General features: G+C 52.2%; 3 protein-coding genes and 1 long non-coding RNA gene across 7 annotated transcripts; 1 reads left to right on the top strand and 3 right to left on the bottom strand.

The window, feature by feature from the left end:
- Nucleotides 1-4,944: 4,944 nt before the first annotated feature.
- Nucleotides 4,945-47,117, bottom strand: CLASRP (CLK4 associating serine/arginine rich protein). Of its 3 annotated transcripts, XM_084612494.1 has the most exons (23): nt 47,066-47,113; nt 42,709-42,789; nt 42,134-42,210; nt 40,286-40,399; nt 38,595-38,692; nt 34,236-34,337; nt 32,574-32,653; nt 31,877-31,961; nt 30,981-31,126; nt 30,065-30,161; nt 29,064-29,142; nt 28,597-28,670; nt 23,511-23,552; nt 22,961-23,182; nt 20,435-20,692; nt 19,818-19,997; nt 19,478-19,517; nt 15,312-15,372; nt 15,163-15,221; nt 14,798-14,844; nt 14,635-14,717; nt 5,763-5,787; nt 4,945-5,142 (listed from the first exon to the last, which is right to left on the bottom strand). In XM_084612494.1, the coding sequence occupies exons 4-23, from the start codon at nt 40,382-40,384 to the stop codon at nt 5,100-5,102; spliced, it is 1,920 nt and encodes a 639-aa protein (XP_084468620.1). In that variant the 5' UTR covers nt 40,385-40,399; nt 42,134-42,210; nt 42,709-42,789; nt 47,066-47,113; the 3' UTR covers nt 4,945-5,099. The 3 variants fall into 3 exon arrangements, 2 of the variants coding, with proteins under 2 accessions (XP_084468620.1, XP_084468621.1); XM_084612495.1 differs by lacking the exon at nt 42,709-42,789 and having other exon boundaries at nt 47,066-47,107; XR_014709317.1 differs by lacking the exons at nt 4,945-5,142; nt 5,763-5,787 and having other exon boundaries at nt 14,682-14,717; nt 19,474-19,517; nt 47,066-47,117.
- Nucleotides 47,118-54,870: 7,753 nt separating this feature from the next.
- RELB (RELB proto-oncogene, NF-kB subunit) lies at nt 54,871-72,078 on the bottom strand. Its single transcript, XM_084612471.1, has 9 exons — nt 70,621-72,078; nt 69,764-69,921; nt 67,025-67,116; nt 63,400-63,531; nt 61,852-61,956; nt 60,874-61,089; nt 59,840-59,908; nt 58,288-58,365; nt 54,871-56,266 (listed from the first exon to the last, which is right to left on the bottom strand). Exons 1-9 carry the CDS (start codon nt 71,347-71,349, stop codon nt 55,950-55,952), a joined length of 1,896 nt encoding a protein of 631 aa, XP_084468597.1. The 5' UTR covers nt 71,350-72,078; the 3' UTR covers nt 54,871-55,949.
- A 1,255-nt stretch (nt 72,079-73,333) lies between these two features.
- On the bottom strand, nt 73,334-75,797 carry LOC311511682. Its single transcript, XR_014709314.1, has 3 exons — nt 75,418-75,797; nt 74,313-74,393; nt 73,334-73,393 (listed from the first exon to the last, which is right to left on the bottom strand). It is a non-coding gene; the product is annotated as an uncharacterized lncRNA (long non-coding RNA).
- Nucleotides 75,798-90,655: 14,858 nt separating this feature from the next.
- On the top strand, nt 90,656-137,114 carry CLPTM1 (CLPTM1 regulator of GABA type A receptor forward trafficking; the record flags this gene model as incomplete). Of its 2 annotated transcripts, none has more annotated exons than XM_084613001.1 (14): nt 90,656-90,775; nt 91,408-91,523; nt 100,106-100,229; nt 105,528-105,686; nt 107,688-107,805; nt 121,141-121,226; nt 123,878-123,998; nt 125,546-125,790; nt 127,181-127,274; nt 128,151-128,341; nt 130,132-130,227; nt 131,535-131,670; nt 135,752-135,919; nt 136,435-137,114. In XM_084613001.1, the coding sequence occupies 14 exons, from the start codon at nt 90,656-90,658 to the stop codon at nt 136,722-136,724; spliced, it is 2,064 nt and encodes a 687-aa protein (XP_084469127.1). In that variant the 3' UTR covers nt 136,725-137,114. The 2 variants fall into 2 exon arrangements, with proteins under 2 accessions (XP_084469127.1, XP_084469128.1); XM_084613002.1 differs by having other exon boundaries at nt 90,710-90,775; nt 91,411-91,523.
- Nucleotides 137,115-137,568: the final 454 nt, after the last annotated feature.

Here is a 137,568-nt window from a genome sequence, read left to right as displayed (position 1 = left end):
TCACTGCTGCACCTCTCCCCTCCCCTCCCTTCTGTCTAGACATCCGACCCAGTGTGGGATCCATGAATAGCAGAGGAGGGATGGATATTTTGGCAGTAAAACCAAAGTCTCCCTATTTCTGCCTGCTGTAAGGTTTGAACTGCCAGCCCCTTGGGCCTGTGTAGAACATAGTGTGGGGCAAGGTGCAGAGCGGAGCTGGGATGTACAGAGGTGAGGCCTGTGCCACTGTGACAGCCCAGGCAGTGTTAGAAGATGTCAGCCCATGTGGACTGTGATTGAGGTGAGGCTGAAAAGTAATAGGATGAAGCGGAGCACATAATCTCAGATGAATGTGAGCCAGGAGCAAGGTCTCAGGCTGTGCTCTGGTCTCCCGGGGAAGCTGGTAGAAATCTGCAGAGCACCATTGTGCATGGACAGAGGGGTAGCCTACTAGATGCAGTAGGATTTTCCAGCTCCAACTTCTTTCAGATTGTAGTTAATACCTGATCTCCCTGGTTCCTTTTGGCCAGTTCAGAAGGGCAAGAGGACCCCACTGGCTTGCAGGGGGAGACTGCAGGTTCTTGTGGCTGCATGGATTATTGGCCTGGTGGGACAGAGAGCGGTTGAGCTTAGCCGTTTGAGATGAAACTTGGCAAGCTAATGTGCTCTGTGAATTGGCATCAGTGGAACAGGGATTTCAACTCTCTGCTCTGGAACCTGCCATGGGGCTCACTCCTGTGACCTGGAAATGAGCTAATTGGCCAAGGTTTTCAGTAGTGACTAATAGTTCAATTTGCACTCCTTAGGAATCCAGTGGGAGATGTCTTAGATATACCTGATTTTCAGAACCTGCAGAGGACTCTGAAGATCAGGCCCTTTAAGGTAACTTAGATTGAAATTCAGGCCCCTACTTATGCATCCCAGAGTCACATTAGTTTTTTTTGGCCACAGCATCAGTCTGGGAGTTCATGTTCCGCCGATTAGCCCTCCCCCTCAAAAAAACACTTTCAGAGTTACAGCTTCCCAGGCTGGGGGACTATCCTGTAGGTATGGCCTGCATTCTTTGTTCCTAGGTTTACACTGAGCTGCATTAAAACACAGTGTTTCCTTGCACCCAGTTTATCAAGCAATCCAGGTTGCTCTGAATCAGCAACCTGTCCTCTTCATTTACTGCTCCCCCAATTTTTGTGTCATCTGCAAACTTTTTCAGTGATGATTTTGTTTTGTTCCAGGTCATTAATAAAAATGTTAAAGAGGAAGAGGGGCCAAGCAGCAAGCCGTGCCCCCTGAAACACAAGGATTTTTAATACAGGCAGCATGAGACCCAGCATGTGTCACTGTACTTGAAGTCTCCCATGATCAGTGTTTTCCCTACATTTTACAGATAGGTGTGTAAGGAGCCAGTCAGCCTGTTCCCTAGTGTGTGGTGGGCTGTTGCAGACACCAACTAATACCCCATCTTGTGCTTTATCTGCTAGACATTGATCCGTAAGCGTTCACCGTCACTTTCTTCTGTTATCAATGTCTCAAACAGCTAATGCCCTTTTTGACATCAAGCTCCCCTCCCCTTTTGCCCATTTTAGTCCTCCTACTAAATAGGTTATAATCATTGGTTTGTAACATCCTAAGCATGCAGATCATTCCCACAGGTTTCACTAATACCAACCAGATCAAATTAGCAGGAGTGTTATAAGCAACACACAAGAAGTAATTCTTCTGCTCTACTTTGCTGCTTAGGCCTCAACTAGAGTACTGTGTCCAGTTCTGGGCGCCACATTTCAGGAAAGATGTGGACAAATTGGAGAAAGTCCAGAGAAGAGCAACAAACTGATCCAAGGACTAGAACAGTGGTTCTCAACCAGGGATACGTGTACTCCTGGGGTACTCAGAGGTTTTCCAGGGGGTACAGCAACTCATCTAGCTATCATCTAGATGGCCTATACTTTAAGAATGTAAGGTATATGTTTATCATTTCGCTAGTTATAGAGGTATAAAAGAAAGAATCAAAATCACTGTCTGCCTGTGTAAGGGCCTTCTATCACTGGGACAGTCTGAGGCCCTGTTCTTACTTTAACAACAGGCTATATAAAAAGCACTAGCAAAGTCAGCACACCCTAAAATTTCAGACAATGACTTGTTCATACTTTCTATATACTATACACTAAAATGTACAATATGTATATTCCAATTGATATAATTATATGGTAAAAATGAGAAAGTAAGCCATTTTTCAGTAATCGTGTGGTGACACTTCTGTATTTCTGTGTCTGATTTTGTAAGCAAATAGTTTTTAAGTGAGGTGAAACTTGGGGGTACACAGGACAAATCAGACACCTGAAAGGGATACAGTAGTCTAGAAAGGTTTTGAGCCACCAGTCTAGAAAACATGACCTATGTGGGAAGATTGAAAAAACTGGGTTTCTTTAGTCTGGAGAAGAAAGAGGGGACATAACGGTTTTCAAGTACACAAAAGGTTGTTACAAAAAGGAGGGAGAAAAATTGTTCTTGTTAACCTCTGAGGACAGGAGTAGAAGCCATAGCTTTAAATTGAAGCAAGGGCTGTTTAGGTTGGACATTAGGGAAAACTTCCTGTCAGGATAGTTAAGCACTGGAATAAATTATCGACTGAGGTTGTGGAATCTCCGTCATTGGAGATTTTTAAGAACAGGTTAGATGAACACCTGTCAGGGATGGTCTAGATAATACTTTGTCCTGCCAGGAGTGCAGGGGACTGGACTAGATGACCTCTCAATGTCCCTTCCAGTCCTAGGATTCTATGAATTGCAATTCTTCTTGGTTTGTTATCCAGCCTCCTCGCAGTGGTGTAGTGGCATTTAAAGAGCTAGGTAATGGCATGCTGCAGGTACCAGAGTAGGCACTTGGTTTGGATTCCCACCCGTACGTGCACATAAGTTGTTCTGGTTTAACACTTCCATCAGTTTAAACCCTACTTACAGCAGGTGAGCTTGCACCTGCCATATACAGGTTTAGTAGCCACAAGTCCATACCCAACTGGAACAGAACCTTTCCAGAGAAAAGGCCCAGGCTAGCGCATGGAGACCTCATAGCCCCGCGTTAGGATATAGATATTTAGGCCTGTCTGCAAAGGCCTATACCAGGGGTCACCAACCTTTCAGAAATGGTGTGCCGAGTCTTCATTTATTCACTAAAATTTAAGGTTTCGCGTGCCAGTAATAAGAATCCATGCGATCCATGCTGAGCTGTGCCCCCTCTTGGCCCTGTCTGCACCCCTCACTGCCCCAGGCTGGGGCCAGAGGGCCACAGCTGGGGGAGGCTGCAGAGTCCTGGGCCGAGGCCAGGAGCAGAGCCCCAGGATGGCAGCAGAGCCCCCCCAAGACAGTGGCCAGGACTGGCAGTGGGGCTGGCAGACGGAACCCCAGCTGGCAGGGGGCCAGCGGCCGGTACATCAGGCCAGCAGTGGAGCCCCCCCGGACCAATGGCTGGGACCTGGGCCCAGCAGCAGGCTGAGGGGGCCAGCGGACAGAACCCCAGGTGGCAGTGGGCCAGCACCTCAGGCCAGCTGCGGAGCGCCTGGGACCAGTGGCTGGGACCTGGAGCCAGCAGTGGGCCGAGCAGGGCCGGTGGACAGAACCCCAGCTAGCAGGGGCCAGTGGCGGAGCCCCCAGGACTGGTGGCCAGGACCCAGGCAGCGTGAGGGCCATTGAAAATCTGTGGCATGCATGCCAAAGGCGGTATGCGAGCTGGTTGCCTACCCCAGCCTATACTTTAAGAATGTAGGTATATGTTTATCATTTCGCTAGTTATAGAGGAATAAAAGAAAGAATCAAAATCACTGTCTGCCTGTGTAAGGGCCTTCTCTCACTGGGACAGTCTGAGGCCCTGTTCTTAAGGTAAGGCCTTTGGTTAAGCAGCAGAGGCAGCCATAAGCTGGGAAGTGTATGGTGTCATGCTCGCATTCCAAACTAGTCATATTGAAATAAGGCAATCTGGGGCTGTTAGAAAGGTGATCCGATCTATCGCCTCCAGATAAAGGGAAGAGCCTAGAAGATGTAAAAGGAAATTTAGTTTGATAGTTTTCTGTTTGGTAGGAAGTTACTTATCAAGAGACATAGTTAGGAAACCCTTATGTCTTTATAGATGTAGTTGTGAAATCCTCACTTCTAATTTGTTTTGTCATAGTTCCTATTTTGCTAGTGTTTATTTGTATGGTCTGTGTCTGGTTCTGTGATTGTTTGTCTGCTGTATAATTAATTTTGCTGGGTGTAAGCTAATTAAGGTGGTGGGATATAGTTGGTTAGCTAATCATGTTACGATATATTAAGATTGGTTAGGTAAGTTTCAGTAAAATGATTGGTTAAGGTATAACTGAGACTATTACTATATAAATTAGGGGCAAACAGGAAGTAAGTTGGGATTCGAAAATAAGGAAAACGGAACTTGGATTTAAGCTTGGTGAAAGTTCACCCCAATAAACATCAAATTGTTTGCACCTTCGGACTTTGGGTATTAGTGCTCTCTATTCATGCGAGAAGGACCAGGCGAATGGGAGGGTGAAGAAGTAAGCCCTCTAACACGCTGGAAGGAGCCTCCCCTCTCAGCACACTAGGCATACCCTAACAGCACCCACTAGCCCATCGAGCAGAGAGGGCCTGGGGTGGAGGAATCTGACCTTTCCTTCGGAAAGCCACAGCCTAAGCCACCCTGTGTCCTCCAAGCCTTACTCCTTCTGTTGCCTGCAGGAACAGGCCACAGCCATTCCAAAGGGAAGGGCATGGCTTACAGCTATTGCCCCCTAACCCCAATTTCCAGGGTGCGAGCTGGTTGCCTTACACTGCAGACCCACTCCCCTTCTCACAAAGTCAAACTGCTCAGCTCCACCCCTGCCCTGCCCCGTCACAGGAAAGCTCAGCAGTTACCCTGGGTGCAGGTCCTTGTAGAGACTGATCTGAGGCCTCGTCCTATATGTCCAGTTTAAGGCTCCTGCAAGGGCTAAGGAGGATTTTTTATTATTATCCGATACTGGCATCTTAAAAACAGAACAGCAATGTACAGCTTTGCTACACAGCAGGGCTGGCGGGGCCTGCTGAGCCGACCACACCACAGGGGGCAGAGACCAGGGCTGCGCTGGGACCCATGCTCTAATGGCGGTAGTGAGGGCTTCTGGACCGGGAGCGGGAACGCCTGCAAAGGGAGAAGACAAGCTGGTTAAAGCAAGGAGAGGAATGCACAGAGGGGGCCGGTGCTGCCCCCCTTCCTATAGGGGGCAGCAGAGCTACATCAACCTCTCTGGTCCATGAAAAAGCCTGACACAGGACTCCCTGCATTTGACTCCCTCCCGTCTGCTGAACCCAGCCACACACAGGGACTGGGCCACTCGATTCTCCCACCTATGCAGGACGACTCTGCACAGGGCAGCCAAGCTGTCACAGACACAGCTGGCTGAGTGCACCTGAGCCTGCCCTCAGCACAGCCAGCCTTGCCCTCCCCTGCTGCAGGGCCAGGACACCCCCTGCCTTGGCATGCAGGTGAACAGCCAAGGGTGTGAGCAGGGCCAGCAGCGTGTTAGGTGGCGACTGGAGGAGCCCGCGGAGTGCCAGGGGCCAGGCTAGGGGCGTGAGCGGGGCCAGCAGGGCATGCCAGGTCTATGAAGACATGGGGATGGGGTCCTGAGTGACATGTGTTCCCTGTGCCCACCCGCCCCAAGGCTCAGGACTGGCTGCCCTCACAGCTCCTCCGTGGGCACAGCTGGGAGCTGCAGGCAGCTGGTTACCCCATCCCAGACGAGGGGAGATTGAACCTACCTCCTGGAGGAACCATATTCCCGACCTGCAAAGAAAAAGCAAGGGTTACAAGTTGGAGATGAAGCCTCTGTACTGGCGGGCAGGGGTTTAGGAGATGCAGCTGCCCTGTGGGCATAATAGCTCAGCGGTCAGGAGAGGGGTAACCTGGCTGCTCTGGAAAGTGGGACAGCCCTTTCCAGCAGCTTTAGGCTGGGGGAGGCATCTCTCAAAACTTGTGCTGATTTATTGTGAACTAAGTGAGAAATGCAGGGGATTCAGCCAGCGGCGCTGGGGAAAGGACGTACTGCACAGTACCAACCTGACCCTGCAGGAGGGGAGGGTAACCTGACTCACCGTCCCACTGACACCTATGCGATCACTGGCGAGCGCCAAGGCAAACAACATGCAAGTGTCTGCAGCACGGCGGGCTATGGCAGCAGTTTCATTACCTTAGCAGTGTAAAGGTCTGTCACTCAACAACACAACCGGTTCTGTGTGAACACCAAAGCCTCATGCACTGGCTGGCTACATAACGTAAGGACTGGGAAAAAATGGTTACTAACCTTCTCGTAACTGTTGTTCTTTGAGATGTGTTGCTCATGTCGATTCCAATTAGGTGTGCGCACACTGCATGCATGGCAGCCAGATTTTCCCCCTAGCTGTATCCATCGGGTTGGCCTGGACGCTCCCTGGGGTCATGCCTTCACGGCGCTCAATATAGGGCCATGCCGACCTACCATCCCCTCAGTTCCTTTTTGCCAGCTACTCCGACAGAGGGGTAGGAGGGTGAGTATTGTAATGAACATGAGCAACACATCTCGAACAACAATAGTTAAGAGAAGGTAAGTAACTTTTTTCTTCAAGTGATTGCTCATGTCAATTCCAATTAGGTGAACCCTATCCTTAACTTTTGGAGGCAGGGTCGGAGGTCAAAGGTTCGCTGACTGAAGCACTGCTCTACCAAAGACTGCATTGTCTCTGGCTTGTTGGGTAATTGTATAATGCAAAGTGAAAGTGTGTATTGACCAGGTCGCTGCTCTGCATATTTCCTGGGTTGGAACATGTGCCAGGAACACCGCTGACGAGGCCTGTGCCCTGGTGGAGTGTGCTGTAAGCAAAGGGGCAGGTACCTTCACCAGGCCATAGCACTCCTGGATGCATGGACGTGATCCACGACAAGATCCTCTGGGAGAAGACTGGAAGCCCATTCATTCTGTCTGCTATGGCAACAAACAGATGAATGGACTTCTGGAACAGTTTCATTCATTCAATGTAAAATGCCAGTGTCCAGCGACTGAAGTTTCTGCTTCCTGCTGCTTGAGTGCGGCGTAGGATAGAAAACTGGGAGAAAGATGTCCTGGTTGACGTGAAACTGGGAGACAACCTTGGGAAGGAAAGCCAAATGTGGCCTGAGCTGAACCTTGTCCTTACAAAACACAGTGTAAGGAGGCTCTGATGTTGAGGCCTTAAGTTCATACACCCTCCTGGCTGTTATTGCTATCTGAAACATCACCTTGTATGAGAGGTACAGCAGAGAACATGTCGCCAGCTATTCAAAAGGTGGCCCCATTAGTCTGGAAAGGACCAGACTGAGGTCCCAGGCCGGGACTGGCTGTCAGATGTGTGGATATAGCTTGTTGAGACCTTTCAGGAAACGACTGACCGTGGGGTTGGCAAAGATCGACTGGCCCTCTGCACCTGGATGGAAGGCAGAAATGACAGCCAAGTGAATCTTTACTGATGACATGGACAGCCCCTATTGTTTGAAGTGGAGCAGATAGTCCAGTATGAGGGGAATGGACATGAATGTTGGAGACAGACAGTGTTGCACCAACCAGATTGAAAATTTCTTCCACTTGGCCAGGTAGGTAGCCCTCGTGGAAGGTTTCCTACTGCTGAGGACTTGTCTGACCAGGTCTGAACAAGCGAGCTCCATTGGGTTTAGCCATGGAGCTTCCACACCGTGAGATGCAGCGATTCAAGGTTCAGGTGCTGGAGACAGCCATGATCCTGAGTTATCAAATCCAGGAAGAGTGGCAAGGTGATTGGGGCTTCCACAGACATTTCCAAGAGAGATGTGCATCAGTGTTGACGGGGCCAGGCTGGAGCTATCAATGTCACTGAGGCCCCGTCCCTCTGAACTTTGAGGAGCATCTTGTGAACAAGAGGGATGGGAGGGAACGCATACAAGGAGGTGGCCCTCTCAGGAAAGGAAGAACGTGTCCACAATGGAGCCCAGGCTGTGGTTCAGGAAGGAGCAAAACTGCTGACATTTCTTGTTGCATCATGTGGCGAACAGGTCTATCCGGGGAAACCCCCACCGTTGAAAGATGGAGTGTGCAACATCCAGGCGCAAGGATCACTTGTGGCCATGGAACGACCTGCTGAGATAGTCTGTACTCCAGGGAGGTACAATGCTTCCAGCTGTATCGAATGAGTTTTGCAGAAGTCCTACAACTTGAGGACTTCCTGGCAAAGGGGAGAGGAGCGTGCATCCCCATATGTTTATATAAAACATTGCTGTGGTGTTGTCCATCATAACTGATACACATTTCCCTTCCAGATAAACTTGGAACGTCTGGCATGCTAGGCGGACGACTCTCAGCTCTCTGACATTGATGTGGAGAGCGAGCTCTGCCTGAGACCGGAGACCTTGTGTCCTGAGGTCTCTCAGATGTGCACCCCACCCCAAGGCTGACACATCTGTCACCAGTGAGAGGGATGGCAGAGGCCTGGTGAAGGGAACCCCCACACATACCACCTGTGGGTCGAACCACCACAGGAGGGAGTCAAGGGCTGGATGAGGCAGGGTGACTATCTTGTCCAGATTGTGCTGAACCAACCGATATACCGAGGCCAGCCACGATTGGAGCGACTGGAGTCTGAGCCTGCTGTACCCACATAGGTACAAGCGGTCATGTGTCCCAGAAGCTTTAGGCAATTCCTTGCAGTTGTGGTAGGGAACTGCCTGAGATTTCAAATAATGTTGCCCAGGGCCTGGAACCGCGATTCCGGGAGGTATGCCCTGGCCTGCATGGAGTCCAATACCGCCCCTATGAACTCTATTCACTGGACTGGGGACAGAGTTGACTTTTGCACATTCAGAAGAAGGCCCAGTTCGTCGAAAGTTGCGGTTATGAACCCAACTTGGGCCTCCACTTTCTCTCTGGAGCAGCCCTTGATCAGACAGTCGTTGAGGTATGGAAACACCTGTACCTGTCACCTGTGCAGGAATGTGGCCACAAATGTCATGCATTTGGTAAACACTCAAGGCGCCACTGAGAGGCTAAACAGGAGGACTGTGAAATGGTAGTGATTGTGGTTCACCACAAACCTGAGGTACCTTCTGTGGGACGATGTGATTGAGATGTGAAAGTATGTGTCCTTCAAGTTGAGGGTGGCATACCAGTCCCCTGGATCCAATGAAGGAATAATGGAGACCATGCGAAACTTCAGTTTTTTCCATGAACCTGTTGAGCTCTCGCAGGTCTAGGATGGTCCTGAGGCCGCCTTTGGCTTTTGGTATTAGGAAATACCAGGAATAGAAGCCCTTGCCCTTCAGCTCCTGAGGAACCTCTTCTACTGCCCCCAGCGATAGGAGCGAATGCACCTCCTGTATGAGGAGTTGCTTGCAAGAAGGGTCCCTGAAGAGGGACGGGGAAGGGGGGTGGAAGGGCCAAGAATTGGAGAGAGTATCCCCCTTCTATCGTGCGGAGCCCCCAGCAGTCTGATGTAATATGGGTCCATGCAGGGTAGAAAGGGGACAATCTGCTCAAGAAGGTAAGGAGGGGCGGATCCAGTGTTCGTACTGGTGCGCCGTCCTCGACTGTGCCTTCAAGAGGTCTGCTTCTGGCCTGAAGACTGCTTCGACTGGCCATAGCCCTGGCGTGAGGAAGGGTGGGGCCTCTTCCCATCATTCCTATTCCTCCGCCAAGAGCCATCCCATCCATTCTGTGGCTGGTAGAACCACAGCGGAGGTTGCAGCCTGAAATGTTTCTGCTGTGTAGCGGGGGTATGCAGGCCAAGGGATTTGAGTGTGGCCCTCGAGTCCTTCAGGCTATAGAGCCTTGTGTCTGTCTTTTCTGAAAAGAGGGCCGAGCCTTCAAAGGGGAGGTCCTGGGTGGTCTGCTGGACCTCACAGGTGAGGCCAGAGACTTGCAGCCAGGAGCTCCTCATCATGGCTACCCCCCTTGCATCGTGCGGGTGGCTCCAGCAATGAGCTTGCCCTCCTCAACCAGCACAGACAACTCTGTGCGGAAGTCCTGTGGCAGCAGCTCCCTCAAATTTGGCCATCACTCCGCAGTTGTGGTAGCTGTATCTACTGATGACGGCCTGTTGATCTGAAATGCGGAGCTGCAACCCCCACATCGAACAGACCTTCCTGACAAACAGATCTAATTTCTTCACCTTCTGGTTTTTTGGGGAGGGTTAGCCGCGTCCCCTACCAGGGAATCTGGTGGAGGGCACGTATAAAGCTGCTCATATCCCTTTGAGGGAACAAATACCTCTGCTCATTCCTCTTCGCCGTGGGAGGCAAAGAGGCCGGGGTCTGCCACAAGATTTTAGTGGCCTCACTGATAGTTTTAATAAGTGGCAGGGCAATGCAGGAGGGCCCGGAGGGGGCAAGAAAGTTGACCATAGGGTCCGTGTCCTCTACTACCTCTTCTGCCTGGATCCCTAGGTTCTGTGCCACCCCCCCTAAGCAGTTGTTGCAAGACCCTGCTGTCTTCCAGGGCTGGGGTCGTTGACATGCGCATCACTGCCTCATCCGGTGAGAACGAAGACAAAAACCTGTCTGGCAGTGGGTTGTGCTCCCTGCCCTCAGCGCCAAGGGGTTCTTGTGGCGTCCGGTGTCCTGGTGCAGTCCCCGATGGGAAGAACGGTATGGCCACAACAGGTGGTGCCATGGAAGTCAGTGCCGTGGATGCCGGTGCCACATATACCATAGCCACCGACATTGGAGCCATGGCAGCTGACTGCAGTGGTCGCTACAGCCAATGCCCCCAGTCCGACAGTGTCGATGATGGCATAACTGATGCCAAGGCCACCTATGATGACCTGGAATGGGACCTCTGGCTCTGTCCCGGCTCTGATGGAACACCCAGGGACTCCAGAATAGCCACTGGAGTGGAGCCTGCCATTGACCCGGCCATGGTGGCGGGTAGGGCTGCCAATGGCACCGGGATCTTCTGCTCCTGCTGGAGTGATACAGCTCCACCTCTGAGGACTCCATATAGGAGGACCACAGAGGAGTGGTGCCCATTGGTGCCGGTGATCAGTGCCGGGGGACTGGTGCGGCTCCCCTGCATGGGTAGCTGGTGCCGGGGAACAATGTGCAGGAGATGATGATTGCTGCCCCATCATCACCGGCTTGCCCCTCAACGGCACCGAGGGTCACACTGGCCCTGGTGACTTGTCCCTCCTTGGAGGGGAGGATGGTGCTGTAAGCTCCAGCAGGTCCTTTGCCGCCTCTAGTGTGGAGGGGAGCTGCCGCTCTCGGCTGTGACGGGCCGGTGAGCAATGAGGGTCCGGACTCGAGTGGCTCCCCATGAGGGAGGAGTCGGCATGACAGTGGTTGGCGGTGGGGCTGAGGTGGTGTGGCCTGGCCTGGCCTGACACGGGTCACACACCCAACCGCTCCTTGGGTTTTGCTGGAGGAGAGCGGCTCCTCTCCAGCCTCCTCTTCTTTTGGGGCACCGGAGACTGAGATTGGTGCCTCCCTGTGGCCTGTGCCGAGGCCTTGTGGGTGGAGCCATGGTGGTGCAGAGGGTCTCTCAAAGAGCCCTTCCTCGGCACCGGCTTCCATGCCAGCGCACTCCGCACTGACGAGGAGGTGCTCAGGATTGGCTCTGCCAAGCCGGGGTCCAATTGAGGGTGGACTGCAGCCTCCATCAGGAGGCTCTTGAGACACTGATCCCGGTCTTTAAGGGTTCTGATGGCTCTCCCCAAACACTTCAGACACAATCTGTGCGGGTTGCTCCTGGGCATAGACTTGCCACAGTCCTCGCAGGCTTTAAAACCCGGGGACCAAGGCATGCCCCAGTGCCGGGAGAGCATTGGGGGGGAGGGGTACCCCCAAAATTAAACCTAGCGAAGAAACTACCTATTTATCTTACCACAACAACTACGATAACTATATACACAATTTATAAAAAGACACTGCAAGAGTGGGGACGCTTGCCGAAGCAAGAGCTAAAGATGTTCTGGCTAACCGTCACTGGCAGTAAGAAGGAACTTAAGGGATGGTGGGTCAGCATGGCCCTGTATTGAGCGCCACGAAGGTGCAACCCCAGGGGGCGCCCAGGCCAACTCGACGGATACCACTAGGGGAAAAATCTTCCAGCTGCCGTCCACGCAGCACGCACACACCTAATTGGAATTGACATGAGCAACACAGCCTGGAGAACTTTTTTTTAAATACACAGGCCAATATTTTCAGAAGTAGAAGCCTAAAGTGTGGCCCTTCAGCCCACATTTAGGCATCTAAGGGTGGGATTCCCAGAAGCTCCCACGTGATTTCAGAACAGATGTTAACGATGCCCTGGACTCGTCTCTCTCAGAACAGATGAGCATTTTGAGAGTGACACATCTTAGTAGAAAAACTGCTATGTAAGCTCTGAAATTCTCTGAACACTTAGCAAACTGTGGAGTCATGCATGAGCCATCCAGTTCAGCAACTGGAGATGAACCAAGAAGCAGTTGGCTAATAGGGAGATCAGCCAACTGCTCTGGGGAAAGGACGTACTGAATGGTACAGGCCTGACCCTGAAAGCTGGGGAGGGTAACCTGACTCTTGCAGCCCTACTAGCCAGATGGAAACAGAACAAGCTAATTACACCTTTAAACTTGCACATACAATCAATATTTTTTATTCTTATTAATCTTGATTTAGCTCTACCCTCTGAGGCACCTGGCATTGGCCACTGTCAGATAGGATACTGGGATAGATGGATCTTTGGTCTGACCCAGTATGGCCGTTCTTATGTTCTTAATTCCTGGCGAAAAGGGAAGTCCTGGGTACAGCAGGCTCCCGCTCGGGTGCTGGCCCTCCAGGGGCATGAGCCATTAGTGAGGCTGGAAGCTACCCAAATGGCACTGTTCCCCTAGAACACCACACACCACGCTTCCCCCTCACAGACACCTGGACCCCCGAAGAGGCTGCTCTAAGGGACTGCAAGAGTCTGACCTCAAGGGTACTGGGAGTAGGGGTCTCCCACTGGCTTCAAAATCACTGGCCACTTCTGAAGATTTAGGCCCTAATCTCTGGGAACCCAGCCAGTGTCCAGAGCACATGCTGAGGATGAAGAGTGACATCTGCTGGACTCATGCAGCACTGAGTCACCTCCCAGCCTAGCCCACGGCCACTGCAACACCATCCCAGTGAATGCTGGAGCAAGGAGCAGCTCTCTCTCCAGTTCTGCAGACAGCTAGCTCCCAAACAGCAGCTGCTCCCTGTGACACTGGACTCCATATGCTTTATGAAAATATGCTTATGAATGTGAATATGATGTAACTGGAATATGCTCTATGCAAAAGGTCTCTTGAAAGGTATCATTACAGAGCTTATGATCTACTGAGTGTGGTCATCTTATTTGTTTGTATGTGTTATTTCTATGTCTGGAGTGAGGGGAAGAAGATATAAACTTGTTTCAGAGTAACAGCCGTGTTAGTCTGTATTCACAAAAAAAAAGGAGTACTTGTGGCACCTTAGAGACTAACCAATTTATTTGAGCATAAGCTTTCGTGAGCTGTAGCTCACTTCATCGGATGCATCGGAGCTGTAGCTCACGAAAGCTTATGCTCAAATAAATTGGTTAGTCTCTAAGGTGCCATATAAACTTGTATTACTGATGTAAATATATTAAGTGGAAGCCATTAAGGGTGCTTCAGAATCAATGAACTGTAAATGGCTCTGTTTACTTGCAAACCTTCCTGTGGAAGAGCAGGCCAGTCCAGGAAGAATGGAGGCTGGGGTCTCACAGGACATGTGACCATGTCACATGATACTAAAATTCATCTTAAATCTGGTACTTTTCCATTTAGAAGGGGGGTGGGGACCCAGAGAGACAAACTATTCCCACCTTGTGCCAAAGCTATAAAAGGGGGTGGAGCAGGACAAGGGAGGTCCCAATCATGAGAAAACCCCTAGTTACTACCTGAGATGGCTGCTGGAACTAGCAAGGACTGTATCAGGGGAAAGGATTGCGCTCAGACTAGGAAGGAGTCTAGTCTGTAAAAGAAGCTTATTGGAACATCTCTGAGGGTGAGCTTTACCTGTAATCAGTTTCTTAATGCATTAGGCTCAGACTTGCGTGTTTTTGCTTTATTTTGCTTCGTGACCTACTTTGTTCTGTCTGTTATTACTTGAAACCACTTGAATCCTACTTTTTATACTCAATAAAATCACTTTTATTTGTAAACCAGAGTAAGCGATTAATACCTGGGGGAGCAAACAGCTGTGCATCTCTATCAGTGATATAGAGGGCAGACAATTTATGAATTTACTCTGTATAAGCTTTATACAGAATAAAACGGATTTATTTGGGGTTTGGATCCCATTGGGAGCTGGGTGTCTGGATGCTGGAGACAGGAGTATTTGCCGAGCAGTTTTCAGTTAAGTCTGCTGCTTTGGGGGCATGGTTCAGACCCTGGGTCTGTGTTACAGCAGGCTAGTGTGTCTGGCTCAACAAGGCAGGGTTCTGGAGTCCCAAGCTGGCAGGGAAAACGGGCTGAGAGGTAATTTCAGCACATCAGGTGACAGTCCCAAGGGGGGGGGGGGGGGTGTCTCTGTGATCAAACCCATCACGCTCCCTGCCCCCCAGTCTGTGCCTGCCCCACTCTCTGTCAGCACAGGAGTCACTTGCCCAGGCGGTGCCAAGCAGCGGGTACTCACTGTATCGTGGGGACGGGGAGCGGCTCTGCCTGCTGTACTGCCTTTCCCATTCTTCCCGCTCCTTTTCTCGCCGCTCTCTCTCCCTGCAGAGAAACAAGAGGGCTAAGCGCACAACCTGCAGAGAACATGCCCAGAGAACAACAGGGAAAGCAAGAGAGTTTACTTCATTCGGATCTTCCGGGCCATAGCTCGCAGCTCGTCTTCTCGCTCCTGAAAGAGAGAGGCACGGATCAGCCAAGCTTAGTGTGAACCCCCAAACACACACACTCCCCTCAGCACAGCAGTGCTCCCCCAACTTCACTCCCCACCCCTGCCTACTGAGTCCCTGGACCATCACCACTGTGGATGCTAGCTCTGCTCTCAGGTAACACATCCATGAGTGCTCCTAACCAGGCAGAGGGGTCTGCAGAGAGAGGCCGTTCCAAATGGCCAGACACTCCACCCAGGGGTGTGAAATGGGAGTAGTGGCGCAGCCCAGTGATTAGAAGCAGAGGCAGACCCATGTCAGGGTGCAGCTGGGTCACGTACCTGCCTTTCATGTTCCTGTTGCATCATCTTCTCTTGTGCTGCCTTTTTGTCAGCTTTAACTGAGAGACAGAGAGAGAGATTTTAAGCAGCTGCCACAAGGCCAGGCCAGAGCAGCAAGTGAATTGCATAATGAAACTGGTCCTGCTTACACTGCCTGTTGAGAGCCTTCTGCATTCGCAACTTCAGCTTCTCCTGTGGAGTCAGCTTTGGCTACGAGGAAAGTTAAACAGAGACATGTTAAGGGAAGGCACAGGGACATCGGCACTGCCAGACAGGATCAGATCCAGAGGCACTCTTGCCGAGGAGGGCATCTCCTACACCAGATGCCTCAGAGGAAGAGACAGGAAACCCTGCAGCAGACAGATGGGGGAGCAACCTGCCCCGGCAGGTCTCATCCAGATCCTTGACACCTAGAGATTGGGTTAGGCCCTGAAGGAGATTCTCCCCCCTCTCTCCCCACTTCCAATGTTCTGTGTTGTGTTGACTAGAGGAACTCAGGATATTCTTGTCAGCCACAGAAATGGCCAGTCCTTATTGCATCTTGCCAAGTTTTTGGCCTCAGCAATATCCTGTGTCAAGGAGTTCCACAGACTGTCTCTCATATTCTATTCAAAAGGATGTCTTCATCAGTTTTGAATTTTCACCTTCTAATTTCATGGAATGTCCCCTTCTAATGCTGCGAGGCAGGGAGAAGCTCCCAATCTCCCTTCTTGACCAGTCAGTAATTCATAGACTTTCTCCTGTCGCCTCTTATTCACCTCCTCTAGAGGAATGTCTACCCTACCGCCAGGAGGTGAATTTGTATACATACTCAGGCTAGCTTTGGTTGAACTTGATCAAAGCTAGCTTGAGTAACAATAGCATTGAAGTCACAGCAGAAGGGGTGGAGGCATAGGCCAGCTGCTCCGAGGGGCCAAGGTAGCTAGATCAAATCTACCTTAGGTATATCTACACATGCTGCAATCCCACTTCCAATTGCAGTGTAGACATACCCTAAGGGAATAAAGCCAAATCTTTTCACTCTCTCTAGCCAAGAGTTTTTCTAGGCCTTTGACCACTGTTACAGATTTGTAGATTGCAAGGCCAGAAGGGACCATTGGGTATAACCCAGGCCAGGGGACGGCCCAAAAATAATTCCTAGAGCAGAGCTTTTGGAAAACCATCCAATCTTGATTTAAAAATTGCCAGTGATGGAGAATCCACCATGACCACTGGTAAGTTGTTCCAGTGGATAATGACTCTCACTGTTCCCATCTGAATTTGTCTAGCTTCAACTTTCAGCCATCAGACCGTGTTAGACCTTTTGTTGCTAGATGGAAGAGCCAGTTATTAAATATTTGTTCCCCACACAAGTACTTGTAGACTGTGATCAAGTCCCCCCCTCCTCTGAACCTCCTGTTCTAGGGTATCCTGTGTGAGATAGGGTGACCAGTCTGCACCCCTGTTAATCTCTATCCGATCCTTTGCACCCTAGCCCCTGGTTTGTTTTCCTGGCTGCAGCGGCATACTGAAGAGGGCTCTGTTAGGAGCTGCCTGCAATGGTGCCCGGGTCTCTGGCCTGACTGGACACATTTACATCACTCCAAGGTGGGCGAGGGGGAGGACAATGTACTTTCCTGCCTTTTTCTGGGAGCACTCTCAGGCTGTGTGTTTCAAGCTGGGCCTCTCAGCTCTGGGGAGCTGCCCTGTGGACAGGCATCCAGAAACAAGAGGCTTCACTGGTGAGAATACGCAACTCAACTGAGGCCAGCAGGGACCCACTCACAGCCAGGCAAGGGCACCCAAAGTAGGGGCCAAGGGCCACTCTCCAGTTGGTTCTAGCGTAGATGGGGTAGGGAGCTGGGCAGAAGCTGCTGCTCCTCTAACAGCCACAGGACTGGAGGAACTCAGCCCAGGCAGCCACGTCTGTTCATGCAGCCGGGAGGAGACCAGCACCAGCAACACTCCAGGGGCTTGCTGGAGTGTGCAGCTTTCAATACCAGCTAAGGGAAACCCTGCAGCTCATGGCCAGCTAGCAGCCTTAGGGCCACAGTTTGGGCTCCCTGGAGCAAAGAAACCCAACCCCTGGAGCACTCCTCTGATTTAACACCCTCTGACCCCACACGGAAATGTGACCTGGGCAGCTTTAACGTGCCTTAAGTTACAGGTCACAGACCGGTACTCATGCCACAAGTGTGCCCAGGCTTTGACCCCCCCGAATCTGCCAGCGGCATGGGACCACTGCAGTCCTTCAGGGTAGGGCCATGGAAGCGCTCCCATGGAAAGCCAGATCAACCCACAATGGGGCAGCTGATACTAGACTCCTGCTACACTCGGCCTAGCACTCTCCTGACCGTTGGCCCCACGAGTTAGCACAGGTAGGACCAGAGAGAACCCATGTGGCAGCACCACGACTCTGGGGACAGCACTGATCTCTCGCAGGGATTCTAGCCAAGGAAGAGTGTGTCTGACACCTGCAGTGCTGCAGAGCCCTGGCCACCCTAGCCCAGCTCCATTCATGGAGGGCCAGGCTGGCCAGGGCTTCACCTCCATTGCCCACTGGCGGAAATGCAGAAGCTCGTCCCCAAGTCTTATTCCCTGAATGCAAGAAGTTAGTCCACCAAGACTGAGCATGTGGATTGCTGCTGTTGGCCGTCAGTCACGTTGATTGACATTTCCCCAGTGCTTTAGCAAATTTGATCCATTAGCCCAGCGTATTAAGCAGACAAGAAAACATATTTAACAATTGCCTTGGGGCTAGAACCAGCTCCCCACATTCAAATCATACCAAGAAGGTGGCTGGCCTATATACACCCCTCCCTCGCTCCTTTCTGATAGACAGCACCCATCTGACAGCCTGAGCCCTAAGGGTCACACAAAGGCTCCCCATGGTGGTGGTGGCTTGGAGATGACCTGCAGAGCGGCAGGCAGAGGCAGGCCAGGGTAACTCCAAGGGCACTCCCTCTCTTGCTTTGCAGAGGAACCCACTGCACACCCCCACACAGGCACCTTGCTTCCCTAGGGGCCGTCTTGGGATCTAGACCACCAGGAGTTCATTGGGTGCCACTCCTTCCCAGACACATGGAGGGAAGCCAACACCCTGCTGCCCATTCCTGGAGAGCCAGTGTGCGCCTGGATCCCAGGTAGGAATGCAGTGACGTGCTTTCCCTTCCTATTTGGGATCTCAAGGACACAAGGGTCAACAGAACACAGAGTGCCTCTCTGCATTGCTGGCTGACTTGGCCATGAAATGGCCTTTGCAAGGCCCCCTGCTTCTAATCCAGCACCTCTCCCTCCATGTCTGGAGCTCCTTCCTAGGGGCTTCATCTGGAGTCAGGGCCATGCAGGCTGGGAGGGCCATGCTTTAGATCAGGAGCCTAACCCTAGGTCAAGGTGCTCCAACCTGCCGCACAGGAACGGGTAGCAGGCTCCAGAATGATGCAGAGATCCCACAGTTGCGAGGCCCGGAGTCCGAAAGCACCAGGAGGTTTGTTCCAGGAACCAAACAGCTGGGATGGGAGGATGTGTCCTGGCCCCAGCCCCCTTGGCAGTTCAAAGCACCTTCTCCTGTCGACGAGTCTCCGACAGCTCCTATTGGCGGCGCTTTGTTTACTACTTTGTGCATCGGCACAGAGGCAGCCAGTGGGAGCAGTCACGAGACACTCGCCGCAGAGCAGCCCAAGCCCCAGACCGACAGGGTCTGGAGAGCACAGTGGGCAAGGCAGGGTGGGTGTTAAGCTGCCAGGGGGACTGACGCACCAGGCTGGTTTCCAGGGGAGGCAATAATCCCAGAACTTGGCACTCTTGCATTCTAGCTTAGTCAGTGCAATAGAGGACATAGGTTCATCCACTTACAGGGTCACTGAAAGTGGGGGATCTGGGTTAGCCCCCGTACCTGCCAGCCCCACCCCCCACGCTATAGACTGGCTACTACCCAGCGGACCGGGGTCTTTGTGGAGCCAGTATAAGGGAAGGTGTCTTCTGTTCCCAGGAATTCAGCGAAAGGGACAGTGACCCGAAACCCATCGCCACATGTCACTCAGAGCTGAGACTGCTCCGTTAACCCCCTCACTCGGAGGCAGGGTTGCTGGCACTTGCCTATGCTGGCTGCCATCCATTCTCAGTTCTAAGGAGCTACTGGGCTTGGCGGGCCTGCACCTTGAGGAGAGGGCTCAGGATTTCCAGCCCAGGGACAGGGGACTTGGGTTTCAAACGCAGTCAAGGAGCCCTTCATTCAGACAAGTCCCTGCATCTCCTCACTCCCGTGAACTACGGGGTCCCTTAGTTTGTTCTGCAGTGATGTGAATTAAACAGGTGAGGTTAAATTCTTACTGACTTTGGCAGCTCCTGTCTCTTTACCACCAGCAGTGTCAGCCCTAGAGGGGGAAAAACAGCTGTGATCAGAAGCATTGTGGAGCAGATGGGACGCCACGTCCTTGTCTGGGAGAGTGAGAGGCCCAGCACTAACCTCCCCCCTCAGACATAGGCAGACCAGGCAGCTCATGTAGAGCTCGGCATTAGTCTCCTTCCTGTACCCACACTCCCCAGGGCGGGGGCAGAAGAAGCCCCTTCTGCTGCAGGGCTCAAGGCCAAACACAGCATGCAGAAGGGAGGCCAGGGGGAAGAACTAGAACAGGGGTGGCCTTCCCTGAACGGGCCTGGCTCCACTCACTCACTTTTTCAGTTTCTCCCCCACGGCTGGGGAAGCTGCAGGCCTCAGCAGTTTCTCTCTTGCTGGAGAAGCTGATCTGCTGCGGCTTCGTGAATCACTGGGACTCCGGCTGCTCCGACTGCTACTCCAGTGTCTCCCCGCTCGGCCGCTCCGGCGATAGCGCTCCCCAGACCGGGAATGGCTCCTAAGAGTGCCAAGAACATAGCCAAGGACCGCAGGCTTCCAAGCCTTCCCTATGCCACAGTGCAAGCCAGCCTCCCTCCCCCACCGCACATGCCCTGGAAGCGGGGCAGTAGCATGGCATTAAGGTTGCCAATCCCACAGCTGCGGATAACTGCGGGAAGTGCTGTTGTCCACCATAGCCCCATCCAGAGGGTCAGTGGCCTCCAGCCAGGGCTGGAGCAGTTCCTCAAGGGACAGAGAAGTGAGGAGGAACTCAGGGTGTAAAGCTGCCATCTCACGCCCACCCAGCCCTGTCACTATCTCTGCCTCCAGAGGCGCCTTCCTGCAGGTCACAGCAGCACATGGTCCCATTGCAGGGTGAACAAGCCATGCCTGGAAATTCCTGCAACCCCCCACTCTCCCCACCCGGCTCACTGCACAGCTCCGGGCGGGACTCACCTGGACCTGCGACGGGAGCTGTACCGGCGGCCCCGATCAGGCGAGTGTGATCTGGAGCGGCGGCGGCCATCCCGCGAGCCCCCTCCGGAGTAGCGCCGGCTCCTGCTGCGGGAGCGGGAATACCGTCGGCTGTGGGAGCGGCGGTACCGGCTGGACCGGTGGTGGTGCCCACTGGCTCGGTGAGAACGGGAGCTGGAGCGGGAGCTCGAAGAGGAGGAGGACGACGGGGAAGAGGAGGAGGAGGAGGAGGAGCGTCTCCTATAGAGGATCAGAGACAACGCAAGCCATTCACGCAGAGGGCAGAGATGTGACACGGGGGGTGCCGAAGAACTGGAGCATCATGGCGCGCCAAGATCCCTGCCCTCCTCTTAAGTAGCACTGGGCAGACTCAGCCCCTGGCCTCTGCCCCCAGCTAGCACAGCCAGCCAAGAAGCGGGGCTCGGCATGAAGGAGGAACAAGCACGTTGCGACGGTTGTTACCAGCTCTTCCCCCAGTCCAGCTCCGAGACAATCTCAATACAGCAGCTCTTCAGAGCCAGGAGACAACGGCAAGTGGACTGTGGGGCCACACAAAGGCATCAGACAACCGTCCCCTCACTGCCACCAAGATCCCTGCATGCTGGCCCAGGGGAGGGCTAAGGAAAGGACAGCAGTGCCCCCAAATGACTCAACAGCATGTTCAGTGGCCCCTGCCCCCCCAGCAGCGTCCCTGTGCTTGAGCTGCGGAGAGGACCCTGTGGACCAGTCCCTCACACTCTGCACCATCACCCCCCTGTGGCTAGCAGTTCCACTCCAGTCCACAGGGGCAGGGCTTACACATCAGCGGCTGCAACACAACTGCCTGCTGCCCAATTCACTCGTGCACAGTATGAGAGCATCTGGGGGTGTCCATGGCTCACTGACAGGGGGAGCCCCCCCAACAGGAGGGGCTAGGGGCTCAGTAACTCATGTCTATCCTTCCGCTACCAGAATCCTCCACCATCCATTCCCCCTGGGGGCCCACAAAGGAAGGCTGCAGGGAGAACAGTGGGGCTCAGGCCTTTGTGCAGCCAGAGGCTGTGAAGGCTCGTTAGGCTAGAAAGGCCATTCTGGTCTTGCCCGTCTGCCCCAGAAGATTCTACAGAGGACAGGGCTTGCAGTGACTTCCATGGTCCCAGAGCAGGCAGGGGAAACCCAACTGCGATGGTACAGGCTCAGTGCAGGTTTGGTTACACCATCCTACCACAATGCTGGGGAAAAGCCTGAAGTCTTATCACTCCCCTCCCCATTAAAGGCTGAGACCATGCCCATGCCTGGGTCCTTCAACGAGGCCTCCGGCAAGGTACAGGCTCCACACCGGGCTCAGCTCTGGCTGGCACAGCGAGTTAGGAGGGAAGTGGTTCTGAGAAAGACCGTCGGGAATGCTGGGCTCTTCTCACAGCCCCCCCATGGCCTCACTGCCTAAGACAGGCAAGCGGCTTTACAGCCCCCCATACCCCCAGCACGTCCTGAGGGCTGGGGGGGGTGGACCTTCGCCTCCTGCAACGTGGACCATGAGAAGGCTCAAACGTGTGACGACTCTCTCATGGGGCAGAGCTACCGGGGCCAACCAGGGTTCTGGCTCCTGGCAACGCTGCAGGGGGGGCGCTGAGAAGGGCAGTAACGTTAGGCAGTGCCAGTGCCAGCCCAAAACGCCAGGACATGCAGTTCCACCTGAGGGCACCAGCCAAGGGCTCTGCAGAATGTCTGCAGCTCTGGCTCCCTACACAGCCTTGGCCAACGGGGTGCGGGTGGAGCCCCCGGCTCAAGCTAGTTCGCCACAGACACACAATGGCAATGATGCAGCCACAGCCCCAAGGCCAGGCACTAGCTTGGTCTATACAGTGCATACCAGGCACTTTACAACCCTGTGAGCTCTCAGCCTGCACTCAAATGCCCTGCTCACCTGGAGAGGGAGTTGGGACAGGCCAGTACGCTGAGAACAGGGCCAGGAAGTGCCTGGGCACGGGAGGGGAGGGGAAGTACAGCAATTCGGGGGTGGAGGGTATGGGTCAGGTGAGGAGAGGAAAGGAGAGGAGAGGAAGGGATATTGTGGGCAAGTAGAAGAGCTGCCCCTTTCCAGCTGCCAGATCCCCCATGTCATAGAATCTCTCTCCCTCACTGATGTGCCAGGTCCCTTCCCTGGGCCCCAGGACAAGCTGCCCTCCCGGAGTTCCCCTCATAGGTTGAAAATAGGGCTATTCAGGGCCTTCCAGGCACCGTCTACCCAAACAGGCCTCTTGCTCAGTCGCCTGGAGAGTGCCCCCAACTGGCCACCCCACACAGTGCTTGGCCAGCCTGTGGACAGGGCTGAGAACGAAATGGCAGCTGGAAAGGACTGGATGCCAAGAGCTCCCACTGGACAGGGTCTCCAAGCAGGGGCAGCTTGGCTTGGTGCCCATTGGGGGCACAGAGGGTGCAGGCCGATCGCGTAGATGGGCCGTTAGCCCCTGCTGAGTCTCTGGTGTTAAGGTTTGGGAAAGCGAGCCAGACGGGGGAGTTACCGACCGGGAGGAGGTGCTATGACCTGCTGCAGCGCTGCCCTGATGCACTTGGGTGGAGCGCGGCTTGCCGAGGGAGACGGCTTTCCCGGGGACTCCTCCGGCTTGAGCAGCAGCTGCTTCCTCGTCACTGCCCCCGAAACTGGTGATGAACGTGATCTTCTCTTCTTGGCCCGGGGAAGGCGAGCGAGAGCGTGAGCGGGATTCAGAGCTGGATTCTGAAGGCGACCTGGGAACAAAGTGAGAACAGGAGGGCTGCTTCACTGCGGGAGGTGGAATTTGCCAAGAGCTCCCCCAGGGGGGCAGCACACTGGGGTGGATGCAGCTTCTGGACCCCTGCTGGACCTCCCAAGGGCTGCAGCAGACCCAGCACGTACCGTAGCACCTGCTCCAGCAGGAGGTGACCTTTCCCCAGCCCAAGGGCCCCTCAGAAACAGCCAGAGTCTGTCAACTACAAGAATCCCCCTCAGAGACGGTCGCTGCAGTGGCCTCTCCCCCAGGACGGGCAGAGGCACAGCAAACCACTCCTGCCATGCCCAGCAGCTACAGGCACTCACCGTTTGTAGGGATCATATGTGGGGCTGTCTCTCCTCGCATAGCTGCAAAGAGAGAACACGTTAGGGAGAGCCTGTGGCAATGGCCAAAGAGAGATCCAAGGGGCACAGCCTGCCACGTGGCCAGCAGCCAGGCGCCCTGCGGAGTGACCAGCTGGCAGCACAGCCACGCCGCTCACCCTCCCTAGTGCCCCACTCAGTGCAGGAAGCAGGGCAGAGCTACTCCTCTTGAGTTTAACCCACCCCCCAGGGTCGCAGCCCCCCCAGACCTCATCTGCCGGTACAAGCAGGAGGGTTAGTGAGGGAGCCAAAGGCCTCTGAATGGAGCAGAGGCCTCTCCTAGAGAGGGAACGTAACCCTGGTGCACGCGGCCTGTACTGGCTCTACATGGAGGTGAGAGCACAGAGGTACCAGCGGTGGCCCACAATGCGTTACCTGGGCTGCAGGGGCCGGGTGGCTGCGAGCCCTGGACCCACAGGGCAGCCCGGCCGGACCCCTCTGCGCTGGGCAGCTGGGAACCTCACAGACCCCCGGCATGCGGGCCAGCCTTTAGCACACAACTGAGAGGGGCCACAGCTGTGTGCTAATTGGGCCGCATGCGTCCTCGGAGGTTGAGGACTGCTGCTCTAGCTCTTTGTGACGCAGACAAAAGAAGCCTGTCAGCCTATGATGGTTGAAAATTTATCAGTTGCATCAGAATTGGTTCTGGATTTAACTAAAGCCCAGGAAGGAAATGTTCCTAAGTTTGCGTCTGCTAGGGAGAAGGACGTTGTAATTAGGTCGCATCCAGTTAAACCCAGGGACCAGGCGATGCTGGTGCTTCTCTTCTGCCTGTTGCTAGTGTGTTGCTGGGTAAAGATATGACAACTCTCTTTAATCAGGTTGATATAGCCAGGGCACAAGGAGAGCATGAAAGTGATTTAACTGTGTTACCCACCAACATTGTGGAAACTTGTAACTAAATTACTGTGTGTAGAGAGCCATGTTGCCGGTGAGGAAAGCTGCAAAGGGAAGGAGAAAGCCTCTAACTATGGAGTCTAGCAGCTTGCCTAAAAGGGGGTTGTGTAAAAATCCTCCTAATGGGCCAGTGGTGATTCTGAGTGTAAGTGAAACTTAGAAGGAGGTGGTGGTGGCTCTGCAGAGCAATGCTTCTGTGGAGCAAGATAAACGTGAATTGTTGCTTAAAGACGCTCCTAAGGAGAAGAAGCCTCATGGTAGTTTTTTCAAGCAGTTTGCTGTAACTGAGGGGTGTGCAAGTAAATTAACTGATGTAGATCAGGATGAATTTCTGTCTGTAGAAGGCAACAGTTGATTGAGAGATTTATTTCAGTTCCTAACAGCCAGAATTTTTCTGTTGAAAATGGATCCGCTGACTTTGCTTTAGAAAGACCCAGTGTGAATAACTTAGAGAAGGCATCAGATGGAATGAAAATTGTCAGGGATTTGGAACAGCCCTATGATGACGACCAAGTGGCTGTGCTTGACCAGCTTGTTGGAACATGAATGTCTCCATACTGATTCTGTGAGTGAACAGTCTGGGTCTCAGGTTCAGAGGGAGGACTGAGTTGCTGAATCTACAGAGCAGGACAGCTGTGCAGTTATCTCTTGAGAATACAGGGGATGGCAGGCAAACTTTCACCCCTAGATACTTCGGATATGACTTGTAGTCTCTTAGTGGACTTGACATCTGATTCCATGTGGAAGCAGAGGTTGGTAATTAAAGGACACAAGAACCTTGAGTCTAACATGCTAGTGAAAATGGATGGTCTCTCTTTAAGACAGAGTCCAGCCTTGGAATTGGTAATTGTTAAGAATCTGAAAACTAGTAAACAAACTAGTGTCTGTGTTGATGCAGATTACCTGACTGACAGGGGAAGAAGACTTACCCATACCAAAACTGTTAGCAAAAAGGACACACCTAGCCAGCCAATGGATTCTGTTACACAGAATAGCTCATATTTTGACCTTTCAGGACAGGGAGGAAGGAAAAAACTTCATGTTGCTAACGGAAACCACAGGTTAGCCCTAAAATGCCAAAACCTCAACAGTATTGAGCCAGAGGCATGGCATAACACAAATGCTTGTAAATGTACACATGGGACAGATTTGATGTTAATATTATTGCTAACGTTAACTCTTGCGATTAGTTTGTTGCGGATACCAAAAACTGTAAAAATGTACAGTGTGCATGATCTTTTGGAAAAACCCTTGGGAGTGGTGCACAAGAACTCACTATGTGCTAGAAGCCTTTATGGGTTACTGTTTCTTTACATGACAACACACTTTATGTTAAAAGGCCTTGTGATACTGATATTTCACAGCCAGTGCCTGTAACCAGTCTTAAAACTTTTCACATCAGAGATGGCATTATAGACCTAATGTGTGTATGAAAAGGTAAACTAAGGCATACCACCCTATTGCTTTCATGGCTAAATGCCAAGATTCCTACACTATGGAGAACATTAATATCTACATTGACTTGATGTTAATTGCGTCCCAAACATTTGCCAGAGCTTGCATGGATAAATTAACTATTTTCATTAGCTCATGGCAGGATCATATGAGACCGGCAGAAATTATGCTGCAAAAGCACATCCAATCCACTATTGATCTAACCAAGTTTTACCTTGGTTTGTAAAAGAATTCAATATTGTTACTTCCATAATGAACCTTACAAAGAAAAAGCCTGTTTAAGCCAAACATGATTTTGATGAGCCATTTCTGTTATACACTGATACTTCTAAGACTGGGTCAGAAGCTGTAGTAATACAGAACCAAGAATGGGAAGCCCCTACGATGCATTCAGCAGTATCTGGGACACCCCTTCCTGCATCAATTTTGTGTTGGAGGTGTGACGTTGGCTGATTAAAATATGACCGTAGATCATTGTTGCTTCCACTGTTACACAATTGCAACAGATCTTACACAAAGTGTGTCAAAGTAAAGTGTCAACAGAAAAGTTATGATTTGCTGAGTATGATTAGGCTATTTGTATGCATGTATCATTTTTGTATCTGAAGCTATGAATATTAACTATGTACCTGTATTTCAAATGTTTGCTCATATGGAAACACCCACAAGGTGTTTAGCCAGCACATTGTGAAGGAACTATTCAAGTTGAATGGCCCATCAAAGAACACTTAACTCACAATGGAAGACGCCTAGCTACATTTAATGGACTTTCTCGTGTGATGGCCTCTATGACTAAGCGAAGCATGCATGGATACGTGACTTGCCCACGTGACTCCAAAAACCATCTTATTCCCTGTAATTTTCCAGTGAGAACAATGGGTTTTCCCTCACTTGGCAGTTCTGCAGAAAAGGACCTAGGGGTTACAGTGGACGAGAAGTTGGATATGAGTCAACAGTGTGCCCTTGTTGCCAAGAAGGCCAATGGCATTTTGGGATGTATAAGTAGGGGCATAGCGAGCAGATCGAGGGACGTGATTGTTCCCCTCTATTCGACATTGGTGAGGCCTCATCTGGAGTACTGTGTCCAGTTTTGGGCCCCACACTACAAGAAGGATGTGGAAACATTGGAAAGAGTCCAGCGGAGGGCAACAAAAATGATGAGGGGACTGGAACACATGACTTATGAGGAGAGGCTGAGGGAATTGGGGATGTTTAGTCTTCAGAAGAGAAGAATGAGGGGGGATTTTATAGCTGCTTTCAGCTACCTGAAAGGGGGTTCCAAAGAGGATGGCTCTAGACTGTTCTCAGTGGTAGCAGATGACAGAACGAGGAGTAATGGTCTCAAGTTGCAGTGGGGGAGATTTAGGTTGGATATTAGGAAAAACTTTTTCACTAGGAGGGTGGTGAAACACTGGAATGCGTTACCTAGGGAGGTGGTGGAATCTGCTTCCCTAGAAGTTTTTAAGGTCGGGCTTGACAAAGCCCTGGCTGGGATGATTTAGTTGGGGATCGGTCCTGCTTTGAGCAGGGGGTTGGACTACATGACCTCCTGAGGTCCCTTCCAACCCTGATATTCTATGAAGCTATAAACGGCCCTAGAAATATCTTCATTTTGCCTCTTTCCTGCTCAAACCTCTGGACTATGAACTTATACTAATGGGAGCATTCTAACCAAGGGATAGAGGACCTTCCAATGATTTGGAAGCAATCAGAGACTTGACTTAAGCCAGCAGTTTATTCCATCCAGGGGCTGGGAAGGGCAGGCCTGCTACAAGCCTGATCCAAGAACTTGACAATTACTGTATTTCATTCCTTTAACCAATTTTAACTCTCACCTTCCTTTTTTTCTTTTTATAAATAAACCTTTAGATTTTAGATACTAAAGGATTGGCAACAGCGTGACTATTGGGTAAAGAACCCTTTGTTTGATGGAATTGACTTTAAATAACTACTCATTAAGTTTAGTGTTTTTGGTTGTGATACAAGGACTGGAATGCCTAAGGAGACTGCTTTTCTGACTTCTTGTTAGCCAGTGTGGTGAAACAAGTTTACTTTGTTGCTGGTTTGGTATATCTTATAGGAGAATAACCACCAGTTTTGGATGTGTCTGCCCTATTTCTCAGCAGTTTGTCCTGCATTTGGTATTCTCAGTTGTGACCCACGAACGAATGGTGACACCAGCCTCCCCGCTAAAGGGGTTCAGAGGAGAGGAGTCCAGACAAGGAGAGGCAGAGACGGAAGCACATGGAACATCTGGAGCTAAGCGAGCCGCCCTGAGACCTTGAGGGACAGAGCTAATGAATTTACCAGATCACGGTCTTATAAGTTCGTGTGAGAGCAGAAGATTCCCTACCTTACACACAGACCCCTGGCCAAAGAAAGCATCACACTGCCCAGCCCCTTGGCCAGTTTGCACTAGCAGAACCCATGTGGACATAGCCTTTTCAGAGCCAGTTGTTTGAAATAACCATGATTCCAGAAGGAGTCGCTGTGTTCAGGGCTGGGGGAGCTGCCCTGACACTGCAGCAGGGGCCAGACACGGGAGACGAGAACCCAGCCCAGGCCCTTGTGCCCAGGACAGCTAGTGCCAGAGGCCCCACCCCAGCACCCTGTTGCTCGCCAGCCCCTCTGGCTGACTAGCTTGCTGCAGGGGGATGTTGCATCGTCACTGCCTTACCTGGGAGGGCTGATTTTTCTTCCTTTTAAGCGCTTCTCTCTAAACTCCCTCCTCTGTCTGCGAGAGCGACGGCCCTAGATGAGAAAGGCCCAGCGCTGAGCGGCGGAGGAAAGCCTACCAGGAACGCCCAGCCCATGGCTCAGCACTTCCATTGCTCTACCCCAGTACTAGGAGGTGGGAAATGACAGTCTGTCCCATCCAGCTCCTCTGGGCTGAGCTGCCCCAGTCTGGGTGCAGGCCAGCTGTGGGGAGTCCTGGCTAACATGGCCAGGTCTTTTAAAACCTCCTCTGCATCCCACTGCTAACCCTCTGGAAGCAGGGCCTAGCTGGAAAGCAGAAGAGCTCTCCAGAGGGCACCGCTGACCCATGGGGAAAGCAGCTTCGTCAGGCTTGGGAAATACAGGCAGACCAGAGCAGGGCTGGGAAGAGGCCTGGCTGGGACAGCCCTCCCCAGGGCTACGCCTTACCGAGTACATGGCTTTCTCCTCCTCGAGGGCTTTGGCGTGTTTAATGGCTTCTGCCTCCTCTTTGTCCTTCCGCAGCATCCTTCCGGAAAAGGAAAGAAAGCTGGCTAAGTGTGGCTGCTCCCAGAGCCTGCCCTGCTCAGCCCCTGGATGGAGGTACACAGCTCAGGGGCATGGGTGCGTTGTGACAAAGGGACTTCACTACCACAACAAGTGCTGGCAAGCAAGAGCCTCTGCTCTGCCTCCACCCTGACACAGCCCCAGCATTTGTCTCTAGCACAGGGGCGGCTACCAGAGCACTTAGGCCTTCAACGGAAGAGTCAAGGGGCTAAGCTGGGGCTGGGTCTAAAACTAGTACCAGGGTGTTACTGGCACACGGGAGGAAGCTCCAAGTCGGAGCGGTCCATGCAGCAGCAGCGTCTGGGCTGCCCCTGGAAAGCAGGGCAGGTGCCATCCAAAGGGTCTTACACTAAAATTAACTAAGCAGCCACTGCTCCCCCAGGTGCATCAGTGAAGAGAGGAGCTGCATTTAACCCTGCACCTCTCCCTGGCTCTCCTGCCACCTGGGTCAGATGCTTTGCCCCTCTATGGGAGCAGTGCTGATGCCAGAGCTGGATGCTCCTCCCCACCGAGGGCTGGCACTTCACATGTATGGTAGGTGATGCAGCAGGCAGCGAGCCAAACACATGGGGCTGCCCTGAGGCTGCACCAGCCTCTCACCGATACCTGCAGCATCCAGACAGCTGTACACATCTGCCCCAAAGCAACCTTCTCCATGCATGTGGGCAGAGGGGCAGCAGCAGCTTCCCATAAGCCAGGGCTGCCAAGGGCTTGCTGCCATGGGAGCCCCCACACCAAGCCACAGTGGGTACATCTGCCCCCTACATCCCTCAGTAGCTATAGCTCCCCTGTGTGGCTCGTGACTATGGCAATCCAACCCCCCAGAGCACCTGGTGGTGCGCCTGGAGCTCGGCTCTGAGCCCTGACTCACACGTGGGCCGTACCTGACAAAGTCCCCCTCAGCCATCCCGTACGTGGTAGCCTGTTTATTCAGGTCAGCCACCTGCTCCTGATTTAACTCATCCACGTCAACTTCCACATCTGCAAGCAGAGTACCGGTGTCAGCGTGCCTCACCATCGTTCGGGGCAGACAGCTGAGCTGGGCTGCTCTCCAGCTGCCCCGGGACCACCCGGGGTGTTGCTGGAGTATCTGCTGCACCATAGTGCAGGTGAGGTTTGAAATGTGGGGGCCACAGGACTTTCTTGGGCTTCTCAGGGAGCCTGTTTCTGGTGCTGAGCTCAGTGAACATGCCCCCTCCACCCCCACATAGTCCTCCACCCACTGCTCACAGGATTGAGGGGGTAGCACTGGGGAGCAGCCCCTCTTACCCTCCCCACTGGAACACATAGCAGCAGCTTTACCTGAGCTCAGCTGGGGAAGCAGGGACAGCAGCTCCCGCCCAACCCAGGGCTCTGCGGTCAGCCACCAGACTCCCATTCCCCAGGAGCTCTTTACAAGCCCTAAGGCAGCAGCAGGGGACAGGTCTGCAGTGGGGGATGGTGGGGGGAAGAGAACACAACCCCAGCCAGCACCCAAGGCACCTGCAAGCACCCACCGATGCATGAAGGGAGGAGGGGGCTGGGAAGGGTTGGCCAAGGTTCCCCACGTTAGCCAGGACTCCCCACAACTGCACTGCAACACACTGTTCCCCCACACCCCTCCCCTAGAGATACACACAGGCACCATGTAAAACAGGCATGTGCCCAACACACTGGGGAGTTGGCACTTGAAGGATGAACTCGTAAGCACAAGGCCTGGGAAAGCCAGTCTGTGCGTGTGGGGTGGGGAGAAAGGCTACCCAAGCACAGCCTGGACAGGCAATATCCCGAGGCAGGACTGCCTGGGCAAGCAAGACACACCAATATCCGGAATGACTTCGTCCTCATCCGTGTTGCTGTCCTCCTCAGAGTCCTCTTCGTCTCCCCGCTTCTCCAAGGAGTTCTCGAGCTCGGCCACGGTGCTGTCCTCGTATGTGTAGCCAATCGATGCCTTCTTCTCCGCAAGCCTGGGCACAAACACTGTCTGTGAACATGTACTGCCGGGGCAAGGGCACAGGGCGCACACCCAAGGTCCCTGGAGTCTTGCAGCACCAGCTTTCCCTGCTCTCTAAGGGCTGCTTTGTTGACCCCCACATTGCCTCAGTTACATTTGAAAACCCAAAGCATAGTTAATGGAGAACCACTACAGAAAGAGCCCAGGGGACCAAAGGCCTCCCCCCAGCCCCAGACACATAAGGGCATCACCTTGCCCTCCTCTGAAGCCATGCTGAGGCACCAGGCGAGGAGGTACAAGGAAAAAGGGCTCCCTTTCTTTATATTCCATCTCTTCCAATCGCTAGGCGGTGCTACGCATGCAGTCTGACTGGTTGGAATACTGGCACCAAGGCAGAAATAACCCAGTCTCAGGCTTCAGGACGAGCTGAGCACCGCAGGGTCAGGAAGGCATTGTCCCCAGTGCTATTCCTGTCCAGCAGCTTTATTATTCAGGAAGAAGAGGGAAGGACTTCCTCTGCAGCATCAGGTATCAGCCACTCCCACACTCCCTGGAAAGCCTAATTCTGAGGCAGGGCAGAGAGGAAGGACTGATGCCCCGCAGGCCCGGGGAGATGGGGCTCAGAGGGCAGCGGTTGTTCATTCTGATCCAACCTGGGGCACAAATACATTCACTTCTGTCCCCTCCAAAGCATGCCTAGAGGGGCAGCTCAGCACACACGCCACTGGGGACCAGCACTGATCCTCTTTTCTCCCATACTCACTTCTTTTTCTCATCCTCATTGGGCTTCTGGAGTCCCCCATAGAGCTCATCAATATAGATTTGATAGAGACACTGCTCCTCCGAGACTTCAGACAGAGAGACAGACAGACAGACAAGGGAGTTACATGCCAGCTTGAGGGCAAACACGGATGCCAACAGGCCTTGATTACAGCTGAGCGACAGTGCTCATTCGAGGTGACACAGGTAAGAGGGAGCCTCTCCTGTATGTATCATCAAACCACATGAGCAGAGCAGGATCCCTGCCTCAAGAGCCGGGTGGGCATAGGGGAACGGGGATGGATTGCTGATCCTGAATCCTAGAAGTCATTGGTTGGAATGCAGCCTTGCCCAGGAGCAGCTGAAAGCTGTTACCAGCTGAAGTCTGCTTGAGGACTCCTAGGTGAAGAGCTGGGTGACACGTGCAAGTTACCAAATGTGCACTAACTACCCTCTCAGTGTTATTCTTGGCAGAGAACCCAAGAGTCGAATGGGCCATGAGGGGGAGGGAGGGTCCCTTCCTCCTTCCCAGAGGGGCTCCTGGAAGAGCACAGCAGAGCAGAAGTTCACAGAGTGGTGTCAAGAACCATGCCCTGCTGTTACCAGCTGATACCTCTCACCAGAGCCAGTTTCTCCTCACAGCATTGCCCCCAAGGATGTCTCCGTGCCCCAGAGGACAGTGGTCTCCAACAGACACTTACTGCCAGCGAAGTCGTTCTGCACCAGACCCCTGTAGCGCTCGTAGTTACACTTCCTCTCATCCGACTCCTGCTCAGGAGAGCTGAGAAGCAAGAACACACACTGGCACCAGGAGACTACTGGGCAGACAGGACAGAACTAAAGGTGACCAGCTCAGAAGCACCTCAGTGACCTAGCAGCCCATGGCCCATTTCCACAAGTGACTTCCTGTGAGATTCAGACTCGCATGTCACATCTCAGCAAAGCACTTATGGAAATTGGACCCTAAAGCAATTGCGGCTGCATTCTGCTAACTCCACTGTTCAAACAGCGCGACATTAACCCCTTGGTGGCCATCCCCGTGCATCAATGACTTCCATGGGCTATTAACAGACCTCAGCAGGACGCTGCACGGGAGTCTCCATAGGCAAGGCTGAAGCTAGCTCTCCTTTACCAAACTGATGCGACTCTCCCTCCCCTGAAACCCAGTTGGCCTAAAGTTTCACAGGGGACAACATGCCTAGAATTCTGGGAAATCTGGGGTGCTTGGGAGATATGCACGGTCACCCCCACTTACAACTGACTTGGCTTAGAAACATTAAGTTCAGAGAAGACGAGCTCTGAGAGGGGAGAGCTGGCTGGTGAAATTTAGTTATTGAAGCTGTTTCTGCAGGACTCAGTAGAGACTTTGTAGAGTCTGGATGGGAGGAGCGGCAGATGGAGGGGATGGGCAGGAAGGGAACCCATTTAGAAGTCTACTGACCATTTCCCAAATAAACCCACCTCCAGCCCAGTCCACCCAATGTAGCTCTCTCTACACCAGGATGGGAAGCAGGGAGCCACATGGGCAGAGCTGTGCAGGGACAGAGCCTGCTCCTTTCATCTGGCAGACTCCAGAGTCAACTGCCTTGGCAATTCTTACCAAATTTTTAAACTAAGGGAGATCCAGCTCTGACTCAAGCATTAAAGGGGGCTGGGAAGTACCAGAGATCAGTTGTTCAAGGGAAAACCCCATTTAGTGACGTTCTGTTCCAAAATGGACTCTGTAAATGGATCTTTCTACTTAGCTCTGCTCCATATGTGAACAGATAGCCTTCCCCATCAATGATTTTGGCTTTTCTTAGGGCTGCAGAGCCAATAGAGCAAAGACTTCAACCACAGCAGCCCTGCTTGCTTTGTTCCCATCAGCCACACCTGGGCAAGCTCATGGAGCTGCCCTGGGCCCCTTATTTGTTTGGCAGAACATTATAGCAATGAAATGTGAAAAGAGACCCTGGTATTACTCCAAGCCTGGGTCAGGTCTGCAGAGCCGGCAGATGGGGAGGAAGGAGGAAACAGGAAACAGTCTTTTTACTTGGAAGCCAAGCACACTCAACCCAGAACCAATCAGAAACATGGAATCCCAGTGCCACAGGGTCCTTGCAGAGCTATGTTAAGCAGATCCACGCTTGGAGAACCCGCTGCAGCACCCCATCATCACCAGTGTTGGACAGCCTGGAAAGTCAGGGGTCAGGTTACATTTACCAACCCTATGTCCTAAGGGATACCAACAGCAACAACACGGAATGCTCCCGAGACCCCCTGGTCTGCACTGATCACCCAGCACTCTATGCCCTGCTAGAAAGGAAGAGGTTGGGGGCTTCCGGAGCATTGCTCCCAAGCAGCACTCCATGGAAATGGCTTACATTGGGTTGAGCAGTGGTGGAGTGTACATGGGAATGTAGTCCAGGTGAGCTCGCACATCAAACCGGTCGATCATGTTGTTCGTATCACCTTGCCAGGGCATCCTGCAGCAAGACAGCAACAGACAAACCAAAGTCATTTAGTACCTCAACTGGGACAAATGACAGACCTGCCAGAGACAAACTGCTATGAAGAAGAAGGCAGAGGTGCTGGGGCACTCCGTCTAGACCCAACGTAGTTCAGTCCCGTGACATCTGTGTACTGGCTCTGCTGCATGGCACACAATGGGACACGCTCTTAGCCAGAGCCAGCGTGTAGTGACAATCGGAGCATAGTAGGTATACCCAGGTATAAGCCTAACCGTGGGAAAGTGGATAAAACTTCATCAAATGTCACAATAATCTATAACAATAACGGTGCCAAACGGAGACAGAAAAACAAAATGAGTCTAAATAGAAAGGCCTCCTGATATAACTCAAGTATGTGAGATGGACATCATGCCCGGTAAACAAAAAAGCATGGGACCGGAAATCAATAACCCCAAACTGGTGTGTCAAAAACTAAGCCTAACTGATTAACAAAATAATGAAGGAGTCTGCTATTCCTTTCATCACTGTGTCTCGGGATCCTCAAAAGGAAAGATTTTAGGGGGGGAAAAAAAATCAACAAGAATGATGCTGGGTGACTAAAACAAGGAGGAGTGATGGCTGCTACCCCCACCATCTTCTGAAACACTGGTATCCACCATACCACCGCTAAGCCTGGGGCATTCTAATCCCAAGAGAAGTCCAGACCAAACCAGGCCAAAGAGACGGACCCAGATGACAGCGCCACCTCCACCGGCTAAATCCTGAAAATTATCTGGGATATGAGATTGTTGTCCCGCACCTCCTTGTGCACCTTTGTCCTTCTCTGCCTTATTTCTTCTCTTTCCTATCCCTCTCCCATTGCCTTCTATTTAATAAGAGTCTGGTTTAGCAGGCGAAGACTGTAGATTTTGTAAACACCGCGGTAAGCCTGTGATCAGACAGGCAACTAAAGGCTCAGCCCTAAACAGCCTGATGCTGGTACAAGTTTGCCAGGTCTTAAAGAGGCCTGTGTTTTTCTAGCAGTGTTTGTCTTGTCTTCTAGGAAACAGGAATAGACCTTAACAACAACAACTCCAGCCCATTTTTTCTCTTTTCCCCAAAAAGAACAATTATCTTTGATAACATCTAAGAGACTGTCACACAAGGGATTTTTCCCCTTCTAAAAATGGTCTCCAGGGGAAGGGAAAGGGAACAAGGGATACTGTTGCAATAAAAGCCTTACTTAATACTTTACATTTCAAATGCTTCTACTCTTTCTACTTCTGCATCTTGTTAAGGAAAAGTTAGCACATGTGACTCCATTTTGGTTTGAGGCCCACCATTGTTTAAATGCCAGCACATCATACACCAGGAGGAGTAATCCTTAGATATTGAATCCCTGTGAAAATCCTCCTCCTCATCTTCAGCCTGCCTTGACTCCCAGTATCTGGTTTTTGTCAGTCTCTAACTCCCTGTCTTTTGGCCTTGATGTGAGGCCTCCCATCCTAATAATAAAAGTTACTAATGCATGGCTTTAGGACCATGCTGTGTAATTAACATACTGGTATAGCACGAGGAATGCACCAAGCAGGGATAGGTGGTAAATAAGACAAGGGTTTGTTTATTGGCTAACGTTTCCGATGCACGAGGGCAACATGCTTTGCTAAAAAGTATATAACCTTTGTATAATCTGCATTCAGGGTCCCCTCCTGGCTAGCAGGGGGGCACCACGCTCGAGCGTAATAAACTTAGTGTCTTTTGGGAACTCTGCAGTTGTGGACTTTGTTTCTGTGCCTCAGCCTAGATTCGAACTGTGCGTGACCTACCAGGTGTAATTCGCAGCACTGGTGTGCGTGTCCTACCAGGTGTAATTCGTAGCACTGGTGTGCGTGTCCTACCAGGTGTAATTCGTAGCACTGGTGTGCGTGTCCTACCAGGTGTAATTCGTAACAATCTATAACAAAAAGCTAGAGGGATTTTTAATTGTATGTTTGCCATGGCACTAAGCAGGCTGAGGTCTCTGTATACCAAACCCTGAACCTTGATTAACACTCTGCCCAGGTAACGTGACCACCTTTGACTCTTTGACCAATTTATTCCACCTAAATTAGTACAAGCAGCCACCTGTTACCCTGAGCCTTAGTGCCATCCCTTCGAGAGTCTTGTTCTTCACCTCAGCAGGGCGAAGTAGTCCAGCATAAAAACACTGGTGCACTTGGACTTTCATACTTTACTCACCACCCCAGTGGGGAGGAAGACAAGTGAACTTGTTTTGTGTAACGGGTATCTCCTCAGAGGTGCTGCCAAAAGAAATTCCTGGGGCTTGTGGGATCCTTTAAAATAAAGTGCAAGGGAGGGGCCTCTGCTCATTATTAACATTAGGAATTGTCCACATAGTGTGCTCTCTGCTGGAAAACACTAGTGAAAACTGAGCACTCAGGAGGGGAAGGAGGCAGAGCCAGACACCTCAGAACAGCTTGTTCCTGCGTATTTCACTCAGACTTGGCAGCTGGCGGAAAGATCCTTCATGCCCGTCCCTCCAATGAAGAGCAGAGAACGCAGCCAGCCCAGCTGACTGCCCACCCATCAATGAGTGCCCTGAAAGAGTGGGGAAGAGCCAACTGGATGTTCCTGCTTCTCCTAAAGGTAAACACCAGGCAGAGCCTGGTTTCAGAGGCACCTCTATCCAGCAAGATGCAGCACTTGCCCCACTCCTGGGGTGGGGAATGGGAGACATCTTTGAACTTGTCTCAGTTTGAAAAGAGGCCACCTTGCCTCAGGGAGGATAAAGAGTCAGAAGGAGCCATGAGGAGGGAGGGTCTGAGCCTAGACAGTCTCCCCTCAAACCACTGTCCCACAGTCAGCCTGTGCCCAAGAGAACAGTTCCCTGTGGTCTCCCACCCCTCAAAACAAACCTGCGGCAGGACCCCAGCTCCACAAACAGGTTTGGCTAAGGCCTTGCCTGCCTCATGTATAGGGCCCTACCAAATTCATGGTCCATTTTGGTCAATTTCTTGGTCATAGGATTTTAAAAATCATAATTTCCTTATTTCAGATATTTAAATCTGAAATTTCACGATGCTGTACCTGTAGGGGTCCTGACCCAAAAGTGGGGGTGTCGCAAGGCTATTGTAGGGGGGTTGTGTTATTGCCACCCTTACTTCTCTGCTGCTGCTGGTGGCACTGCCTTCAGAACTGGGCAGCCAGAGTGTGGCCGCTGCTGGCCAGCAGCCCAGCTCTGCAGGCCGCGCCACTGCCAGAAGCAGCACAGAAGTGAGAATGGTATGGTATTGCTATCCTTACCTCTGACCTGCTGCCCTCAGCCAGCAGCTGCCACTCTCCGGCCGCCCATGGCCACCCTTACTTCTGCGCTGCTGCTGGCGGTGCTGCCTTCACAGCTGGGTGCCTGGCCAGCAGCCGCTGCTTCTTTCCACCCAGCTCTGAAGGCAGCTCAGAAGTAAAGGTCGCGATATTGCCACCTCCATAGAATAATCTTGCAACGCCCCCACTCCCCCCATCACCTTTTGGGTCGGGACCCCCAGTTTGAGAAACGCTGGTCTCCCCTGTGAAATCTGTGTAATATAAGGTAAAAGTACACAAAAGACCAGATTTCACAGTCCGTGACGCGTTTTTCACAGCTGTGAATTTGGTAGGGCCCTACTCATGTACCTTGACTTATTACAGGGAGAACTAGCCATTTCCACAGTCTCCACTGTTCCTGGGGATTGGACCCAAGGTCCCTGTGTTGAGATGCTGATCATATTCCCCAAGGATGGGGTAGGGAGAGGGGGGAAGGTCACTCCCTAGGGTACAGAACTGTACTCACAAGATGGCATGCCCCTGCCAAGCCGACGTTGACCTTTGCATAGTCGAGCTGGCAGGTAGCATGCTCAAGGGACAGTCAGCCTGAAGTGCAGACAGCAAAGGAGCTTCAGGTACAACAGGCCCCAAGCCTCCCACCAATTCTGGGGGGTTTACAGTCACTTCTTCCCACCTTTTAAAGAGATTTCTACAGTGCTGTGTGAACATGAGGGGAAGAAACTGGCCACAGAAGGGACTCAGCATCGCTGACCATGCACAAAAGCAGACAAACAGGAACACTCCAGACCTTCCCCCTCTTCTCCTTCACTTGGTCACCTTACGGGATCCCACTAGCAGTACAACAGATACACCGAAGAGAGCAAGTTGATGGTGCCCCTTCGAGGGCCTTCCAGCCACAATCCCCAGCTGCTTCACTATGCTCCCTGCCTGTCAGTGCAGAGCTAGCAGGCAGGGCCCGCTCAAGCTACTCACATGTTGACAGGACTTTCAGCTGCAAGAGCAACGGCAGAATCCAAGTGGACCTTACACGCCCGGCCATGCACTTGGAGGAACTGAGCTGGGTCCTTTTTCTGGAAGAAGCACAAACAGCGAGATGTATAAGGCTGGCATTTTACAGGATCTGGTCAGTTTGAGCAAGGCACCAAGTTATGCAGACACTGAATGGCCGAGTCCAAAGCCTTTGTAAGGGGTTTAAGCATTCATTAAAGTTACAAGTGAAATCCCTTCAGAGCAGAGAGTCTGACAGTACCATGTGCAGGGGGGTGTTAAACACATCCTGGGGATCTCAGGCAGCAGCAGTTAAAGTGCCGAGCTACACTGAAAAGCAACAATAGAAGCAGCCCCTGCTTACTCGAATCTGCCTCATGTGCTTATCGGGGGCAAGCCTGATGCCTTTAGTGACAAAAATTTTCACTGCTCTTAGCCCTGCAGAGCCAGCACAGCTGAGACAGAAGGAGCTGGATTCGATTCCTTCGTATGTGTCAACCAGTTTGCTTCCTACGCTGCAAGCAGTTGCACTTGAGCACATCCAGGAAAGGCTAAGGGACTGCACAAGTGGTACAGCAGAGCCGGCTTGGCCTGCAGAACCTTTGTTACTGGTGCTGCTGTGCAACAAAAGAATCAAGGTTTGCTCACAGATCCCAGGTGAATTCTGGGATGCTGGCAGCTAGAAAAAAAAAACATTTTACTTGTAAACCGAGCAGCCTTGATATGGCGTTAACCATGGCTCAGAGCAGGACTGCATTTTAGAGAGGGACACACCACAGGGAAGCAGGCCAAAGAGCTGATCCAAGAGTCAAGCTGCAGATCAGGCACTCCTGCATGTGGAGTGTTTCCTGTAATCCTGCTCTGTTCTTCCAGAAAGGAAATTGAACGTGCAAGAATTCAGTTCTACATAATGCCTCACAAGAGCACAGCAGGCCAACAAACCATGATAACCACACAGCCCGCCAGTCAGCATCACAACTCTGCATCCCTCTCCTTGGAGCAGCCCAGCATGCTGCTCTGCGGTCACAGCACCTCTGAGACAGTTCTGCCTGCTGAAACAGAGGTTGCTCAGGAAGTCAGACGTTGGTATGGGATTCAACATGTATCAATTCACTTAGGCAGAGGGGGACTGCAGCTCTCAGGCGAGGGCTGAGCTCCCAAAGCAATAGGAGTGGCTGCCACAAGGCCTCGTTCCATTTTAGCTTTGGAGGGAGGCACAATGAATATTGCACCTGCCCCAGCAGAGCATCAAGAGTCCAGGCCCACACTGTGCACAGGGAAAGCCGATACTTTCACAGACACTTTAATTTTTCCCTGCGAGACATCATAATGTGGTTTGTAGCCACCTGACCTACAGCAAAACCCCACAGCACAGAGGTGTCTCTAGCCCGAGGCAAACAGACTTGGCACTAACCGTCCAGGCCTAACTATCATTAAAGGCAAAAACTTAAAGCAAGAGTAAAGTCACAGAAATGAGGAAGGGCCGAAGGTCCCAGCAGTAGCAGACACACACCTTGGACGCTTCCTGTGCGTGCTTTGCAACTGAACAGCAATATGTAAAGCTGCATAAAGCCAGACATGGGAACAGAAAACAACAGGAGCAGTACCCAACCCGACAGCAAAGGCCACAGACCGGGATGGCGGGGGCGGGGCCGGGACTGTGCAGGGGCACTCACTATTTTCTCATAGTATTCTCTCCGACGCTCAGCTCGTTTCTTGTAATCGACCATCATCCCACGGAGCTTGCGCTCATGTTTCCGGGCTTCGTGCCACATCCTGCTGTCTGCAAGCTGTCAAAGGGAAGGAACACAGAACTGAGTAAAAGCAACAACCTCTCAGCATTCCCAGAGACTGGGGTGCACTCTAGGATGTGTGCACACAGCCGAGGAGAGAAACGCAGACTCCACTCTGCACACAGACACCAACAAGCTCAGTGACTGAGAGTTACGGGTTAATCCAGGAACACACATTGTTGCAGAGAGCTGCAGCGGATGCCACAGCCATCACCAACAGCTACAATCAAACATTCCCCCAAGCCTCAGCCCCAGGGGACCAATCACACAATGCAGATGTTAAGGGCTTGTCTACACTTACACCGGTGCAGCTGTGCTGCTGAAGCACTTAGTGAAGACACTACCTACACCAATGGGAGAGCTTCTCCTGTTGGCGTAGCTACTCCACATCCCCAAGTGGTGGTAGCTACGTTGACAGGAGAAGCCCTCCCATCCACACAGTTCTGCCTACACCAGAAGGTTGGTCAGTAGAACTTCGTCACTCATGGGTGTGAATTTTCCACACTTCTGAGCAACATAGTTATACCAACATAAATTTGTAGTGTAGACTAGGCTAAGTATTTTAGGGTAGAAAAACATCACGCTGCTCTCCTCATTCCAGGACCAGGAGGCTGAAAGAGATCATAATCAAAAGGAAAAATCGGCTACATGGCACCCACCCTGAGAGACTCCAAGATCATAAAGTCTTAGGCAGAAGGGTACAGAGGAGAGCATCAGGCAAGGGCCATGAATAGGAGAGTCAGAGCATCCTGGACAAGTGGGCTGAACACAAGAATGGCCAGACTGGGTCAGACCAATGGTCCATCTAGCCCAGTATCCTGTCTTCCGAGAGTGGCCAATGCCAGAGTTTCAGAGGGAATGAACAGAACAGGCAATTATGTCGATCCATCCCTTGTCGTCCAGTCCCAGCTTCTGGCAATAACCGCAGCAAGGGGTCTATCTGGTCTCTACCTGAGGAGGTGGAAACCAGCCTCTTGGCTTTGAGACTGGCCAGTCAGGTTACTGTAGTAAGGTTACTACAGTCACAGAGCACCAATGACAATGCACTGAGATTAGAGAGACAGGCATGAAATAAAAGGAGAAAAACATCTTAGCACAGGGACAGCTATTCCAAAGGAAATACACCACAAGAGGGAGCGAGCGGGGCAGCAGGAACACCGACTCGGCCAGGATACCTCTCTGCCCCCCCCATCACCATGGCATCTGAGCATGTCAATCTTTCATGTACCTATACCCATGCCCCAGTAAGGCAGGGCAGGACTATTACCCCCATTTCACAGATGGGAACTGAGGCCCAGAGAGACTAAGTGACTTGCCCAGAACCACACAGGATGTTTGTGATGGGGCAGGAATTGACCCCAGGGTTCCCACAGCTCAGGCTCGTGCTGTAGCTACTGGGCCATCCTTCCTCTGAAGGCTGAGGGCAAGCCAGACAGGTGCTTGCATTGTGAGCATCCCAAAGACACCCTGCAGACGTGGGCTGCGCTTACATCAGTACAAGCCCTGAGAGCCCTGGGCTGGAGGCAAAGGACTGAAAAGCCCCATTAGCTCACCTCCAGTCCACTTTACACCACACGTTCAGGCCTTTCCCCGCCCACAAATTCCCCCCAGAACAGTTACCCAGCCCATCCGCAGAGACACTCTGAGTGCCCAGCCGAGCGAGGGTGGGTGGGGGGTTAATCACAAGAGACACCTCAGAGAGGTCACAAGCTGGAGAAGGGCAATACTCACAGAACAGCAGCGTGGAGACCTGGGAGCAGCAGCTGCGTGCTCACTCAGCACAGCCCATGAGCCAAGGGAAAAGGAGCCTAAACAAAGAGAACACTGCAGGTCAGCAACCTGGGCAGGCACACCACAGGGCTACAACAAAGAGAGCGAAGGCCAGGGGTCTCTGAGTGTGGGGGGATGGGGGTCCCTCCCTCAAGGGGACACATGCTGTGTGCAGGAGCAGCTCTGTCCTCCGCACAGGTTCACTAGAATCACTTGACTGACCGCAGCACAGAACAGGAGGTGCGCTGCCCCCAATCTGGGGAGGCTGCAGAAATGGGCTAGGAGTTCTTCCAACTCTGCAGGGAAAGGTCTCTGCTATGAGCCCTGGCCCACACATTCACACTCAATATCACAGCCAAGACATGAGGAGAGTCAGGCTAGCCAGGAGCTCCACTGGCTGAGCAGTCTTTGCTGCTGCTTCTACCCCAAACTTACTCGGGAACCCCCCCAGGAGCCCAGCTCTGTCAGCTCCAAGTTTGCCATCTCTAGCCTGAGGGGTAAGGGCAGAAGGCTTTCCTCACTATTAATGGACCTACTGAAGGAATATTCCCGATCCAAGAGAGGCAGCGGCTACATCATGCCTTGTTGATCTTCTCTCTGAAAAAGCTGACAAGCTCCTGCATGGAAAGGGCATAGGATGGGCAGAAGTTAAAGCTGAGTAGCTTTCACCTAGACAGCAGCAGCACCCATCTCATCCTACACCGGGGGGCAGCGCCCAGGCACCAGCACCCCCATTCCCTGCCCCGCATGAGGGGGCAGCACCTACACACTGGCAACCCCCACTACCCTGCCCCACAGCACTCAGGGAGACAGTGCTTAGATATCAGCTCCCTGCATCCCCCACCACACTGGTGGGAGGGGGGCAGCAGGACGCATAGAGCTTAAGAGCAGAAGGGCCCACCAGATGATCTAGTCTGACCTCCTGTGTGTCACAGGCCACCCACACCACTCAGCACCCACACCACAAAACCCAACAACTGAAATTAAACCTAAATTAAACAACCTAAGCATTGCAGTCCACAGGAGACGAGACTATTACGTGCCACAGGCAGAGAACAGGAGGGACTAAGGGGCACCCACAATGGCAGGGAAATGATTCCGTGAGATATACCCAGATAATCCTGGCAAGTGACCAACACCCACACGCTGCAGAGGAAGATGAAAAAACCCCAAGGTTCCTGCTACTCTGACCCGGGAGAAAATTCCTCCTCCACCCCACATATGGCAGCCAGCAAGACCCCAAGCCTGTGAGCAAGAACCAGCCAGCCAAGCACTTGAGAGAGAGAGTGCTCAGTGTCACCTCACCAAATAGCCCCTCTCCACCTAGAGCCATGCTTGAGGCATCAAAGGAAGGAAGCCAAAAAAAAAAAAAAAAAGCCCAGAATACTTTGAAGAAAACAAAATCCCTTCCTGACCCCAGCAGGCAGCTGGCTGAAGCCCTGATGCACAAACTTTTAGGAACATGACGCACAAATCAGAAGGGAGCACCAGGGCTGTTGAGCCCTAGCCTATCATAAGCAATCCCGTCATACAATCACACTCAAATTTCATAGAACAGTAGGACGGGAAGGGAGGACTAAATATTACCTAGACCAGTGGTTCTCAACCTGCGGCCCAATCAACACACAGCTGCGGCCCACATGACACTTAGGGCCATACAGGTAGTATTGGATGTGGCTCATATAACACATTATGGACTGCATATGTGGCCCATAATGGTAAATAGGTTGAGAATCACGGGCATAGACCACCCCAACAGCTGTTTGTCTAACCTGCTCTTAAAAATCTCCAACGATGGAGATTCCACAACATCCCTAAGCAATTTATTCCGGTGCTTAACCACACTGACAGGAAGTTTTTCCTAATGTCTTGCACGGGTTCTCACAACACATTTTTTGGTGGCCTCAGAGGGCATCCACTAACTCTTGCTGGTGGCTGCTTTGATAATTTTTCCTAAAATACTTAACTAACTTTAGGAAAAAACAAATAAATATGCACTTGTCCATGTCCAAATCATTGTAATTTATTTATGTAGGGTTTCTTTTTTTGTTTTTTTACAGATTCAGTAATAACTACACTTGTCTCTATTTAGAGAGTAGAAAGCCAAATAGGGTGCTTTGCACGTTCTCGTATTTTTTTGTTGTTTCCTTTGCTTTTTTGGTTGTGGTGGGGTTTTTTTTTTTGTTTTTTTTTTTAAGACTTGCTACCTAGTAAGTCTGCTTGGTACGTTTGTTAATGTAGCTTTTCACAGCAGCACACTTGTTAGCTAGCTGGAAGACAGTGAAAAGTGACATTAACAAACATACAAATATCACTTTTCACAACAGATGTACTCAGCCCAAGCCAGGGGACAAATTAAGCCTTGGATGGGGAGATGGGTAGGGAGGCAATGAGGGCCAGGGGTGATGGGGTGGATGGGTGAGGGGCCAGGGACAGCAGCAGGGGCCAGAGGTGATAAGGAGGGGATGAGCCCAAAGACCAGTGGCCAGGGGATGGAGCCTGCTGCTGTGCAGCCAAAGCCGAGAGCCCGAAGCCCCACGCTCAGAGCCAGTGGCCGGAGCCCGCTGCTGCTCAGCCAGAGCCTGCAGCCTGCCACACCAGTGCTGAAGCTGGAAGCCTGAGCCCCACTGGCCCTGGGAAGGTGGAGAACTCACACCGGCTGTCTGCTCATCCAGCGTTTGTGGCTCAAGAATGGGGTAAGCCCCCCCCCAAATCCCTGCCCAGGATGCTGTGGCCGCAAAAGCCCCTGGCAGCTGCATGCAGCCATGGTGGCGGCATTTGAGAAACGCTGATCTAGAGCCCTGTGGGGATACAAAATTTATATCTATGGCTGCGGATATCCGTGGATATAAAGCAGATCTGTGGAACTGCAGGGCTCTACCAGTAACCTGCCGCGGTGACAGCAGCAGCGGGTTCGGCTGCCGCTCGCAGGAGCCAGTGCCCAGTACAGGCAGCTCCTCCATTTTGGCTGTACTGCCGCCCTGCCCCACCACTGATCGCCCCATCCTCAGCCTGCCCCACACCAAGGCGGGGGGGGGGGTCGGGGGACGTGTGCACGTATCCCGGTACCATTAGCCCCAGAGCCTGCCCGCCCCGGGGAGATGGGGGGGGGGAACGTGCCCCAGCTCCCGTCAGCCCCCCAGCCCCGCCCCGGGGAGATGGGGGGGGGGAACGTGCCCAGCTCCCGTCACCCCCCCCCCAGCCCCGCCCCGGGGAGATGGGGGGGGGGGAACGTGCCCAGCTCCCGTCACACCCCCCCCAGCCCCGCCCCGGGGAGATGGGGGGGGAGGAACGTGCCCAGCTCCCGTCACCCCCCCAGCCCCGCCCCGGGGAGATGGGGGGGGAACGTGCCCAGCTCCCGTCACCCCACCCCCCAGCCCCGCCCCGGGGAGATGGGGGGGGGGAACGTGCCCAGCTCCCGTCACCCCCCCATCCCCGCCCCGGGGAGATGGGGGGGGGGAACGTGCCCAGCTCCCGTCACCCCCCCAGCCCCGCCCCGGGGAGATGGGGGGGGGGAACGTGCCCAGCTCCCGTCACCCCCCCAGCCCCGCCCCGGGGAGATGGGGGGGGGGAACGTGCCCAGCTCCCGTCACCCCCCCAGCCCCGCCCCGGGGAGATGGGGGGGGGGAACGTGCCCAGCTCCCGTCACCCCCCCAGCCCCGCCCCGGGGAGATGGGGGGGGGGAACGTGCCCAGCTCCCGTCACCCCACCCCTCAGCCCCGCCCCGGGGAGATGGGGGGGGGGGAACGTGCCCAGCTCCCGTCACCCCACCCCCCAGCCCCGCCCCGGGGAGATGGGGGGGGGGGAACGTGCCCAGCTCCCGTCACCCCACCCCCCAGCCCCGCCCCGGGGAGATGGGGGGGGGGAACGTGCCCAGCTCCCGTCACCCCACCCCCCAGCCCCGCCCCGGGGAGATGGGGGGGGGGAACGTGCCCAGCTCCCGTCACCCCACCCCCCAGCCCCGCCCCGGGGAGATGGGGGGGGGGAACGTGCCCAGCTCCCGTCACCCCACCCCCCAGCCCCGCCCCGGGGAGATGGGGGGGGGGGAACGTGCCCAGCTCCCGTCACCCCACCCCCCAGCCCCGCCCCGGGGAGATGGGGGGGGGGAACGTGCCCAGCTCCCGTCACCCCACCCCCCAGCCCCGCGGAGATGGGGGGGGGGAACGTGCCCAGCTCCCGTCACCCCCCCCCAGCCCCGCCCCGGGGAGATGGGGGGGGAACGTGCCCAGCTCCCGTCACCCCCCCCCAGCCCCGCCCCGGGGAGATGGGGGGGGAACGTGCCCAGCTCCCGTCACCCCCCCAGCCCCGCCCCGGGGAGATGGGGGGGGGGAACGTGCCCAGCTCCCGTCACCCCACCCCCCAGCCCCGCCCCGGGGAGATGGGGGGGGGGAACGTGCCCAGCTCCCGTCACCCCACCCCCCAGCCCCGCGGAGATGGGGGGGGGGAACGTGCCCAGCTCCCGTCACCCCCCCCCAGCCCCGCCCCGGGGAGATGGGGGGGGAACGTGCCCAGCTCCCGTCACCCCCCCAGCCCCGCCCCGGGGAGATGGGGGGGGGGAACGTGCCCAGCTCCCGTCACCCCCCCAGCCCCGCCCCGGGGAGATGGGGGGGGGAACGTGCCCAGCTCCCGTCACCCCCCCAGCCCCGCCCCGGGGAGATGGGGGGGGGAACGTGCCCAGCTCCCGTCACCCCCCCAGCCCCGCCCCGGGGAGATGGGGGGGGAACGTGCCCAGCTCCCGTCACCCCCCCAGCCCCGCCCCGGGGAGATGGGGGGGGAACGTGCCCAGCTCCCGTCACCCCCCCCCAGCCCCGCCCCGGGGAGATGGGGGGGGAATGTGCCCAGCTCCCGTCACCCCACCCAAGTTTCCTACCTGCGGCGCCACCAACCACTCACCTGCGGAGGGGCGCGGCAAATTGACCCGGAACCGGAAAAGGGAGAGACTCGCCCCGTCGGCGGTTGGCTGGTGCCGATCACGTGGCTCAACCTCCTCAGCTAATGGCTGCCCCTTCCCCACTGGGGCCCGCCCTGCGGGGTGGGGCCGGGCTGGGATAAACTGGCGGGGGTGGGGGGTAGAGAGGCGCCTGCGCAGTCGCTCTAGGGGCCCTCGCGCGGGTGGGGCGTGGAGCGCTAAGCAGGAGCGCGGCGGGGGGCGGGGACTCGACTCGCTCCTGGCCGCCGGGTCCTTGGCGCGGCGCGTTCGGGGCTGCGGGCCAGTGAGTCGCTCTGGGCTCCGAGCGAGGGTCGGCTCCTGGATCCGTGGCTGGTGAAGAGGCAGGAAACCCAGGGTAGGAATAACTGGTCCATTTCCAGGCTGGAGAGAGGTAACTAGGGGTGCCTCCCCCAGTGGGGTGGGGGGGTCTGTCTGTCTGTCCTGGCTCGGGGTGCCTCCCCCAGTGGGGTGGGGGGGTCTGTCTGTCCTGGCTCGGGGTGCCTCCCCCCTTGGGGGGGGTGTCTGTCTGTCCTGGCTCGGGGTGCCTCCCCCCTTGGGGGGGGTGTCTGTCTGTCCTGGCTCGGGGTGCCTCCCCCCTTGGGGGGGGTGTCTGTCTGTCCTGGCTCGGGGTGCCTCCCCCCTTGGGGGGGGGGGGTGTCTGTCTGTCCTGGCTCGGGGTGCCTCCCCCCTTGGGGGGGGGGGTGTCTGTCTGTCCTGGCTCGGGGTGCCTCCCCCCTTGGGGGGGGGGTGTCTGTCTGTCCTGGCTCGGGGTGCCTCCCCCCTTGGGGGGGGGGTGTCTGTCTGTCCTGGCTCGGGGTGCCTCCCCCCTTGGGGGGGGGGGGGTCTGTCTGTCCTGGCTCGGGGTGCCTCCCCCCTTGGGGGGGGGGGGGTCTGTCTGTCCTGGCTCGGGGTGCCTCCCCCAGTGGGGTGGGGGGGTCTGTCTGTCCTGGCTCGGGGTGCCTCCCCCAGTGGGGTGGGGGGGTCTGTCTGTCCTGGCTCGGGGTGCCTCCCCCCTTGGGGGGGGTGTCTGTCTGTCCTGGCTCGGGGTGCCTCCCCCCTTGGGGGGGGGGGTTGGGGGGGGTCGGTCTGTCTGTCCTGGCAAGGGTGAGTGAGGTGGCAAAACTTGCAGATACTACAAAACTAGTCCAGACAGTGAAGTCCCAGGCAGAGTGCGAAGAGCTACATAAAGGGTCTCTCACAACTGGGTGACTGGGGAACAAAATGGCAGATGAAATTCAGTGTTGATCAAGGCAAAGTAAGGCACGTTGGAAAACATCATCCCAACTACATCTATGGGGTCTAAAGTGGCTGTTACCACTCTAGAAAGAGGTCTTGGAGTCATTGTGGATGGTTCTCTGCAAACATCTGCTCAAATGCGCACGAGCAGTCGAAAAAGGGAACAGAATGCTGGGAAACTTTAAGAAAGGGAGAGCTAATAAGACAGAAAATATCGTATTGCTGCTGTATAAATCTATGGTATGCCCATATCTTGAACACTGTGCGCAGGTGTGGTTGCCCCATTTCAAAAAAGATATTGGAAAAGGTTCAGAAAAGGGCAACTAAAATGATTAGGGGTATGGAACAGCTTCTGTATGAGGAGAGATTAATAAGACTGGGACTTTTCAGCTTGGAAAAGAGACAACTAAGGGGGATATGATCGAGATCTATAAAATCATGACTGGTGTGGAGAAAGTAAATAAGGAAGTGTTGTTTGTTCATAACACAAGAACTAGGGGTCACCAAATGAAATTAATAGGCAGCAAGCTTAAAACAAAAGGAAGTATTTCTTCACACAGCGCACAGTCAACCTGCGGAACTCTTTGCCAGAGGATGTTGTGAAGGTCAAGACTATAATAGGGTTCAAAAAAGAACTAGATAAAAGAACTATTAGCCAGGATGGGCAGGGACGGTGTCCCTAGCTTCTTTTTGCCAGAAGCTGGGACTCAGTGATGTGTGATGGATCACTTGATGATTACCTGTTCTGTTCATTCCCTCTGGGGCACCTGGCATAGGCTACTGTCAGAAAATCAGATATTGGGCTAGATGGACCTTTGAACTGACCCAGTATGGCCGTTCTTATAGACTAATCAGGGATTGAAAAGTTTCTAAAATAGAACATCTCACAACAGTCAGTCTGGTGCATGAGTGGCGGTATTTGGTGTGACAAATGTGGGAATTTTGGTAATATTTTTATGATACCTATGTGTGTCTCACTTTCCCCTTGGGCTTTACACTGTCTTGCACTGAGTGTAAAGAGAAGGGGTGAGGTGTTGATTCAGCAGCCTGGTTGGAAACCAGAGTAAATGTCTACATGGGTGAGTGAAAGAGACAATGGAAACCCCAATGGCCAGGACATTTCCACCTAGCGAGTGTCCAGCTGGCAAGAAGAAGATTTCCACCCACCTCTCTGCAGGGAAGCCGAGCAAGGGCTCCAAGCAGGAGAACAAAGGGGAAAAGTGGTCGGTGGCCATGTTAAAAGCTGAACTCATAGATACCTACAGCACACACACATGGAACCAAACACAAAGGGACAGAGATGGGGTCAAAATGGATCTTACAGCAGCTTGGTGGGGTAGAGACCTGATGTTGGCCAGGCTGAACTCTGTCCTGTCCTTTGCTTCTCTAAGGACTGTCAGATTCTGTAGGCCAGGTGACTAATAGATTACCTTCTTTTGAAAAGGCTGTCTGCTGCCATTGTAAATGCTTACTGGGAGCGTTGCGTCCTGAAGGGACACCGTACAAGCCTCCCACAAAAGTCTGGACTTGCAGCAGGGAACCACCGGGATCCCTGGTACCCAAAGGCCCAGTTTCAGTTATGGAGTCCATGGGCCTACCCCTGTGGAAGTGTGTGGATGCTGGGGGCCCAACACACTAAAAGGGTCACTCCACGGAACTGATTACAGGTTGGGGCTTAGACCAGACCCTGTGGATCTGTGATGTAGGGCACTACATTGCTTTCTTCCAGTCCTTCATGCCATTGCAGAGACCTTCAATGCACTGGAAATGGATCAGAATGTGAAGGGATGTTGACTTAGTCTTCATCAACATCACTTGTTATGTGAGGATTTTTTTCCTGGTCAGGAAAAGGGTCATTCCCAAGGCTGGTGTTTGTAAAATTGAGGTTCTATTGTCCTTTACAGGAAGTGGGGTTCTTCGAGATGTAAGCAGAGTCAGGATGAGCTCTACCCTGACATCTGGTGGTGAGCTGTGGCAGGTTGTGGAGAAGAACTTCAGGGGCTGATCTCATTTGCATAGGCACACCCACCCCTCCTAGATGGTCACTTTGGCTGCTGTAGGAGCCTGTTTCTCTGTTGTTGGGACAGGAAGAATAAACTGTTATTATCCTAATTATGTGAATCAAGGACAGTGGGACTGTACTTGGCCTTTTGTTATGATGGAGGGACTCGTCATCACTGAAGCAGCACTTGCTAAGCAAGGGTCATGGGTTCCAAAACCCAATGAATTGAGAGAGGTTGGGAATAGGCATTTGTACTTTGTGGTATGGGTTCTTTTTAAGGGCCCTAAATGCCAGCTGTATCTTTTCTACTATGTAATAGCAGAGCTAATTTTGATTTAGTTAGGAGCCTGGTTACAGATTACAGAGCTGAATTTGTTTTGGGTCAATGGTGCACCAGTACTGGGGTTCCCTTACTATGAGCTGAAATCACTGAATACTGTGCTAAAAATAGTAAGGGGCCTGAAGATATATTGGTGAGTGACTTGCAGGATGACTACGGGGGAGGAGCAGCTGGTGGACGGCTCACAGGATGGCTACTGGGGAGGAGCAGCTGGCAGAGGAGTGCAGAGAGGTGGGGGAGCAGCTGGGGAGAGGAGTGTGGAGCATGTAAGGTACCCTTTTGCTTCTTCCCTGACCCCATTTCCACACAGGTGGTGGTGGGGTTAAAACTCTGTAGATGAACTTTTGAACTCTGGACTCACCAAGGACAGACTTTTGGGTTGCTGGACTCAAGAACCAAAGGGAAAGGACATGGCCCAATTTGCTTGGGGTGGGTTTTTGCTCATTGTTTGTATTATGAATCCTGTTGGTGCTGTTTCCCTAACATAATGCCACATTGTTTCTCTCTGTTATTAAAAGACTTTTGTTTCACTCAGACTCTGCTTGTGAGAGGGGAAGTATTCTCTCTTAGAGGCGCCAGGGGGGTGGTATATATTTGTCCCAGGTCACTGGGTGGGGGCTCAAGCCAGTTTTGCATTCCATTATTGGAATGGAACCCCTAGATACTGAACCCGGCCCTTGTTGCTGCCAACTCTGATGGGCAGAAGGGATACATAGATATTTTGTTCAGTTGGATCCATTATAGTGCATATGCATCTCATGTGCGTGACACTGGAATCTTTTGACCAGAAGTATCCATTGGGTCCATGCCTGGGCCCTGCATGTCCATTTGTCCCTCATACTAGGGCATACAGGACAGAGAGTCTCTACCACCTCAGCCTTCAGGATGCTTGTTTCACACAGTGATTCATTCTGCCAACAGAAAATATCTCCAGTTTCCAGTGGGACGCAATACCTGATACTGGTTACGATCGTCTAGCCTGTTTACACCCCAGGAGTGTTCACAAAATGCCTGGTAGTAGGAGAGGCCACGTGAAATACCGTGCTGGAAGGGACCACAGTACAGATCCTGACAGACACCACCCCTGCAATGTATAATATCAACAGGCAGGGGGGCTCTGTGAGGAGGGAATCAAACTATGGAAACAGAGCCATCTGCATAGGAAAACTTCCATGGCCCTTCACCAACCAGGAGCAAATAACAATCTGGTGGATTACCTCAATGACAGTACTCAGCCAGCCACCAATAGTCTCTCAAGCCTGTGTTCCACAGAGGGGGTTTCCCTGTGGTAGACCTGTTTGCCACTAACAAGAACAGCAAATGCCCTCTCTTCTGCCCCAGAACAGGTACCAGCCCAGGCTCCCTCCAGAATGCTTCCCCCATATCCCAGTCTCAAGGCCTCCTTTATGCCTTTCCTCCCATTCCTCTGATATCCAGGGTCATAAAAAAGATCAAGCAGGATGTGACCACAATAATACTTGTAACATCAGTGATGCCTCACAGACCTATTGCACTGTCCGCAACACTCCAGTCTACCAGATGTCTTCTCTCAGAGAAGAGGAAAATTCTCCTTCCAAACCCAACCTCTTCACAGCTCGTGGCTTGAAAATGGGCTGGCTGTGCACTACAGCCAGGGACTGCTTTAGAGAAGACCAATAAATCCTTATAGAGAGGAGGAAGCACACGATCAGTCTATGGATCAGAGTAATGAGAGAGACTTTCTATCTGAGCTTCCTTCACAATACATCAGCCCATTAGATGCCAAGATTTTGGACTACATCCTTCACCTCAAGCTATTGAGCCTCACCATTAGCCATGCTCCAGTGCAAGTCTGTATGGTATTCTCCTGTCCGGCTGTTTCAAACATTCTAAAAGGACTGGTCCACACCTAACCCTGGTCCATGATCCCCTCTTTCCTGGACCCTTAATGTGGTAAACTGGAGCCTGGCAGGCACCTCCTTTGACCCTTATCCAGGTACCATCTCACTCTCCAAACCACCTTCATGGTGGCTGTCACCCCAGCTATTAGTGCTTGGCTCTCGCAAAGCCTCCTAGCAGCTCCATTACACTGTCCTCCACAGGGAGAAGATGGGGCTGAGGCCCCACCCTAAGCACCTCATCGAGGTGGTGTCTGAGTTTTCATTTAAAGCAAACCATCAACCCCACCATTTTCTTCCCCAAACTGCACTTGAACCTGGGAGAATCCAAGCTCCTCATTTCAAGTAATCAAGGAGGGCTCTAGGCAGTATGGAGCCATTCAGGAAATCACCTAGTTTATTTTGTTGGCATTGGGGAAGATCGGGCCAGATTAACACATAGACAAAGTAGGCATGTACCTGGGACCCAGGCAGGTAGGGGCTGTGAGGGTGTGGAGCGGAGGGCCCAACAAACAGCTACACAGGATGCTGCTTGTGACTGGTCTGGCTTTCCTGTGGATCCACTGGGACCAGCTGCTCAGTTCATCCTGCTGCTGCTCGGGGTGAGGCTCACCATGACAGAGGGGTGGCTGGGCCAAACCTCAGTGAGTGGCACCGTGACCTGGCCAATGGGGTTGTAGCACCCCTCAGGTTTGGCCAGGCTATGCCTCCATCATGGTGAGCAGCGACCAGAGCAGTGAGATGAAGAGCCGGGCCCAGCAGAGCCACAGCAAGGCGAGTTTGGCTGCAGAGAGTGTCCTGTACAGCTGTTTGTTGGTGTTCATATTAGAAAGCAGGGGCCCAGACGTGTGCATTTGTCTAGGGCCCAGCAGTGGGTTAATTCGGCCACCTCTTCTCAGAGCTCACTCCATCGGTTACAATCTGTAACCAGCTAGCAGATGTGCCCCGGGCCTCAGGCAGCAGGGCCCTCTCAACTACAGCCCAGGCAACCTCCTCCGAAGTATTCCTCTCAGAGATCTCCAGGGCAGCCAGACAGAGCGCAGCCCACACCTTCACCATGCATTACACTGGGGGTTTTACTAGTTGTGATACCAGACTTGGTAGAGCAACTCTGCAATCCTTATTTTGTCAAGCTCTAGCTAGGACTCCTCACACCCTCCTCTGGTTAGTCGGGGAGCTACTAGCTAGTCTCTGGAGTGGGCTCCACATGGACAGGGACTCCAATACAGAGCAAGTACTTACAGTACAGTAACTGTGCTTCTAGGTGCTTTGTCAGGGGGAAGCCCACAACTCACTCCTTTCTGCCTGGACTAGGCTTGATATCCAAAAGGTTTCCTCCTGGTAGCAAGCATCCAGATACCCAGGGATCATGGAGTGGCCCTAGAGACCTCTGGAAGGAGCCAGAGGATGGACTGCTCCAGCAGGCAGAGCGTTAGCCACTAGGGTGAAAGGGCAGCCTGGTGCTACATGTCACTGCCACAGCCGGAAAGAGAAGTGAGAGGTGGGCAGAGCCACTCTGCCCATGGGTGGAGGGTAGGAGCGCACACTGGGGGCCAGTGCTGCCCTAGTAGATGCTGGTCAAAGCTGAGATGACAGCTGGAGAGGCCATGGGGCCCCCAGATGGCACCTGAGCAGTGAGGCAGCAGCCAGAGAGATGTTGAGAAGTGGGGGTGGTCACAGGCTCCCTACAGGCCTGTCCTGGAGGGTAGCTGTGGGCACGGGTTTCCCCAGGACATGGGGAGCAGGCCCTCTAATGGCTCTGAGTGGGGAGAGCCACCTCGAATTCTCTTTGGGTTAACAGTACGAGACTTCGCTGCTAGCGAGCAGAATGATGCACCCAGTTAGCAATGAGGCAACTTCTAGCAGCCGGCGGCGAAGTGCTCTAGGAGGAGCAGCAGCACAAATCTCTCTACGTGAGCTAGCTGCTACGGGGGCACAGAGCCCGTGTTAGCCTGGGCTACACGGGGGTCTCTGGGCACTTCACCTGCTGACTTAGCACCTGGTGCTGCCAGCCTCTCAGCACTCACAGGCTGAGCGGCGTCAGGCCTCATTGCTCTGCGAGGGGCGCTCTGCCCTCCGTGTCAGTATTTTACCAGTGCTCCTTGGGTGGATAATGTGTGAGATAAGTAATATTAATGCCCCGAGCCTGGGTAATTATGTTCAGTCTCCTTATATTCCCCCCACCCCACAGCTAAATCATGTCCCGCCCTCAGTGGTGGTATGCTGTTGCTATAAGATGCTGGGTGCACTGTAGTGACAGCAATAGGCCCCCCTGTCTAGAGGTGATATATGGGCTCGTAAATTGGTTCAGAATGAGGCAGTAGAGAAGTATTGTTTTTTATTACCATCTGTCACAACACACCTGGGTGGTGGGTGAGCAGCATCACCCTCATTTTACAACTTGGGAAACAGACACAGAGAGGTGAGTGACCTACCCAGGGCCACAGAGTGAGTCAGTAGTAGAGCTGGGGACAGACCCTAGGTGTCCTGGCTCCCAGTTCCCCAGCGGCTCTGTTCCAGCTGGCATCTCAGCACGGCCAGCTGTGAGGCTGTGTTCTAGTCCCACCCTCCTCAGGTCAGCAGGTGCAGGGACTGCTGCGGACGGGGCATCCAGCCTGCACAAGGCATGGCCTTCAGGAAGATCTTCAAACTGTCCCCTTATTAATAGCAAAGCCAGTGGCACAGCTGTCCTCACTCTAGCCAGGGGAGCCTGGCCATTGGCTACAACGGGAGCAGGAGCAGACCTTAAATTTCTTCCACCCTGACTGGCCAGGATTTGGGGGCCAGACAGTGTCCGTGTGCCTCCCCCCCCCGACCTTTGCCATGAGGTGGCCTCATTTATGGCAGGGAAGTGCTGGCTACAACTAACCCCTATAAATATAGTGCAAAGCGTGAACCCCTGCAGCAGCCTATGCAGTCAAACCTGGGCACAGTGCCCACGCAGAGCCCCTCTGGCCAGGTCCTGCCCCAGCAAGCCAGCACCTCAGCTCCTGGAGGGAGTTCAGCAAGGGGAACTGCAGAGTGAATATGCTGACAGTGAGGAGGCTGCTCGGAGGTGGAATTGGACAGGCTGGGATGTGGAACTCCAGTTGCAGATGGAGCATTCCCAGGCAGCCACACTCCTCAGGGCCCACACTCTTAGGGGAGGGCGGTGCTGTCATTCTCTCTCCATGCCCCTTGGTCTCAGCTGGTCTCCTGGAGGTAGGCCCTGCAGTGACAAGCAGTCTCCTTTGTGCTCGCTGCCGGGAGGCCCGGGAAGCTCTGCCAACAAGCCAAGTGCCCCAGTCCTTCCATCTCCAGGCCCTGCCCAGCTAGAGCAAGGGGCTCCCTGCCGGGACAGATCTGAAACAAGGCTCGACTGCTCCTCACATGTCTCCCAACCTCATGCCCAGCTATGCCCGCTCATAGGCCTCCTTGTACTGACTGGGGAACATGTTACTTCCAACCAGACTGGCCGTACCCTCAATGTCCCCCGCAGAGTTCTCCCCAGGTGCCAGGAACGGGGCAGGGCTGCTCTGCGCAGGGCTGTAGGCGTCCAACAGGAACTCTGGGCCAAGGCAGCCTGGCAGCTCCATGGGAGAGCAGGCGGCGGGCAGCATGTCCCTCGGGTTCAGGCAGCTGTAGGTGGTGTAGTCCTGGCCCAGGCAGAAATCGAAGGGCTCAGGCACCGTGATGTGCTCCAGGCTGGGGTGGAGGGCAAAGCCTTCCTCTGCAATCAGAACAGGAATGGCTCAGTCAGCTAGCGAGCCCTGTTCCCCCAGGAATGCAGCATGGTGCCCAGGCTGCCTTGGGGACAACAGGGAAGAGCGACAGGCATCCTCCTGGGAGGCCGGGTTGCCATGCAGAGGGTAGGCAGTGGGGGTATGGCCAGACAGGCTCCCCACAAGGGAAACAGCCTGTACCTTGCCAGCATGTCTAGCCACCAGTCTGGACTGGAGCGAGTCAATACCTGGGGTTGGGCCAAGGCAGGGACATGATGGGTGTGACACTCTATATCTTGGGGCAATACCCTGTAACCTTCATATTAATCATTTTGTATATAATTGTGATCATATAAAGCAGGTATTGTGAGGTATCATGGGAAAGGTTATGACCTGCTGTTCCATCTAAATGTGTGTATCATTAATGCATATAAAACTATAAGAATTGTCTTGTATGGTTTTCACTAAAATATGCTATGGGTTTGGGAAGCATCCAGATACTAGCTCTCCAGAGACAATGACAAAGGAGATAACCAACACCCAAGTGGGTTCTGAACGGACATCACCAGCCATTGTCCAGCAAGGGAGCTACAATGCAATGACTCACTTACACAAGGCCACACTAGGGGAATTGCTCAACCTTGCCTGGTGACTCACCTGCCATGCAGTCATCACTTGTGTCCTCCAAGTACATGGATTAACAATATAAAATAGAACACAGTGGTACCATGCTTGGTCTTTCTCCTCCCCCCACCTATGCTGCAAGCAACAAGGACTCTCAGAAGACTGAAGACTCCAACAGAGGAGACTGGCCCAGGCTTCAAGGGTGAAACCTGTGTACTATGAACTGCAATATCCAGTGGGGTGAGAAAAACTGCTTAATCTAGATGTTGCCCAGACTAATAGGGTTGAGAGTTTAGACTGTGTGCTTACATTTTATTTTGGTAACTAACTCTGACTTTTTGCCTATCACTTAAAATCTATCTTTTGTAGTCAATAAACTTGTTTCATTCTTTATCTTTACTAGTGTATTTGCCTGAAGTGTTTGGTAAATCTGCTCAGATTTATAGAGGCTGGTGTATATCCACTTTCCATTGCTGAAGAGGTGAACCAATTAATTTACTTATATTGCTCAAGAAAGCATCTTGAGCAGTGCAAGATGGTATATTCTGGGAGCTGGGGGGATTGGGCTGGTGCCCTTCTCTGTGTGATTCATGAGTGGCTCTGGGACCATTCATGCAATCAAGCTGGGTGTGGGGGCTCCACATGCGGTTGTGCTGAGTGATCACATTGCCTGGAGGGGTTTGCTGCTTGTCACTAGCAAAGCATTGTGAGAGACAACCCAGGCTGGAGAGTTAAGAGGCCACGGCGGTCCCACAGTCCCAGGCTGCACCCAGGGATCCCGTCACAGTGGGGAGTGACCCCAGCGATGAGTGCAGTCACTGGAGGGCTCCTGGGGACGTACCTGGCCAGCTGGGTTGCAGTGCTGCAGACCTGGGGAAGCAGAGGGCAATGCCTTGGGGGCTCTAGCAGGGGGGGCCCAGCTCAGGACACCTTTGGGCTAATTCTCAGGGGGCCAGAGCACCCCAGCTCACATTGGTTCCACTAGGAGTTCGGAGCTGAGACCCTGACATCGTTGCCACCCATGAAAAGGGGCTCCGCAGAACCCCACTGCCCCCTAAGTGTGGGAATCATTGTGCCCCCAGGTCCCCACATGGGGGATCAGTGTGTCCCCCTCAGGCTTCCCCCTATCTTCCCCCATGGGGAGGAGGTCATTATGCCAACCCCAGATGCCCCAACCTGCCCCTGCCATGTGAAAGGGGTCACTGTGATCCCTGGATGCCCCCACCTTCCTCCTGCCCAGTGTGGAGGGGGTCATAGCACCCCCTGGGCCCCATCTGCTCCCCTCCCATGTGTAGGAAGGGAACACTGCACCCCCCCTAGACAAATACACCATATGGGGGGGGTCCCTGCTCAGAGGCACCAGCCAGCCTTGTGCCCATCCACATCCTGACACAAGACAACTGACCTGCTGTCTGGGGCGTGATGAAATGGTCCATGTAGCCTGGCTTCTTCTTCCTCTTCTTGGCTTCAATCCCATGAGGGTCTAAGGGACAAGAAGAGAAGGCACTTCACAGTGCCCTAGCACGGGCACAACCTAGCCCCACAATGGGCACCCGAAGGAGCCAAAAGCCACCTATGACTGCAGCAGCAAGCCTGATGGGAGCAGCCCCTGCAAGATTCCCCCGTCCCCTCAGACAGCAGGTGCCTGAAGGCTGCACTCCATCGACCCGTCACTCTGAGCAGGGGATGTGGGGGACTGGCCCTCAAGCTGAGCAATGTGGATGTGCAGGGGGGATCAGGCCATGATGCTGAGCAGTCTGGATGGGGGGACCAGGCCATCATACTGAGCGGTGTGGATGGCGTGGGGGACCAGGCCATCATACTGAGCGGTGTGGATGGCGTGGGGGACCAGGCCGTCACGCTGAGCGGTGTGGATTGGGGGGGAGGGGACCAGGCCGTCACGCTGAGCGGTGTGGATGGCGTGGGGGACCAGGCCGTCACGCTGAGCGGTGTGGATGGCGTGGGGGAGGGGATCAGGCCGTCACGCTGAGCGGTGTGGATGGCGTGGGGGACCAGGCCGTCACGCTGAGCGGTGTGGATGGCGTGGGGGAGGGGATCAGGCCGTCACGCTGAGCGGTGTGGATGGCGTGGGGGACCAGGCCATCACGCTGAGCGGTGTGGATTGGGGGGGAGGGGACCAGGCCATCACGCTGAGCGGTGTGGATTGGGGGGGAGGGGACCAGGCCATCACGCTGAGCGGTGTGGAGTGGAGGGGGAGGGGACCAGGCCGTCACGCTGAGCGGTGTGGAGTGGGGTGGGGATCAGGCCGTCACGCTGAGCGGTGTGGATTCAAGCCTAATTTAATGGTGTCCAGTTTGCAAAATAAAGACTGGGAATGGATGTGTCATTACACAAAGTAAAACTATTTCCCCATGTTTATTTCCCCCCACACACTGTTCCTCACACGTTCTTGTCAACTGATGGACATGGCCCACCTTGATTATCACTACAAAAGGGTTTTTTTCTCTCCTGCTGGTAATAGCTCACCTTAAGTGATCACTCAGGTTACAGTGTGTATGGTAAAATCCATTGTTTCATGTTCTCTGTGTATATAAAATCTCCCTACTGTATTTTCCACTGCATGCATCCAGTGAAGTGGGCTGTAGCTCATGAAAGCTTATGCTCAAATAAATTTGTTAGTCTCTAAGGTGCCACAAGTCCTCCTTTTCTTTTTACCTTTTCAAGTGCTCTGCCAAGGAGTCAGATCCCTGGTGCCGTTCTGCAGATGGGGGCACACTGAGGGGAGTGACTCCCCAGCCGGCCAGAGGCAGAGCTGGGAACCCAGGGCCTCCTCCCATCCCACCGGAAACTCCAGGGCCAGGCTGGAGCCATCAGTCACCCCTGGCATGGGCAGAGCCAGCCCAGGAGCCAAGAGCTTCTTGCAAGGGCCATAGCCCAGGCCAGCCTGATCCCCACAGCCCCCCCAGCCTGCCCTGGCGTGAGGCCCGCACACTCACCTGATGCTGAGAGCTCCTCCAGGACATCTGGCATCCCCCGCTTCCTCTTCACGTGCACCCCATATGTGTCTGTAGAGATTGAGGCAGAGGAGGGTGTGGCCTGAACCATGGGAAACTGACACAGGCCTCTGCCCACAGGCTCCCGAAACCTGCCTGGCACCAGCTGGGCACGTGCCTGCTCCACCCTGTGGGGCTGTGACCAGCAGGGGCTGCTCTGGGGCCCCTGACTCCCCTTTCCGTGAGGGGCTGTGACCAGCAGGGGCTGCTCTGTGCCCGCTTGACCCCCCTTTCTCACCCCCGATGTGACTGTGTCCATTGGGGCTGCTCTGGGCCCCCCTGACCCCCCTTTCCCTGAGGGGTTGCGTGCGGCAGGGGCTGCTCTGGGCCCCCTGACCCGCCCTTCCCCCTTGATGTGGCTTTGTCCATTGGGGCTGCTCTGCTCTCCCCCAACCCTCTCCAGAGGGCTATAATCAGCGATGGCTGCTCTGGATGACCCGACCCCTTCTTTCCCTGAGGGGCTGCATATGGCAGGGGCTACTCTGGGCCCCATGAGTCCCCCTTCCCCCGAGGGGCTGTGACTAGTGGGGACTGCTCTGGCCCCTGTTCTCCCACTCCCGCGCAACGGGGCTGTAACTGATGGTGGTTGCTCTGGGCTCCCATGCCCCCCATCCCTCCCAACAAGGCTGTGATTGGTGGGGGCTGCTCTGGTCCCCACCAAGGAGCTGTGAGCAGCAGAAGCTGCTCTGGGGTCTCATGACCCCTTTTCTCCACCAACAGGGCTATGATTGGCAGGGGCTGTGCTGGGCCCCTCTGACCCTCCCTATCCCCGAAGGACTGTGACCAGTCCTCCCCCTCGCCCTCAGGAACTGTGACTGGCAGGGGCGCCACTGGGCCCCCCAACCCCTCTACCCATGAGGGGCTGTGGCTGGCGGGGACTGCTCTGGGCTCCCCTGATGCCCCTTCCCCTGAGGTCCTGCTCTGGGCCCTCCCCTTTCCCCGAAGGGCTGTGAAGGACATTATGGGGTGGTGGTTACCGTGGTCCTTGGGCAGGTAGGTGAAAAGGAAGGGCTCGCTGCAGACGCTGTCTGTCAGGCGCTGCAGATATACCTCCACCTCCACCGGCTCCAGGATGTCCAGGTGCTGGTACGGGGGTGTCTTGAAGACGATGGCTATCTGACGGTGCACGTCGGCCTGCGAGAAGTCCGCCTTGCTCTCCCACGCGTCCCTCCGGAAGACCACGGCAATGTCCTCTGCGGGGGATGCGGGGTGAGGGCTGGGGAGTTGACTGGCAGGCAAGGGGGTGCCCCGGGAGACTGGGTTGGATGGGAGGAGCTGGGGACAGAGCCCCTGAGGGCAGATTGGGGCCCAGATTCAGCTGCTATGGGAGGAGACCCCATGCCCACAAGGTATGGTAGCACAGAGAATTCCCTGCCTACTTGTCTGGCTGCTGGGTTTCACATACTTGCTCACGGTCACGCTAACCTCCAGGTTTGGAGCAGGGCAGGAATCCTCCTCCCCAGATCAGACTGACAGGACCTTGGGGCATTTCACCTTTCCCGGCTGACAGGTGTAGATCAGCTGGCCACGTCTCATCTCATCAACTCTCTGCCATGGCAGGGGCCTGAGGGCACCTGGGTCTCTCCAGTCCTCTGCCTGTGGCTGTCAGCACCACAGTGTCCGAGGACTGAAACCCTCTGGTGTAACTATGTCCTTGGATGCTGCACAGGGCAGTTCCATGCAATGCAATGGCCTGTGCGATGCAGGGGTCAGACTGGCTAATCTAATGGGTCCTCCTGGCCTTGAGCTCTACAAACTTCTGAATAAGCATGTGCCCCGCAAAGGCCCCACACCATCACCTCCCCTCTCGGTGTAGCAGGGCTCCAGAACCAGCCCATTTGCCCTCCCCCCCAACCCCTTCCCCTTCTACCAGAGCTCCATGCCTCCTCCCACCCCCCATTCTAGCAGACCCCCTCCCACCGCCCCAGTCCGCTAACCCCCTTCCCCTCCGTTACCTTTCTGGACTTTGTCGCAGAGCAGGTAGAGTTCCTCCCCACCCGTGCAGGGCCCGTACTCCTTATTCATCCGGCAGATCCTCAGCTCTGATGTGTTTGTGGATTCTGCACATGCCAAGACTCAGTTCAGCCACCACACAGATCTCCCCACCCTGCTCCGTCCTTCCCCAGCCACATGGGGCCAGCTGGTATCAGGGAGCCACCCCATCCTACCCGCCACCATGCAGGGCTGGCTGGCTGGTACGAGGGACCCTCCCATCCCTCCCCTGCCACACATGGCTGACCAGGCACGGGGGATCCCCCCTCTACTCCTGCCCCACAATGCAGGGCTGGCCGGCAGGAATGAGGCATCCCACCTCCATCCCTGCCCTACCATGCAGGGCTGGCCAGCAGGCATGGGGGACCCGCAGCCTCTGAAAAGGCCAATGGGGCTATGCTGACACTTGTAAAAATTCATTCTGGTTATTTGCCTGACCTGGGTGGCGTCAGCTCTGGGGCCAGGTGGGGGTGCCCTGTGCCAGGGAACAGACATGGTGCTGCTGCCAGGCAAGCACCAGGTTATGCCAGTCACAAATCTGCAGCCATCTCAGTCTTCACATGGTCACTGTTTTGCACCCCGCAGCCACCCAGAGCCTCACAGTGCTGGCAGCCTGCTCTGAATGCCCACAAGAGCCTCCATCAGCCATTGGCAGTGCAGGGCCCATGACACACAGGAGGCGGGCTGCCATTCCTCCAAGCAGAGTGCACTAATGCACACCAGTGGATAGGCTGGCGGCTGCCCACGAATTGGCCTGTAAACCACTCCCGTCTCCTTGTTCAGATCCCCCCAGGAGCCCCCGTCTGCCATAGGGACAGGAGATGGCCAGGGCCACTGGGAACAGATCCTATCCACCGGTTAAATGTGGCGCTAACAATCACTCCCAGCACCTCCACATGTCCTGTCCCTAGTGTGAACTCTCAAGTGCAGACACCATCTCTTCCTACTGGTCCGTATAGGACCAAGCATGGCACCGCTGCAATACCAGCCATGCCCCAAACGGCCCGTCCGGCACAGGGCTGCCCAGTCCCACCAGGGCACCGCTGCAATACCAGCCCGGCCCCAAACGGCCCGTCCAGCACAGGGCTGCCCAGTCCCATCAGGGCACCGCTGCAATACCAGCCCGGTATGTGTGTACCTGGCACACACACCACGACAACACAAACAGCCTACACAGCACTGGACTGCCCAGCCCAGTTCTCTCAGCCAGGGCCCTGGCAGGCTCCAGCCTAGTGACGCTGTTCTCTCACTCAGCCAAGGTAGGCTGAGCTATTGCAGTGAGTCTCCTTTCCCTCAGAAACATCCCCCCCCCGCAGTCCCCAGCCCAGGCTGGGTGTCCAAACATCAGGGACACAGCTGCAGTTCTGATCCTGGCCTCTGTCCAGCACTCTGTCATCCTAGGGAAAGTGGGCTTGACCACATTCCCTCCTCTGGCATCACCATGGCCCGCTGCATCGCTCCGTTCCACCCTGCCCTGCCCTGCCCTCCCCTGCCACAGCCCAGCTACCTACTCTTGTCAAAGATGGGCTCAGAGAGGACGGGGTTGAGGTGCCGGATCTGTCCTGAGGGCTCCTGATATGAGGCCTGGAAGCAGATCCTCACCACGTTCATGTCCACCTCCTGGTGATTCTTCAGGGAGCCAGCTGCAGAGAGAGAGCGGGGCATTCAGTATCCTGAGGCTCCAGGAGGAGAGCGCCCCTGCAGAGTTTGGAAAGCCATCCCAGAGCTATACCCCAAGCTGAGGCAAGCCAGCCTGTGTCCAACTCTTGCCAATTCTTTCTGCAGAACATCTCGAAGATCCTGCCTTTCCCATCCCTCCAGAGCTAAAACTCCTTCAGGTTCTCAGCATCACGTGTCCTGAACACCTCAACATCCTTCTCTCCGGCCTTGACACATGCATCCTCGCTCTACTCTGTGCTGTGCAGAATGCGGCTGCAAAGCTCATTCTCCCAGCCCATCGCTTTTCCCCCATCACCCCTCTCTTGGCATCCCTCCACCAGCTGCCCCAAAACCAGAAAACAGACCCAGACCTTTACTGGGATGGTGGGGTGCTGCCAAAGGTTTGTACCCCACTTTAGCTCCCTACCAGCTCCCATCACTAAACTGTACAAAAAAGGGTAAGACAGACAAGGTGGTCTGGACCAAGCAGTGCCAGGGGCCTCTCTGTTCGTCGAAGGAGGCTCTAAGCCAGGATCCAGTTCTAGTAAACCCAGACTTTGACGAGCCCTTCCTGGTGTTCACAGATGCCTCAGACACAGGGCTGGGCGTGGTGCTAATGCAAGCCAATGCTATGGGGGAGAGACACACAATTGCATACCTGAGTAAGAAACTACTGCCCCAGAAGCAGAACTATGCTACCATGGAGAAAGAACGCCTGGCCGTTGGGTGGGCCCTTAAAAAGCTGCAGCTGTATCTATTTGCATGGCTCTTTACCGTGTATACTGACCACTGTCCTCTAACGTGGCTACATCAAATGGAAAGGGCTAATGCCATGCTTCTGAGCTGGAGTCTGATCCTCCAAGATTATGATAAGGAAGTGATTCATGTTAGTGGGAATGCCAATGTTAGAGCAGATGCTCTGTCACTGAAAGAGGTACCTGAACTTCCCCAGGTCACCGGCCAAAGTGACCCCACTCAGTTCAGTCTCAAAGGGGAAGAGATGGGACAAAGTGGGAATTTTTCACAATGTTTTGTATGAATAGTGGGTAGCCCTATGTGCTGCATAGTTAACTGGGTCGGGGGGAAAGGGTGTTTATTTTTTGCGGAGACACAGAGAACAGGTCATTGGAAAAGGACTGGCTGAAACCAACTCTGTATCAATGGAGAATCCAAAAGGATAATGGCAAATCCAGTCATCAGGGCATTGACACCTAACAACCGGCAACCCAGAGAGAGCTGGATTTCCCGACCTCTCAGCGGGGGAGCTGAGCAGAACCCGCAGCTGGAGAGCAAAGGATGGGGAGGTGGGGGGTAAGAGCCAGCTCTGGAAGGAGCTGGGGCTCTCATCTGGGGACTGACCAAGGAGATCAGACGGGAAGAGAGACAGAGCCTGGCCATGGGGATCACTCCAGCTTGGCTGGGCCTGGGCTGACCAGGCCAGACAATGCTTTAACCTCCATGTCTCTGCAAGAACCTGGGGATGTCCCATGCTGGGCTCCAGGGACCAATAAACCCAACTGTTCTGCCAGGAGTCCCTGCAAATGCTGCTGGGGGTGTCAGTCCCTGCAGTAGGGGGCTGTGGCAGGAGGGCTACGGCCCAGAAGTTCAGTCTCAGAGGCAAGGAGGCTACATGGCTGGCCCTGGAGGATGAGTGAGATCCCTGGGGGGCCTAGCCCACTGACGGGTTCCTCCAGGAGGCTGTTCCAAAGCTGGGGGTGTAGCCCCGATTCTGGGGCTCCGTGACAGCCCTTTAGTCCATTGGAAACAGTGGGGGTGGTTGGGCTGGAGGGAAGTCAGAGTGAGTGCCTGTGTTTGAGGAGAGGGCCCTGGGGGGACTTGGTGGCGGGGGGTGTGTTGGTGGGCTCTGGGGGCAATGGAGTCAGGATGAACACGAGTGTTGGCAGGGGGCTCTGCGGGATTCTGGTGTGTGTGGGGGAGGGGACTTGGGCGGAATCAGGGTGGGTGGGTGCGTGTGGGGACGCAGGGGGACTCAGGCAGGGCAGGGTGGGTGTGTGCATTGGGGAGGGGAACCTGGGGGACTTGCAGGAGCTTGGGGGGGGTGCTATGGGTGGGACGTGTTGGGGGAGCAGCTCTGGAAGCTTTGGGGGTGGGGCAGGAGCATGCATTGGGGGTGGCAGCTCTGAGGGTCAGCCTGGGCATGTAAATTGGGGGGCGTGGAGTGTGACACTGCATCCCATATTCATCATAGTAATATTATTAAGATATGATTGTGGCACAATTATGATGCATTTTGTAAAAGTTGGGTCATGTGAGGTGTCATTGGAAAAGTTATGATTTGCTGAATATGATTATCCTATCGGTATGCATGTATCATTTTTGTATCTGAAGTTACAAATATTGACTATGGAACTGTATTTCAAATGGGCTTACTCTGGAAAACACCCACAGCCAGCCTTTCAGGTACAACAATGAAGAAGCCAGACAGTGCTAATGGCCCATCAGCAAAGATAATGGGCTGTGGAATAGCTTAGCCGACCTGTAAACATTTCGGCCAGCTTGTAAGTAATGGCTGCTATGACTCTGCAAGGGCATGTGACCAGATCACATGACTCTGAACTCCATTTTGGGTACCTGTATTTTTCCACAAACTAGTCTGGGAACCAAGTTTGAAACAAAGGGTACCCACCATTTGGAAAAGCTATATAAGGCAGGGAGTGACGTCATCGGGCATTCTTTACCCCCCCACAACTCAACACCTGAGAGAAGCTCCGAAAGAAAAGGACTTGGAACGGGGTGGGGAGGCCAAGCTGCAAAGCAAGCGCTGCTTGTGCCTTGAGAATCTGCAGCCGGCTTATCACCAGTCAGGGTGAGAAACTGCTACTTCATTTCCGATCTGTCCAGTATCTTAGGCTTCCTTTGGGGTTTCGTTTACTTACTAGGTAATCTGCTTTGATTTGTTTGCTATCACTTAAAATCTATCTTTTTGTAGTTAATAAGCTTGCTTTTGCTTTATCTAAGCCAGTGTACCTTTGAGTGAAATGTCTGGGGAACAATCTCAGCTTGGTTAACACGAGCGTATTGTGCATACCCTTCCCACAGGGAGGGGAGGGCAAACTTTATGAGCTTACGTTGTACACATCCCTGTGCAGTGCAAGACGGTACAATCTGGGGTTTATACTCCAGCAAGGGTGCAGGGTGGAGAAGCTGGGAAACTGGCTGCTGTTTCCTGCCTGTCCTTGAGTAAGGCACTCAGGTCAGTCAGTTGGGGTGTGTGGCGCCACCTGCTGTCACATTGGGTGACTACAGGGCCTGAAGAGGCGGTGAGTCACCAACAGAGCCGTGTAGGAAAGGGCAGTCAAGCCGGAGGGGTTAAAAGGGTGCAATGGTTCCCATGGCTCCCAAACTGCACCCCAGGGGTGACAACCCGTCACACCCTGACCCAGTACCTGACCCATCTAACTCCACAATGGAGTTGCCTGGCTAGCGGGGGGGGCAGGGCTCCTTGGGGCCACGCACCTTTGAATGGATCGATCCCTAGCTGCAGCTTCTTCTCTATGGCTGCCTCGATCTCTTTCTTCTTCACGCACTGGATGCCAAGGTTGTTAAAACTGCCGGGAACCAAAGGAGAGACGTGTTGGAGACGCTGCGGGCAAGGCTGGGGCTAAGGCCATGGCCAGACACCGTGGCCCACGCAACGCTTTGCCAGGGGCCATGTGAGAGGAACCCCACCTCTGCACAGGAAGTGCCATCACCTGGGACCACAAAGCAAAGCAGCCCTTCCATCGGGGTCAGGAGATTGATACGACCCTGCTTCTCTTAGGCTCTCACTTATGGAGCCCAGAGCCTGCCAGGCCTGCAAGGGAGTGGCCTGCACCTTAACAAAGACAGAGGCTTGCGGATGTCTGTCGTCCCCCGCCCCCGGGGTATGGGAAATGGAATATGGGATTTCTGTTGGGGATTCAACTAATTGTGGTTTTTGTAATAGAGCAGCCCCAAGGATGGGTATTATTGAGCGAGAAAAGTCTGAAGTGAAGTTATTGGATTACCGGAGGGGGAAACTGAAGCAGGTGCACTTGTGTCATGGCCTGCCACAAGAGGATGCTCTGGGTGTGGCTGCCCTAGGACAAGGCCACTCTTGCCCCAGAATCAGAGCATCCACCCCGAGGAGGGACATGCCTGCATGGCAGTGCCAATGGTCCTCACAGTGCTCTTGTGGGCACATGGCTCACTGAGTTCTGAGCAGTCCTCATGTGGCTTCTCCGGTGTCATGTCAGGGTACCTCACTTTGGCTTAGCTTGAACAGATGCCTAATTAACTTCCTCTGAAGCAAATGAAGTCTCCCCCCAAGCTCCAGGGCAATTTGCTAGAGCAGGCATTCTCAACCTTTATCTTTCTGAGCCCCCCCAACACGCTATAAAAACTCCGTGGCCCACCTGCGCCGCACCGACTGGTTTCCTGCAGATAAAAGCCAGGACTGGCATTAGGGGGTACAAGCAGGGCCATTGCCAGGGGCCCCATGCCACAGGGTGGTGCCCTGTGGCATGTGGCCCTGGGTGGTGGGGTTCAAGGCCCCAGGCTTCAGCCCCATGTGGTGAGGCTTTGGCTTTCTGCCCTGGCCCCAAACAAGTCTGACACTGGCCCTGCTTGGCGGACCCCCTGAAACCTGCTCATGATCCCCCAGGGGCTCCTGGACTCCTGGTTGAGAACTGCTGTGCTAGGGGTCGGTTTTCCCATGTGGTGAGGGCGGGGCAACATGGTGGGCTCTGGGGCAGGGAGAGGACTGTTCTGTCACCAGACCAGGACAATGGCAGAAGCTATAGGGTGGGGAGATCTCACCTCAGCTGACCCATTGGCCGCAATCAGGTTACCGAGCTGCTTAGGGGCAGCAATGTCTATTCATGGAGGATAGGTCCATCAATGGCTATTAGCCAAGATGGGCTGGGATGGTGTCTCTAGCCTCTGTTTGCCAGAAGCTGGGAATGGGGAACAGGGAATGGATCACTTGATGATTACGTGGTCTGTTTATTCGCTCTGGGGCACCTGCCATTGGCCACTATCGGAAGACAGGATACTGGAATAGATGGTGTGACAAAGTGGGGTTTTCCTCCTTATTATGTTGCATGTGAGCCTATGTGAGTCTTAGTGTTTTGCATGAATACTGTGTGTGCCTCAGTTTCCCTGTGTATCGCACCTATGCCTAGGTGGTGGGAATAAGGGTGTGTGACTTTTGCTGAGACCCTCGGGGCCAGGTGAAGAGGCTCCAGATGCCTGCACATAAGTGATGGCCGATGCCCTTCGTAACCTGAGACCCAGGTGGGGGACGTGACCAGGTGACACTTTGCCCGGAAAGCGAGACAAAGACCGAAGGAGGGGCAATGGGTGTGTCAGAGGTGGGGGGGTCTCTGGAAGCTGGGCAGTCTCCTGTTTAGGACTCAGAGAGGGGAGTCCAGGACGTCCAGCCTGGGGTCCCCCCCCCCCCAAGATGGACTTTGCTGAAAGTCACTGATTTCTGTGCTAACAAGCTCTGTTCTACGCTGTGTTCCTGTTGACTAATAAACCTTCTGTTTTACATGCTGGCTGAGAGTCACTGCTGACTGTGGAGTGGGGGTGCAGGGCCCTCTGGCTTCCTCAGGGGTCCTGTCCAGGTGGACCCGCCAAGGAGGAGTATATGGTGTGAACAGGGATGCTGAATGCTCCGAGGTCAGACCAGGAAGGCTATAGTTGAGGGGGCTTCTTTGCCCTGGACAGTGTGCCCTGAGGGAGTCACACTACCCAGAGTCCTGGCTGACTTCATACAGAACAGTTCCAGAGCATCAGACCTGTGACTCCGTCATAGAAGGACCTTTGGTCTGAGCCAGGTATGGCCATTCTTACGTGGAAGTAACTGAGAGGCTTGGAACGGTTCAGTTGATGTGGCCTGAGATGTCCCACTTTGCCCCAAGGGGACACTGGGTGCTGATCACATGGTGGGGGAGATCATGGAGGGAGCACTCGGGGGAGTAACCGCCACCCTGAAACCACCTCTGCGTGCGTTCCTCAAAGCCCCTCAGCCTCGCAGAGAGGACGAGGGGGAGCGCAGTGTCCAGCTGCGAGCGGCAGGCCCTGCCCCCACGTGAGCTCTGTCAGCACCAGTTCACAGCTGGGTCTCAGCCATGCACAGAGAGGAGCTGCCATGCCCGCTGCACTGCATGTGGGGCCGCAGCAGCACCCCCGGCGACGGCCCTGGAGTCCCTGTGCCGAGCAGGGAGCTGGTACCTGTGTTTGGGGTTGGCCTGGGGCCTCAGGGTGACCTCACAGAGCCCATTGTTGCAGTCTTTCCCCACGAGACTGTGAGGGTGGATGCGGTAGGGCCAGTCCTTCCACACCAGGCACGCAATCACCTTCACCTCAGGGATCTTCTGGCAGTTCAGCAGCTGGGGAAAGAGCAAGAGATCAGAGCCAAGGCCACGCTGGGAATCCCCCGCCACGCCATGGGGGTGAGTGAAGCCAGAGCCTGGTCTATGTGTAATTAACCTGCCCAGTAAATTGCCCACCCCTCTCCACAGGGAGCAGGGCTCAAGGCACGGCTGCTCCCTTCAGCGGCTCAGAGCCCGCAAGCGACCCTGCGCCCGCTGGGCTGCCCAGCTCCACTTTCCAGCCATGGATCCTGACTGCCACAGCGTGAAATGGCAATAAAACCCACAGAGATAACCCGAGGGCAGGGCCTGGCCACTGGGAGCGAAGGGCCCTGGATGGCCACCACCAGCTGCGGTGCTAGGCCGGCCAGGACTGCGCAGAGAGAGGCAGGGTTTGGCAGTCACCGGGCCCTTCCAAGCCCAAAGGTGCTGGCGTGCTACAGCATGGGCACTCAGCAGGAGCGACCAGGGCCCTTGGTAGCCCTCCCCTCCCCCGCCCCCCAACCTCGGTGGGGCGCCAAGAACCAGGAAGAGAGCGAGGGGAGTGGGGCAGGTCCCCGGTCCCCGCCTCTCCTGTGAGGGGGGCACTAACGGACAGATAGAGGAACAGTCGGCCCCGCCACACAAGGCGCAGGCAGCCCAAGGCTGGCCCTGACCCTCCCCCAGCCCCTTTCCCTGCTGTGAGGAGACTGGCCCCTGCTCCTCCCCCACACTCACCTCGATGGCTGGCAGGGTCTTGCTGGCCTCCGTGCTGCTCTCGCCCAGGATGCTGCCTGCTGACCTGCCCTCGCACTCGTAGCGGAAGCGCATCCCCCGCTGCTTCGGCTGCTCAGTGATCACCAGCCTGGGAGGCTCCAGCATGTCTTCCAACTGCTCCTTTGGCGAGCGCATGGGCGAAGGCCACTTGGGCCGGCTGGCAGGGGGTGGAGTCGTCCCCCTGGGCACCAGCCTGGGCGTCAGCTGCAGGCTACTGAGGCTCTGCGAGAGCAGGGGAGACTGAGAGTCCAGTGGCAGGACATGAGCCACAGCGGGATGGGAGCTTCCAAAGGAGGGCAAGCCGCCTTGCAGTGGGCTAGGTCCTGTCGGCTCCATTAGCCTCAGCATCCCAGAGGGAACAGCTGGGTTTGAACCCCTGGGCACCAGCTTGGCCGTGCCCTTGGCAGATGCCTTGGAGAGGAAGGGCAGGGCTTGTGGCTGGAATCCATCCTCCTTAATTAACTCTTCGATGATTTCTGCAGGACGGGGACAGAGCCAGAGGGTGAGACAGGGGACAGGCTGGCCTCCTGCTAGGAACGGGCTGGAGGAGAGCCATGGCGGGCCAACCTCCATCCTCACTAGTGCCCTAGCAAGACCCAGGGAAAGGGCAGGCCTAAACTGATCTTGTTCTGAATGCCCAGTCTCCATGTGCACACACAGGAAGAGGCTCGAGCCTCCGAGAGGATCCATGCACCACTGCAGGGCCACCACTGGGCCAGCCCAGGCAAACAAGGCAGCAGATCCCCAGGCAAGGGCTGGAGGATTCAGAGGTTTGTACTGCGAGCTTTCTCCCTTTAACTGACTCTGTACGCGTGCGCGAGTCAGTGGACATACATGGGTGATACCAAAAAGCAATGGGCCCAATTCGTCACTGCCCTGCAGGGCCTGCACCAGCCACACCAGGGCAGAGTGCTCCTGCTCTGCTCTGAGAGTGTTTCACACCCACTTTCACAGAGACCAAGAGTGTGAGGCCAGAAGGGACCATCCTGCACATCCAGTCTGACCTCCCATGTAACACGGGCTACAGGGCTTCCCTGAATTCATTCCTGTTCGAGCTAGAGCAGGTCTCTCTGAAACACCCCAGTCCTGACTGAAGAATAACACTTGGTCACATTACACTGAAGTCAGCAACTGCTCACGTGCCAAGCAGCAGGAAATCTGGCCAAGGTACTTCACAGCACTTGCCTAGGCATCCCTGCCCCTCACTCACTCACCTCACACATTAGGTCGGCCCGCCCTACCCACAGCCCTGATGCCCAGGTGGCTCACTCGATGGGCCTTGCTCTCCCTGCAGCTGTGGTGCTCAGGCACCTCGCCCAGTGGGCCCACCCTCCCCACAGCCCTAGCGTGCAGGCATCTCACCTGATCAGCCCGCCCTCCACGCAGTCCTAGTGCCCAGGTGCCTCACCTGATGGGCCCACCCTCCCCACAGCCCTATTGCCCAGATGCTTTACCAACTAGGTCTGCCAGGCCACAGCCCTAGCACCCAGGTCCCTCACCCAATCAGCTGGCCTGCCCACCCCATGGCCCTGACAGTCAGGCACCTCCTCCCACTAGAACTGCCCACCCAACCTCCCTGCAGCCCTAGCACCCTGGGCGCCTTGTAGTCTCTGGCCTGTGGTATACAGGAGGTCAGACTACACGATCTCAGTGGTTCCTTCTGTGCTTGGAATCTATGAAAAAGGTCTCTGTCACACCAGTTCAGGTAAAGGTGTGACGCCGTATCAGGTTAGAGACATCAGCGCAACTCTGTGTGCAGACCCTCTTCCACCCTCAGTCTGAACATGGCAGGCATCAGTGCAAGCTAAACCAGGTGGAACCTGACATAAGTGTCCCCACACAAACACTGCACTTTGTGGCATGCTTTCAGCTAAACTGGTGCAACTCTGCATATGGACCTGGTCTTTCTGAGAAGCATCAGCCTAAGAGAGCGTAAGGAGAGAACGACGCCAGACCTTCCACTCTGCTTTACCACTAGGTCAGAGCCCCCATTCAAGGGACATTACTAACTCCCTTTTTTTGAAACTAACCAATTAATTTTTTTAAGTCCTAACCCAGTTTCTCACAGAGCCCCCTTAATTGTGGGTCCCGCTTTAAAGAGACAGCCTGTGCCATGGTAAGAACTGCCTCTTCTCTCTCATGAGCACAAAGCTGGTATTTGCTCAGGGCAGTGGCTTTTTGGCTACAAACATCGTACCATGGCCAGAAAGCTAGCTGAGGAGCCAGGAGTGGAGGTGAATGCCAAGCATTCTTAACGTACTTGTTTGCTTCTCAATATTCCAGGACGTCCCACTGTTTTCCTAGAAGTTGGATGTATGGAATGGTAACTCTTCTCAGCTTGTGTGAGCTTTGTACCACGCTCACTGTTCTCCCGGCCGCCAGGCCCCTCGGCAGTTTGGAAAGAGTGCAGGTGGATCCCTGGAATGCTGCAGGAGGCATGCCTGCAAGCTGTTGGCTTGTATGTGGTCCCATTTCCCAGGTATTCCCTTACCTGCTCTTTGGGCCCAAATGCTGAAGCTCTGGAATTGACTTCATGGGGAGGGTGCATGAGGAAGGACTGCAGGATTTGTCTTGCATTGCCCCTCCCTCTGCAGACCACACTTACATGATATCTGCCCCCTTTGCTCCAGCCAGGGTCCTATGCACAGGGTCTGCACTCGCATGTGCCTAGAGTGCTTGCACTTACCTGAGGTTGCTGTACCCCCATTTCCCAGCGTCCACTCACCTAATTCATCTGCAAAGGAAAGAGAAAGCAGGAGTGTTTCTAATTCAGATGTTTAAACGTTTACGTCTCAAACCAGCCCCTCCCCACACTGGAGGGGCTGAATAAAGGCTGCCACCCACTCAGCTGGAGACATACAACAGCAGAGCCCAGAGAAAGTGCATGAGCACTGTGGTGGTCCCTATGCTGGGGGACGCTCCGACTTCAAGGGGCTCCAGGGAGATGGGAGCAATGGGGCAGTTTCAGCTCTGTGGGATTGCTGGCACCACTAAGCCTGCAGTGAAAGTACAAACTGAGCCTTTAACCAGCAAGAGCTGCCCCCTCCCCCAGGAAACAGAGAGCTGAGCAGCAGGTGCCAACGCAGATGAGAGGAATGGGGGGTGGGGGGAGGTGTCCATGCCAGGCTGCAGAGATACTACCTTAGCTAGAGAGCTGCACAAGGGACAGTGCTGAAGTCCAGAACTCCTGCAACTGTGCAAGATTCTCCCCGCTGCGGGGGAGTGGGAGAAAATGTAGGGACACGACTGAAATGCATGATTTCCACAAGCCCCTTGGGAGATCAGGGTAGGGAGTGAGATAATGCTGTCAAGGGAGGGAGAGCAGCACCAACAGGCCCAAGCCAGGCATGGCGGAAGGAGACTACAGACGTGGGAGTGGGGAGGCTGTACAGTTGGCATAAATGAGCACAGGCCCAGGAGCCTGGATTCCTGGGTTTTAACTTGGCTTTGCCACCGTGCCCCCACCATCCCTCACCACATGGTCTGGCCTCTCTGTGCCTCAGTTTACCCATCTGTAAAATGGGGGCAATGATGCTGCCCATGCGATGGGGCTGCTGGACAGATTCATGCTCTCGTTCCTGTACCATGCCCGGACCGTGGACAGTGCTAGCCAAGGCAGAAGCATTATCAGTTTTAGCCGGGAAGGGGATTACCTTCATCTGAGATTGCAGCTCCCTTACCAGAGGCCTGTGCTGTATGTGCCATGACCAGGCCGGGGTCTGGAAGAGCAGCACCTAAAAAGACAAGACACATTATTACCCCATCAATCAACAGCAACCAGCCTTGTGCCCCGCCCACTGCCACCCCACACAGCACCTGGCAGGGGAATCAGCAGGTGGCTCCTGCTGATTGTGGCTGTGGCAGGTGCTTAGGGAGATCCCAGAAAGATTGAGCTCTGCAAGCGCCTGGCCCAGAAGGCGGCGACACCCCCCCAAGCTCCAGCTGTGAGCAGAGACAGCAAGGAGAGACCCTAATCCCAGCCAAGCACCAACTCAGAGAGCCCAGCGCTCGGGAGCGGGTCCCGGGCGCCAGGCAGAGCGGGCGAGGGCCTAAGCCAGGCCGGTGCCACCAAGCAGCGATTGAAGGGTCCCAGATGCTCACACGAGGGAGGCTGCGCTGGACGGCAAAGCCGCAGGCACCGTCTCAAGCGCCCTCCCCATCCCCCGGGCTCGCCCCCGCGCCTTCCCCATCCCCCGGGGGCGCCTGCCGCAGGCCCCTCTCGCTCCCAGGGGTCGCTCGCCCCCCCCCCGGCCTCAGGGTCCCCCTGGGCCAAGCTGCAATCCCCCCCCCGACCCTCCCTAACGCTGGCAGGAGCCGCCCCTGCCCCGGAGAGCGGCCCCGCGGCTCCGTGCCCCGCGCCTGCAGCGCCGGCCCCTCACCCCGCGGGAGAGCCAGCTCCTCCGGCCGCGGCTGCCGTCCCCTGGTGTCCCGCATGGCGGGGCCTGGCGCTCGGCTCCCCGCGCTGGGCTCGCTCCCCCAAAGCCCCAGTCAGGGAGGCAGCGAGGAGGCGACGGCTCTGGAATTCCCCAGCTCCGCCGGCGGCCGCCGCCCCATTGGCTACGGGCCCTGGTGAGCTCATCCCCGTAAAACGGGAAAGCCCCGCGCTGGGCAAGGCGGCCCGCTCCGGCTGGGCTCGGCCAGTGCCCGGGCACCCCCTGCCCCGCCAGCCTAGCGCCCGCTGCCCGCGCCCCGCGCCCCCTGCCCGGCGGGACCAGCGGCCCGCGGGCGGGAGGCAGCTCGGGCCGAACCTGGCCTTACCCGCCAGCGCTCTCGCCGGCCCAGGGCCCTCTGGCCGCGGCCCTCACGCCGGGGCCGCCGCCGGGGCCACCCGCATCTCGCCTCCCTGCCCGCAGCTCCCGGCTCGGCAGCGCTTCCGGCCACCTGCAGAGGCAGGGAAGGGCCGGGCGGGGGGCGCCGACTCCCCCGCCCCAGCCACTCGACCGCTCTTCCCCGGCCGCCGGAAGCTGGGCCCGCGTCTCGGCCAGAGGGGACAGACACGTGGTGGCCGGGCCCGGAGCGCGGGGGGCCCGCGGAGCTGGGCCGGGGACAGGGGGCCCGGGCTGGCCGTGGGTGTGGCGAGCACCCAGAGCAGCCCCAAGCCCAGGGCCGGGCAGCGCCCGCCGTTTGTGTCTCAGTCCCCTGCGAGGCTTTTCTGATCTCACCGCCCTGGGGGAGCCCGTTGGTGAGTTACTGGCAGGGCTCGGGGGCCCAGCTTTATTCCTTTCACTGGCTTTGAGTAGGTGCGAGGTCAGAGGCTCCTGCAGAGGACAAGTTGTCACTTTAGCACTTGCCGCAAGGCCAGGGGAGGAGCCGTGTTAGTCGGTATCCGCAAAAAGAACAGGAGGACTTGTGGCACCTTAGAGACTAACCAATTTATTTGAGCATGAGCTTTCCTGAACTACAGCATCCGATGAAGTGGGCTGTAGCTCAAGAAAGCTGATGCTCAAATAAATTGGTTAGTCTCTAAGGTGCCGCAAGTCCTCCTGTTCTTTTTTCTACCAGAGTAATCCCTTGCCAGAGGGAGTCACGGAATGGGCCCTGGCAGGGAGGTCCCTGGCAGACTCTACTAAAACAGCCCATACTATGAAAACATTAAAGAACATGGGGCTGGGCTATGTACAGGCACAGGGAAGACACAGTCCCTGCCCTGAAGCATTCATTACCATCTAGAACAAGCCACAACATATTAATAGATTCTATGCCCAGAAGGGACCACTGTGCTCGTATAGTCTGACCTGCTGCATTACATAGGTCACGTAACTCCCCTGAATGAATTTCTGTTCGAACTAGAGCAGATGCTAAATGGAGGGAGAAGAGGTCCAGAAGTGGCTTGTGTGGTTACAATGAGTGCAACTGGGCTGCTCCACCTCCTTAGGCAACAGAGGTGGTTGCTAGATTTGCAGTCTCAGGTTTCGCCAGCCCCTCTTGAAAAATCGTGGGCCTGATTTTTGGAGGTGTTGAGTAGCTGAAGCCAATGGGAGAGCTGGGTGCTCAGCGCCTCTGAAAATTCACTGGCCCAAACTTCATTAATGCAGAGTTAGAGTTGTCTAGCAGCATGTCATACCTGTCTGGAATGTCAAATGCACCCAGCCTGAACACGCTGAAACCCAGGGGACACTGAATCCTGATGTCACAGACTCATGCTCTCTCTTGGCTCCATACGTCCCTGGGAGGAACCCCATTCAGAGGGACAGCCCTTCTGGGGGTTCCACTTTGTCTCGGGGGTTAAACCGTAGGCCCCACCGCCTCCTGGAACCATGTCTCTCTGAACCCTAAGCACGCCTGTCTCTCACCGTGGGCCTCCTTGGGGAGTTCACTCACTCTGAACCCCTGAGGCCTCCACACCCAGAGGGAATAATGCAACCATGATCTCTAGACTGGAGTGACTCTCAGCCAGCGTAAAACAGAAGGGCTTATTGAACGTCTGAACAAAGCACAGGAAACTCTCCGGGCCCTCAGGCCTAGCCTCCTTCAGCACAGTACATCTAGGTCTGTCCAGGCTCCAGGTGGGCTCTGGCTGCTCTCTCTCCAGTCCAGAAGCCTCCTCCTTCCAGCCAAGGCATGCTATATCACTGGCCCCAACCGCTCCTCCCGTCCTTTGTCTTCCATCCCAGGTAAACAAGTCGCTGAGGCCCTCTCTCCTCCTCTGCTGGACCTGGTTGGTGAGGTCACCGGAGTCCTTTCTCCTCAGCCCATTGTCTTCCCACTGGCCAGAACTGGCTGCCGGGGCCCCAGCTGCTAGGTGAGGTCACACCTGGTCCTCTGCAACAACAAACCCTCTCCCACCACCTTGTTAAAAATGCAGCACAAAGGGAAACTGAGGCACACACACTATTCATGTAAAACACTACAAAAATCCCCAACTTTGTCACACCTGGTACATCAGCCCTGCACTGCAACCTTCACTTTGTCCCGAGCCACAGGGAATGTACCGCAGGTGGACTCCTGCATGCGCTGCCCTGTAACAAGGCAGAGGAAATGTGCCGTTGATGTGGGGCCCCCCGGGCATATTCTCGCTGCAGCCGTTCCAAACGCCCCCTGCTGCACTAGGGATGGCTGCAGTGATTGGTCAGGGATTGCTTGCAGTAGGTGGTGCTGCAATGTGAAAAGTGGGGCATCTGCACCCAAAAGGCCTGGCCCCTGCAGGTCTGGGCTGACCTATGTGGGTTGTGCAAAGAGAGGAGCACAATGGTCTGTGACCATGGGTACATTGTAACAGTGGGAGACCCAGTGCACTGAAGGGCAAATGTTCCAGAGGGATCCGTAGGACAAGGAGTGGGAACACAGGGCAGCTTTGTGCAGAGTGGTGAAGTGGTCGAGGCCAGGCAGCCCAGACATAGGTAACAGGAGGTGTTCTTATGTCGTGTTCGCTAATGCTACATGGTAACTAACACAAAGTAAAATCTAGTGAAGACAAGGCCATTAATAGGCAAAGGGCAGAGTTAAGGTTGCAGGGCAAGGCTGCTGTAGGAGGCCCTTCCTTAAAACCCTTAGCTTAATGACTAGGGCGCTCATCCTGCACGTGGGAGACCCTAGGGCAAGTCCCCCCTCCTCCTGATGAAGCAAAAGGATTTGAGCAGTGATCTGCCCCCTCAGGTGAGTGCCCACACAGCTCTACGGGGTAATCCAATATGGGTCTCTCTCAGTCTCACCTATTGAAGTTGTTCCACTTTAAACAAACAATTGAATAAATCGATATTAACTGGGCCAGAGAAAGAGTTAAAATCATTCTGTAGCCAAGTGGTCAGACCTTGTTCAAACCCCTTCTCCACCTCAGGAGGAAGGGAGACTTGAACTAGGTGCAATCCTGGCTGAATGCCCCATCCCCTGGGCTAATTATTGCAGGGGAAAGCTTCTCCCCACCCCCAGCCATTTGTTTCAGGCTCTGCATGCAACATAGACAGCCATGTCCTTTCTTCCCCTGGTTCATGGCTCACTAGCAGACCTAGATGCCTCCCTGCCACCCGGAAGTAAGCACCTATCTTTGAGGGATGCCCCCTCTGGTTGGCTAGCTTAGGCAGCTCCCTGCCTAGTGTACTGGCTTTGTGGATCACCTTCTCAGGTGCCTCTCTCTCCTCATTGATTGTATAAGGAGCCGGAGCACCTAACTCAGGCTTTGTCGTTCCTGTGATTGTGTAGGCACAGTGACACTCAGCGTTGCAATGCCCAAGTACCTGCGTGCATTCCACATCACTAACATTGTTCTAGTCTAACATTTCGTTCAAACCCTTTCTCCCAGAAGCTCCAACACTTTGAGGGGGCCATGCAGAGGCATGACCCTTTGGTTTGAGTAGATTGAATTAATTATTGTAGAAAGCAGCAAATTATTTTGTGTTTACTTTTCATGACAAACATAAGTTACTGTTTGGGCTGAGGACAGTACCCAGGTGCCACATTCTAGTCAATGTTGACCTTGTGTCAGTTACAATAGGGCTCTCTATTCTGGGTACATTTTCTGTTGCTCAACAACCCCTGTGATCATGCCAACTTTGATGAGTCGCAGCTACTTGGTTTTCTTTGATCACATTCAGTCCCATTGTTCAGGAAATGAGGAAGGAGCACAAGGCATAATTACAGCCCCTGAATGCTTCTGCTTCCTAGAATCTTTCATCCGTCCTCTAATTAATGCGGTTTGCCTTGGCCAAACATGTAATGCAAAATCTGGGAGTGTGGGGGGCACTTTAGAGCACTTTGAAATATCATCTCTTAACCCAGCTTTGCTGTCAGAGCAAAACTTCTAGAATGAGCCCCTGCAGAACAGAGGCAGAGAGCAACTAACATGCACAACACACATCCTCAGAGAGCTGTGAAGGGCAGGACTCATGCAGTTCCTGTGTGCTGGGCAGGTTCAATGGCCATAGCTTGCCACCTTCAGCCACTCACTGACTCTGATGTCAGGTTATCCACGAACCCTCTGGCTTAGAGCCCCAGTCATCTTCTGGTTCCCATGCAAATGACTTTCACTGGCTCCTCAGCGTGGCTTGGGCCGCAATGGAAGTCCAACTTTTACCCTGTTGCTTCCTCAGAGGGGCAGTGGATGCAGTGTATTATTGGCGACTTTCCAATTTGGAAAGGATCAGAGCTGGAGTTTGAACCTCAAGTGTGGACAAAAAAAAGTGATAAGAACTGTACCATTTTGATGTCACATGATTATTTTAGGGGTGCTGTATGTTAGGAACCCCTGTCTCAAATGACCTCAAGTTTGGACCATTAATGCTACTAGAGATCCTGCTGAAGATGTCAAGTTTTGTAAAGAAAATCTGAATCTGCACATGGATTTTGTGGATTTTGCACTTAGAAAAACTGACTGTTGAACAATGAACTAGTCTCCACTCATCTCTATAATGGTGCCACCACCTGACTATAGTCACATTCAAGCATTTCAAGTTTCGTACCAAACATTAAAATACCAAAACTCAGGGGCCACTTTTGCAAATTTGGGTTTTGAGCCAGATTTTCAGACTCTTATTTGCACGGTATGCACCTGTTTGTTCAGAGCTGAAAGGCAGGTAGGTTAACCCAAAACATCTTGCAACCATGCCTGAAGGTGGGGAGAATCATCCTCCGTCTTACCTGGGGGGCTGCTTGTTAGTCCCACACATGCAGCACACAAAAATGCTATTTTTAAAAAATACTGGATTTTCATTTAATTACATTATTCTTTTTTAAAATAAACCTATTTGAAATGAAATTATTACAACCTATATTAAGGTCTAAACTTTCTGTGGTCTATTAACATCATTTAAATTAAATAAAAAATAATATTCAAGCAACAACTTTGCTGCCAAAGTTCTAAAGTCAGTCTAGTCACTGAACTGGGGGAGTCCCTGGCTAAGTACTTGGAACAAAGTTTATTGATGTGCTAAACCAGCTTTGGACAGCAGTAGCCTCTTCTGCAGTACATGGAGAATATTTCCCTCACTTTACTTTATTCAACTAGTTCAGTTTAATGACTAGTTCATTCAAAGTCGAGAAACTGAGTGAGACATAAAAAAAACAAAAAGAAAAGGAGTACTTGTGGCACCTTAGAGACTAACCAGTTTATTTGAGCATGAGCTTTCGTGAGCTACAGCTCACTTCATCGGATGCATGCCGTGGAAACTGCAGCAGGCTTTATTTATACACAGAGAATATGAAAAAATACCAAAAAAACAGTACAGCTTGTTTTCCTCTCTCAGTCTACAGATAAAAATGAGATATGAGGAGATAAAAACTAGATCTAAAATCTTGAAAGACATGGTGACCAAAACCAATCTGTTCAATTCACTAACAACAGATAATACTTCCTTTGGTGAATAAATCAGTTAATTTTAAATGCAAGACATGTTTTGATAAATTTATTTTTTTCTTATGTATCCAGAACATTTAAGGCGGTTTTATTTAATTAATAAATGTAATTAATAAAATAAGAAGAATATAGCAGTAGGGATATATTACTGACCACCTGACCAGGATGGTGATAGTGACTGTGAAATGCTCAGGGAGATTAGAGAGGCAATTAAAATAAAAAATTCAATAATAATGGGGGATTTCAACTATCCTCATAGTGACTGGGTACATATCACCTCAGGACTGGATGCAGAGATAAAGTTTCTTGACACCTTAAATGACTGCTTCTTGTAGCAGCTAATCCTGGAACCCACAAGAGGAGAGGCAATTCTTGATTTAATCCTAAGTAGAGCACAGGATCAGGTCCAAGAGGTGAATATAGCTGGACCTCTTGGTAATAGTGACCACAATATTATTAAATATTAACATCCCTGTGGCAGGGAAAACACCGCAGTGGTCCAACACTGTAGCATTTAATTTCAGAAAGGGGAACTACACAAAAATGAGGAGGTTAGTGAAACAGAAATTAAAAGGTACAGCACCAAAAGTAAAATCCCTGCAAGCTGCATGAAAACTTTTTAAAGACACCATAATAGAGGCTCAACTTAAATGTATACCCCAAATTAAAAAACATAGTAAGAGAATCAAAAAAGAGCTACTGTAGCTAAACAACAAAGTAAAATAAGCAGTGAGAGGCAAAAAGGCATCCTTTAAAAAGTGGAAGTTAAATCCTAGTGAGGAAAATAGAAAGGAGCATAAACTCTGACAAATGAAGTGTAAAAATATAGTTAGGAAGGCCAAAAAAGAATTTGAAGAACAGTTAGCCAAAGACTCAAAAAGTAATAGCAAAAATTTTTTAAAGTACATCAGAAGCAGAAAGCCTGCTAAACAACCAGTGAGGCCACTGGATGCTTGAGATGCTAAAGGAGCACTTAAGGATAATAAGGCCATTGCAGAGAAACTAAATGAATTTTTTGCATCGGTCTTCACGGTTGAGGATGTGATTCCCAAACCTGAGCCATTCTTTTTAGGTGACAAATCTGAGGAACTGTCCCAGATTGAGGTGTCACTAGAGGAGGTTTTGAAACAAATTGATAAACTAAACAGTAATAAGTCACCAGGACCAGATGGTATTCACACAAGAGTTCTGAAGGAACTCAAACATGAAATTGCAGGACTACAGGTTCTCCCCCACCCGCCCCCCTGCTGGTACTAGCTCACCTTAAGTGATCACTCTCGTTACAGTGTGTTTGGTAACACCCATTGTTTCATGTTCTCTATGTATATAAATCTCCCCACTGTATTTTCCACTGAATGCACCCGATGAAGTGAACTGTAGCTCATGAAAGCTTATGCTCTAAGATGCCACAAGTACTCCTTTTCTTTTTGCGAATACAGACTAACACGGCCGCTACTCTGAAACAAGACTACTAACTGTAGTCTGTAACCAATCATTTAAATCAGCTTCTGTACCAAATGACTGGAGGATAGCTAATGTGACGCTAATTTTTAAAAAGGGCTCCAGAGGTGACCCCAGCAATTACAGGCCAGTAAACCTGACTTCAGTACTAGAAAAACTGGTGGAAACTATAGTAAAGAACAAAATTGTCAGACACATAGATGAACATAATTTGTTGGGTAAGAGTCAACATGTTTTTTTGTAAAGGGAAAGCATGCCTCACCAATCTACTAGAATTCTTTGAGGGGGTCAACAAGCATGTGGACAAAGGGGATCCAGTGGATATAGTGTATTTAGATTTTCAGAAAGCCTTTGACAAGGTCCCTCGCCAAAGCCTCTTAAGCAAAATAAGCAGTCATGGGATAAGAGGGAAGGTTCTCTCATGGATCCGTAGCTGGTTAAAAGATAGGAAACAAAGGGTAGGAATAAATGGTCAGTTTTCAGAATGGAGAGGTAAATAGTGGTGTCCCCCAGAGGTCTATACTAGCTCCAGTCCTATTCAACATATTCATAAATGATCTGGAAAAAGGGGTGTCATAAATATAAAGGGAAGGGTAACCACCTTTCTGTATACAGTGCTATAAAATCCCTCCTGGCCAGAGGCAACATCCTGTTACCAGTAAAGGGTTAAGAAGCTTAGCTAACCTGGCTGGCACCTGATCCAAAGGACCAATAAGGGGACAAGATACTTTCAAATCTTGGGAGAGGGTAAGACTTTTGTTTGTGCTCTTTGTTTACGTGGTTGTTCTCTCTTGGGACTGAGAGAGGCCAGACAGAAATCCATCTTCTCCAACCCATCCTAATCCAAGCCTCCATTATTGCAACCAGTAGAGGTAAGCCAGGCAAGGCGGATTAGTTTATCCTTTGTTTTATATGAATTTTCCCTGTGTTAAGAGGGAGGTTTATTCCTGTTTTCTGTAACTTTAAGGTTTTGTCCAGAGGGGGATCCTCTGTGTTTTGAATTGGAATACCCTGTAAAGTATTTTCCATCCTGATTGTACAGAGGTGATTTTTACTTTTTTTTTTTAAATAAAATCCTTCTTTAAGAACCTGACTGATTTTTCCATTGTTCCAAGATCCAGGGGTTTGGGTCTTTGATGATTTTGTAACCAATTGGTTAGGATATTATTCTCAAGCCTCCCCAGGAAAGGGGGTGTGTAGGGTTTGGGGGGATATTTTGGGGGAAGACGTCTCCAAACAGTCTCTTTCCCTGTTCTTTGTTTAAAACGCTTGGTGGTGGCAGCATACTGTTCAAGGACAAGGCAAAGTTTGTACCTTGGGGAAGTTTTTAACCTAAGCTGGTAAGAATACGCTTAGAGGTCCTTTCATGCGGGTCCCCACACCTGTATCCTAGAGTTCAGAGTGGGGAAGGAACCCTGACAAGGGGTAAAAAGTGAGATGGCAAAATCTGCAGATGATACAAAACTACTCAAGATAGTTAAGTCCCAGGCAGATTGCAAAGAGCTACAAAAGGATCTCTCAAAACTGTGTGACTGAGCAACAAAATGGCAGATGAAATTCAGTGTTGATAAATGCAAAGTAATGCACATTGGAAAACATAATCCCAACTATACATATAAAACGAGGGGGTCTAAATTTCCTGTTACCACTCAAGAAAGAGATCTTGGAGTCAAAAGAAATCTGATGAGGTTCAATAAGGATAAGTGCAGGGTCCTACACTTAGGACGGAAGAATCCAATGCACCGCTACAGACTAGGGGCCGAATGGCTAGGCAGCAGTTCTGCGGAAAAGGACCTAGGGGTGACAGTGGATGAGAAGCTGGATATGAGTCAGCAGTGTGCCCTTGTTGCCAAGAAGGCCAATGGCATTTTGGGATGTATAAGTAGGGGCATAGCGAGCAGATCGAGGGACGTGATCGTTCCCCTCTATTCGACATTGGTGAGGCCTCATCTGGAGTACTGTGTCCAGTTTTGGGCCCCACACTTCAAGAAGGATGTGGATAAATTGGAGAGAGTCCAGCAAAGGGCAACAAAAATGATTAGGGGTCTAGAACACATGAGTTATGAGGAGAGGCTGAGGGAGCTGGGATTGTTTAGTCTGCAGAAGAGAAGAATGAGGGGGGATTTGATAGCTGCTTTCAACGACCTGAAAGGGGGTTCCAAAGAGGATGGCTCTAGACTGTTCTCAATGGTAGCAGATGACAGAACGAGGAGTAATGGTCTCAAGTTGCAGTGGGGGAGGTTTAGATTGGATATTAGGAAAAACTTTTTCACTATGAGGGTGGTGAAACACTGGAATGCGTTACCTAGGGAGGTGGTAGAATCTCCTTCCTTAGAGGTTTTTAAGGTCAGGCTTGACAAAGCCCTGGCTGGGATGATTTAACTGGGAATTGGTCCTGCTTCGAGCAGGGGGTTGAACTAGATGACCTTCTGGGGTCCCTTCCAACCCTGATATTCTATGATTCTATGATTGTGGATAGTGTTCTGAAAACATCCACTCAATGTGCAACGGCAGTCAAAAAAACGAACAGAATGTTGGGAATCATTAAGAAAGGGATAGATAAGACAGAAAATATCATATTGCCTCTATATAAATCCATGGTACGCCCACATCTTGAATACTGCCTGCAGATGTGGTTACCCCATCTCAAAAAGATATATTGGACTTAAAAAAGGTTCAGAAAAGGGCAACAAAAATTATTAGGGTTATGAAGCATCTGCCATATGAAGAGAGATTAATAAGACTGGGACTTTTCAGCTTGGAAAAAAGACGACTAAGGGGGGACATGATAGAGGTCTATAAAATCATGATTGGTATGGAAAAAGTAAATAAGGAAGTGTTATTTACTCCTTTTCATAACACAATAACTGGGGATCACCAAATGAAATTAATAGGCAGCAGGTTTAAACAAAAGGAAGTATTTTTTCCACACAATGCAGTCAACCTGTGGAACTCCTTGCCAGAAGATGTTGTGAAGTTCAAGACTATAATGGGGTTCAAAAAAGAACTAGATAAATTCATGGAGGATACGTCCATCAATGGCTATTAGCCAGGATGGACAGGGATGGTGTCCCTGGCCTATGTTTGCCAGAAGCTGGGAATGGGCACCCAGGGATGGATCACTTGATGATTACCTGGTCTGTTCATTCTCTCTGGGGCACCTGGCATTGGCCACTGTTGGAAGACAGGATACTGAACTAGATGGACCTTTAGTCTGACCCAGTATTGCCATTCTTATAGTCTTAAACTTTTTAAAATGCTGTTTTATGATTTTTTAATTTAATTCTAATTTCCATCCACATGCAGCTGGAAACCTATCACAAATAAAAAACTAATCTAGTAAAATGTGTCATTCACCATTTTCTCACAAAACAGAAAAATGTAAAAATTAAGAATCGGAATAAATATATGTTAAGCTATCTAATTGCATAAACGTGTATCTTAAAGTCTATGAGTAATATAGTATATCTCCCTGGTTAGCAACAAGTAACACCCATTTTAGTGTAAAAACTATACTTAGTTGCAAATCAACATGTTTTAATGGTTATCAGCGTATGAGATTCAACCTATCCTTAGGAAAAGAACTGAAGAGTACAAATGCAAAATAAGATGAAAATTGATTATTCAAATCAAGATTTCCTGCTTGCTGATGGAAATCATGGTTACAGTGAATGATTTAAATGGCTTTGATTTAAATCAATGTAACCCGTTTACCTAAGGCCCTTATCTGACCCACAGCACTGTAGTATGAGCACCTTTGTATGGAGCCTCACCACCCCATTTTGAGACAGGGAAGTGCTATATCCACAGTGTGGAGATGGGGACTTAAGGTGCAGAGACTGAGCAGCACACTCTGGATTGAGCATCCAGCATTAGGGGCCCAAAACCGAGGGTTTTAGCTGTAGCAGCAGAGACTCATTTAATGGCACATAAAATAAGAGATTAAAGCTATTGCCTCCCCCACCTCACCACACCCTCAAGTAGTTCAGCTCCCCAACGCCTCCTGCCCCACTGTGCCCCCTCTGGCTCAACTCCCCCACTAAGTATGCTCCCTCCAGCCCCACTACACCCCCCCCGGCTCAGCTCCCTCCAGCCCCACTACACCCCCCCCTCCGGCTCAGCTCCCTCCAGCCCCCCTACACCCCCCCCGGCTCAGCTCCCTCCAGCCCCACTACACCCCCCCCTCCGGCTCAGCTCCCTCCAGCCCCCCTACACCCCCCCCCCCGGCCCAGCTCCCTCCAGCCCCCCTACACCCCCCCCCCGGCCCAGCTCCCTCCAGCCCCCCTACACCCCCCCCCCGGCCCAGCTCCCTCCAGCCCCCCTACACACACCCCCCCCCGGCCCAGCTCCCTCCAGCCCCCCTACACCCCCCCCCCCGGCCCAGCTCCCTCCAGCCCCCCTACACACCCCCCCCCCGGCCCAGCTCCCTCCAGCCCCCCTACACACACACCCCCCCCGGCCCAGCTCCCTCCAGCCCCCCTACACACACACCCCCCCCGGCCCAGCTCCCTCCAGCCCCCCTACACACCCCCCCCCCCGGCCCAGCTCCCTCCAGCCCCCCTACACACCCCCCCCCCCGGCCCAGCTCCCTCCAGCCCCCCTACACACCCCCCCCCCGGCCCAGCTCCCTCCAGCCCCCCTACACACCCCCCCCCCGGCCCAGCTCCCTCCAGCCCCCCTACACACCCCCCCCCCCGGCCCAGCTCCCTCCAGCCCCCCTACACACCCCCCACCCCGGCCCAGCTCTCTCCAGCCCCACTACACCCCCCCCGGCTCAGCTCTCTCCAGCCCCACTACACCCCCCCGCGGCTCAGCTCCCTCCAGCCCCACTACACCCCCCCCCTGGCTCAGCTCCCTCCAGCCCCACTACACCCCCCCCCGGGCCCAGCTCCCTCCAGCCCCACTACACCCCCCCCCGGGCCCAGCTCCCTCCAGCCCCACTACACCCCCCCCCGGGCCCAGCTCCCTCCAGCCCCACTACACCCCCCCCCGGGCCCAGCTCCCTCCAGCCCCACTACACCCCCCCCCGGGCCCAGCTCCCTCCAGCCCCACTACACCCCCCCCCGGGCCCAGCTCCCTCCAGCCCCACTACACCCCCCCCCGGGCCCAGCTCCCTCCAGCCCCACTACACCCCCCCCCGGGCCCAGCTCCCTCCAGCCCCACTACACCTCCCCCCCCGGCTCAGCCCCTCCAGCCCCACTACACCCCCCCCCCGGCTCAGCTCTCTCCAGCCCCACTACACCCCCCCCCGGCTCAGCTCTCTCCAGCCCCACTACACCCCCCCCCGGCTCAGCTCCCTCCAGCCCCACTACACCCACCCCTGGCTCAGCTCCCTCCAGCCCCACTACACCCCCCCCCCGGCTCAGCTCCCTCCAGCCCCACTACACCCCCCCCCGGCTCAGCTCTCTCCAGCCCCACTACACCCACCCCCCGGCTCAGCCCCCTCCAGCCCCACTACACCCCCCCCCCGGCTCAGCCCCCTCCAGCCCCACTACACCCACCCCTGGCTCAGCCCCCTCCAGCCCCACTACACCCCCCCCCCCCGGCTCAGCTCCCTCCAGCCCCACTACACCCACCCCTGGCTCAGCCCCCTCCAGCCCCACTACACCCCCCCCCGGCTCAGCTCCCTCCAGCCCCACTACACCCCCCCCCGGCTCAGCTCCCTCCAGCCCCACTACACCCCCCCCCGGCTCAGCTCCCTCCAGCCCCACTACACCCCCCCCCCCGGCTCAGCTCCCTCCAGCCCCACTACACCCCCCCCCCCGGCTCAGCTCCCTCCAGCCCCACTACACCCCCCCCCCGGCTCAGCTCCCTCCAGCCCCACTACACCCCCCCCCGGCTCAGCTCCCTCCAGCCCCACTACACCCCCCCCCCGGCTCAGCTCCCTCCAGCCCACTACACCCCCCGCGGCTCAGCTCCCTCCAGCCCCATTACACCCCCCCCCCCCGGCTCAGCCCCTCCAGCCCCACTACACCCCCCCCGGCTCAGCCCCCTCCAGCCCCACTACACCCCCCCCCCGGCCCAGCTCCCTCCAGCCCCACTACACCCCCCCCGGGCCCAGCTCCCTCCAGCCCCACTACACCCCCCCCCGGCCCAGCTCCCTCCAGCCCCGCTACACACACCCCCCCCCGGCCCAGCTCCCTCCAGCCCCGCTACACACACCCCCCCCCGGCCCAGCTCCCTCCAGCCCCACTACACACACCCCCCCCCGGCCCAGCTCCCTCCAGCCCCACTACACACACCCCCCCCCGGCCCAGCTCCCTCCAGCCCCCCTACACACCCCCCCCCCGGCCCAGCTCCCTCCAGCCCCCCTACACACACCCCCCCCCCCGGCCCAGCTCCCTCCAGCCCCCCTACACACACACCCCCCCCGGCCCAGCTCCCTCCAGCCCCCCTACACACACACCCCCCCCGGCCCAGCTCCCTCCAGCCCCCCTACACACACCCCCCCCGGCCCAGCTCCCTCCAGCCCCCCTACACACCCCCCCCCCGGCCCAGCTCCCTCCAGCCCCCCTACACACACCCCCCCCCCCGGCCCAGCTCCCTCCAGCCCCCCTACACACCCCCCCCCCGGCCCAGCTCTCTCCAGCCCCACTACACCCCCCCCGGCTCAGCTCCCTCCAGCCCCACTACACCCCCCCCCGGCTCAGCTCCCTCCAGCCCCACTACACCCCCCCCCGGGCCCAGCTCCCTCCAGCCCCACTACACCCCCCCCCGGGCCCAGCTCCCTCCAGCCCCACTACACCCCCCCCCGGGCCCAGCTCCCTCCAGCCCCACTACACCCCCCCCCGGGCCCAGCTCCCTCCAGCCCCACTACACCCCCCCCCGGGCCCAGCTCCCTCCAGCCCCACTACACCCCCCCCCGGGCCCAGCTCCCTCCAGCCCCACTACACCCCCCCCCGGGCCCAGCTCCCTCCAGCCCCACTACACCCCCCCCCGGGCCCAGCTCCCTCCAGCCCCACTACACCCCCCCCCGGGCCCAGCTCCCTCCAGCCCCACTACACCTCCCCCCCCGGCTCAGCCCCTCCAGCCCCACTACACCCCCCCCCCGGCTCAGCTCCCTCCAGCCCCACTACACCCCCCCCGGCTCAGCTCTCTCCAGCCCCACTACACCCCCCCCCGGCTCAGCTCTCTCCAGCCCCACTACACCCCCCCCCGGCTCAGCTCCCTCCAGCCCCACTACACCCACCCCTGGCTCAGCTCCCTCCAGCCCCACTACACCCCCCCCCCGGCTCAGCTCCCTCCAGCCCCACTACACCCCCCCCCGGCTCAGCTCTCTCCAGCCCCACTACACCCACCCCCCGGCTCAGCCCCCTCCAGCCCCACTACACCCCCCCCCCCGGCTCAGCTCTCTCCAGCCCCACTACACCCACCCCTGGCTCAGCCCCCTCCAGCCCCACTACACCCCCCCCCCCGGCTCAGCTCCCTCCAGCCCCACTACACCCACCCCTGGCTCAGCCCCCTCCAGCCCCACTACACCCCCCCCCCCCGGCTCAGCTCCCTCCAGCCCCACTACACCCCCCCCCGGCTCAGCTCCCTCCAGCCCCACTACACCCCCCCCCGGCTCAGCTCCCTCCAGCCCCACTACACCCCCCCCCGGCTCAGCTCCCTCCAGCCCCACTACACCCCCCCCCCCGGCTCAGCTCCCTCCAGCCCCACTACACCCCCCCCCCCGGCTCAGCTCCCTCCAGCCCCACTACACCCCCCCCCCGGCTCAGCTCCCTCCAGCCCCACTACACCCCCCCCCGGCTCAGCTCCCTCCAGCCCCACTACACCCCCCCCCCGGCTCAGCTCCCTCCAGCCCACTACACCCCCCGCGGCTCAGCTCCCTCCAGCCCCATTACACCCCCCCCCCCGGCTCAGCCCCTCCAGCCCCACTACACCCCCCCCGGCTCAGCCCCCTCCAGCCCCACTACACCCCCCCCCCGGCCCAGCTCCCTCCAGCCCCACTACACCCCCCCCGGGCCCAGCTCCCTCCAGCCCCACTACACCCCCCCCGGGCCCAGCTCCCTCCAGCCCCACTACACCCCCCCCCCCCGCTCCCTCAAGCCCCACTACACCCCCCCCCCCCGCTCACCACGACCTCACCTCCAGCCCCCCCCCGAGGCTCCACTATACGCCCCCTCTCGGTTCAGCTCGGGCTCGGCAGCCCTCCCCCGACATTGAGTCACACCCCCAGCTCAGACCCGCGGCCGGAAGTGGCCGGGACTCCCCCTGTGAGCGATAGTCACATGACCAGATCATCATATGATCCGCAAAAGGGGCGGGCCCGGGAGCAGCTTCTCGCGAGAACAGCGGAGGTATCGGCGCAGCAAGATGGCTTCGCCGGAGACAGTGGCGGTGCTTCCTGGTTCCGGCCCGGAGCAGGTAGCGGCGCCGTGGAGCGTCGCCGGGCCCCTGGAGCCTCCTCTTCCTGGGCCGGGGTCGGTTCCCCGGCCCCTCAACGGCTCCCCACGGGTTCGGCTCCGCTCGCCGGGCCGGCTCCGCTCCCCGCTTCCTGCCTCCCCTGGCCGGGCTCGGCTTCCCGAGCCGCTCGGCTCCGCTCAGCCGCCCCCCCCCACGCGTCCCTAGGCTGGTGCCAGCTCTGCTTCCCGCTTCTCCCGCCCTTGCCACGCGGGCCTCGGCTCCGCTCCTCGGACGCCCCCTCCCCTCTCCAGCCTCCTCCCTCCGCGCCCCGCTTCTGAGCCCCTCAGTCCCCTTCCTCGCCAGGCTGCCCCGACTCCGCTCCCAGCCTCCTCTCCCGCCCGGGGGCCCCTCCCTGGGCTGCCCAATTCCTTCTGCTATGGCCCGGGCCCTTCATCCATGGGAGCTTTCGTGGTGTTTCCCCCTGCTGGGTCCAGACTGGGGCTCTGGGCTCCCCGCGGCCGCCCTGGATGGGGGCTTGTCCTGCGTAGACAGCTGGGGAAACCACCTGGCACTGCCCATCATGTGAGCGTTTTCCACCAGCAATACCAGATAACCTGCTGCTTACCAGCCCGTCTCCGCTCCTCCCTCCAAAGCAGGTAACGAGTAATGGAACCGCAGCGGGGGCCCCGACTGCAGAGACCCAGCAGCAGAACCAGCCCCAGCAACAAGCTCCCAATGCCTGGCAGGTCATCAAAGGAGTGTTGTTCAGGTGAGCCCTGGCTGATTCCCCAGCTGCCCTCTTCTCATCACGTATTAAAAACATGATGTTAATTTAAATTTGGCCTCTGAATCCCTTGCCCCTGGCTGTAGGTGCTCTGACAGTTATTACAAATACATTTAATAACAAAACAGCAATAGATCCCATCCTCTTTTAAAAACTGCCATTCAGGAAGGAAACATGGACAACTAAAAACTCCCACTCCTCTGGTCTCCTCAGAAACCCACAGCCCAGCCACTGCTGCAAGAGCAACACATTTTCTGGGCTGAGACAAAGATATAAATTTGGGGTCATCTGTTTACTGATCGCCCTTCACCCGCAGTTCAACTCTTCATCCATCAGTTCTGCCACCACTTTCATATCACATAGAATGCTGCCGTCCCCCACATCTGAGATCTCTTGGGCACCTATTGAACATTGCCTAACACTAGTCTCTGGGACTTCTCCAGGTGGAAGGGAGAAGAACAAAGCCACCTGAGTTCAGCTTTTTCACTCTACCATGCACTCTAGTTGAGAGACTAATGCCTCATGATCTAGTATTGGCACAGGCACCTGGTAATCTGTGACATACCCAGGTCACAGCCCTAGTTGTGAGTGTGAGGCATCGAGCTACTTCAGAATGTCTTTTCCATTGTCATAACCAAAAATGGAAATTTAGATATTAGTCAGTCACTGGAGAGACTGTCAGCATCAAGTGAGAGCTTTTAAGCAGAGTCCGAAGAGATGTTTCCACTAGAGCAGTGAGCATCCTGCCCTTCTCTAAGTAGATGTTAATGTTCTCAACTAGCCTTCAGCAGCACTGAAGGAGGAGATAAAGTATGGGTTGGGTAGAGTGTTGTTCCAGGACATCCAGAATCTGAGTGAACAACACTGGTCAAAACAAAAAGAAAAGGAGTACTTGTGGCACCTTAGAGACTAACCAATTTATTTGAGCATAAGCTTTCGTGAGCTACAGCTCGCTTCATCGGATGCATACCGTGGAAACTGCAGCAGACATTATATACACACAGAGATCATGAAACAATACCTCCTCCCACCCCACTGTCCTGCTGGTAATAGCTTATCTAAAGTGATCATCAAGTGTGGCCATTTCCAGCACAAATCCAGGTTCTCACCCTCTGCCCCCCCCCCAACTCACTCTCCTGCTGGTAGTAGCAGGACAGTGAGTTTTGGGGGGCGGGGGGGGGAGGGTGAGAAAATCTGGATTTGTGCTGGAAATGGCCCAACTAAATTGGTTAGTCTCTAAGGTGCCACAAGTACTCCTTTTCTTTTTGCAAATACAGACTAACACGGCTGTTACTCTGAAAACTGGTCAAAACGTGACTGGAGAGAGCCAAGTGTCCTGTTTATGTGACAGTTCTAGCTAAATCTGTTCAGTTTTCTTGGGAACAGGAAGGCTTCACAGCAGCCAGTGTGTGGAAAGAATGTGGGTTAATCAGGTTAATTGCTAACCTGAAAGAAATTGCTGCTGGAGGTTTTGCAGATGCAGTAGAGTTTAAAAAAAAATTCTTAACTTTTGCATGGCCATTGTGAAAGAGTGAGTATGTGTGTGTGTATATATTGACATACATGATCAGCTTCAGATGAGATTTTTACCACTGGTGGTGGTGATGATGAGAGCAGTTTAATGTGTGTGAATTGAGAGTTGTGGGCTCTAATATTTTGAAGAGGAAAGATGTAGAGTCAGGAGCACTGGAAATACAGGGGAAAAATAAAATATAAGTCCCATGGGAACGGAAATAGCTTAGGTTAAAGATTCCTATGCAGCTTGATGCTGTTTAGCTCCCAGTCCCCAGAGTTAGAACAAGTCTTTTACAGACTAGACAATCTTTCCAGGCTGGTGTAGGCCCCTGCCATGCTTCTAAATTAACGTCATTCATTTAAGACTGGAACAGGCTTCTGTTTTAGGCAGGTTCCCAGGCTAACAGTCTTAAATTAAACTCCAAGCTGGAGAGGCGATCCTGGCAATTACAGCCAGTAAAACCTAACTTCTGTACCAGGCAGATTGGTTGAAACTATAGTGAAGAACAGAATTATCAGACACACAGGTGAACATGCTTTGTTGTGGGAAGAGTCAACATGGCTTTTATAAATGGAAATCATGCCTCACTAGTTTATTAAACTATCTTTGAAGGGGATCAACAAACATGTCAATAAGGGGGATACAGTGTACTTAGACTTCCAGAAAGCCTTTGACAAAGTCCCTCACCAAAGACTCTTAGGCAAAGTAAGCAGTCATGGGATAAAAGGGAAGGTCCTCTCATGGATCATTAACTGGTTTAAAAAATAGGAAACAAAGGGTAGGAATAAATGGTCAATTTTCAGAATGGAGAGAGGTAAATAGCAATGTCCTGCGGGGTCTGCATAGCAACCAGTGCTGTTCAACAGATTAATAAATGATCTGGAAAAAGTGAGGTGGTAAAATTTGCGGATGATACAAAATTACTCAAAATAAGTCAGTCCAAAGCCGACTGTGAAGAGTTATAAAGGGATCTCACTAAACTGGATGACTGGGCATCAAAGTGGCAGGTAAAATTCTTTAAGTGCAAAGTAATGCACATTGGAAAACATAATGCCAACTATACATACAAAATGTTGGGATCTAAATTAGCTGTTACCATTCTAGAAAGAGATCTTGGAGATATTGTGGGTAGTTCTCTGAAAACATCTGCTCAATGTGCTGCAGCAGTCAAAAAAGCTCAGTGTTAGGAACTATTAGTAAAGGGATAGACAATAAAACAGAAAATATCATAATGCTTCTATATTAATCCATGGTATGCCCATGTCTTGAATATAGTTTGCCGATCTGGTCGCTCCATTACTAAAAAGAGATATTAGAATTGGAAAAGATACAGTGAAGGGCAACAAAAATTATTAGGGGTATAGAACCTCTTCCCTATGAGGAGAGATTAAAAATAGGGCTGTCGATTAATTGCAGTTAACTGATGTGATTAACTTGGAAGAATTAATTGTGATTAATCAGTTTTAATTTATTAACAATGCAATTTCAATTGGTATTCTATTAACTATTTTTGGATGTTTTTCTACATATTGATTTAAATTACAACACAGAATACAAAGTGTACAGTGCTCACTTTTTATTATTTCAAATATTTCAACTGTAAAAATGATAAACAAAAGATGGTATTTTTCAATTCACCTCATACAAGTACCATAATGCAATCTTTTTATCATGAAATTACATCTCTAAAAGGTAGATTTTTGTTGTTACATAACTGCACTCAAAAACAAAACAATACAAACCTTTAGAACCTACAAGTCATAGAATCACAGAATTGGAAGGGACCTCTAGAGGTCATCTAGTCCAGTCCCCTGCACTCAAGGCAGGACTAATTATTATCTAGACCATCCCTGGCAGGTGTTTGTCCAACCTGCTCTTAAAAATCCCCAATGATAGAGATTCCACAACCTCCCTAGGCAATTTATTCCAGTGTTTAACCACCCTGACAGTTAGGAAGTTTTTCCTAATGTCCAACCTAAACCGCCCTTGCTGCAATTTAAGCCCATTGCTTCTTGTCCTAGCCTCAGAGATTCAGGAGAACAATTTTTCTCCCTCCTTGTAAAAACCATGTACTTTTCCATGTACTTGAAAACTGTTATGTCCCCTCTGTCTTCTCTTTTCTAGACTAAACAAACCCTTTTTTCCCCCTGTCTTCCCTCGTAAGTCATGTTTTCTAGACTGTTAATAATTTTTATTGCTGTTTTCTGGACTTCCTCCAATTTGTCCACATCTTTCCTGAAATGTGGTACCCAGAACTGGACACAATACTCCAGCTGAGACCTAATCTGCGTGGAGTAGAGCGGAAGAATTACTTCTCATGTCTTGCTTACAATACTCCTGCTAATACATCCCAGAATGATGTTTGCTTTTTTTGCAACAGCGTTACACTGTTGACTCATATTTAGCTTGTGATCCACTATGACCCCCAGATCCCTTTCCACAGTACTCCTTCCTAGGCAGTCATTTCCCATTTTGTATGTGTGCCATTGATTGTTCCTTCCTAAGTGGAGTACTTTGCATTTGTCCTTATTGAATTTCGTCCTACTTACTTCAGACCATTTCTCCAGTTTGTCCAGATCATTTTGAATTTTAATCCTATCCTCCAAAGCACTTGCAACCCCTCCCAGCTTGGTATTGTCCTTTGTAAGTGTACTCTATGCCATTATCTAAATCATCGATGAAGATATTGAACAGAACTGGACCCAGAACCGATCCCTTCAGGACCCCACTAGTTATGCCCTTCCAGCATGACTGTGAACCACTGATAACTACGTTCTGGGAACGATTTTCCAACCAGTTATGCACCCACCTTATAGTAGCTCCATCTAGGTTGTATTTCCCTAGTTTATGAGAAGGTCATGCAAGACAGTATCAAAGGCCTTACTAAAGTCAAGATATGCCACATCTACTGCTTCCCTCCTATCCACAAGGCTTGTTACCCTGTCAAAGAAAGCTATCAGGTTGGTTTGGCATAATTTGTTCTTGACCAATCCATGCTGACTGTTGTTTATCATCTTATCTTCTAGGTGTTTGCAAATTGATTGCTTAATTATTTCTTCCATTATCTTTCTGGGTACAGAAGTTAAGCTGACTGGCTGTAATTCCCTGGGTTGTCCTTATTTCCCTTTTTATAGATGGGCCCTATATTTGCCCTTTTCTAGTCTTCTGGAATGTCTCCCGTCTTCCATGACTTTTCAAAGATAGTTGCTAATGGCTCAGATATCTCCTCAGTCAGCTCCTTGAGTATCCTAGGATGCATTTCATCAGGCCCTGGTGATTTGAAGACCTCTAACTTGTCTTAGTAATTTTTGACTTGTTCTTTCCCTATTTTAGACTGTGATCCTACCTCATTTTCACTGGCATTCACTATGTTAGAAGTCCATTTGTCACCAACCTTCGTGGTGAAAACTGAAACAAAGAAGTCATTAAGCATCTCTGCCATTTCCACATTTTCTGTTATGGTCTTTCCGCCCCTCATTGAGTAACTGGTCTACTGTCCTTGGTCTTCCTCTTGCTTCTAATGTATTTGTAAAATGTTTTTCCTGTTTCCTTTTATGTCCCTAGCTAGTTTGATCCCGTTTTGTGCCTTGGCTTTTCTACTTTTGTCCCTACATGCTTGTGTTGTTTATTTGTATTCACCCTTTATAATTTGACCGAGTTTCCACTTTTTGTAGGACTCTTTTGAGTTTTAGATCATTGAAGATCTCCTGGTTAAGCCATGTCTTGTAACGAGACTCGATGAGCTCAATCTATTTAGCTTAATAAAGAGAGGCATAAGGGGTGATTTGATTAGTCTATAAATACCTACATGGGGAACAAATATTTAATAATGAGCTCTTCAGTTTAGCAGTGAAAGGTCTAACGTGATCCAATAACTGGAAGTTGAAGCTAGACAAATTCTGATTGGGCCAGTGAGAGTAATTAACCATTGGAACAGTTTACCAAGGGTTGGGCATCTCCATCACTGACTATTTTTAAATCAGGATGTTTTTCTAAAAGCTCTGTTCTAGCAATGGTTTTGGGGCAGTTCTCTGGCCTGTTGTATACGGAAGGTCAGACTGGATGATCACAACAGTCCCTTCTGGCCTTGGAATCTATTAATGTTCTTGCCCCCAAAGAGATTACAGTCAAAGACAGACATGACACAACAGGTGGATTCCAGAAACTGATGGGGAAGCATGAGGGACCAGTAAGACCGTTCTGATCTGCAGGATGAGCAGTGGCCACAGCTGCTGTTTTTCATCTTGTACACATTCCCTTTGTGCTTTGTCTTGTCCTGCTACAGCCCACAGGCTTGGGGACTTCACTTGCTCTCCACCCTGCCCTCGAGTCTCTGTATATCCAGCACCTGGCAGCGTTGTGCTCCCCTGTCAGCCACCTTAAGGTGGCTCTGACATGGCTGTAGTGGGCAGCAGACTAAGGATCTCCACGAGAGGCTGCAGAATCCAAACTCGCCTGTGGCTTCCCATACCCACCACTTTCTAAGAAGCTCTCCCTCCATCTGCCCCACCCCACCCTTTTTTAGCCTCATAGGCCCTTCATGCCCTGGCCTTCCAACTACAAAGCACCCAGCCTCGTCAAAATAAGCCACCTCCCCATGCCACTTTCTCAAAAAGGAGATGCATTTATTTTTTTCCCTGACACCACCAGGATCATGTTCTTGCTCTTTCATGGGATGCTCTGACTCTCATCCGCTTTGGCAGACTCCCCTCAGGAGTGATCACAGCTCAGTTTCCAGCCTGTGGGCCAGGGAAAAGATTCACTGAGCCAGGAGAGAGAACTAAATCTTCGGCCCCTTTGCTTTCCTGAAAAATCCAGGGATTCAAGCAAACCTATCTCCTAGTTGCAGAGATACGAGAGTTGGAGGGTTGTTCCGTGCATGGGCCAGGCTGGCATGTCGAACAGTAGGGGCTCTGAGGGTATGTCTACACTGCAATAAAGGACCACTGGCACATCAGCTGACTTAAGCTCAGGGGCTTGGACTGCAGGGCTATAAAACTCCAGAAGGGAGAGGGTCTCAGAGCCCAGGCTCCTGTCTGTCTACACTATTTTTAGTCCCACAGCCTGAGACCGTGATCCTGAGCCAGCTGACTTGAGCTCTGAGACTTGGTGTTGTGGTTTTTTAATCACGTTGTAGTTGTACCCTGGGGCTTGCACTGTTGCAAAGTGAGGGTGGGGACAGCAGATGAGGTAAGAGTAGAGCAGAGGCCTAGAAAGGCAAGAGTGGAAGCTTACATTCAACAGAGCCGATGTGGGAATTCAGCCCAGTGACTCAGAGGGGGCTGACTTGGGCTGGTCAGATAAAGAAGTTGAGCTTGGAATGTGGCACTCAGAGTAGATGCAAGTCTTGCAGGACACAAATTTCAGCACGCACATTCAGTGCCTGAAATGTCCTACCTCTCTTGGTTCTGTATCCTTAACACATTTTTAACAAGTTTTTTGTGGCTAACTGCTCTAGAAAATAAATTCCTACCCATGTAGTCTTCACTGTAACTATTGGCTATGGCGCTTAATATTGTAACTGGCATACCTCTGCGGTACTGAACCTTGAAAGGATTGGAACTGTTAACTTTTCAACTTACTAAGGCAAATTAGCTTGCAGAAGGGGTGTCAGCAAGGACTTTCCACTTGGAAATGTGCAACACCTAGAGTTAGCTGTTTCAGTGTTAAGTGTACGAAATCTGTTGTAATATCTACTTGGCATGCCCTCTCTTAGCTCAGAGGGCTGAGTAGCGTTTTTTGGATAGGCTGTAGTTCAAAAGGAATTATCTTGGGGCAGTTCTCTGGCTTGTGCCTTACAGGAGGTTAGACTAGTTGATCACAGTGGTCCACTCTGGCCTTGGAATCTACTGTATAGGGATCCAGTACTACAGATTTCTCTGTTTGATTAAGGCTTCTCTTAGTCCCTGGTATTGCTATAGTTTATTTTCGAGCATCTGCACAGGCTTCCATATGTGCATTTAGGTTTGGGGTACTTAACTAAAAGCTGACATCACTGCCAACTTCTGTGGTCTTTGTATCCCAGTAAATTCTCACTTACTCTGTTGCCTTGCTCTGTCGAATGGTGTGAGAATTCATTGGGGACCTCTCACGTATGTGGCCTTTTCATGGACTATTTGGATCACCAAAGAGGTTTGTTAACGCAGAGTTCAGGTTGCCTGGTGAATGCTGCCTTGTACCCTTCCAGAATGTGAAGGAAAGCTAAACTTAAAACTTCTGAAAACCAGGAACTACAAATGTAGCCCCGCGTTCAGAGCCTTGTAGGGCACAAGGCAACTGTTGTTCTGCTTTTAAGTTGTTTGCCAGTGAGTTTACCTTGATGTTATCTTGAAGTGGTGGTGATGATGAAGAGGTTATGACTAAGGGGCACCTGTGGGGCTGGACCATATGGGAGCCTCCTGCTGGGCACACCTTACTGCTTCTCAGCTACCAACTCTGTCCAGCCTCTCCATGCCATGGTACAACTAGAAGGGCCAGAGGGCAGAGGGAAAGTGGTGGTAGAGGGGCTATGAAGAGTCCATCTACCAGCTAGAGACAGCAAGTGGGGGGAGACACTTGAGACCCCTTATTGGAGCCTAATGTAGGGATCAGTGTTCTGCACACCTATATGAGGCTTGCAAAGGTGTGAAATGGCCCCTTCATCTCACTGGGTGTTCTCCCAGCTCTCCTGACCAAGCTGTGTGTATCAATGGCATGCACTGAGTGTACTTGGTTTTAGTTTCCCACACAGACTAGTCAGTTTTTCATAGTGTTGCTCAGCAGGAGTCTGTAACCGTGAACTGGCACAGAACCAGTTTACCCTGGCTGGGCCTCATGACCACAGGCTGTAAGTCTGAGAAAGTGATGTGACCGAGAGAAACCAGCGAAGCTTCTTCCGTACGGAGCTGGCTGGCTGTACAGCGAGCACAGTCCTCCTAACAGATCTGTCATCACTTCAGCTGTAGGCTTGGTGTGTGGGGCTTCTGTTATGTGATTAAGGGGGCATTTGGCTGTGGCAGAAAGGACTGGGTAAAATGTCAGTGTTAATTCACTCCCCCTCTTTCTTCCATAGGATCTTTATCATCTGGGCCATCAGCAGTTGGTTCCGTCGTGGGCCGGCACCACAGGATCAGATTAGCACTGGCGGAGCATCCCGTGTTCCGAGCCGCAACCTCTTCCCTAAAGACACTTTAATGGTAATGGTGAAAGGAGCAGGCCTTTAGCTGACCCAGGTTCTGAGTAGGGGTAGCCATCCCAACTGCATGGGTATCAGACAGTTGTTAGGGCCAATCTCAGATGTAGGGTAAATATGACCTGTGGTCCAGGTGTCTGTATCATCCTGTCCCAGAAGGATCATCATTAGTGCTTGGGGCAGAGCACTGAGACTAGAACCCTGGGAAATGAACCCCGCACTGCCACTATGTGACCTGGTGTAACTCATGTCACCTCAGTTCTCCTACTTGGAAAGTGATACCATCTCCCAGGGATGGCAAGACTGAATTAGTCAGTGTATGTGACGCAGGCCAAAATCCTCAAGATGCTCTTGAAGGGCAATACGGGTCTCCTATGTTGCACACAATTGCAGAATCCACCCAGACTTGTTCCAGAATCTCAGCTTTCCTTAAAAAAAAGAAAAAAACCTTGAAAGTGAATGATGCAATGGAGGGGAGAGGGCTGATTCTGGGAAGGGGGACGTGGTAGGGAGAGTGTTTTTGGGAAGGGTTTTGGAGGAAAGGGCTGTGTGAGGGGGGTCGAGCTTTGGTACATTTGACTTTGTGCAGCTGATGAATTCCAAAGGTAAGGGCATTTTTTCAGTGTGTTCTGATTGGAGTGAACTCGGGCTGAGTTATGTGGGCCCAGTTCCAATTCCCACTAGGATTTTGCCATGGATAGCATCTAGGGTGAGGAGTTCATTTCTCTTTCTTCTGCTCCCAAGGGTGTCTCCAAATCCCAGCCTGCTACATAGTCACTGCTCCTCTCTCTCCATATTGGACTTCTCACAGGGCAAAGGTCACTTCCTGAGTAGCCTTTTTCCTTGGTGCTGAAGGTTGGCATGGAGGAAACCTAGCAACCCTTCCTCTCCTGCATATAAACTAGCCCAGATACCTTCCTGTCCCTCTTGGGTATGGCCAGGTGGGAGCTGCTGCAACTACTGGGATCGTCTCTGTGAGGGCAGGGCAGTTTGAGTGTCAGTGCACCTGAGAGGTGATCAGCTAGCCAACAGGGCAAGCTGCTGCAGAGGTCTAGATGATGATTTGAAGGGAGCAGCACTTGTAGGAACGCTAGGCAGCAGCTAGAAAACCCAGGCCTGGCTCTCGGATGGGGAATTGAAGGGGTACTCCTGAGGGCGTTCTGCGCCAAAAAAACCAAATATTTTAAAATTCTGCACACAATATTTTAAAATACTGCAAATTTTATTTGTCAAATAAATGTGGAGGCTCCAGCGTGGCATTGGGGACTACAGGCCACTGGTTGCATAGAGGTGGGAGATCACTCTGCAGCTCCTCCCTGTGACACAGACTCAGCGCTGAGGCTGCATCCTACCCTGATACAGCGCAAGGACCGGGCCTGCCCCAGAAACACCCCAAGGCCCTGCCTCCCTGTGCCAGGTGCACCAGGTGTGGGCAGGCAGGCTCAGCTCGGCAAGATCCAAGTGTGGAGCAGCTTAGCATGGGGGGATCCTGGTGTGGGTTGAGAGGGTTCTGTGTGGGGCAGTCTGGGTGCACGCAGCTGAGTGGGAGATCTGGGTGCATGAGATTGAGGGGGGGTTCTGGGTGCAAGGGTAATGGGACTGCAGGGGGGGGTCCAGGTGAAGGTAGTTGGAGCTCAGTGGGGGTGAGGGGTCTGGGGGTGTGTGGAATAGAGCTCAGCAGGGAGGTCTGGGTGTAAGGGGTTCAATGGGGGAGTCCAGATGCTGGGGGAGTAGGGCTCGGTGTGGTGGGGATCCAGGTGCGGAGGGGAGGGCAGGGTATGAGGGAGTCTGGATGCATGGGGGTTGGGTGGATGGGGGAGCAACTCCCTGTACAGTGATCCCTCCCCCTGCAGCTGATGAGTAATGGGCACAGGAAGGGAGCGGGAGAGAGTGTTTGCAGAGCTTCCTGCAGACTGGGGAGAAATCTGGGGGTGGGTCTGACCCAGTCCTGGATGCTGTGCAGTGGAAGAGGAAGTCCCATCCTCCCCAGCCCAGCCGGGACTAGCAGTTGAGCCCAGCACAGGGTAGGTGCCACCAGCTGGGTCTTCCCCAGTCCTGCCTTCTGCCTCACAGTGATTTCTCTCTGCTGGCTGCCCTGGGCACCCAAAACATCCTGCTGGGGAGTTGCATGACTGCTCTTGTGGATTCCCTTTGCTTCCCTATCAGAGAGTCATTTTTCTCCAGGGAAGCAAAGAAATCTGGGGGGGCATGAATTCTGTGCATGTGCAGTGGCTCAGAATTCCCCCAGGAGTAAAGTGGGAATGAGAAGAGATGGGTGGGGTTGCAGGAAATGAGAGAGGTTTAAAGGGAGGTAAAGTGAGAGCCAGTGGAGAAATCTTGTCCTGTGTGTGCAAGGGACACCTTGGTCCCCAAACCGTGGTTTTCTGGCTAGTGGTTTTGAGCCCTGAAATAACTTCCTTCCATTAAAGGATCGGAGTCTGGAAGAGTTCTTTCCAGTTCCCATCCCTGGTGGGATGCAGAGAAGGATGTGGTATGGCAACATTCTTCCCCCAGCTATCAGCCAGGTGCTGGTTAGGAGACTTGGAAACTCGATCTCTGAAGTTTGAGCAGCTTGAATGGGAGGGAAGTGAAAATAGAACTCTGGGAAATGAACCCTAAACTGCCACTGTCAGGCAGATTCCTGTGGCCTATATTCGAGCAACCCTGGAGCTGAATTAGTGGAGGTTTGAAAGCTAGGCTTTCCCTTGCTGAGGAGCAGTGTCTCTCCTCTTTCCAGAGGACACTGGTTTTGGACATCACACGCTGAGCATGTCCAGCAAAGTTTGTAAAGTGTGCACCCAGATCCCTGTCAGCTCCATGGTTCTCACTGATCAGCACTTCCCCAATGGGTCAGCGCCAATAGGCTCTGCGGTGGGCCTGGGACGCTGCACGTTTACTGTTGTCTTCCACTGACTGACCAGAATTCTCTGCATGTCACCCTGGTTTTGTGCAGCTGCACCCACTTCCTGCCCACACATCATCCCCTCCTCCCCCATTTTCACACTGGGTAACCAAACCATCAAGAGGACTTGTCAAAAGTCATGTGGGAAGCTTGTGGCGGACCAGTGTCAAGCTGCAGTCTTTTGTCTCCTAGGCCTGTGCCTCTAGTACTGAGGTATTCGCCTCTTGCTGCAGAATTAGGCTCAGAATCTCAGCTCTCATTTTTAAAAAATGTATGTTTCTAGTCCTATAACCTTAAAACTGTGAGACAAGCAGAAACTGCCGCTGTGATGCTAGTGCAAGGCTGCAGGGAGCCAAACAAAATAGCTCTAAGGTGTGAACCGCCATTCAGTCAGGACCCTATGTACTCCATGGTTCTGCAGCTGCAAACTTGGCATATTTCCAGGAGGTCGTGGAGTCTGTGTTTTTTTGCTGTGGGTTTTGCCATTTTGCTATGGCTGAGTGCTGATGTTTTGTCTTGTCTCTCTGCCCCGTTGGATCCTGTCTTCACCCATCTTTGGCTCTGCAGCATTCCCCACAAGTGGAAAGCCGGTTGGATTCCAGCATGTGTTCCCTGCTCTGCTCAACGGGACCAAGCTGTAGGGGTCAGGATGCCAGAGTTGGGGGCTAGTTTGCAGCAGGGAAGCTGGAAGTGCAGGTGGTGATCAGGGCTGTCTGGAGAACGGTGCAGCAGCTGAGACCCAGGGAGATGAGCCACTAAAGCTAGCTCTGTACCCTTCTGTCTAGGATGCATGGACGGGGGTGGTTGCCATCGGGGTTATCCCAGTTCTATATGGAATATGTGGTGCCCTGCCCTTAACCCTCTACTCTACCGTGCAGCTGAAGCAAGGTGCTCATTCGTTGTCTCTGTTTTCTTAACTTTAAAAGGGATCGGGTAGCACTAGTGCATTTCCTGCTGTAGGTTTGCTCACTTGTGTTTTGAAGTCTGTTGTTTGACGGTGTCATAAGCACCTAGATTTGCAGCAGTTCTTCTGAGTGGCACTGTGACTTCAGAGCATAGATGGATTTGTCACATTACAGAGCTTATTCCACGTTCTCTGTCTTAGGCTCTCTATTTGTCTTTGGGGTTTAAAAATTCCACACCCTGAGAGGCATAGCTATACTGACATAAGACTATGTCTACACTGGCACTTTTGTTGCTAAAACTTTTGTTGCTCAGGGGTCTGAAAAAACACCCCCCTAAACGACAAAAGTTTTAGTGACAAAAAGAGCTGGTATGGACAGCGTTACGTCTGTTGACGAAGCTGCTGCCCCTCATTGGGGGTGGTTTTATTTTGTCACCAGGAGGGCGCTCTCGCAGTGAGAGAGAACGGCCACACAGTGAATCTGACAAAGGTGCGGTTGCAGCAGTACAACTGTGCCATTGTCAGGTACGCTGTGTAGATGTAGCCTAACCCCAGCGTAGACAGCTCCAGGTCAATGGAAGAATTCCATCCTAGATACCACCTCTTGGAGGAGGTGGATTACTTACACCAATGGGAGAATCCTGTCTCACTGAAGGTAGTGTCTACACTGAAGTGCTTGTCTATGTAGGAAAGTGTTTGCAGTTGTACAGATATAATTAAATCTGTATAACTATACCCGTGTAACTCCCTGTGCAGACACTCTTCTTCCAGAATAAGAGTGTTTTTTTCAGTTTAGTTTAAACCCTTTCCCAAGCAACATAAGCTAAATTTAAAAAAAGGCCCTGTTCTATGGGAATACGGGTGTCTGCATAGGGAGTTATAGTAATATAACTGTAGCTGTTTAAATTCAGACCTTAGCTTATACTGTTTCCCATGTAGACAAGCCCATAGTGATTGCATAGCTAACCTGCTCAGTTTACAGCTTTAGAGCTGTTTTCCTTGCAAACCCATAGTGGGATCTGAGAGTCAAGCTGGGGTCTTTCTGACTCAGCAATAAAGATTGTGCAGGCACATAAACTTTTGCAACCCTGTTGCCCTGTGTGGATCACATAGGTATGACAGAGGGCAGGACTTGTCAGTTGGCATGCTGCTAAAGATCCTGATGACACACAAGCCACACCAGACTCCAGGTTCCCCTCGCATTCCTGTGCTGCCTCTGCATGGTTAACTGGAGTCAAAAGCAGGAGAAACTTATGTTAGCCAGCAGATGTAACTGTTCTCTTGTGAGCTGTCTGCTGAGTCAAAAGGGGCCACTTGTCAGAGCAGAACCACACTTCACAGGTAAGTAATACAGCATTACAGTTGGAGTTCCATCCAGGGGTGGCTATCTGCTCCTGGCAGAGTATCCCCTTTCACCCACCCTCCCTTCAGTATTTTAATGTCACCATCACGCTGAGCTGTCTGCCAGAAGCAACCCTCCTCTCCTCTCCCTGCAGGACCTTCACGTGTATATCTCAGAGCATGAGCACTTTACAGATTTTAATGTCACCTCAGCACTGTTTTGGGAGCAACGGGATCTTGTCTATGGTGACTGGACCAGTGGTGAGAATGCAGATGGGTGCTATGAACGCTATGCAGAGTTAGACATTCCTGAGGTTAGTACATAACTGTGATTTCTCTCTTCCTAGGTGGTTTTTCTCCTGACGCTGGATAATGGGCCATAGAATGGAGCACTGACATGGAGATGAGTTGTTTTCTCCCCTTTTTTGCTCTGTGTCCTCCTTTTAAAGCCTCAGATGAAATGCTTAGGCTAAGGCATTGCAGGCTTTCCCTCTGCAGCCTTCAGGGATTTTACGGAGTGACTGATCTTTCCATAAGTAAGGTGTAGCTGGCATTCTGTTGCAAGCTTGAGTTTCACTCTCCTGATTTGGCCAGCAATAAACTCCCCTGCCTGCAATGTCCTTTCTGTCCTTGTTCCAGAGCAGGAGTCAAATGCTGAGATGTACATGCACAAGGCATTGGTCAGCTTGCAAAACCAGCACCATTTCCTTGTTTGCAAATGAGTGTTGTCTTTGGGTGGTGGCGAGCTGCTGCTCTGCCAGTAATGGTGAAGTCTGGAACATCTCCTTTTATTCAGACCCAGCCTTCTCTCTCTGCCCATATAACTGAAACTCTCACCCAGGTCCCTTATGTCCCATCCCGACTCTGGCTCCTTGCTACCTCTGGCCTGTTCAAAATGCCACTGCTGAGATAGTGTTCTTGATATGTCAGTTGGACTATATTACTCTCTCTTCTATTTGCTCTGCTAGCTCCCCCTTTTGCCTTCTCAGACTTCAGCTGCATGCTATCACTCTTCAAGTCCCTCCTTCCAGCTGTTACTGTTTGCTAGCAAGTAGTCTCCTGCCACTCCTCCTGCAGTGTCTGCCTCAACAGCCTGCTTGCCTGTAGCTCCCATAGTGCTTGCTTCTGGGCCATAAGTAGGCAAGGATCATCATCTCTAAATTGATCTGTCAAGCCACTATCCAATCTTTCTCCAAACTCATCCTAAAAATCTGCTGCTACAGGACACTGACCACTGCAGTGGCAGACAGATGGCCCTTGGGGATTACCGAGGCCTGGCTTGGTTGTCTTTTAGTTTTTAATCTCATAAACATTTTTTAAAAAACCCCAAAGTTACTTGGAGCCGCTGAGGGGGCTGGGCTGGGTTGGGGGTAGAGCCAAAGATAAGATGTGGTGGGGCCAGGTTGCAAGTGGAGCCACTGAAGTGGTGGGGCTGGGCTGTGGGTGGGGCCATGTGATCCTATCACTTCTCACCCATATTCTTTCTTTTATGCCCACTTAGTTTTGTCTGCTATTAAGCTGTACGTTTTTCAAACCATCCATGTCTGAATGGCTCCCACGCAATGGGGCTTCACCTCCCTCAGGCCCCATGGCGTTACTGTAATACAAAACAGTCTTTGGAACAGCCTTATTCATGAGTCACCCCAAAAGGTTGAATACTTTGCAGCCTCTGTATGGTTAAGAGTGGGCTCCTGCCTTCCTTATGGCCAGACAGAGCATGGGAAACCTCCTTTATCTAATCATGATTAGACAAGTAGCATTCCGAGAGCAGCCATTCCCACTGTTCAAACATATTATGCAAGTATTATGCACAGAGGTAATTTATGGGCAAGGCTGTCTTTTGTTCCAGGTTTGTACAGCACCTAGCACAACAGGGTCCTGGTCCATGGCTGGGGCTCCTCGGCACTATGGTAATATAAATAAACAGCAGACTGAAATAAGGGAAGTGTGGCACTTACATGGAAAAAGCAATGGTCCTGTAGTGATGAAGCTTTATGTTTAAAATTGTAGAGATATGTAAATCTAGTTATAAAACCGGTGTTGTGATGTTCCCCTCGTATGGGCCCTATGTATTAAGCATTTTCATTACACAGGAAATAGCCATGTCACTTTGGATTAGCCAGTGGACTCACTGGAGCATAACGGATGCTATTAGTGCATCCAGAAGAGGAAAGCAATGTGCCTTGAAGTGATCATGACGGGCACAGTAAGCTGCTTGATGCAGACTGCTCTGCGTAGCCTAGGCAGTGTCGTTCCTGGTTTTCCAATGCAGGGAATGAGGCGGCTAACCATCCTGTTGGTGTGTGTGATTTCAGAGTGTGCAGCACAATGGCTCCATGTACGTCCATGTGTATTTTACGAAGAGTGGCTTCCATCCTGATCCCAAACAGAAGAACTTGTACAGAAGACTTGCTACAGTTCACACATCACGAAGTAAGACTGCTCTTGCTGGCATGTGTGGTGGGGTTCAATAGTGTTTGATTTCCATCTTCTGAAGCATTGGGGATGGTCATGGCTGGAGATGGGACAGTAGCGGGGCCAGGGCTCTGAGGTGGCATCGAGCATTCTTTCTCAGGTGCTTGGCTGGCTGGTTTTTGCTTACATGCTCAGGATTGAACTGGTTGCCATACATGGGGTTGGAAAGGAATTTTCCCCCCAGGTCAGCGTGGCAGGGACCTCGGGGTTTTTCACCTTCCTATGCAGCGTGTGGGTGCTAGTCACTTGCTAAGATTATCTGGGTGTATCTCACTTAATCATTTCCCTGCAATTGTGGGGGCCTTGGGCACTGGTGCCCCTCGGTCCCTTCTGTTCTCCGACTCTGGCATATAATAGTCTAGTCTTCTGAGCGCTGTAATGCTTAGGTCTAATGTTGGTTGTTGAGTTTACTGTGCAGATGCTGGGTACTGTTGGTGGCCTGTGATACACGGGAGGTCAGACTCTGAGGCGGTGGTCCCCAATGTTCCCTCTAATTTTTTCTATTCATGTGCAGCATAAATGTTATGTGTACCGAGGTATGTGCAGATGTTCGCCACCAGTAGAAACAAAAAACCTAGAGACAATGTATATTTTTGAAAAGTTACCATAGGGATAATTAGTCCACCAGGACAGCTTAGGCATTTTAGAACTCATGGCTCAAAGAATCAAATTTAAAGAGAAATAAAAATTATGAAATGCATAAACCAGTCAAAACACTATAATTTTATTCTTTCAAAGTGTGTTATTTTAGCAAATATACATGCACTGCAGGAAGTGCCAAGAAGTAACAGCAACAATAATACAAGTATGTGTTGGAAGGTGTGTGGGCTGCTGGGGAAACCCGTACGCTGTCTCTTTAAGACACACTGAAAGCTCTCCTACTCTATCCTGAGCCCTGTTGTCTCCCCCTCCCCTGCTCGCAGAGATGGGGTATGTGGCGAGGGGAGTGAGCATGGGGTTGGGGGGGCGCAGCGGGAGACTGTGTGAGCTGGCTGCTGGGGAAATCAAGGTGGGGGAAGGGGCACCTGAACACATGCTGCTGGCTGTGCAGACTCTGCTAATCAGCTGGGCAGCACTGGAATGTCTCCTGTGCAGCTGCCCAAGTGGGCAGCTTATAGGGAATGCAGATGGGTCCCTTCAAGCATTAAACTCTGACTGTCTGATTATGTATATAGTGCTCGAGCAGTGTGTGATAACTGGTGTCACAGTACAGAAGTGTTCTAATACTAGAAGAACTAACTGAGAGGCTACCATAGTGCTGTGTTGGTTACATGTACCTTTTGTGTCTTGCGCTTTCTAACTAAGGACTTGTCTACATGGTAAGTTAGTGGATGGCAAGCTATGGTGTGATTCTACAGCAGTGGTTCTCAAACTTATTTGATCGCACCCCCCTTCTTTTTGTCTGTAGTAGCTTACAGTGCCCCACCCCCCTTCTGGGCACCTGGCCAGCAGCCACCACTCTCCTTCTGCCCAGATCTGAATGTGCGTAGTAAGTCTCCCCTCTCCCCCTCAAAGTTTCTCAGGATCCCCAGAATACGTTCTGCGCCACCCAGTTTGAGAACCTCTGTTCTACTGTGCTCTTACTTGCCATGTGATACATAGATTCCAAGGCCAAAAAGGACCACTAGTGTTATGTCCTGTACAGCACAGGCCAGAGAACTTCCCCAACATTATTCCTTTTGAAGTAGAACATCTCTTATTTAAAAAAAAAAAAATTCAACCTTGGTTTAAAAATTCCCAGTGATGAAAAATTCACGATGACCCTTCGTTAGTTATTCCAATGGATAATTATCCTCACAATTAAAAAATGTGTACCGTCTTTTCAATTTGAATTTTTCTAACTTCAACTTCCAGACATTGGATCATGTTAGACTGTTCTCTGCTAGACTGAAAAGCCCATTATCAAATATTTGTTTCCCAGGCAGGTACTGTAATCCAGTCATCCCTTAACCTTTTCTTTGTTAAGCTAAATAGTGAGCTCCTTGAGTCTATCACTATAAGGCAGGTTTTCTAATACTTTAATAATTTTCATGGCTCTTTTCTGACCTCGCTCCAATTTATCAATATCCTTCTTGAATTGTGGACAACAGAACGGGGGACACTGTCCTAGCAGTGGTCACACCAATGCCAAATACTGAGATAAAAGAACCTCTCTACTTGTAGGTTTCAGAGTAGCAGCCGTGTTAGTCTGTATCCGCAAAAAGAACAGAAGTACTTGTAACACCTTAGAGACTAACACATTTATTTGATCATAAGCTTTCGTGAGCTACAGCTCACTTCATCGGATGCATCTACTTTGTACTTGATTTTTCTGTTTGTGCATCCCAGCCCTTTTGGCCACAGCATCACACTGGGAGCTCATGGTTAGCTGATTATCCACCACGATCCCCTAATCTTTTTCAGAGCTGCTGCTGCTTCCCAGGAGAGAGTCCCCCATCCTATAGGGGTGTCCTACGTTCTTTGTTCTCGATGTATGCCTTTACCTGTATTAAAATAATACTGTTTGCTGGCACCCAGTTGACCAAGCAATCCAGATCTTTAAATCAGCAACCTGCCCCTTGCAGAACCCTGCTAAAAACACACCTGCTTGATGAGGCCCCCCCCTTACAATTACTTTGAGACCTATCAGCATATTTAATTTAAAGTATCATGTTAATTTTGTATCTTCCTAGGTTTTAATCAAAATGGTGTGGGATACATATTAAATGCCCTACAGAAGTCTTATTATATTACAACTATTATCTTTATCAGCAAAATTTGTAATCTCATACCAATCAAGTTAGGATCTATTTTCCATAAACCCATGTAGATTGGTATGAATAATATTACTCTACTTTTATTCTTTCTTAATCGAGTCCCATATCAGGCATTCCATTATCTTGCTGAGGATCAGCGTCAGGCCTACAATTACCTAGGTCATCACATCTACCGTTTTTAAATATTAGCACATTTGCTTTCTTCCATTCTTTGGAAACTCTGTGGAAGTTACAGGATTTATTGAAAAATGAGTATTGATAGTCCAATAAGCTCCTCCTCCAACTCTTTTTAAACTCTTGGGTGCAAGTAACCCAAATGAGCTGATTTAAAAATTTCTAGCTTTGGTAGCTGCTGTTCTTCTGAGTGGTTGCTCATGTCCATTCCATTCTAGGTGTGTGCATGCCCACGTGCATAGTCGGAGAGTTTTGCCTTAGCGATATCCGTAGGGTCGGCTACGGCACCTGCTTGAGTGCCGCGCTCACGCGTCGGTATATTAGGCGCTGCCGGCCCTACGCCCTCTGATTTCCTTCTTACTGCCTGTGACAGTTAGTCGGAGCACCTTGTCTTGCATTGCAAGAGTGTTAGCAGTTCTTACAACCCATTGTTCTGTCTCCTTTGTATTAGTTTATAGGTACTTAGACCATTAAGTTAAGTGTTAGTATAGTTTAGTAGGTGCGGCAGGCCGATGCCCATTAGCGACCCCCACAAGAGCTGTTTAAAGTGTTTGGGGGACAAGTGCCGTAATCTACAAAAACTTTCGCCCTCGAACTCAAAAGGAGTGGGATACCCAGTTGAGGGCTCTCCTTATGGAGGGTGCACTTCGTCCTGCCTCAGAGCCCTCCCAATTGGACTCCATGCCTAGCACCTCGGCATCAGTGCGGAACGTACTCCCAACACTGGGGTCCGTCCGGCACCGTTCCCCCTCACTGGTGCCTAAGAAGCAGCTGCAGACGAAGGGCCTGCCAGCACCAGAGGGGAAGGGGGCTTCAGGAAAAGGACCTGTCAGGCCACATACCCACCCCAGAGCTACACAGGGATACCGTTATGGTCCAACCCCCCCGCCCCCCCAAGCTACCCAGGGATCTGCCCCTTGGTAATGGCAAGGCGCCCCGGCTCCTCGTAGGTTCTTCGGTGCCCAAAGCAGTCCTGGCAGCCACAGATCAAATAGGCCGGCTGGCACTGTAGACACCAAGCCAGGTGACAGGCCCCGCTAAGGCCCCCAGCATCCAAGGGCAAGCCGGTTGTGGGACTGCCCTCTAAATCAGTGGAACATCCCTGGTCCCCAGACCACAGGTGCAGGTACCGCAGTCCCGGTTCCCGTTTAGAAGACCAGGTTCCTCACGCCACAATCTCCACCTACGAGACGCAGGACACCTGAGTTAAGGCACCAAACCCCATACCCAGGGTACCATCGGACCTCCCGCCAGAGATCACCATGGCGCAGGTCACCATCGCCTAGGCGGTCTCCCAGGCGTCGGTCCCCTCTGGTCCAGGATAGTTCCCAATCGCGGCACTGGTCTCAGACTCCTTGGTACCGCTCTTCGAACAGACACTGATCCTCGCCCTCTCCTTACTGGTCGCCGACGAGGTTCAATCAGCAGACTCGGGCCTCTACAGCTCCACCCTGGTCTCTGGATGGGCAGTGGTCTGGGTCGGAGTGGCAGTTCAGCCCCTCACCAAGGAAAGGTGAGTCACCACCAACCGGCAAGGCTGGCACAGCTCCCACAGTGGCGGTGTGGCAGCAGAGCCCGTGGCCCACGCAGTGGCAGTACTGGAACCCATGGAGTGTGCTCCCACCATTTCTCCCTGGCCACATCAGACAAGCTGCCTCCAGCACCACTGACACCAGAATTGGAGCACGGTGCCGAATCTGAAGTGGGGGCAACACACCCAAGGAGCCATCCCCGGACAAGGAAGGGGAAGCTGCCCCTCCCCCTGCAGTGCAGTCGTCATCCTCTCCGGATGAAACGGTGGTGGGCGCATCCCAAACAGGCAACCCCCCCCAACGACTTTAAGGCGCACCAGGCCCTCCTCAAAAGGGCAGCTGCCAATCTGACCTTGGAGGTCAAGAAGCTAGCAAAGGAGTCTGACGACCTCTTTAATGTTATATCCTCTACCACCCTGGCCTGGGTTGCGCTGCCTGTCTACCCAGAGGTCCTTAAAATTGCCAAATCAGTATGGCAGACTCCCTCTTCCATTCTGTCTACTGCCAAGAAGGCTGAAAAGAAGTACTATGTCCCTGCAAAGGGATTTGAATACCTGTACGCCCACCCTCCAGCAGCGTCCTTGGTCATGTCCGCTGTCAATGAGTGGGACAGTCAGGGCCAGCCTAGTGGCACACCAAAAAATAGACGCCAAGAGGTGGGACTTGTTTAGCAGGAAAATTTATTGGACAGCCAGCCTTCAATTTCGGGTGTCTAACCATCAGGCCCTACGAGGCAGGTACAACTTCAATCTGTGGGACTCCATTAGCAAATTCAAGGATGCCCTTCCATGGGACCAGGTCCAGGCGTTTGCCACCTTAGTGGAGAAAGGCAGAGCAGTAGCGCGAGGCACCCTCCAGATGGCCTGGGATACTACGAACTCAGTGGCCAAGGTGGTCGTCTCTGTGGTGGTCATGAGGCTCAGCTCCTGGCTACGGTCCCCCAGAGTCTGAGGAGATGCAGACCACTCTTCAGGACCTCCATTTTGAGGTAACAGGGCTCTTCTCTGAGCTTACCAATGCTCAGCTCCACAGCCTTAAAGACTCCCATGCCACCCTCCATTCCTGGGGCCTGCACACTCCTCAGCAGGCTAGGAAGCCGCTCCATCCTCCACCTCTTCAGTCAAGATACAGGGCATCCCCTGTTCAAGCACTTACAGGAAAAAGGACAAAGACGAGGTTTAAGCAGCAGCACCCTTCATCTTCCCGTTCCTCTGCCCAGCCTGGTCCTTCCAGAAGCAGGCATTTTGAGGGTGCACCTGAGGACGGCTACCCAGTCGCTTCCCAGGATCCACCCTCTTATTCTTTCCTCAACTGCCTGCGCCCCTTCCAGTTGGCCTGGTCGTGGCTCACCTCAGACCATTGGGTGCTTGACGTAGTATCTTCGGGCTACACTCTGCAGTTCATGGCCAACTCTCCCTCCCACCCTCCTTCCCTGTCCCCCTTCAGAGACCTTTCTCACGAGCAACTTTTCGTTCGAGACGTCGAGAACCTCCTGACCCTGTGGGCAGTGGAGGCGGTCCATTGGGACATGAAAGGGAAAGGGTTCTACTTCCGCTACTTCCTAATCCTGAAAGCAAAAGGAGACCTCAGACAATTCTTGACCTGCGCTGCCTCAACGAGTCTCAAGAAGTTGAAGTTTCACATGGTCTCCCTGGCCTCCATTATCCACTCCTCTCGCCACCTCTCACACGTGCCTGCGGTTGTTGGGCCACATGACAGCCTGTACTTATGTGGTCTGGCATTTGTGGTTCCACCTCAGGCAGTTTCAGGCATGGCTGGCGTCGGTCTACATCCCCAACGGACATAGCATGAACCATCTAGTCAGAGTCCTGGACCATGTCCTGTCGTCACTCACATGGGGGAAAGATCCTGCATTGGTGTTGAAGGGAGTTCCCTTTGCGGCCCCACTCCCATTGGTTACCCTTTTCTCTGATGCTTTGGACCTGGGGTGGATAGCCCACCTGGGCAATCTCAGCATGCAAGGTCTCTGGTTTGGTCTCGATTGCTCCATACACATCAATGTCAGGGAGCTCAGAGCTGTTTGCTTGGTCTGCCACGCCTTCCTACCTCTCATAAAGAGCAGAGTGGTTCGGGTCCTGATGGACGTTACAGCAGCTATGTTCTATATTGGGGAGGGTTAACTTTTTGGTCCAAGGGCCACATCAGTGTGTGAAACTGTATAGAGGGCCAGATAAGGAAGGCTGTGCCCCGCCCCCAAATATCCTGACCCCCATCCGCTCCCTCCCACTTCCCGCCCCGTGACTGCCCCCCTCAGAACCTCCGACCCATCCAACCCCCCTTGCTCCTTGTCCCCTGACCGACCCCTATCCATACCCTCGGCCCCCTGTCCCCTAACTGCCCCCCTGCGGTACCTCGTGCCTCTTATCCAAACTCCCCCACACACACCCCGCCACCTTACCATGCAGCTCAGAGCAGCAGGACCTCACCGCCTGGCCGGAGCCAGTCACACTGCCCATGCAGTGGCGTTGCTGCGGGGGAGGGAAAACAGCGGGGGAGGGGCTGGGGGCTAGCCTCCCCAGCCAGGAGCTCAAGGGCCAGGCAGGACCGTCAGCCCACAGGCTGTAGTTTGCCCACCTCTGTTCTATATCAACAAGCAAGGCGGAGCCAGATCATCTGCTCTTTGCCAAGATGCTCTCCAGCTATGGGATTTCTGCGTACAACATGACCTCCATCTGGTGGCCACTCACCTCCATGAAGCCAAGAAGACTTTGGCAGATCGCCTAAGCAGGACCTTCTTATCTTGCCACAAGTGGTCCCTCCATCCAGAGGTGATCAGCATCATCTTCCAAAGGTGGGGAACTCCCCTGGTGGACCTCTTCACGTCCAGGGAGAGCAGGAAGTGCCACCTTTTCTGCTCCATTCGGGGGTCTGAGAGAGGCTCCTTGTCGGATGCTTTCCTGCTCCCATTGTCGAGCGCTCTGATACGCGCCTTCCCTCAAGTTCCGTTCATTCCACAGAATCCTCGTGAAGATCAAGCAGGACTGGGCTAGGGTATAGAGCGTCACACCTACCTTTTCGTAACTGCTGTTCTTCGAGATGTGTTGCTCATGTTTGTTCCATTAACCAACTCTCCTGGCCCTCTGTCGGAGTTGCTGGCAAGAAGGAACCAAGAGGGCATAGGGTTGGCAGTGCCTAATATACTGATGCATGAGCACGGCACTCAGTGGGGCACCACAGTCGACCCTGTGGATACAGCTAAGGCAAAAATCTCTGACAACTGGGTACGTGGTCATGCACACACCTAGAATGGAATGGACGTGAGCAACACATCTCGAAGAACAACAGTTATGAAAAGGTAGGTAACTGTTTTTTCAACATGCTCATAATTTACTGGACAGTCTCTACGTAAAAGAATAAATGGACACAAATCAGATGTCAAGAATTATAACATTCATAAACCAGTCGGAGAACACTTCAATCTCTCTGGTCACGCAATCACAGACATGAAGGTCGCTATCTTAAAACAGAAAAACTTCAAATCCAGACTCCAGCGAGAAACTGCTGAATTGGAATTCATTTGCAAATTGGATACTATTAATTTAGGCTTAAATAGAGACTGGGAGTGGCTAAGTCATTATGCAAGGTAGCCTATTTCCCCTTGTTTTTTCCTACCCCCCCCCCAGATGTTCTGGTTTAACTTGGATTTAAACTTGGAGAGTGGTCAGTTTGGATGAGCTATTACCAGCAGGAGAGTGAGTTTGTGTGTGTATGGGGGTGGGGGAGGTGTGAGAGAACCTGGATTTGTGCTGGAAATGGCCCACCTTGATTATCATGCACATTGTAGGGAGAATGGTCACTTTGGATGAGCTATTGCCAGCAGGATAGTGAGTTTGTGTGTGTGGTTTTTGTGAGGGGGGTGAGAGAACCTGGATTTGTGCAGGAAATGGCCCAACTTGATTATCATGCACATTGTGTAAAGAGTTGTCACTTTGGATGGGCTATCACCAGCAGGAGAGTGAATTTGTGTGGGGGGGTGGAGGGTGAGAACCTGGATTTGTGCTGGAAATGGCCCAACCTGATGATCACTTTAGATAAGCTTCAGAGTAACAGCCGTGTTAGTCTGTATTCGCAAAAAGAAAAGGAGTACTTGTGGCACCTTAGAGACTAACCAATTTATTAGAGCATAAGCTTTCGTGAGCTACAGCTCACTTCATCAGATAAGCTATTACCAGCAGGACAGTGGGGTGGGAGGAGGTATTGTTTCATATTCTCTGTGTGTATATAAAGTCTGCTGCAGTTTCCACAGTATGCATCCGATGAAGTGAGCTGTAGCTCACGAAAGCTCATGCTCAAATAAATTGGTTAGTCTCTAAGGTGCCACAAGTACTCCTTTTCTTTTTGCGAATACAGACTAACACGGCTGTTACTCTGAAACCTATCACATAACTTGACTACATCAGGGTTTTTCCAAATAAAGAACAAATATTTATTGAACACTTCTGCCTTTTCTGCATTATATTGATAATTCTACCATTTCCATCGAGTAATGGACCAGTACCATTGATAGGATTCTTTTGGTTCTTGATATATTTAAAAAGCTGTTTCTTATTGCCCTTAACTCTACTGACCATAGATTTCTCCTTGTGTCCCTTTGCTTCCCTTATCAATTTTCTACAATTTTGAGATTCTGATTTATGTTCATTACTATTGAGTTCCCCTTTCTTCCATATTTTTATAGCTGCTTTCACTTCCTCTCTAAGCTAGGTTGGCCTTGCTGCAGTGCACGGAAAGGTCTATAGTGCACTATGGCATACTGCTGTTAAACTGGAGCACATTAAAGCACACGGGGGAACTTTTAGTGCACTCTAGGGGGGCCCACACGTCGAGTTACTGTGTGACAAACTAGTGAGCTGTAGGCTCCACCCTGATTTGCTATGTAGAAAAGCCCTAAGATGCTTGTTTTAAATGGGTTGCTTCATTAATGGAAATAAAATAATTGGGATCCTGTCCTTTCATCGAGGTGGCAAAGGATTGCATCTCTCTCTCTAGAGAGAGCTTAAAACTAGAATTGCTGTTTTAAACCACCCGATTGATCATTTGTTGTCAGATCATCCCTGCAACAAGAGTCACTGCAGGATTCCCATAAGGCAGCAGCTAGTCAGATATGCTGCTCACTTTCATTTTGTTGTGGTTTGTTGAACACAACTATCTGCAAATTGTTTGTACTTGTCTATGGACTGAATGCACACAGAGAGGTCATCATTTCCCAATGGCTCTACCATTCCAGCTACCCTGCATCTTCCTCAGTCTGCTTCTCTGGATGAATCGCTCCATCTGGTTATTGCAGTGGGATCAGGGAGTCCGGAACCTTCATTATGTGGGTGCTTCCAGTAATCCCCACTGGGAATGCCCTCACACTGGAAGTGTCCTGCTTGTCGGCCATTACTCTACAGATAGTCATTAAACTGACTGGGTTAGTGATTGTTTTCATTAATTTAAGCATCAGGATAGTCAATGAGTTGTTGAGCTTGAAGCGAAGATTAATGGGTGACTTGAACACAGTTTATAAGTAAGGATACAATTTAGTAATGGAGGTCACAGATTCTGTGACTTTATCGAACCTCCATGACTTCTTCAGCTCTAAGCATTACCCCTCTCCCCCACCCACCAGGGTTGTGGCCCCCCCACCCCACCTCCGGCTGTGGCGGGGGCTGTGCACATGCCACCCCATCACCTGCCGGGGCTGTACACACGCCACACACATCTCCCCCACACACACCCCGGCCATGGCTGTAGCTGGAGTGTTAGGATATAGATATTCAGGCCTGTCTGTAAAGGCCTATACTTTAAGAATGTAGGTATATGTTTATCATTTAGCTAGTAACAGGGGTATAAAAGAGAGAATCAAAATCACTGTCTGCCTGTGTAAGGGCCTTCTCTCACTGGGACAGTCTGAGGCCCTGTTCTTAAGGTAAGGCCTTTGATTAAGCAGCAGAGGCAGCCATATACTGGGAAGTGTATGGTGTCATGCTCGCATTCCAAACTAGTCATACTGAAATAAGGCAATCTGGTGCTGTTAGAAAGGTGATCCGATCTATCGCCTCCAGATAAAGGGAAGAGTCTAGAATATGTAAAAGGAAACTTAGTTTGATAGTTTTCTGTTTGGTAGGAAGTTACTTATCAATAGACATAGTTGGGAAACCCTTATGTCTTTATAGATGTGGTGGTGAAATCCTCACTTCTGTATTTTATCATAGTTCCTACTTTGCTATTGTTTATTTGCATGGTCTGTGTCTGGTTCTGTGATTGATTTTTTTTTTTTTGTCTACTGTAATTAATTTTGCTGGGTGTAAACTAATTAAGGTGGTGGGATATAATTGGTTAGCTAATCATGTTACACTATGTTAAGATTTGGTTAGGTAAATTTTAGTAAAATGATTGGTTAAGGTATAACTGAGACTATTTTATAAATTAGGGGCAAATAGGAAGTAAATTGGGATTTGAAAATAAGGAAAAAGGAACTTGTATTTAAGCTTGCTGGAAGTTCACCCCAATAAACATTAAATTGTTTGCACCTTTGGACTTCGGGTATTGTTGCTCTCTGGTCATGTGAGAAGGACCAGGAAAGTAGGAGAGTGAAGGAATAAACCCTCTAACGCGGGGCATGCACCCCGCGCCCCATTGGCTGGGGCTGTGTCCCTGCTGGCCCCCTGCCATGGCTATGTGCTCCAGGTTGTGTGCGCCCTCCCATCCTCCAGGGCTGCATCCAGGTCATATCCCGCACCACCACCACCCCCCGTCATGGCTGCAGTTGGAGCAAGGATTGTGCACCCCTGTACCACGGCTGCGGGCTGGAGCAGGGGCTCTGTGCCCCCTTGTGGCGGAGGGGTGCCCCTCCCATGGGGCTCCCACAGTCATTCCTCCACACGCTCTCCCCCACCCCCTTAGTTATTTTTAGTAAAGTCACAAGGTTTTCATGGATTTTCCATCACTGACTCACTTAAAATCAAGATTGGAATTAATTCAAGGTCCTTTTACAGTCAGGCTAGAGATCATTGGTCCCTTCTGGCTTTAAACTCTATTTTTATTATACGAATTTGAATAAATGCCCTTTAGAAAGGGACATGTTTGTTTTTAAAAAAACAAAACAAAAAAAAATTGAACAGATGGGCATCAACAGATCTAGGAGTTGGCTTCTGGAGGATGGTAAGTGAAACTTATTTCTGAGAAGTTGGGGTGATCCTAGAAGGTTACAGAAAAGCAATGCACTATGAATCAGAAGTGGGTGGGTGCAATTTTTGTTGGAAAGGGAGTGTGTCGTGCTGCGTAGGATGGGAATGTGGTTGTCTTTTGTTGTGTAACATGAAGCTAGGTAGAATGTCGTCTGACCATAAACTCAGTGAGGTTTATAGAAATCTCCACAATGTGGCTTTTGCAGAGACCATCTTTGAAATATGCAAGGCTGCTACTGAGTTAAAGCCAGACACTTTTATTATAAGTAAGGCACAAATTTAACATTGAGGTGATTAACCATGGGTGCAAACTGCCAAGGGAAGGGGCAGATTCCCCAGTTGGCTGCCTTTCTGGACGGTGTGCTTTAGTCAAACAAGCCGTTGGGCTCGATGCCGGGGTAACTAGGTGAAGCCCTGTGTAATACAGGGAATCAGAGGATTTCCGTATGAGGAAAGATTAATAAGACTGGGACTTTTCAGCTTGGAAAAGAGACTAAGGGGGGATATGATTCAGGTCTGTAAAATTCTGATTGGTGTGGAGAAAGTAAATAAGGAAGTGTTATTTACTCCTTCTCATAACACAAGACCTAGGGGTCACCAAATGAAATTAATAGGCAGCAGGTTTCAAATAAACAAATTTTTTTTCACACATCCCACAGTCAGTCTGTGGAACTCTTTGCCAGCGGATGTTGTGAAGGCCAAGAATATAACAGGGTTCAAATGGCTATTAGCCCTGGATGGGCAGGGATGGTGTCTCTGTTTGCCAGAAGCAGGGAATAGACGACATGATGGATCACTTGGTGATTACCTGTTCTGTTCATTTCCTCTTGGGCACCTGGCATTGACCACTGTCGGTAGATGGGCTACAGGGCTAAATGGATCTTTGGTGTGACGCAGTCTGGCCATTCTTATGTTCTTAAGAAGCTATTATGTCCCCATTGGATGCTTTTCTTATATTTACTGAGAGCCTATAAATCTAAACCAGGTGTTCTCAAACTGGGGGTCGTGACCCCTCAGGAGGTCACAAGGTTATTACATGGGAGGGGTTGTGAGCTGTCCACCTCCATCCCCAAACCCTGCTTTGCCTTCAGCATTTATAACAGTGTTAAATACAAAAGAAAGTGGTTTTTTTTTTAATTTATAAGGTCGCACTAATAGGTTTGCTGTGCAAAAGTGGTCACCAGTACAAAAGTTTGAGAAACACTGATCTAAACCCACATGTGCTCTACCCCAATATCCTTCTGGCAGTGGTGGTGATCTGAGGTCTCTGACTCTCTGAGGAAGTGTCCATAGCAAAGGAGTAGTTCCTTTTGCTGGCTAATTTATGCAGCAGCATTGATGTTTGCTAATGTTTGTTAACTTTCCTGCCATTGCAGCTGTGATTCTGGGAAAGGAGGCCAGAAGAGGGGTGTTATAAAATAGGGACAGGTTAGTTTTACCAGTTTGAAGGAAGGATGTTCAGGAAGTGCCAAGAACTGATGCTTTTTATTCAGCTGGTCAGTGGTCCACTTTATGTCCCAAGTTATGAGCTCAGGAAGCTTGAAGCGGATCTGTTTTGGACGGTTGCCTCTTGCAGAGAGTGTTACTGATAAGTGGAAGAATTCAGCGTTACTCACGCCTGCCTGTTTTTCCTTCTAGTGATAAATAAATATAAACGTCGACGGTTCCAAAAAACCAAGAATCTTCTGACGGGGGAGACGGAAGCAGATCCAGAAATGATAAAGGTAACAAACCGCTTTCCTCGTTCAGTGAGGCCCTGGCTTTTCTCTCTCCTTCGCTTCCACACCCAGGTGCATCTTTGTGCTTGGAGAGACGTTTAGACTTTGCTGCAGTCAGGTACTAACTTCCACTCCAAGAGAATGGGAAGGATGGTCAGGGTCTCTGCTGGGGTGGGTGTTGGAGAGATTACACTGGCCAACAGCATTTCGCAGGGAGGCCATGAAGCAAATTGACTTGTAAAACACATGGTAAAGACATTTCAAAGTACATCTTAACTCCCTAGCAAAACCTGGACGTCTGCAGAATTTGCTGTATCCCGGGTGTCATTACCCAGGGAATTAGCAGCTTTGCTACAAGTGGATTGATAATTTAAGAAATCAGTTTTTTTTTAAATCCTCTCTATATCCCTTTGTTTGCTGTGGGTTAATGCTTTTCCCAACCAGTGGGAAGTAGAACTTAAACTCAGCAGTGAATAAGTCCAAAATGTTCCCTTGATGTTTGTTGGTTCACACTCCTTGATCCTTGGTACTGCGGAAATGTTTCTGTGGAATTCTTTGCTCCTTCTCTTTAATGAACTGTTACCTTGTTCTCCCTCTGATGTATTGATACAAGGTTTTCCTTCACCCCTTTGTCCAACGATCACACTGGGGGACTCTGACCTCCCTGGCTCTGTTTCCACTACCTTTTCCTGCTCCCATACCTGTGCTTCTGCTATCACTTCCCCTTCTGTCTCTCCTGTGGAACTTCCCTCTTCACTTCAGCTCTCCAGTCCTGTGACAGAGCAGTCTGTGACTGAGGAGGAGAAGGGTCCCAGGAAGAACTCTGTTAACGGGTTAACTCAGAAAGGGAGCCCAGTTAAACCCTCTGTTGAAAATGGATACAAATCTGAGTATGATAGAGAAGTAGAAACCAACTACAGAGGGCTTCCTCCTGCCCTTGTATTGCAAAGGGCAGACCTGGCACGCTCACCCCTAAGGCATGTATGTTGCTGTTCTGAGTGTTCTCTGGGCCCAGGACAACCCAGTGCTATTTACTGCGGGGTGCCAGACTGGATCACAGGTGCTGCTGATTTGCAGCCTCATGCAGCCTTGTAAGCTGCAGAGAAGCATTATGAGAGGCCACCTTGCTAGTTGTGGTCTGGTCTGATCTAATCCTCATTTGCCTGTCTCTGACTGGCTGGTGCTGACAACACCAAGCTCTGGGTGTCCATAAACCTCTGACTGCTAGAAGCTGGGATGGATTCCTCAATAAATTGCCCTGTTCTGTTCACTCCCTCTGCTGCTGATCGCTGTCGAAAGACAGGATAGTGGGCTATGGACCATTGGCCTGTCCCAGTCTGGTCATTCTTCTGTACTTGTGTTAATCTCTCGCTCCCTCCTGGCTGGAGGAGAACAAAGATGGAAAAAACACAAGACACAAAAAAGCCCATAGGAGAGGAAAAACTGATGGACGGTTGAAGGGGTTGATTGGCTGAAGTGAAAGAGACATGGAGCCAAAGGCCTATGAAGTGATTTTTCCAGACCTGGTTCGGAAATAAAGCAGCACCTTTGGAAGGGTTAGTAACTAGCATTATGAAGACACTTGCTACCTAAAACCTAGCAGAACAAATCGAGTTCTTATGGGTTTAAAATTGTAAAAAAAATCTCCTAGTTTTGATGTGTAAAAGATTCATGAATTTACTTGTGCCCTTCTCCATCTAGCTGACTTGTACAATTTATACTCACGGGGGCATTCTGTGCCAAAAATTAAAAATTCTACACACAGTCTTTTAAAATTCTGCAAAATTCGACACATTTTATTTGTCAAACTAACACTATATAATCACACCAGTTTCAGTTATTTTGGTAATTTATTTCAAAATACCTGTCAGCAAGTATGTTTGTAACAATACAGACAGACACAAATTCCCCCAGGAGTAGAGAGTTCAAGAAACCCCTGTGACAACCCAGTTCCTGTTTCTCTGCCCCCCAGAGTCCAGCCAGGGGGGCCAGACACCCACAACCCCTCCCCTCCCAGAGCCCAGTTGCAAGACTCCCCCCTTGCCCAGACACCCACCTTCCTCTTCCCCATTCCCACCCCACCCCCAAGCCCAGGGATCCAGAGGGAGAAACAGCCTGATGCTCGGTCCCAGGAACTGCAGCTGTGAGGAACCTCTAGCTCCCTCTCCCTCCCTCTAGCAGTGTCGTCTTTGTGTGAGCTGGGCTCTGCCATGTCCAGTGACCCCTAGTGGTGGCTGTTAGCACTGCAGCTCATGTCTGTGTGGGAAAGGAAATTCTGCGCACACATTAATTTCTACAAAATTGTGCATTGCACAATGACGCAGAATTCCTCCAAGTTTATCTCCTCTAATCTATCTACATCTGCTGATGTTTGTCCGAGATCTAGATGAAACTGTCTTCCCCTTTGCCTCCCTCATGGTCCTAAACTCGTCAGGTCCTTCCATCCCTGTCAGGTGGTCTCTCTAGCTGCATTGTGGAAGTCCAGTGCCTTTATCTGTGCATCCTTTCCCCAGGACCAAATCCAAAATTACCTACAGTTCCAAATCTAATGAGCTGCATTGGATGTTTTTGTATACGTGGTGCCCTCTTGCTATTGCTAGAGCAGTGAAATGCCCCAGCACCCCTGTACCAAATGTGACTTTGTGTTCTTGTTGCAGAGAGCAGAAGACTTCGGCCCTGTAGAGGTGATCTCACACTGGCACCCTAATCTCACCATCAACATAGTGGATGATCATACTCCCTGGGTGAAGGGTAGTGTGCCACCGCCTCTGGACCAATGTAAGAATTTGGGATATGCCAGCACTTCCCATTCTCTGAGATGCCATTTTGAAACGTGTGCTTTTGCTCGAAGAACTCTTCTTTTCAGAGCTGATCTGTCTGGTTCTTATAGCTGGTCTTGCCATCTCCTCCCATCACAGTTCTCTGCAGAGTTTTCCTCTGTTATTTGCCCAGTTTGGGGTACTTGTTGGAATGTAGTAATTGCATGCAAGTGGAGTTGGTTTTGTCTGCTTTGGACTAGTTTATTTTCTTCAGAATACTTGTGGATTGGGCAGTTGAGGGTTTGGGGAATGGAATATTGGAAATGTTGGTAAACACTGATTTCAACACACACACACACACACAACAAGACTATTTCCATCAATGATACTTTGCCTACCTATCAACATCAATTAAGAGAAATGCTGCTTGAAAACTTGAGTCCAACCGTAATGTGCATAAGACGGTGTTAAATGCCAGCATTAGCAGAACTAGAGCAGAGCACCTTTTTAGGGACCTTTAACTTTCTTAATCTCGACATCTGGCATTAAATAATTGTCAAACACCTCCCTCCATAATATCCTGCAACTGTGAAAAAAGAGGTAAAAATTGGATAAACGCTTAAAGAAATAAGCATTGATATCTGTCAAAATTATTTTTAAAAATGCAAATTGAATTCCGCCAAGCCTACTTACGGGAAGTGAGTTAATGGCTTCAGTGCAGCATCTAAGAGGCAGGTGTTCACAGCGCACAAAAAAAAAACAAAACAAAACCAATTCACCCTTGTAATTGGGCCCCTGTGTTGCCTGTCTCAGTGGCAACCCAGGACTGAATAGGTCATGGAGCTTAAACTCTCACCAGGTGGCCCCCTAAGTAAGGACTCTGTTACTTTGTCAGGGAAGGACGTATGTGGCAGACTTACCCTGCTGCTCCCCACGCACTACCCGTTCTGTGGCTAAATGAACATCCGTCTCCAGCGTTGTTAGACTGGCACTATCCATCAGCTTGAGATTCAAATCACGAAGAAAATAGCTGGCACCATAAACTCCCCAGAAGCCAGTTTGATATTTTGGAATTCTGCAAATGGCCTAGTTTCCAGAGGGTGTTAATTGGATGCTGTCAGACTGCTTTTAATACCTGAGTCTGAGCTTGGTCAGTAATATACACAGAGGGAATGGGTTTGAGCTCTGCAAGACAATGCTGTACCTAGTTGGGCACCAAGAGAACAGTGCTATATTCTCCCATTCCTCTGTGGAAAAGCAAGACCCCCCTCCATCGCACTCTGGCAGTCGCTTAGTGCTCAGAGTAGCCTGTATGCAGCAGGAGTTGGCATCTTTCTCCTGAGGGAAGGCCGGGAGGTTCAAGCTCCATGTGCAGCCAGCTGTACAGAAGCAGTTGCTGGTCTGGGGTTCCCTGCTGGTGCTGGTCTAGGATGGTTTCTGTAGTTGCAGGATGAGGTGGGTCTCCCTCATCATCTGTCTGAGTGCATGAAGGTAGCTTTCTTTGTGCTATCCCCATCCCTGTTTGCACTCTCAGGCCTGTCTCTGCGCTCTCTCCCATTGCTGCAGATGTGAAGTTTGATGCAGTCAGTGGTGACTACTACCCCATCCTCTACTTCAACGATTACTGGAACCTGCAGAAGGATTACTTCCCCATCAACGAGACAGTGGAGCGGCTGCCTTTCCGCCTCTCCTTCTGCCCACTCTCGCTGTGGCGCTGGCAGCTCTATGCCGCGCAGAGCACCAAGTCCCCATGGCACTTCCTGGGCGAGGACTTGTACGAGCAATCTGATGAGGAGCAGGATTCTGTAAAGGTTAGACAGCCTTGACAGATCTCCTCTGGGTGGGTTTTCTCCAGCTTTGCTTTTGGTGGGTCCCTCTCTCTGCCACTGTCCGTAGAAGTCCCGCAGGGCTCTGCCCTAGGCTCGTGCCTCTCCATCCTTTCTGACCACAGTCTCATCCACTCGCAGAGCTTCAACTGCTGTCCCTATGTGGACGACTCCCAAATGTACCTCTCCACTCCTGGTCTGTCCCCCTCCATCCAGTCCTGTCTTGGCCTGACTTTCCAACAGCTCCTCATTTCATGCTGTCAGCGTAATTTTAACATAGCCAGACCTGAGCTGCTGCAGTAAGAGTGACTGAGGAGCCTGAACCCCAAATGGCAAAGTCACTTCTGAAAATGCATCTTAGGCCCCTAAGTCATTCAGGCACTTTTCAGAACATTCCCAAATGGCCTACTGATCCCTCTCCTCTGGCCCAGACATAACCACCATCTGGGATCCCTTTCCATTTTCTTTTCCTATCTCTGCCTCCTGTGACTGGGTACAACAGGACAGGCCCCAGGATATTGTTGCTGAGGAAACAGAGGCCAGCGTAGTCAGCGCTGTTCTGCTCTGAAAGGTGCTCTGTTGAAATGGTGTCAACCGTCACCAGATTTACTCTTGGATCTTGTCTCCCTAGCTCAAGACAGGCCAGGACTCCCCCAACTGTTAGATCAGTGGGGCTCTGGGGAGCTGGCAGTGGGATGCAAGCCCTCCTGCTCTGTCCAAACTGGATGACCTTGAAGACTAGAGTGACAGAAATGGGATGAAATTCGATAGTACAAAGTGCAAGGTCATGCACTTAGTTTAATAATAAGAATCTGTGCTACAAGCTGGGGGTTCATCAGTTAGAAGCGATGGGGGGCGGGGGGAGAGGCCTGTGTATGTGGGTCGATCACAGGATGGCTGAGTCACCAACCAGTGTGACGTGGCTGTGGAAAAAGGCAAATGCGATGCTAGGATAATAGGCAAGGCATTTCCAGTACGTCCAGAGAACTATTAATGCCATTGTATAAGGTACTGGTTAGACCTCACTTAGAAGGCTGTGTGCAATTCTGGTCATACATCTTCAAGAAAGATTAATTCAAACTAGAACACAGCGGGCCTTGCTCAGTCCCTGGGTGAGTACCCACAGTATCCCATACACTTAGATGTAATGTAACTTCCTGTTTCCTGTGACTCTGAAATCTGTTGGCATTTCTGCTTTCCCCAATTGTTCCTCCTAATGCATCTCTTGGTTGGGTTATTTTTCCACACACATACTGGCTCCTGTTTGTCCACCTGAAACCCTCAGTTCTGTCTGGATTGCCTTCTCTGGGTCCCTTTGGGTGAGGCCTGGCCGGAGGGGCGGGATAGGCCCTTCACATCTTTGTTCTCTTTTCAGGTTGCTCTTTTGGAGACCAATCCATATCTGCTGGCTTTGACCATTGTCGTTTCCATAGTTCACAGCATATTTGAGTTTCTTGCCTTCAAAAATGGTAAGTTCCGCAGTGCAGTGAAGATCTCCTCTTTTGGCTCCAGCCCTTACTCCTCTTAGGGAGGGTTTTTAACCTGGATCTGCATTGGCCTTTGCAGAGTTATTCAATGCCCCTTGTTGGGGTGGCAACATGAATGTAAGAGGAACGTCTGGGGCAGGTGAAGAGCATGGATGTGACTAAATGGAAAACAGTTGTTGTCACTTGGGCCCAGGCTGTCCTGTGCTGAATTGCTGAAGCCCCATATGGCTGACTAGCTGACCTGTCCCTCTGCTACCTGCCCTAACTCTCTGCACTCTGCTCCTTGCCATTCCTCCCCCCACACACCCCACCCCACCCCCACCACCAATGTGCTTGAGGTCAGGAGGAGCACTCTCCATTCTGCCAGCCACCAGTTTCACAAGACTCTCCTCAGCTCTTGTGAGGCTTGCAAACTTCAAGTGCTTCCCTTACAAAGTCTGTGGGCAGCAAGTTGCATGCTTCTGACGCTGCTGGGAGTTCAGTCTGTATAATGACCCCATGATCACACACTAGCCATACATCTACTGGCCACAGGAGAGTCTGTATTCACAACATAATGGAGAGGGCAAAGTCAGTGTCTTGCCAACACTGGATAGGTTTCTAGCCAGGTTCATCTGAACCACCTTCATGGCGCACAGAGCTGGGCTGGCCATTTTCTTCCTACAGCTGGAATATAGAACACAACTCACTCCCACTCATGGAAGTGAAATGCATTTGCAAGTAGACCTGTGCGTTGCTCCTTTCATAAGATAGAGGAGAAAGCTGGAAATTCCTCCCTGCAGTGGGACTCCAGCTGCCCCTGAAGGGCCCCCTGTGCTCAGGAAGTTCTCCCTCTATGCTCTTTTCTCTGGCTCCTAGATATCCAGTTCTGGAACAGCAGGCAGTCGCTGGAGGGGCTCTCCGTCCGCTCTGTGTTCTTCGGGGTATTTCAGTCACTTGTGGTCCTTCTCTACATCCTGGACAATGAAACTAATTTTGTGGTTCAAGTCAGCGTCTTCATTGGGCTCCTCATAGACCTCTGGAAAATCACAAAAGTCATGGATGTCAGGGTAAGTGCGTGGCTCATTGCACTAGACCAGCAGTTCTCAGCCCACGGGCCACATGTGGCCCAATTAGCGCACAGCTGTGGCCCAGCTCAGCTGTGTGCTAAAGGCTGGTCCATATGCCCAGGGTCCGCCAGGTTCTCCGCTGCCTTATGGGGAGGAGTCGGGGCTGCCGGCCCATCCCATGTGGTGGGAGTCCAGGGTCGGGGCAGCTGTGCAGTGTTGGGGGTCTGGGGCAGCCGTGTGGGCCCCACAGGGTCGGGGGTCCGGAGCTGCTGCTGCCCTGCCACCCGGCCCCTGCGGCCCAAGTAATACATTGTGGGCCACATATGCACTAGACTGAAGGGATGCCGTGTGTAGGAGACCCAATTCTCCACCTTGCCAGTGTAAGCAGGAAGTGAGTGAGTATGAGATCCGTCCCTGTTTGCTCCACACTTCTGGGCTATGATTTCTGAGTGGGCCATTGAAGTTGCTTCCTTTGTAGCCCTTTGGGAAATGATGTGGAGAAGAGGTGAGTGTTGCTGCATTCGTGAAGATGTCGAGGGTCGGCTGTTGCTGATCTGCTCTAGGAGCCTCGGGCTGCTGTTGAGAGGACTCCACTCCCTGAGGAATCTCTCTCCGGGTTCCAGTAGGCATCATGCATCCAAGGATCGTAGCTGAGGGATTGCATGAATAGATTTCAGCCCAGCACTGCAGTGGGATTTTGGCAACTTGGGTTCTGTTCTGCGCTCTGCTCACAGTGTGACGGTTCTGTTCACTCCTGGTGACTTATTCGTTATGGTGACCCTGCAACCTGGAGAGATGGGGGTCTGTCTGGAACAGTTGTGTGCTGGTGAAAACTGCCCGTGGATTGCAGACATGACACAAACAATACAGTTATTCAAAGCAGCTGGCCTGCCTTCATCTCCTGTTTAGTCTGGGAGTAGTAAAACTGCATCCCATGGGCAAGCTAGTGATAGAAAGGTCTGGGAGGTAAAAATCTACAGAATCATCATTTCAGTGGTGTCACTGCCCCGTGGCCGGGGGACTTGCTGCCACCCAGCTCCATGTCCTACCATCAGTGGAAATGTTGATAATACAGTGTCGTCGGAAATGGGTTGAGTTGAGTAACATTCGAAAGCCTGTTGTCCCACAAACCCAGTGGTGCCAAACATGACAAACTGTGAACAATTTTATAGAGAGAGATTCAAGAAAATGCTTAAAAATCAGTGTGTTTTAATTGCACTTTAACACAGGGATGCGTTGCTTCCATAAAAAGACACTGATCTTTGGTCATCCTAGGGAAGTTAGCCTTGACATGTAGGACTGAAAACACTTATTCATCAAAGTAGTTATCTTCAGCGTTCTCTGTCTAGGGCATCACTGCTAGACACACTGATCCTCGTCTACGCTGCACTTGCACAAGGCAGGTGGTGCATCTGGTCTCTGCACACGAGCATTTGATGACCGAAAGGATTGATTCAGGAGCGCAGGGTATTTCACACATAACTGGTGTGTCCATCCTCCAAGACCCATCCAGGCCTGATATGTGAAGGTAGTTTTTGATGCACTAGTTTGTGCTGGAACTATTCTGTGGCTTAATAATTTGCCCTCTTGATAGACCTTGATACACAAGGCCTTGTGGGGGAGGGAGCTACATAGTCTGCTGTGTGGACAATAGACACTATCCTTTAGTGATCATGTGGAGCCTCCCCTCCCAGCTAGGCTGCCTTTTCAGGAGGGTCCCTCTTGGGACAGGTTGGTGGCCTTTATTATGTACTGCCTCCCCTGTAACTCCTGTTCTTGTCAATAAACAGCTGGATCGAGACAACAAAGTCGCTGGGATTTTTCCACGTTTAACCTTCAAAGACAAATCAACATATATAGAATCGTCTACCAAAGTCTACGATGATGTAAGTCCAATGCATAGCAGAGGATTTCCTTCAGCGCATGGTAGGATCCCTCTGGGAGGTGGGGGCCCAGGGTAGTGTGGGTTAGATTCCTACGCCATTGGACATGGGACCCCCTGACTTGGGAAAGGGGACCCAGGTATACCCTGCATTAGGATCCTGCTCCCAAAAGAGGAGGTGCCCTGGATAACGTTTCCCTGGTCATCCCTTCTAGCTTATTCCTTGGGAAACTGCTATTCTCCCAGCAGGACACAGCACCTTGCTAAGCTGGGCTGCACTGGGATCTGCAAGAGAGCTGAACCCGCAGCACCTTCTAGTTGTTGGCTTGTTTGCCTTGAGTTCTGTTCCTCCTCTCCGTTGGATGTGCGTGTGGGTCTTCATGTGTCCAGTTCGCTACTCCCCTTGGTCTATCTCTTCTCTGACTTCTGGCAGCTGCTTGAGTGATGCATGACCTCCATTTACCTGTCTGCAGCCACAGTATCCCTTCCATCAGCTCAGTGCATGGCCCAGTGTCCACACTAGGCCCTGCAGCCCCAAGTTTCACCTTTCAATCTTTTCCTTCTGGCATGACTGCAGGTGTTGGGGCGTAGATGTCGTTAAGCCACGTGTGTGTTGGTGCAGCCCCACCCTCACGCAGCTGGTAATCTCAGTAAAATGTCAGTCATGAACTGCTAAAGGGTGCCCTGCTTTTCTTGGCCACTCTGCTGGTCTGATCCCTGGAGTCAGGGAGGGTAGTGTATGGGTGTAGCTCAGTGGCTTTACAGCTTTTTGTATTGGTGACCCCTTTCACACAGCAAGCCTCTGAATGTGATTCTTCCCCCCCCCATTTAAAATGGGGGTGTAATTTAATGGGGGCTAAGAGCTGTCAGTGGTTACCTTGTGACCCCCAGTTTGAGACCCCCCCTGGTAGCTCTACCAACCCCTAAGCCCCACGTCTTTGAGAGATGCAGCCCCGGGAGTGACAAGTGTGTTCAAGGGGCCATGGAGGACACTCACTCCTTGGTGGCTGTGATGGCGGAAGGGAAAAAGGATGGTGACCCTGCTTCCAGCCCTGCTGTGGTGCGGTAGCGAGTGAGTGAGAAGGGATGTGTCTAGCACCTTGTGACCCCATGCATTGTTCAGAAACCCCCTTCTAGCGAGAGTCCCTCACTGTGAAGCCGGGGCTTGAGAGCCAGCAAGGCAGCAGGCCTGCAAAGAGGTGGGTATGTGACTAGCTGGCCCCTGTACCCTCAGGGCCCCCTGCTCTGATCCTGAGCAGGATTCTGTGCAGCTCCCAGCTGACCAGTCACCTTTGAATCTCGCCTCCCCAGATGGCGTTCCGGTATCTCTCGTGGATTCTCTTCCCCTTGCTCGGCTGCTATGCTGTGTACAGCTTGCTGTACATGGAGCACAAAGGCTGGTACTCGTGGGTCCTGAGCATGCTCTATGGCTTCCTTCTGACATTTGGTGAGTAGCGCCCACAAGGCAGCGTTCTGGTTGCATGAGTTTGCTGGAGTCGCTGGGCCCCGTCTGAGGCCTCCTGACCCCCTCCCAACCTCTTGCGCCCAGCTTCAGGGTCTGCCCACACTCGGGGAAGGCCGTGGATAATGCTGTGCACATGTTAGAGGCAAATCACGTGTGTCTGGCTGGAATTAGGATGAGCTTTCAGCGGAGAGAAGAGGTACTGAGTTGCACTTACCAGTAAGGAGCCCTCCAGCTTCTGATATCCCATGCAAAGGGCCTGGCTTCACATCAGCTGTTTGGGAATCATTAAGAAAGAGAGAGATTATAAGATAGAAAATATCATATTGCCTCTATATAAATCCATGGTACATCCACATATTGAATACTGCGGGCAGATATGGTGACCCCATCTTAAAAAAGATCTATTGCAATTAGAAAAGGTGTACAGAAAAGGGCAACAAATTATTAGGGGTATGGAACAGCTTCCATATGAGGTGAGATTAATAAGACTGGGAGTTTTCAGGTTGGAAGAGAAACGACTAAGGGGGGATATGATCGAGATCTATAAAATCATGACGGGTGTGGAGACAGTAAATAAGGAAGTGTTATTTACTCCTTATAACACAAGAACTAGGGGTCACCAAATGAAATTAATAGGCAGCAGGTTTAAAACAAACTAAAGGAAATATTTCTTCATACAATGCACAGTCAACCTATGGAACTCTTTGCCAGAGGATGTTGTGAAGGCCAAGACTATAACAGCTCAAAAAAGAACTAGATAAATTCATGGAGAATAGGTCTATCAATGGCTATTAGTTAGGTTGGGCAGGGATGGTGTCCTAGCTTCTCTTTGCCAGAAGCTGAGAATGGGTGACGGGATGGATCAGTTGATGATTACCTGTTCTGTTCATTCCCTCTGGGGTACCTGCCATTGGCCACTGTTGGAAGACAGGATACTGGGCTAGATGGACCTTTGGTCTGACCCAGTAGGGTCGTTCTTATGTTCCATGGCTGTCTCTCATGCACACTCCCATGCTGTGTCTCACGATCCAGAGCAGATGGATGCAGTCCCCTTGTTTCTTTGTTCCTGTCTCCTAACCCCAACTTGGAAGCATGCCCTTCCCCCAGCTGCAGCCATGCGGTATTCTGTATAGGCACCTCCAATTTCATTTCCCACTCTGGGTGTTGACATTCCCCTTGTGCTTCGGCTGCAGTGATTAGGTTGCACTGTCCCTCACTTAGTAACGCTTCTAGTCTGTTCCTGGCCATATTCCCTGCTCTTGGGGGAGCTACTGTAGCAACTTCAGACTCTGTTAATCTTCAGCTTCTGTTTCAGAGAGGTTCTGTTTCCTGCTATATCCTGCACATTGGCAGTGCATGCTGGTGAACTGCTGGGCAACTGCCTTTTCTGTGTAGGTCAAAGTCCAGCCTTGCTAGTTTGAACTCGGGTGGAACCGGTTCTGCTTAAATGAACTGATGGAATCCAAGCAGGCTGTGATCACAGAAGCTGTTCCCAAGATTGCAGTGTGTCATCCTCACGTAGGCTTAGTCTACACTGCAAAGTTTTGCCAGCAGAGCTCTGTTCCCTCGGAGGGTGGAGAAACTCACATTCCCTAGCCAACGTAGCTATGCCGGCAAAACCCTTGGTGTTAACACAAATACACTGATACACAAGTGCTTCTGGTGGCAGAGCTGTTTAGCTATGCTGGTGGATCACGCTGTCCCCACATGGGGGCTCTGCCAGCGAAGCTCTCCCAGCAACAAATCTGTAGTGTAGACAAGCAGCCTGGGTCTCAGAGAAACTCACCTACGTGCTCACCTGCATAATCCCCGCCCCGGCTTCAGCTCGTTTCCTAGGGCCAGGAGGGGATTTGGGGCTGTGCGTTGTTTTTCCCCCATGGGCAGTTATCAGTGGGAGTTCCCCAGCATTCCTCAGATTACCCAGTATTCCCCAGTGCAACATGACTTCGTACAGTGCTCCCTGTTTCCTTTATCTGGGCCCAAGTGTTTCAAGATGGAGCCATTGCTCAAGACTTCTGGCCCCTTTGTTTTTCTTGACGTTTGACTTTCAGTGGCTGGGCTGCTGACTGCTCTAGGGGCTTAGGCCTTGTCCATACAGCCAGTTGGTGTATGGCAAGCAAGGGAGGAATCTGCAGGGCACCAGCTTGCTGCACACACGAGTCCCATGTGCTCATTACTATAGCACAGTGCCAGTGCCAGAGTGCAGCTTAGCACCCTGCACTCTGAAGCCGCTGTAGCAGTGACAGTGTGATGAGTTTACTGTGTGCAAAGCTGGTGTGCTGTAGTTGCATGTCCTGGCTTGACATGTAGGTAAGTCCTCTGTCTTCGTTCTGTGTCTAGGACAGAGACCATCTGCAGGGGGAGGGAACGTGAAAGGAAGGTTCAAGTTCCCGATTGATTTTTCCCACATCTTCTAGTTTTTCTTGATGCTGTCTTCTCCCGTCTTCCCCCTCTGGGCAACGTGTGGGTTGTTCCCATTGGAAAAAGTTCCCTGAACACTTGAAAGAACACCTCTGCAAGTGCAGAGAGAGAGTTTTCCTTTGTCTCCATTTATTCAACTGGTTAATTCAGAGCTGAGAAACCGATTGGGAGTTGAAAAGCAGGAAAACTTGTTTTCCTCTTCCAGTCGATGAATAAAACCAAGGTGAGAGGATGAGATCTATTAGTTCTAAAGTCTTGAAGGCCATAGTGACCAGAAATTGGTTAAATTTACTAGCTACAGATAATACTTCCTTTCTTCAGTAAATCAGTTTTAAATACATAACACATTTGGTAAACTTAATTTTTCCCCTTATATATCCAGTACATGTAAGGTAGTTTTATTTAACTACTGAAACAATCTTTAAATGCTGGGATTTTTTTTTTTGCATTTTTAATTGGATTTCAGTGTCCATGCAAATACAACTTGAGATAAATCACAAGTAAAAATTAATCCTATAGTAAATAAGAAACGTCGTTCACCATTTTCTCACAGAATAGAATAAAAATTAAGAATCTGAATAAATGTGTGTTAAGCTATATAACTGGTTAGAATGTGTATACGTATGGTGTATCTTCCGGGTTAGCCAATAGAAACATCAATGGAATATAAAGGCTGTATAGTTAGTTGCAAATCAACATGTTTTAATTGTTACCAACCAGTGAGAATTGACCGTTCTTTAGGAAAAGAACTAAACAGTGCCAATGCAAAGCAAGATTAAAATCGGTGATTTAAATCAAGGTTTCCTGATAAGTGATTCAAATCACTCCACTCTGACCTGCAGTCTCTGGTCTGCAAGGCTAACGTGACCTCCCTTAACTAACATGTTGCAATTTACCCACAGAACACCCGACCTGCATTGAAAACCAAACTCCCTTTGTTTTCACTTGCTTTGCTGCTGACCAGCCTCCCTATTGCTCCCTGTTCCTTTCAGATTCCAGGCCAACTGGTCTTTCTTTTAAAGCACTCCCTGGGCTTGTGGCAGCCTGCCTCCCTCCTCCTCTCTGCCTCCCACTGTCCTGCTCTTAGCATCAGCTGCCTCCGGCCCTTCATGTAATCTCACCACTACTGGATCAGGAGCCTTCTTCCTTGCAGGAGCCTGCTGCTTTGAGCAGCCTTCTTGTATTTAATAGATTTTAAGGCCATAAGGAACCACTCTGTTCATCCAGTCTGATCACCTGCCCAGCGCAGACCAGAGAATCCTGTCCAGCCTAGCAGCTAGACTAGCGCACACCAGCCTGGGTTCAAGTCAGGAGGAATGCACTCCGTCCGTCAGTAACTTGTTCAATGGGTGATTGCTCTCGCTGCTAAAAATGTGACTCTGCCATTTCAGATAGCTGAGAAGGTTTCTCCTCCCCGCCTCTGCCTCGGCTATTTATTCTTGGGACTCTGTGTGGTGAACTCTATAGAGCTTTATGGCAGAGCTGCTGTGAACAAGGGTTGCCCTCATTTCTGCCAGGATTTAACTCCATGGCCTGGGCCAGCTGCTCTGCTGGCATCCAGCCTGTCCCAGACATGCAGTGTACATTCCTTGGGGGGCGTTAGCCTCGTGGCCCACCACCTGACTTCTCTCTTTCTCCCCAGGTTTTATTACGATGACTCCGCAGCTGTTCATAAACTACAAACTGAAGTCAGTAGCCCATCTGCCCTGGAGGATGCTCACTTACAAAGCACTCAACACCTTCATCGATGACCTCTTTGCCTTTGTGATCAAAATGCCCATGATGTACAGGATAGGCTGCCTCCGAGACGGTAAGGGGCTCAGTGCCAGCCTCTCCCATCCCCTGCCATTATGTGTAAGGATGGCAGTGCATCTCCTTTACGACTGTGTCGGAGAGGCATGGGGCATGCTGTGCTACTGGGGATGGGAGTGTAGCATGTCAGTGTGTCTCCATAGCCAGTGTGGGGATCGCCAAGGCTTAGCTGGGACCCTACTGGTGTCTGATCCCAGCACTCAAGACCCCACTTCTTTCGGCTTATTGCAGCTGCATGGCACTTCTCCCACTGAGCCTTCCAGGAGTCCAGTGATGGCTGGCCTGTGAGTTCCCCATGCAGCATGAGAAAAAAGAGCTTTCTGCCTCAGGGTCTCAGCATTTCCCTTGTGGGCTGCAGCTGAGCTATTCTGTCACTCGTGCCTGGGGCTCTCTTGCCAAGCAGCTCACCAGGCACTTATAGGCCATGGGGGACCAAGAACTGGGCAGTTCAGATGTGTGCATCTGGCCTGGGGTTTGCCTGCTGTTTACGCTCGCTCTGCTCTCCTCCCACAGATGTCGTCTTCTTCATTTACCTCTATCAGCGCTGGATCTACCGGGTGGATCTGACGCGTGTCAACGAGTTCGGGATAAGTGGGGAGGGCCAAGTCCCTCAGCTAACACAAGGTACCACTTCGGCGGACTGTGCCCCAGCACTGCTACCCGATGGGGAGGCAATGAGCACCCCGGGGGTGATAAAGGAGGGCCTGGCTGATGGCTCCCCTGCACCAGTAATGGAAGGCGTGGCCGATGGCTCCCCTAGGGCCCAGACGGAGAAAACAGCAGAGGACAAGAAAAAGGACTAACCTGCTCTCACTTTAATTTTTAAAAAAAGCCCCGTGGATACTGGACAGAAAGCGAAGGGGGGGAGCTGCTGTGGTCCTCTGGCTCCAAAGCTTTTTATTTTCTATTCCAGTAACTTTGGGTTGGGTGGGGATTGAGAATTTGGTGACATTCCTGTGATGTGCTGTATCCATGGGAGAGAACCCCCGTATCTCTGTATTTAAAGTCAAACTCATCCAGTAATCATTGTGAGCGCCGTTCCATTGTGCAGGTGTTTAGGACATTAAGGAGTTTCTCAGAGTTGTGTCTCTGTTTCATAAAGAGAGCTGATTATCCGAACACGTCCCATTTCTCATCATTGCACTCTACTATGGACTCTGGATTGAATAAATTCATATGGGTGTTAAGTTAAACTTTGCCCTCTTCTCTTTCATCTCTCTGCACATCTGCCCTGGATGCAGGCTCCTCTAGGAACATAGGAATTGCCAGACTGGATCCGAACTGAGCCCCATCTAGCCCAGCCACCAGCATCAGCTGCTTCAGAGAAAGGTGTGAGAACCCCTAGTAGCAGAGGTGGAATAATCTCCTCTCCTCATCAGGTCTCATCCTGGTCTCTAAACTCTGAAGCCAAGGTTTAATATCTCTCCCACATGTATGGGTTTTTTTGTTAATTCCCATAAATGTCCAGTCCCTTTTTGAATCTTAAGTTCTTCGCCTCAGTGGTTTCCTGTGGAAATAAGTTTCACAGTTTAATTACACGTTGTGTGAAAAATTATTTCCTTGTGTTGGTTTTGAATGCGCCGCTTTGTAGTTCAATGGAAGGTCCCTTTTGTTCTTGTATTAGGAGGCAGAAAAGAACCAGAGGCA

The sequence above is a fragment of the Lepidochelys olivacea genome (assembly GCF_965140295.1).
Source record: "Lepidochelys olivacea isolate rLepOli2 genome assembly, chromosome: 23".
Classification (NCBI taxonomy): Eukaryota; Metazoa; Chordata; order Testudines; family Cheloniidae; genus Lepidochelys; species Lepidochelys olivacea.
Note: the sequence above shows the minus strand (reverse complement) of the source record. Positions and strands in the feature narration are given on the sequence as shown.

What these genes read in the sequence shown, in the direction of transcription:
- CLASRP (XM_084612494.1), bottom strand. Translation starts at nt 40,384, where the DNA reads ATGTGGCACGAAGCCCGGAAACATGAGCGCAAGCTCCGTGGGATGATG. An exon ending in AGGAGAAAGCCATGTACTCG is followed by an intron (nt 28,671 to 29,063) that starts GTAAGGCGTAGC and finishes TTTCTCATCTAG; the next exon opens with GGCCGTCGCTCTCGCAGACA. An exon ending in AAGAGACAGGAGCTGCCAAA is followed by an intron (nt 15,373 to 19,477) that starts GTCAGTAAGAAT and finishes CTTTCCTCGTAG; the next exon opens with CCAAAGCTGACTCCACAGGA.
- RELB (XM_084612471.1), bottom strand. Translation starts at nt 71,349, where the DNA reads ATGGATCCTCTCGGAGGCTCGAGCCTCTTCCTGTGTGTGCACATGGAG. An exon ending in TGAGCCCATCTTTGACAAGA is followed by an intron (nt 61,957 to 63,399) that starts GTAGGTAGCTGG and finishes TGGCATGTGCAG; the next exon opens with AATCCACAAACACATCAGAG. An exon ending in CATCACGCCCCAGACAGCAG is followed by an intron (nt 56,267 to 58,287) that starts GTCAGTTGTCTT and finishes TTCTGATTGCAG; the next exon opens with AGGAAGGCTTTGCCCTCCAC.